This window comes from Anguilla anguilla, chromosome 5, assembly GCF_013347855.1.
Source record: "Anguilla anguilla isolate fAngAng1 chromosome 5, fAngAng1.pri, whole genome shotgun sequence".
NCBI classification, from domain to species: domain Eukaryota; kingdom Metazoa; phylum Chordata; class Actinopteri; order Anguilliformes; family Anguillidae; genus Anguilla; species Anguilla anguilla.
In genome coordinates, this window is record NC_049205.1 from 49,173,753 (window position 1) to 49,298,703 (window position 124,951).

At 40.6% G+C, this 124,951-nt stretch overlaps 2 protein-coding genes and 2 long non-coding RNA genes across 10 annotated transcripts; all 4 read right to left on the reverse strand.

Annotated features, from left to right (window-relative positions):
• Nucleotides 1-16,061: 16,061 nt before the first annotated feature.
• Nucleotides 16,062-30,761, reverse strand: LOC118227026. Its single transcript, XR_004765144.1, has 2 exons — nucleotides 30,294-30,761; nucleotides 16,062-16,691 (listed from the first exon to the last, which is right to left on the reverse strand). It is a non-coding gene; the product is annotated as an uncharacterized LOC118227026 (long non-coding RNA).
• Nucleotides 30,762-34,044: 3,283 nt separating this feature from the next.
• LOC118228119 lies at nucleotides 34,045-62,570 on the reverse strand. Its single transcript, XR_004765409.1, has 5 exons — nucleotides 62,092-62,570; nucleotides 58,696-58,958; nucleotides 52,921-53,017; nucleotides 50,573-50,931; nucleotides 34,045-35,081 (listed from the first exon to the last, which is right to left on the reverse strand). It is a non-coding gene; the product is annotated as an uncharacterized LOC118228119 (long non-coding RNA).
• Nucleotides 62,571-81,400: 18,830 nt separating this feature from the next.
• On the reverse strand, nucleotides 81,401-93,572 carry LOC118227879 (kinesin-like protein kif7). 3 transcript variants are annotated; one of them, XM_035418876.1, is made up of 8 exons: nucleotides 93,435-93,572; nucleotides 87,596-87,857; nucleotides 85,428-85,630; nucleotides 84,487-84,684; nucleotides 83,193-83,408; nucleotides 82,296-82,502; nucleotides 81,960-82,118; nucleotides 81,401-81,536 (listed from the first exon to the last, which is right to left on the reverse strand). In XM_035418876.1, the coding sequence occupies exons 3-7, from the start codon at nucleotides 85,611-85,613 to the stop codon at nucleotides 82,044-82,046; spliced, it is 882 nt and encodes a 293-aa protein (XP_035274767.1). In that variant the 5' UTR covers nucleotides 85,614-85,630; nucleotides 87,596-87,857; nucleotides 93,435-93,572; the 3' UTR covers nucleotides 81,401-81,536; nucleotides 81,960-82,043. The 3 variants fall into 3 exon arrangements, with proteins under 3 accessions (XP_035274767.1, XP_035274766.1, XP_035274765.1); XM_035418875.1 differs by lacking the exon at nucleotides 93,435-93,572 and adding an exon at nucleotides 90,953-91,434; XM_035418874.1 differs by lacking the exons at nucleotides 87,596-87,857; nucleotides 93,435-93,572 and adding an exon at nucleotides 90,953-91,435.
• A 13,315-nt stretch (nucleotides 93,573-106,887) lies between these two features.
• On the reverse strand, nucleotides 106,888-122,483 carry kif7 (kinesin family member 7). 5 transcript variants are annotated; one of them, XM_035418871.1, is made up of 19 exons: nucleotides 122,247-122,482; nucleotides 120,650-121,049; nucleotides 119,764-119,964; nucleotides 118,331-118,724; nucleotides 117,673-118,213; nucleotides 117,280-117,423; nucleotides 116,845-117,048; nucleotides 116,482-116,663; nucleotides 116,048-116,172; nucleotides 115,365-115,517; nucleotides 114,082-114,284; nucleotides 113,141-113,338; nucleotides 112,538-112,663; nucleotides 111,598-111,738; nucleotides 109,891-110,106; nucleotides 108,980-109,186; nucleotides 108,538-108,736; nucleotides 107,940-108,098; nucleotides 106,888-107,516 (listed from the first exon to the last, which is right to left on the reverse strand). In XM_035418871.1, exons 2-19 carry the CDS (start codon nucleotides 120,975-120,977, stop codon nucleotides 107,110-107,112), a joined length of 4,128 nt encoding a protein of 1,375 aa, XP_035274762.1. In that variant the 5' UTR covers nucleotides 120,978-121,049; nucleotides 122,247-122,482; the 3' UTR covers nucleotides 106,888-107,109. The 5 variants fall into 5 exon arrangements, 4 of the variants coding, with proteins under 4 accessions (XP_035274762.1, XP_035274761.1, XP_035274763.1 ...); XM_035418870.1 differs by having other exon boundaries at nucleotides 111,598-111,774; nucleotides 122,247-122,481; XM_035418872.1 differs by lacking the exon at nucleotides 112,538-112,663.
• Nucleotides 122,484-124,951: the final 2,468 nt, after the last annotated feature.

Genomic DNA, 124,951 nt, shown 5'->3' on the forward strand with positions numbered 1-124,951 from the left:
TCTCTGGCCCTCACTATGATGTGTATTTCATAACCCGGTCCTTTGAGAGAGCTATCATTAGAGGGGCGTTGTTCAGAAGACCCAGTCTTATGCTGAACTCGTTCCCCACTCATTATAATGTACTCTGGCCCCAGATGATCATTTTTAGAGGTGCAATCAAATGTGATGATGGAAGCACACAACATCAAAGTCCGAATAGATAATTGCAGGCCTTTGGTCTTTTCCAGAACATTCGCCGTTAATTGGGAGCTCCAAACAGTCCGGGCAGGGAAAATAATGAAAGAAATGCTTATGTTTTGTTTTCTCCCACAATGCACTGCATAAACTTTCCCCCTTATTTACAAGAATGACTACGGCCCCCTGTGCTTATGATGGGCTCCTCATTTTCACAGCAAATCCACCGCCTCACGCCGCCCATCAAGCAGATTGTGTTCAGCGCTTCGCTGGCGTGTTAATCAGCTAAAACAAAGAGCTCCGGCAGTAAGTATGTGAATAACTGGTGGAACAAGCACTCTGATCAGTAATGGCGCAGCCCAGAAAAAATCAACAGAGCCTCCTTTCTCACCGTCATCACAGTCTCTTGGCACACTGTCATTTTAGGCATTCGTATTCAGCTACTTCAAATTTAAAAAAAAACCTGTTCATGATTTCTGAAAACATGACCGTATGTCAAAAAAGACAATCCATCCCAGTAAAAAAATTTGCATGTTGTCCACTTTATTCAACGATCATTTCTTAAACACAGGCATTTCGCTTTTCCCTTGACCAATTCATTCGCATGAGTCTGTGTGGGCATGAAAAAAAATCATGCATTGTATTGCTAATTTGATTAATTCATAAATTTTTTTTAGCAAAAATATATGGTATAATGCAAAAGACAGCATCTTTAATTAAAATATAATGTATTAATTTAATACATTAATTAAATTAGCCTTTTCTTCTCCATAGTTTGTGCTATAATTTATGGCATATTTTACCATTGGACACTAGCCCTTCTGTATCAACTCGAATGCAAAACATTAATGCCTACTTCACTTATTAATAAAATGTGTGAATTATTGATCAATATAATTGTATGCTGGGAATAAAGTGTGAGGTAAGGCAAAGTGTAGGGTAAGTGCATAGATGGGTTACCATATGAGCCCAGAAAACACCTTTATTTACATAGTTTACATTACAGATAATATCCATGTTTCCAAGTGAATATTTAGTTAAAATTAAGAACATTGCTCAGTGGTTCAATATCAGTGTCAAGTATAACAATCACCACATAGAAAAATTTCATCGGAAAAATAGTTGGTTTATCCTAAACCTGGATGAGGACACTGAAAAGGCCTGCACTCAAAGGTATGTAATCATTTTCAGAGCTGATTTTATTTATTTAAGTCTTACTTACATATGCAGATTGCAGGAAACACTGTTACAACTGATGGCAGTAGAATCAAGACAATTAGAAACAACTGTTACAATCAACCAAGGCCCAAACCAGAAATTCACATAAATATAATAATAGCATGGCTAATGATTTGAGGGAATTCGAAGCCGCAGAACCACAGTTTCACATGTAAAAATGTAACACATTCAGAGTGAGCCAGTTGCTTCAACAAGAGGAGTGGAAAACAGAAAGCAGAAACAGAATCCAGAAAAAGAGCAGTCTGTAAGCATTGTAAACAAGACAGTATGATGCTATCATTAGATTCTGACTAATTCCTGGCTGGTACTGATACAAAGGTACACTGTAATAAAATCGGCAACACGATACACTATTCCACATCCTCAAGAAATAAGATTCAAGGGTATAAAACATATAACACAAGGTTAGTCATAGACTGCAATTATTAAAGAGCCAATTTAACAGTATCACATTATTCATGATTAAGTAGGTTTAAAGATTTCTGAATATATTTAAAACAGGCCTACGTATGCACCTACCTTGTTCACATAACAACAATCGAGAAATGATGAATACATGGAATGTATTCATCACGAATACTGTTCTGTTGGAAATGTTTAATACAACAGTAGTGTACCAACTGGAATCCAAACTAACTTTCTAATTATAAAACTGCTTCTCAACCTATGATACCATATAGCTGTCAGTATGTTTGAGTTAATGCTATAAGTCTCTGGATGATTCACTGTAAAAATGCAAGAGAACCCACACTTTTAGCTTTCCTGTGAGTTAATTCATGCTGAAATACCAGTGATTTCACTGACAGCAAATGATCAAGAGCAAGCTTGGTGATGTGATACTGTACATGAGGATCGACAACAACCAATTTCACAAGGATGGCTACTTTAATGAATGCAGCTTTTTGAAATTTTCTGCCTTGGTTACCTGACCCACATCTCCAACACTTAGCCTACACTTCATAGATGCAACAATTAACTAGGCAGAGAAAAAAGTATAGATACAGAGAACAGTGCTTCAGTATTCTAATGGATATACCGTATAGTCTGAGCCCTTGCAAGGTTTCAGTTACAGGACAGGGCTGAAACTGTTGAAGGGGTTGGCTGGAAGTGCCACAAGATGGTGCCACAGTGGCATGGCAGGCTTTCGACCGGCAGATGGGCAGTGGTAGAGGAAGAAACAGGCTTGGGGCTGTCAAGTGACCCAGCCATTATCCCATCTAACCAAACATACCAATCGAAACACCAGTCCCATGGGCAAGTCCTGAGACACTCTAATTGTGTCTGTTGTGTCATAAATAAAGTAACCTCAACACTTGTGGATACTGTTTCTCAGTCTTCACCAATATAGAAACATGCTGTATTAAGACTAGAGAAACTGTTACGAAGGATTTAAGTTAGGGAAGTGAGATTTATATTTTATTTCAATCAATGACTGATATTTACCCCACAAAAGAGAGCTGTACATATTTCAAGGATTTCAGTGATTGATATAATCACACATTTCCAGAATTACTGAGATTTCTGTGGCAACGTGAATAGTCTGTGTACTGAATGACACATTCAGAGTATGATTATTTCCTTGGCCTGAGGGCATTAATAAAACATTCAAAGATAAAGCACAGTGCGATGAGATGAAGCACATTCATAGTTTTTGCGCCAAACAATCTTACTCCTAAAAAAATACGACAGCACCAAAAATGCTCACAAATAAACTCCCGAAGGAGGCCTGCGTTTGACGAGGACAAACGGCCGAGATCCTCCAGCCTCTCTCAGTGCCGGGGAGACGGGAGGACGCCTCTGGCAGGAACCCAGGGCTCCCCTGTCCATGCATCTGTTCCTGTGAGACATCACGTTGGTGTGACCCACAGTGCTCTCTGCTCTGCCTCTGCGCCCGGCGACCGAGGCCCGTCGCCGCGTCACGCAGCAGACTGGCACAGTCGGAGGGGCCTGCGCCTGCCGTCACGGTAACGGGGGATGAGCCCCGGTCCAGATGCACAAACGGAAGCGTGATGTGAGACATATTTCCCCTCTCACTTTACATGCCATTGTCAGCAGGGCTTCATGGAGAAGGCAGGGGGAGGTGGTGTTATTGTAGGCATCAGTCTTACACAGGTACATGCATTTAGGACCAGCTATCCGGACAATGAGCGCTATGGAATTTTATTATACAGAGGATGCCCTTAATGCATTCATTTTGGCATGAGTAGTCATTGATGATTTCAAAGCAGTAATTTATGTAGCAATTTACACCAGAGTTGCTATGGCTTCTATAGGAGCTGGTGCATCTCTTGAGGGCAGGGCTGAAATGCCACTTAACTCTTGTAATGTGTTTTAGTGTCTAATGGGCCATAGTTAACAGTATGCATGCACATTTAAATTATACATACTTAATTGAATTCATGTATTTCCAGAAATTTTCTCAGCCTTTCTTATTTGGAGCACAGATATATTAGAATGGGTATACAATTCCAAATTGTCAGAATGTGAGGACATGAGCTGGTAATGATATATTTATGGGTGAAATAATGACCATCTTTGTTTGCATAAAGCTGTCGTCCAGCATTTGGAATGGTCACAAGGTCATTGTCAGCTGGTTATATTATTAGGCTGCACATACATATTAGTTCAGTGCATTTTTTTCCAATTATAAACCAGAAATACATGCATAATGTATATTGTTTTTTTTTTAAGTGCATTGCAAAATGTACAGCCTGAAGCAAAATAATGCAGAAACCTAAAAAACAGCTCTTTTTCTAGTTCTGGTATTTTCAGTTTTACAATGGCAACAGAAAGATAACACGTTTGACTTGCTAACTGCACTTGTGATGCACTGATGGGTCCATGGTGTGTCTCCACCTCAAAGGCTGCATTTTTTATGACTTTGAACTTTGTCTTTAACCATGCTCATTTGGGTTTGGACTTGCTCCTGACCACAGAGGCTGATGTTAAGTTAAGTGGATAGTTGAGAGTCCCTGTGCAAAGTAACAGCTAGGTCCGATCCAATCAGCAGTGGGCAGTGGCTGTACTTCACAACTGCTAATGAGCAGAGGTGCAGAGAGGATTTGGCCGTGAGGATATAGAGCAGCTCTGTGGGGGATTGGGCCAGGCTCTTCCTTTTATATACTTCTAGGCCAATTAGTCTAGGCGAACACTGTTCACCTCCAATTTTTGAATAATGATTCGCTGTTCTCCTCCACTGCCCCTTTACACACGTGTGCATGGACACACACATATGCACATTTGTAGCTTCATTCTGAAGTAGTTACGGAATTCTAAACTGAAGAACTGATGAACACAAACCTAAAACCATGTTACCTATGGGTTTGTTGATGCAACCTCACCTCTATGACGTAGTCTTGCAAATAGTTGAGGTACTAAATTTTTTGAAAATGTAATTTCACATGAATAATAATAATAATAATAATAATAATATTATTATTAATAATAATAATAATAATAATAATAATAATAATAATAATAATATAGTTACTAAATGTAAACTTTTGCAAGACTTCTGTTGTTACTATAATTGTATAAATAGACTCTCCATAGGTTTGGAGCCAACAGGACAGAGAGGAAAGGGGAGGCTGGAGAGGGGAGGCTGAACAGAGTGGGAGGATGAGAGAAGGCAAGTCTGTGGGTGCATCTCTGAACTTTCACCATGCATATCAGAGATTTTACACATAATCTGTTCAATTACTTTTATAGCAGGTCTAAAGTTCATTTATACAGTTGATTTTCTCTGCTGTGATGTCAGCTTTTCTAGATCCCAATGCAAAATCACACTTAATAGAGATTTGTGGCCAATATTATGTTAAAATATTTCAAAATAAAACATTCATACATTCCAAATTAATCAGTTCAATGCGGCTTTTGAAAATACTTCTGTTTTACAATTTGACAATAAAGTCAAGTCAATAAATTTTGATGCTAGATCACAGATTTCTTATCTAGATTAAGACCATAAACTACACAGCTTGGCAGACTGTGTGGCCTTGTAATGGCATTATTAATAAGCTAGAAAACAGCTTTACTAAAGAAATCTTTCCTTTGAAAGTAATTAGTATGCTTTTACCAAGCTGTAAAACCAGTTTTTATTCCTGGACTGAGATACAGTATTATCCTGTAAACTTCAGATAAATAAATAAATAAATCAAAGGTTGGATAGTCAAGGATAATATACTCACTACAATTATTGCAGACATGAAAAAATTGGGAAATTAAAAAGGCTACTGTCATATAAATGTGTCTTTGTTCGAGACATGCATTTCATTCTGTGTCCTTGTCACTCTCAATTTTCTGTCTATCAGTTTTCTATTCCTTTTATTTTTCAAACAACAACGAACAAATTCTTTACGAATTTCTGATTTCTTTCCCAAATGTACACTGTACTCTCTTGTACTGAAAGTGACAGCTATTGACTGGTCAGCTTGATTCCCTACCTTTCTTGCTTGGTGTTTTTCTTATATCCATAAAAATAACTTTCATTGAGCAGTCCAAGGATTTTGCCAATGATACTTGCAGTCAATGACAATTTTGTTCATTTCTTCTATTTTATTTCTTCAGAAGGAGCTGGTAGCAAAACACATCACAGTCGTGGCAGGTATTCAGTCAGACTTAACTTTGTGAAGCCCTAACTTACCATAAAACATTTAAGGTGGTGCTACTGTTTGTTAAATGCACAAGCTGTCTGTTGTTCATTTCCGGTTTAAATACAGCCAGTTGTGCAGCAATCTGTAATCTAAAATAAACATAGGATTGTTTTGTGATCAAATGATGGCATTGAAATAAATGGAACAACGCAGTTTTCACATATTGTATAATTCAGATATTGTGGACCTTTATGTATATGTATCTTTTTAAGACTATACTATGGGTTTTGATATGTTGATATGTTAATATATTATTAATAACAGGACTTGTTCTGTGCACGGAAGCCATGCCATTACTGTCTTTGAAGCTGGAACAGATTAAAATATCAATTACATTCTTCCATATTTTTTTATTTGGAACAACCACAACAACATGCATATAACTTGCTTATGGCCAAACATTAGCATCATAATGCATGGAAAATGGTGATCCTTACTTATACATTTATGAATCTAAAATTGTGGCAAATTATTTGTGTCACTTAAAGTTTTCCCCCCCACAGTGAGTCTAAAATCACAATTGATGTATTTTGTAAAATTCTTTAATTCTATAAATTGTTATAATCATAAGCATATTCTCTCAATTGGAATCATGAGAAAGGACAGGCTTTAACCTATAAGAAATGAGACTGGGTCTTTGAGTATTAGGTTTCAGTCAATGACGTTCCAGAGAGGGGATTTTCAGCCACAGGATCTCAGTTCACAGTCAGAGGTTAGTTAACAGGAACTCTGGGGCATAATGTAGTTGGCAGTGGAGATGAAGGGTTTCTCATATGTAGCCTGCTTTAATGCCCCCAGGCTCTCTCCTTGCTCTCCTGCTTTTATTCCAATGAGCTCATTTCCCTTCCCAATCCTTACATGCTCTGCCTGACTAATTTTGGCTTGTAAAGATGATTTGAAAAAAGACCTGATGGAGGAAAAGCAGAAAGAAAAGAAGGAATTTTTTTTAAACCTTTGCCCAGCGGCTACTTGTAATGTCTGTGCCTCTGTCTGTGCCCATGTATAGATATGACACAACTTTATTAAATGCTACTCTCCTACTTTTCAATGGTAAAGAAGAAGAAAGACTTCAAATACATGGTTGTTTGTTTAAGTATCTGGATATATATATATATATATATATATATATATATATATATATATATATATATAGCCATGTTATTTATTATTATTTAGCACTTTTTAAACATAGACCCCAATTTCAATACACCATGAGGTTTGGGAAAAATGGATTTACAGATTTTTAAGATTATTCAGGTATGTTCAATTGCTTCCTTAATGCAGGTACAGTATAAGAGCTTTTGTTATCCAGTCTTTACTCTATGCTTTTGATTTCCTTTGGAGTCCATTATTGATGTTTGTCAACATGAGAACCACAGCTGTGCCAATGAAAATCAAAGATCAAGGAAGCCATTTAGAGACTGAGCAATAAGAAACAAATCAGCCAAGCCTTAGGCTTACCAACATCAACTGTTTAGAACATCATTAAGAGGATTGAGATCACTGGTGAGCTCAGTATTTACAAAGGACCTGGTTGGCCAAGGAATACAGTTAATGAATTCTCACCACAATGAAGAAAACCCCCCAAAAAACCTGTTTGACTGATCAAAAACACTTTAGCAGGCAGGTATGGAATGTGTTAGTGTCTTCTGTCTGTAGATGATTTCATGGACAGAACTTAAGAGGCTACAGTGCAAGATGCAAACCACAGCAAAAACAGAATGGCCAGATTGAAATTTGCTAAGCTGTACCTAAAATTAGTTCTAGAAAAAGGTTTTGTGAACAGATGAGACCAACATTCACATGTATCAGAGTGATGGCAAGAGCAAAGTGTGGAGGCCAAAAAGAACTGCCCAAGATCCAAATATTATACATAAATATTTGTACTGTATTTTCACACCCGCACACACCCATGTGCATACACACGCACAGATACATTTCTATACATATATACAGAACTTATCTTCCAAGATCCTAGTTCATTGTCTTCTTTTACATTTATTTGAACTTCACTTCATATATTACTTGAATTCAGAGGAAAAGCTAGTGCTTCTGTATCTTACTAACTATTGCTCTCTCTTTGTCCCTCACTCCCACTCTCTCTCGTTCTCATTCTTTCTCTTTGTGTCTTGATTTTTTAAATCTGGAATTATCAGTGTTTGACTCAGTGGGCCCAGATTCTATAGTGCAACGGAGTGACACTCACATGCTATTTCTGTAAATTTATACTTGCTAAATTTTTACAATCAGAAAATTGGTTTTACTCATCCTCTGATAGTCATTCTATGATGGATAATAGAATTAAATCTTTTAATCCTTCTTAGTTTACTTGAGTTTTAAAAATCAATTAATATTTCAATGGAGCATTCTGTGATGAAAGAGACTTATTCATGTGCAGCATTTTGAAAATAATTTTTTTGTTAGCAGAAAATATTCCAATAAGATGAGAAGTTACAAATTAAACGATTACTTATTCCACCACTCAAATTTACTTAATGTTTTGCTTAGTTTTGAACAGCCTTGTCATAAAAATGGAGGAAGGAATCATATACATTTTGGCATCAAAAGAGAAGTCATTATCAAATTGACTTAGATTACAGGAAGAAGCATCAGTAGGCAATGGTACTGAAGCAGTTACAGACACATGAGAACCCCTCATGCTCTTCAGTTCTAGTGCCAAGCAGTTGTTGTGTTGTTACATATAATGCTGATATTCTAAAAATGTAATGTTCCGTAGAAACACATAGATAGAACAAATTTATGCTTATTAACTGACCGCTGAAAAATACAGATCAGGCAATTTATTTCACGATGAGTTCTCTGGTTTTTTTATTTGATTTTTATTTTCCTTCATCTTGAACCTATAGTTTCTAGCATAAATACACTTGCAATTAAACAGTCAGGTGATACTTGTTCTCAAATATATTCTCCAACAATTACATGTTCTCCTTGAAAGAGGGAGAGATGGTTTGCATGCCATTCATTACATTATACTATTTGAAAGCTTTTTTGTTTGAAATGAATGAGAAGAAAGATAAGAGCCAACTAATGGAATATGAATTGATTTTCCAGTGGCCATGCAGATTTACAATTAGGTATGCAGGTATTGTGTAAGGACAGCCTTTCGAGGCAATTATGTGACAGATTATATGGCCATTAAGAATTGTGTTGCTTACTGCTAATGAAAACTTTTTTCTGTATTCTCTATTCTATTTATTCTATATATAAATATCTTTCTTATTGCTGAGTGTATCATTTGGTAACATGTACTGTGCTTTTAGGGTTGTGGATGATTTTTTAAAAATCGCATATGGCAAATCATCGAATCGTTGTCACGTATTCAGCCTCAAGAACAATGTGTGGTGTAATTAAGGGGAACCAAAAGAGGGGGAGTGGATTTGTGTCGCATGTATGCATGTCACATGGTTTTGCTTTTAAATTATTTGGCATTCACTCAAAAATATATTTTGATTTGAAACACATGAAACACGTTTCATTTCCATTTATTGAGGGAAATTGTGAAGACCTTTCGGTGTTAGGAAGGAATGAAAAGGCTTTTTGTGTAACTGGGCACATGAGGTATGTTGGAGTGGTGCAAGCCAAGTCTGTGACCAAGGAGCTCGGCTGGTATGGCACCTGGGTGTCACTGGCCAACGGCTTTGGGCTGCTTCCCACGCCAGAGAAGCTAGTGTATCGCTTCCTCGTGAGAATTCGGATGGAATAAATCCTTTCATTTTTTTTTTTTTAACCTTTCTCTAGCGTTATAGAATAAACAAAACAAACAAAAAGGAAGTCAAAGTTCTGTACGTGCTGTGCTCTTAAAAGAATAGTGGCGAGCCTTAGCCACCCTTCATCGCCAGGCTCTCTCTCTCTCACCAGCACAACAGGGCAGCCGCATTAACATTCTGCGACTGTGCAGCGTGGGGTACTGGGCTCTGAAAGGCAGGGTTGAAATGACGCCTGACTGTGACAGACAGCCAGACAATGCTACCACTGTGTGACTTGGTCTTCATTCACTCAAGTCACAAATAAAAATCCCTTGTCACGCGCGCATGTACCTCTGCACTTGCGTGCGCGCACGCACACACACACACACACGCACACACACGTGCACAGACACACACAGACACACACACGCACACACACACACACACAAGCTAAATGAAAGAAAAGAGTGAGCAGTAAACTACCCACACGTTATGCACATAAGGCTAAATATTTGCCTGGGGCTTGTTCTGATGCCTGTCTCTGGCTCATTAGAGGTTACTGCACACTTCTGCTTGCTTTCCCCCTTTGTTTACAGAAGCTGTGGTGCAGTTCTTATTCAGGTGCTTTGTCGCCTTGGGTTGGATAGAAAACAGCGTCTGAGCCAAAAGCCTCGGTGGTGTATCCTCCTTGAACTCTCATTGCTGCAGGAAAGGTGGCTCTTAAATGTACTGTAGCCATAGATGTTTTCTGTACGTACCGTATTCAGCATTATTTTCCTATTGTCAGATAATTAAATCAACAGAAATGTGATGCAATCCAAATAAGGAAAGGATGTAATATTCTACATCCACCGCATCTACAAATAGTTGCAAATTACGCAGACACACTAAACGGACAAAAACACCTTTCTGCTGTTAAAAGGGGATGCTCTGATGCTCTTCTGATGGTAGGCCCTCCCCTTTCATGTTGCTAGTCTCGAGAATGCCGCTAGATGACGCGCTGTAGACGGCCTTCTCTGGAATTTAATAACAGATTTAATTTTACAGTCAGATGGCATGAGATCGATTTGATGTGTCAACTACCCTTTTGGTTATAAGATGTCCGACTGGATGAATAATAGTCGAAGACAAATAGTTTTTACTTACGGTGATAGGCTACTAAATAATAATTAATGGCACATGGTAGAAATACCTGTCGTTTTGTCTTGATTAGATTTTTTTTTTATTTGAAGTTTTTGGAAACGAAAAAAAAAAAAAAAAACTCGAAATTTCACAAAGAAAAAAAACCAGAAAGACAAAAACGATATGTTAGGAGCATACGGGACATCATTTTTAGGGCAAAACGGTATTTGACAAACATGATTAAGCTAACTTCGTATACAAACGCCTAGAATGCATTTCGTATCATTGACAGTTTTGGGATAAATGCACATTCCACATCTCAGGCCAACAGTATATATGGATACACGTATGGCCGTTTTACTCAAATGATCAATTCATTAATGGAGCCAAAACGTTGCCCCAACCATACAGAAATCTTTCAGATCTTGATTTCATTGTATGACAGGAGAGTCTATCGTCAATACTGTTTTAAGTTTCCATTCACCTTACACATTTAAACCATTAAATGGGACACATATTCCCATCACCTACACACATATTAAATGACTAAATGAATGACATGAGGATTAAATTGATTAAAAAGCATGTTGTTTTCCCCAAATAAAACCCTGAATTTTGTTATTAATGGGCATATTAGATATTACACTTTGGAAACAATTACATTAAGGAATAAAGACCAAGAATCAAAACGATTCATTACACGTGCGCACCTCACGAAGTTCTGGAAATAAAAATATAACGAATGTGTAAATAGTGGTTAACCTAGGCAACTGTACATTTCATAATTGAGTATATATAACTTATAATGCACCGTGTAATACACCACTCACTTCGAGATATCTGTCGAAAGGATATTCAAGTTTGTAGGGATTGCTATCCACAAAGTGAAGGATGGAATTATTATTATTATTATTATTATTATTATTCAATTACATTACCAACAGGCCTACTTAATTATTCGTAGCTTTTATATGCTCAGGAAAAAAGTGTTTTTGTCCGTTCAATGTATCTGCGTGATTATGCTTTATATTGTGACTTAATGCATACAAGATCAGAAGTGTTTCAATATTACAGTAATTAATAATATCTCAAGGAAAAATTTATTATTTTTTTGTCGAGATGTATAGGGAAAACTAATGTTCTCTATTTCTGCAGTTTTTTATTTGTTCATAAAAGAATAATAGTTAAGTTTTCACTGAAATTTTAATGGTGGGGAATTTCAACACATGTAATATTGTGAGAGTGACATTTTGAGACCACAGTAAAAAGAATGTTGAATGCATTAACATTATTACAACCCTGAAATGTGATGTAAATGTTTACTGAAATTTTTAAACAATTGAGTTGTTGATTGTGGTAGAATAGAGTGGATATAATTAATGGCATTAAAGGGAGCCTTAAAGTAAATCATATCAAGATGCTGATGAGCTTTCCATTACAAAATCTATAAGCTGGATCTCAAATAGCCAGGTGTTACAATTAGAGTAAAAGCTAAGAGAGCTATGAATGAGAATGTGAAAGAATGCTGGGTACAACATTTAGCCAGTGGCACTCGAGACAAGGGCACAGTCCTTTTAATCAGCCCTAGTTGAAAATACGGGAGACCTGTTGTGATTGTACTGTTCAACACATTTCAATGTGATGGAACGACCAAGGCACATGTGCATGTGACTTCTTTGCAGTTGTATAGCATAGATTCTGACGAAAGACCAAATGGGTGTTAGGCATAAGATTTTAAACAGCAGATCTTCCTTATTTTGATCTTTGGTTCTACCTTTATTTTACCAGCAAGTCCTATGGAGCTAACAAATCACTTTACCACAGATGACCTGAAATTATTGAAAGAATCCTATTCCATCACTGAGATGAAAGCTGTGTTGTCAAGATGTGGTGTATGCTCATTGATAGCAGGGCAATATACTGCATTGCGTTTGGTATCAAATTTGATTAGCATTTTATCACCAACTTTTTATATGAAAGAACCGTTCTGTCATTTGTGCTTTAGGTATTCATACTGAGTAGAACTGGGAACTAACCAAGAAGACAGCTTCAAAGTACATTGCCTATGTTTCTGCCTGTGGGGCAAACCGACACTTCCTCATGGCATTCTGGCCAATCACAAAGGATCTTTTCCTATAAATGAAGTGAAAATGACACATGTTCTCTTTGGCTGCTGTTGAGAAGGAAGAATTATCAGTCATGCTATTTGTGGGTTTTTTTTTTACAATGGGAAAATATGCTTGGAGTCCCTGGCTGTTTCCTTGTCTTTAGATGACTATGCTGAATGAACCTCCTGTTTCCATTCTTCCATTCTCTAATCAAGTGGACACTCACCTTCATTAGCTCTGTGCATGTGAAGAAATCTCTATTCTATAGACTGTGAAAACAAGGGCATTTATTGGAAAGGCAGGGTGTGTGGGAAATGGCGTTATAGAACACAGAACAACAAGGGACACCACCATCGAACCCACATTGCCATTATGCATTGGTTCTTGCTTTGTGAAAGCATTCTAAGCATCATCTTTGGCATCTACAAGCACTGTTGCCACTATGCTTCCTTGAAGATGTCTAACTGTTGTTTTTTTTCTTGTTAGCATATGATCAGCATGCATGGTTAGATTGAATGTACCAGATCTACATATTGCTAGTTAGGTGTGCTTTGAATCTTATCCAGAACATACTGTCACAGAACTGCATTTATTACCTAACAGATTTGTTATCATCAGCCTCATGACAGTGTTTTCTATTTTTTGATGTTAGGGACTAAATGTTGCATTTGAAATGATCTGCACCATGGGTCTCAATGACATTCACAAGCTGAACAGGAAATCTATTCTTCCTTAGCATTATGTTTACATCTGATCTCTGAACATGATTTGGCAACATTGTTTCCTGGTTAGACGGAATTATTTCCCTTAGGTTTTTCAAATTGATGCAGTTTTTAACAAATATTTGCATATATATTACGATATTCATATGGCATGCAATGATGAGCTGGATTCATATGAGTTTGTTAATCATGTATCAGCACAAATAAAACACGAAGGAGCGTCTAATTAATCTAAGAAGTGAAACAATGGGTAACTTTCTGGTTTAACACCTATTTAAATGAAGATGGGTTTTGTCAGGGCATGAACAGATTGCAGAATCACAATGGCTATTAAGAACTTTGAAATAGTGGCGAGACCCATAATTCTAATGTTAAAGTTAAATTTGCACTGTTTTATCTCACAGTATTATATCAACGATGGATGCATTTCATTATTCATATTTCACATGAATTAAATTTTTGTGGTTTTGAAATTAAATGTGATTAGAATTTGCCTAATGGCCATTGCGCTATTTAGCACTGTGTTGAAGATGTTGGTTTGAAAGAATGATACATTCCACATCATTTGTAATAAACCAGAATGATGTGCATAACTATTAGCTAGTGATTGTTGACCTGATGCCTGTCCAAGTAATATATTTATCCTTTTAGCTATAGTTAGCTTTATTAGCTTCGTTACCTACGAAGTTATCCTTTAATTGTAAAGAATAAAACTGGATATTAATCCCAACACTATGACTCAATTGAAACATTTACCTAACAATTACACTCACTGAATTAGAGTATCATAAGAAAATAGATTTTATGATAAAATATTAATATTTTAGTTCCTTATGAAGTATTGTAACATGAACCATAGTAGTATTTCTTATCTTCTTTTTAAACCAATCGGGTCTTTAGGACATTACATTCTTGAAGCTTCAGCTATTTCATTGCCACAAAGAATCCTCCCACTGGGTTCAATATGCTACATATGTCACCTAATCCATAGGCCCGGAAAACTTTTTAACACCTGATTCACTATGTAATAAGAAAAGAGATGATTCTGGGAAACCATGGTGCTCCCATATGTGCACAGACATATGCTTCAGCTAAAAGGAGTTCTGTCTGATAAGACTCAATGATATTACTAATACTAATACTAATACTGCTACTGCTACTACTACTAATAATAATAGTAATAATAATAATAATAATACTAGTGTCTGGCCTGATTTTCTGCCTGTGTAGTTCAGTCTTATTGAAAAATGATAACATTCTACTCACAGACTTTGAGATAAACAATTGTGCTGAGCTGAGCTTCAGCTTCTTTTGTTTTAATACAATCAAACTGAATGTACCGCTTTTATCTTCAGGTACTCATTCCTCCAGAAAACACAAATGGCAATGGTTAATTACTCAGGGATTTCTATTCACATTACAGAACTGTAAAGTCTGTTTTTGCACCTGTCCCTCTTAATGACAATTGCATGCCTTGACTTGCTTTATTTAAAGGATTCGGATTATCATGGGTTACCTTAAACAAAATTTTTAAATCTTTAAAATGATATTGTGAGACAGTTGTCATCCTCCTGTAGTCCTATCATAGGAGCTATGTTATGTTAATTGGTCATCTCATACATATACAGGTTGAACCACATATAAACATTCAAAGCCACACGCATCCTTTAACAATTCCAGTGTATTATGTAAACTCTTATATTCCTGCAAGACAGCGTCTAATTGTTGCCAAGGTGATGAACTTAGTAAATCAGCCAAATCTAATTAGTAGAAAAGAGTGTGTCTGTAAGGCGGAGCTGCAGTACATTAGTAACACCAGGCTTTCGGTCACGAACAAATATGCTTATATCCTACACATAGAACCTCTTCCCTGACTGTAAAAGCACAAGGTAACATCAGTACTTTGTTTACACTTCCGATAAGATGTATCTTTCTAAAACAAGTCATAAGACATCCCTGTACCCCATCGTGTATATTCAAGAGTGATATGGTGAATGACGTTTCATATTTATTGTGCCAGCACTTTGTGCAGACTTTCAGTTAACTCATTATATATTATTGATTATTGGATCTGTTTATTGTACCAACATTGTGGAAGAATAAGTTAAGAAGTATACCAGTTATTGCTTCACTAAACAGCATACCTTGTTGTTCACCGAACACCCACAGACTGTAACAGAATTCAAAATTAAATTTACTTGCGGTAAAACAATCACTTAAAACATGGCATATCAATATCACGATTTGATGTCAAACGCGTGCTGCATTTAAAATATATCTATTAATGACTATTAATTTACAAATGTGCATTTGTAAAAAATTACACAAGACGTGTGATAGGTATAGACTTCTAAAAACCTTTATTTAACTTATTTGAAAGAAACCTTTATTTAAAAATGTTTATATATGCCAGAACATCGCGACAAACAAAAACCCACGATTAGTTATATAAATATAGTCCCACGAAACAAGGGTGTCACAGGTATTAATGATAAACTCTGAGTCCCTGACATTATTAGAATGATTTATTCTTAAATAATTCTAATAATGCCGGGGACCTAGAGTTTATCATTAGTTCAATCTTATAGTGGACATCAGCATTGAAACATATTTTCATATAAATAGTCATTAAAACAATTTACTGTATTTTAACTGCATGGTTTCTTATTAAGTTGCTCGTAGGCTATGCCTCTGTGAAATGCAATGCAATTAGATGTTACTCTCATGGGGAATAGAAAAAAAACAAAACTTTTCAATAACACTTCAAATTTTAATCACAATTTTCGAAAATTCCTCTTAGTTATCAAGATCAGAGGGCCGGTCAAATAATATCTGCTTAAACGTGCACGTTTAGGGAGGTGTAATTCCAGAAGGCTGTCTACTTTTAAGCACAACTCTGATTCAGCACCTTTTTATGGACAGCGGTCTCTTCAGGCTTTCTGGAGGCACGCTTCTCCTGTCTTCTTCCTGAAAACAAATGCAAACCTAGTAGTTATTTGTCTTCTGGTATTTTATTTTACTACAATGCAAATAGTTACTTTGATGATAAGCATTACACTTCGGGGCCTTTTATGACTCATTGGTGTTAACGCACTTTTGTATTTCCGAGAATTCCCGAGAATACTGAGAATACTGAACAACTGATCTCCTCCTGTATAAGTCAATCTGCATCATTACAATGTAATGTATGATTTTAACACACCTGTATACTTCGTGTTCTAAATGTATTTAAGCAGGCTATTACAGACAATGAAGGACAATGAACAGAAAAAAAATAGTAATAATAAAAAATAAACAAAGATAATGTAATGCATTCTTTCATATTGCATGTTAATAAAAATTATTACCCATTTTGGAACAGTTTTGGAACTTTTAAAAAACATTTTGATGAGCGCATATTCACGAAGTCTTAGTATCGTCATGAAATTAAGTTTGGGGTTTAATTCCGGTATAAACGTAAACTTTGCAGCTTATTACAATCCAATATCTGAGTATGTCTTATTTTCACGTACGCCGTTTTCTTTTATGTATTTACGATTTTTCATATTATTGCTATTTTAACAAGAGGAATTTATTAAATGCTGGTAAAATTTAACGTGTAGTTCAATTTTAGAAAATTTTGTTACAGTATATTGACAGATAAACGATAGCAGTCTATAAAATATTGGCATATACTATCAGGATTGTTTACACAGAAAGAAAAAATGATTTAAAAAAAAATAAGATAACTATTTTAAAGCATTAAAATAAGCTAGAAACGTAGGCCACACAAACCTGTGAAACCATTATAGCTGTAAAGGTCGTTTGCAGTACAGATGTGAGAGAATTGTAATAATTCTGATTATAAAACTGGTTGATATTTGATACATATTGTGCTTTATTAGAGATTACACATCATGTCGACGTCATGTCGTTTTGTTCTCCATACAATTTTTATTAAGAAACAAGTATATAGATGTATATCCTTTTTTAAGCTACTGCTTCAAAAAGTATGTGAGTGTCTGTTTGTGTGTGTGTATGTGTGTGTGTGTGAGAGAGAGAGAGAGAGAGAGAGAGAGAGAGAGAGAGAGAGAGAGAGAGAGAGAGAGAGAGAGAGAGAGAGAGTATTTACATTTAATGATTAGTGTGAATATTGTGTATTAGCTATAAACGCTGTGTGTTTTAAACTAAGAAGGGGCACAATCCTACAGATCAGTCTGCTTTCATTTAAAATAGGCTTCACAACTGTTCGTCTATGTAGGAGTTAAATATTAAAACGAGTGGTCCATGGTACAGTTCTAAAATTAATATACAATCCTCATCTGCAAGAACCCATTTACGAATAGTAAATTACACAAATCAGACATTGTGAAAAAACGGAGAACCCCATGTATGGTCCAGTGTGAAGGAAGGATGCCTGAATATTTGTTTGCTCATACTGAATTAGGGCAAGTGTTTTTGTGTTGGCCTGAAATGGTAGAAGCTGATATAGAACGCGACACGTGTTTCCTCGTCATCAGGCTTGTTATACCCAGGCCTGCTGTAGCCATATTGTACTTCACTCTGAAATGTCCTTTCATGCCTCTGTAAAGATTGAATGTCATTACAGTATTCAAATATTTCATCAAATCGTTCAATTTATTTATTCGTATAATCAATATACAGTGCATTAGGATACAACTGCAATGATTAAATAAAATAAATAAACAAATAAGCGAATGCCTGTGCCTTATTCTTTGGCATTATGAAACAATTACACAGTCATCTGTGTTATATTCGTTAAGCATTCTGCCACCATTTTCTCAAGTCATTTCAATGACAACAGATTATGAATTAGTAAAATAGGCGGACCTTCGTTGTTTTAAGTGATTAATGTGTTACGAGGCAAACATACATGCACACGCTCGGACGCATGCACACGCACACACGCACGCACGCACGCACACACCCGCCCACACACACACACACGCACACACACACACACACCAGGTTTCTAATTTTGTATTGTGGGTTTTTAGCCTTGGAGAGCAGCCAAACATCTGAAGTTTGCCAGGAGTACATTAACAATATGGCTGACAGTATTGAAGAAGTAATTGCGTTTATAAGGGCGTGTTCTATGCTGTGAAAGAAGCACATCGAGTGTTGTAATAATGAAATTACATAAGTCACATGACTTTTTAAATATATTTAGATTGATGTTAAACACCTTGCTTCGCATGTTTACGCATGAAACGATGATGATGGGCATAGGCCTCGATAAGACTTCGTCGGACTCCTTACAGTAAAAGGTGCCTTTTTACTTGATAATGCTTGTGGCAAAGGTTTCTGTTTACGTAGCACACTTACTTCCTGTGAAGAGTTAATGGTCCTCACTACAGACAGTATAGCCAGCTTAAGAAGCGCAATACCTTCCTTAAATACCAACGTTATCAAAAACAATATTTATTTTGTGCTATGTTAAAATCATACCCACGTGCGTAATGCCTGACCCCCAGAAGCGCATAAAAGCAAGGAATAACGTTAACTTAGCTATTTGGAACTCACTGTTTTTGGGCCATTGACTTCGATGAGCTGAGAAGAAAAACTGCTGTTATTTAGTTGCATTTGGAATTTAAGTTACATAATGTTTTCTCTGATGGATTTTCCTTGAAATATAACTCCCGGCGCTGTCCGTTCAGCACCACCAAAGCTTGGTACCTGACTATGAATCGGCCTTTTCTCAAAAGTAATCAACTATACACAACGTCAATGATGACTATGCTTCCTAAGCTTTGACATTGCGTCGTACATCGCGCACTGCTCAACAGTGGAACACGTCAACAGGCGGTATACCTCTGCATGAAACTTTTAATATAGTAATTTAATCTGCCCATCTGAACTACTTTCTGACAAAGAACGTGAACAAAAACCTCGCCAACTTTTACGTTTGGAGTAAACGTTTCAGTTTTGAGGACAAAAACTTTATTAATTTCAGCAAGTATATAGGGGCCCCCTATAGACAATAGTCCTGTTCTGACATACCCGTCACAGCGAAAACTCAATGAGAGGGAGGTGTTGATGATGTAGCACATCATTGCTATATCGGCTACAGAGGAGTCCGAGTATATGTTCATTTGTCTTCTCGTTTCTTGGGCTAAAATGTAGCATTTAATTATCGCTCCAAAAATTGAGCTGAATGTGTTTTAGATTAGTGTGACATCGCCAGTTGTTTAAATAGCTAAAACAGCATCCTGGCAACAACGAAGAGCTACAGTATTACCTGGCAGGATCTGAGTCGTGTTTTTGATTCTCGCGATGCACGGAGTGACGCAACGCGGAAAAGGTTCATTCGATGACACGTTTTGATTTCTCTCAACCTCAAAGTGAGCTGTAGATGCCTGTAGGCAACATTATGTGCAAGACTGTATCTATTAGTATTCGACTAACTTAGAATAATAAATTTACGGTTATGGCGCATATCATTAATAAAAAAATGAAAGGGTGTGAATAATCCATGATTCATAGTTCGTGATTGTCTGTTACAGCTGGATATTGTTGATAGTGTCATGGCTGGCATTCCCTCCCTTTTGTTGAAACAATAAACATTACAAATACAGTACGCATGCAGAAAGTGCGTCTGCGGTCATTCACGTCACTATTGACCCATGCTCTTAGGAAACGGTTTGTGTCCGGCTCGTCTTTTATACGCATTTGGAGCTGACAAGTCTTTATTTTGCCCAAAGAGGTCGCCTTTTCCCTCCAGTTCTGGAATGCGCAAACATAGAGAAAGCCTACACCCTGTGAAAACGATATGACTCCCACAGAACACATCGGGTAGGTCTGTGTCTTCACTCTTTTCAGTCAAACGTTTCTTAGACAACCGAAGCATTGTGTTATGGCTGGAGAATAACTGGAACCCTCCACAGTATTTAATGTTATATTAAGCATTTTAGACCCTTGTGCTGTTTTGAAAATGTATGTATTAATCTCTGAAGTCAACCAGTATATATTTCATTTAACTGATATGTACACACACATATTATTGTGTAGTAATCCAGCACGTATGTGTACACACATACATACGCACACACTGTCCCCATATCTGTCTCTCGTTACATACGCGTGCACGCTCGCACGTGCGCGCACGCATCACACAACATACGCACATAGACAAATAGGCACGCCGCATGCACATGCGCGCGCGCGCGCACACGCATATGGACACACATACGCACACGGACAGGCACACACACACATTTCATTGCGTTATAGCATAGACATTGCAATAAAGTTTGCCCTAAAATCTTTTTTTGTATGCAAAAACTATTTACATGCACCATGATGCAATGCATATGAAATATAAACTATTCTAAATTTGTTTTCAAAAAGTTTACTTTTATACTTACAATAAATGTCTATATGGGGTTACTTCCATATGCGTGTACATATGCTCACACATATTCTATTGGCCTTTAATGCAAATACTGTTTTAAGAAAATTCTTCCTTCAGGATGTCTGTGTTAATCATTGCAGTTTCATTAAGGGAAACGTCATTAAACCAGAAACTCTGAGGGTTCCTCTCATTTAAAAGAAAAATGTCTTTATTTGTTTTAAAGAAAAAGTATGAAAATGCACAGTAATAATAATAATAATAATAATAATAATAATAATATTAATAATAATAATAATAATAATAATACTAAGAAGGAGAAGAAGAAGAATAAGAAGACAAAGAAAACACAAAAAGACAAGGAAAGGCCATTCAAAAGCTTATCTTGATTAAAAAAGACATACTATTTGAGGATTGCAGAGCTATGTGAGAATTTAAAAAATAACAATTAAATCAGTGTGGACAGACTTTTGAATAAAAGGATTCTCATGCATATTTCAGTTTAATAAACCAAGGTACTTTTAACCAAGAATGTTGTCTTATATTACAAATGAGCAGCTTTTTTCATGTTCATAACCTTACTGTACCCTGATGGATCAATGGAAGTCTAAGTTTGTCTGTCCTTTTATCCTTCTATTAAACTTATTTTTGTTTTCAGTGCTATGTAAATACATTATAAATTATAGCCTATATCCTTGTCTACGCTGATCTATAAAAGGGATTCACTACAGTTTCTGCCTGCACGTGTCTGAAGTTAAATGTGATACGCCAGTAAATAAACTTGAGAAAAACAATGTGTCAGTTTTCAATTTGTTGCATGCGCGTTCTTCTTCACTTTCCATCCGCTGTGAATTGTGAGCCGAGTGTGTTTTACTCAGTCTCAGCCTCAGTCTGCTCTATTGCTACCTGTCTGTATGCGCCACTGAATACTGCCGTGCTTCTACTCTTGGTCCTGAGAGAAGCTGGCCTCAAAAAAAGTTTTCTTTTTGTTTCGCTGATCTGAAAAGACTCAATAGTTGGGAAAACCGTTCTAATTATATGGAAGCACAGCTTATTTAGGTGATGAAAAGGGACTTGTAGTCTCATAGCAGGCCCTTAAATTTCCCAAATAAGGAGCTCTAATGATGGGGTGAGAAGACGTGAATGCCTAAAACAAACTATAGAGGGGCTAAACTAAAGCAACCAGGGGCTTATGATATATTAAATTACCATGATTAGGAATTTAGGCATGGTTCAAGCCTGTTGGAGGGGCTGGGGAGCCTCAAAGTGGTGCTATTCATTTCTGGGGAGCAGGGTCAATAGGTCGGGGAAGTTCACAGGGCCTGTTTCTATTCTTATGCTAACATATAATACAGGCTGTAATGCTCACTGGCTTGGAAGATATAAATGATTCGGCAATAATCCCAGCTTCTCTGTTTGCGAGGAGAGCAGCTCTATAGCTAATTGCAGTCGGGCCGGCTTTTCAATAAGTGAGCTGCCACAATGATGCCTGAGAAATAAGGATGTGGTTTTTCTCTTCTCTCTTTTTCCCTGCTTGCAGTTGGTGAGGTACACTATCGTGTTTTGATATCAAGGTATAGTGTTCAGAAATACTGAATGGTGTTCATTTCTTGGCAGGCAACACCCTGTTCTTTTGACTTGTTAAACAGGGCCACAAACAACACGGTACAGTATCTTTAATTAGAGTTTCTCATTAGATTGATTTCTTTTGAACTAGAAAGTACTCTCAGTGATATCATATTGAGATGATTTCCAGAGTACAACATCTTGCTGTGCTATTGTGCTCCGAATAATATCCTGTATAAAACATATGCCAATTTAACTAAAATGTATATCCAATTAAAATATTGACTTGAAATGCTTCAGATTTATTATATTTAGTTTCTTTACCGTTTTATTTTTTTGCAGCATTTTTGCAAATTCATTCTGAGGCATTGAAAATACAGCAATGTGCATATAAGACATTATAATGACCAAATGCTTTATCAATTTACATATCGTAACATTACTTATGAAAGATGGTTTTGTTCTGCTGCTGCATGCCTGGAGATTAATCTCAGAGTATTTGTGAAAGTTTGGACCTTGACTGACACGTGATACAAAAGGCCCTATTTATCTCCGTATGACAAGCAGAAAATCTGCTCAGAATAAATGAATTAATACAAATGATCATCCGCGCCACGTGATTGGACACCTGCAGTCAGCAGCGAGCAAAATGTGTAGGCAGCATCCTATTGGCTCCTTCATTGTCAGTTTGAAATGATCCTTTCACTCATAGCTGGATTTTCAACGCCAGGGTGTGACTTGTGGTTTCATCACTGGGCTTAAGAAATTAGCAATTTAATTTTCATTTCCCATGACTGAAAGAAATACATTTGTAATGCACTATTTTTTTTCATTTAAATTTAGAAGCAGCATATTCTTTAGATACAAAACAAAACGTTGCGTCTATGAAGCCAGGACACAAAACAAAACATTGCATCAATGAAGCCAAAGGCATGGAAAAGAAATTGGCTTATAACACAATAATCATAAACATTTATTCTTGGAAATGGAGTTAAACTGAATTAAAAATACTGTTTGTTGGCCATTTCATAGGTACGTTTATTTTCTGAGAAGAGAGGAAGTGGCTATTAGTAGAATGTTAAAAAAATGAGCCATTGACAGGAAACACATGTATTAGTGTCAGCTCCATTCAATGGATTTTATCCCATTGGCCATTTGGGAATAGCTGGACATCCCACTTTAACCCGGCTCTTGGCCTTTGACCTCGGAATCTCTAGGCTTCCATAAACCCCTCTCAGGGGACATTATAGGACCCCCTGAACAAACACGCACATTACAACAATTTTTATTACCACAGATAAGTAAAATTTTAACCCTACCCTAAAATGTTTCCTCAATGTTTATGTCTTACTGGAGGTAAAAAGGTTATAAGTTGCACCAAATTAAAAAAAGTAACACATCACTAGTTACCTTTTTGATTAAATCAGGAATGAAAAACCATATAAAAACAAGGGGAAACAAAGTCATTTTAAAAACCTCAACACACACACACACACACACACACAGTAGCATTGAATTTCAGAACAATGTCATTATTCTACTATTTAATCTTATTATGGTTTATTCTTCAACCTTAAAATGCATAATTAACTGTGTTGATAAATTGTTCTTAAATTTTCACGATATGCTGCCAAATGGACCTCTTGTATTGTGGGCTGCCTGAAGTCCTGCAACGTCTCCCTTCGTCAGTGATTGAGGTACTAATCTGGTATATAGTGGACAGAGGAAATAGTCCTTCAGACCAGCACGTGCCCGGGCCCTATCCTCAAGTCCAGCCATCACATTTCCATTTACAAAGAAAGGCACGACCTGCTCATTCACTCTGTTTGACCTTAAACTTAAAAGATCAGACTTCATGGTGCTTCTGAGATGACCAACAGTGGACACAAGGCTGGCACACTTATAGCATCCTCAATGAGTCTCAATAAGAATGGCTTTTTTCAGTATCAATAAGTAGAGAAAACCTGTGCACCTCTGATTGGATAAACTCAGCTTCAGCCTGATCAAGATGCATTTTGACCTTGGCAATGAGAAATAGATTTAATCAATAAACATTTAATCAATAATCAAACCAATCAAACATTCAACCATTCAATAAATCAATCAACCGACCAATCAATCAATTTTAGCAAAAAGTACTTTTTTCTGTTTTCAACAGGGTTATGAACACTGCAATTGCATCATCATATAGAACTTCCCTGCCCATTTTAATTCATTTTGTATTTGAACTGAATGAAATTCCATGCAGATTGACCAACAGGTTTCTGTTCAGGTCTATGATTTGTAGCACAGACTTTGTTGATGGAGTGGGTCAAACTAGATCCACATATTGCTGACTACATGACTGCCATCAGAACGGTTCTGCGGCTGCTCAGTTTGATCAGCTCAAAGCGGATGTGCAACCAATGTTGACTTCCGCCAACAGATCCCAGTATTTAAAACCATTCATTATATCAACCCACTGATACTTAAGTCTATCACAAATCATCATCCATTATCAAGATTCCCAATCATGTCTATAAGGAGAGAAAATGACAAAATTATTACATCATCTTCTTTTTAAAATCCACTAAATACTTAATACATTTATTTTGATGTAAATCGTTATGTCGAACCATCTGTATTACATTAATCTACTATTAATTCGCCTATGTTAGTACTTGACACCCAGCTGCTGCATTCAGGTGGCTGATCGTAATAGCTGAACTTTCTTACATTTAATCCTGTTCTATGCCTTAATAAGACCCAGAAAAAGGCATTTGTTTGACATGAGAGGTGTTTTAAAATTACAATATAGGGCCTATTGTCTTGCCTCGTGTTGCCACTTTCTATGTTTTAGGGAATGCGAATACAGTATATAAGTGAGGCGTCCCATATCAATAGTTTATTGTGTCTGTGTTCCTGAATGGGGCATTTCCAGCAGATAAATACGTAATTTTTATGTATTGAATCGACCATTATACGCACATTATTTAAGCCCTGAGGTATTAATTAGCTTCCACCAGGCTTTCCGTTACTTCTTTAAGTATTTGTTACAAAAATTCCATTTAGCCATCGACGCAAGTGATGGGGGAAATATTGGCCACTAGCAAAAAGGAATGGACATGACAAAACCGATGAGGACGGCGAATTCAACTACTCACTGAAACCGTTATTGATTGTTTCCTTTAATTGGGATGTAGGGTACACTGTATCCATTAACAGTTAAATTGTCATGCACTGTTCACGTCAACATCGAAATATGAAACAGCAAGCACAAGGTCGAGGTTGGAAACCAGTGGAAAGCTGGATTTGTGATTTCAATAAGCATGTATAGAGTGAACCGACGTTAATATCTTGAAATCAGGCCTTAAGTTTGATTATTTATATTTTAAAACAACTGATTTAAAGTCGAACCTTCTGAGAAAACAATATGTTCTGTAGCTTATTTGCCTATTGTAACACGTTTCACAGAATTTTTCTTAGTATTTGAAAGCTTTATGTTTATTGAACGTGATTTTAGCGTCTGGTACAATGCAGAAATGTGATCAACGTGCGCCTTTTACACAGATTTGTAAGAAGAAACGCATAAATCGTCAATGCATTCTTCGACGTGAAAAATAGCCAACCATGCAACGACATAAAGCAATCAAATGACAATCAACGATTTGTGGATGAATGCATATTATTAATAAACCTTTGAGTTCCAGGGAACGTGGTATGTCTGGCACGAATGAAACATTTGGAACATATTCTTAAGAAACGCAACTAAACATCAGAACCTTTTGTGATGCTGAACAGTACAAAAAGTCAAATAGGCCTATATTTATATGCTCAACTGAAATTAGGTACAACAGTACACCAGAAGAAATTATTTGTATACTTTATGATTTGAAAGAACTGAAAAATGCGTTTTATGTTCTACTATCTCCTATTCAATGACCTAATGCATGTCTGCTTAAGCAAACAAAATAAGAAACGGTTTTCTTTTTTGGGATGCAAGATAGCCTTAAGTTGGAATGTTGCTGTAGCAAGGGGTTTTTTGAGACGTCTCAATACATTCAGAAGGCGGCCTAGGACAGGAAAAATAAGGTATATCTGTGATATTAATCAACAATATTCAACAACAACAACAACAACAACAACAAATAATAATAATAATAATAATAATAGCTGTTGTTATTGTTATTATTCCTATCATTGACATGGCTAATACATGAAATATGTTTAGCTCACTTGTGAAAAATATGACACAACTATGTGCAAGGTAAAGATAATTAAACATTAATATAGAATGCTGAGATAAAATCTGTCAGTGTCTTATAAGAATATATGGGCTGGGCACCAAGTAAGGTGCAAGACATTTAAAATGAACAAACCAGCCAACTGACCAGCCAACCCAGCCAAACAGCAATCCACCCAAGCAACCAAACTAGCGAATCAGCCAATCAATCAATCAATCAATCAATCAATCAATCAATCAATCAAGCAGCCGTATAGTGCAGTCTTTCATTGCATACCGTCTTTGTGCCTTGTTAGCCTAAAATAGTGTAACATCTACAATGCACACGTCACTCAGTAAATTAAACATTTAAAGATTGTCTTTTGATTGAGTTCCCATAGTCCTCACTTTGTGATTTGAGTAACAAAAAAAAAACCCAAAATAAAAATAAAAATAAAAATTGTGTTATGGCCATTGCTTACTGGTATAGATTAATAACAATAATAACGAATTTGCTACACAATGAAATGTCTAGTATTAATTCAACTCGAGCAGAGTACAATATGAGTCCAATAGGGACCATATGTACTCTGTTAGAGTTGGTTTAACACTTGACATCTTTCTCTGCGCTCTTGCATTAATATACATATGTATTTATGTATTAAAAGTTATCAGGATGTCACATTATAAACAGGGACTCAATATACAGAAGTAAAAAAGAAAATGTACAGTTCATGAATAACCTTCACCCACAACCATGGTTCATGTACACTTCAGGAAATTGAAATATTGTAAAGAACAACGAGTGTAGATTACAGTGGAACCCCCTTCAAAAAACAAGTAGGTAATGTCAAAATGCACCTCACAAGTGTAATGTTTTGGGAGAATCATACCCAGCACATGCAATAATGTTATATCAAATATGGCCACCAGGACTTCCTGTTCTTCCTAACCCGCGGTATTCAGAGTGTTAATGAAAGAGCAATGGTTTTACCCCTAATATGCTGATTGGCTGCCTTGTCTCGTTAGCTTTAGCAACCATGCCTCCTTAATGAATAAGAGCGCAAACACGGCGGGCGGGGTTGTGGCTTGCTTGGACTAAAGCCATTTATTTCGATCTTTTATCGTTGAATGATTGGATATTTCTGAAGTACTCAAATTGGTCTACGAACTATTTTATCAGTTTACATGTTTATTCGCTTATTAATGTTATTAAACACTTTCCATTAAAAACAGGAATAGCGACAACAACAACAATACAATTATATATATATTTTAAAAAACAATAATAATTGTAGTAAGAAGTCAGTTATTTAAACGCGGATCGGTGTTAGCCTTTCGGTGTAGTAATACGATTTGCAGGTACAAACCGTTTTCATTTTGTCAAGGCTTGTATTGTTAAGAATTTCCCCTCATTTGCTTGGGATATCACACCTGTGACTTGACTCAAGAACAATGAAAGGTAAGACAGATACGAATAGTCTGGCTTATTTTTCATGGTCACTTCCAAAACCTTTGGCAGTTTGCCTGAAGAAACATTCCATCGTGTTTGACTGAAAAAGGCAAATTTTCTTTGCACAATAATTGCAAAATAAATTATGTATGTTTTTGAAACCTGTGTTTAAGTCTACTACCAGACGTACTACTACAAGTACTATGGGGTATTGTAGTAGTCGTAGCAGAAGCAACAGCACTAGCAGAAATAATAATAATGATAACAAGGGGATGACAATTGTTGTGCCTCTTAATAGCCAGAATACATATCAGAATATCTCACGCAAAGTGGAAGCAGATGTCAGCATTCGCTTATATCATTGACATTTTGTTCTCTTTGAAAAAGAATTGTCTTTCTAAATTTACACCTTACATGCCAATGAGTATAAACCTGATGCCTGTTGAGATGAAACATATACCTTGGCCTCTGGCATAGTGCAAATCACAAAAGGCAGTATTTTGCACGGGCCCTTTAAAAGAATCCTTGGAGTTTCCAGCGAGAGACAGACAGAGAGAGAGAGAAAGAGAGGGGGGGGGGGGGGGGGGGGGGGGGGGGGGTTTTAGGGTGGATCACGATGCCTGAAATTATTCTAATTAAATCAAACAGAGAGGTCCGTTTTAAATATTTGCAAGCTTTAATTGTATATAGGCTACTGCAGTAGCTACGTCTTAAGTGTTTATCCAAAGACGTTATGCAAGTCATATGTAATTCTCCTAAAAGGACTCGTTGAGGCTCCACTGAACCGATTTCTTCGACACGTTTCCCATGTGAGTGGCCATTGCGTGTCATTTATTCTAAAATGGTTGACCCTAAGATATAAAGGTCACCGCCTTAAGTGACCCTAACAGGTTTTGTGTCACTTGTCCTTTACATATATAGAGTGGTTACCCATTGTCCCACTTTATTTGTACTAATTTTCATAGCTGTTGACAATGTTGAATATGTTGTGTTATTTCCATTCCGAACACGCTAATATATTTTATTTCTCTTTCCAAGTAAAATTCATTAAGGCAAACCAGAAGAAAATTGTATATCCTATTTTGTTTCTCAATACTCTATAGCTAAGAACAGGACGTTCCCTTGGCTTTATTCGTTCAAATTTACAATTAGTTGGGTACATAGCCTATTCACTTTTAGGGTAAAAACAGCTTAATTTACAAATATTAACATGATATCCATACTTGGTTGTTTCACCCGAGCAAGAAACAAAAACCGAACGACAGGTAGGCTACAATATACTTACATTTACGATCCAACAAATAGCCTCAGTAGCCTATAACAACTAAACTAAAACAGTCTCAAGTTTAAAATCGCTGTTGTTAACCGTTCATCGTGTAAAACAGATTATAGCCTATTTTTGAAACACTATACAATGAAGCTGTAATTGAACAGAAATTAAACACGTTTTAACTGCAGATGTTCTATAGCCAAAGTTTCACCTTATTTGGTCATTCGAAAATATATTCCCTTAAAAAAATGACTATACTTCATTCTTAATAAATTATTGTTGATAAACGATTTAGTTAATGTGTGTCAACGTAGATTTTATTTAAACTAAGAAACTGTCAAAATGTAATTATGCTCGAGATGTGATCTGATATCTATGAAAAAGTTGAGGTAGGATTATCAAACGGGTTGGATTACATATTTATTAAACACGGTCCAATAAGATACACTCACACGTTAACGCTGGGATACTGTGGGGCATTTCCCTGGATTCAATAAGTCGTGCCGTGACACTCGCTAATAGATATATTCCGAAGGTCTCTTTCGGGTCAAAGTGTAACATTAGGAAGAATAGAAATCGCCAGTGACCTATGGTCTATGCAAAATTCGGACCAGGCAGCGTGTCACTGAAAGCTTTCCTGCTATAAGGTCGTCGACCAGCACTCAAGAAGACCATAATCTGTAATTCAAGTGAACGGTCATAACATTAAAGTTAGCAAAGAGTTTTCTTACCTTGACTCTCGTTCAGAACTAGTCAGAACTTGTATTAAGGAGGACGAATCGATGCAGCATCGCAAGCAACTTTAATGCAATGTCTTCTCTTCTTTGAATACCCAGCATTTTAACAGCGGCGTGGAGAATGCCGTGCCAAACTTTAATTCCCTGTCCCAAACGGACCCTCTCCATTCGTGGTCATTCACTTTCAGTTTTGAAAAGGTTGAGCCACATCGAGGGTATGTTTGTAGAACAGGGCAGTTTGAGTGTTTTAAGCAGATGGACCACTCTGTCGAAGTTTGGAGTAGAGAAGCAAAACGGCGCCAAGTACAGGACGCGAATAAAGAGCAATTGTTAATGCAAAACAAAAGCGTCTGTAATGGAAGCCAGTACTCGCAGGACACAAATTGGGCGTGCAACGCTTCAGGAAAATATAGTTAAAGCAGCCGCTCGTACTGAAACACCTTTCCTAGAGCCATCCTTGTCTCTTATTTATTTATTTATTTATTTATTTATTTATTTATTTATTTATTTATTTATTTATTTTCTTTCTTTCTTGCGTTTTTTCTTTCTAGGCATAATTTCATAATTTGCAGAAAGTTGATGGCACAAGCTGCTATTTATTTTTCTAAACTTATACCACAGAACATAGATACTGCATTCAGGGTGGCGAAGCATCAAAAGGCCAATATTCACGTAATAACATTTGCCCGTAATAACATGTATATAACTTTCATTGTATTTATCTGTAAGCTGCCAAAATTCATAAATTCACGCGGAAATCAAACAAAGAAATACGCACAAAAAAACATCAATATTTTGGTTCCAGAAAATCGGTAATACATTGGAAATGATATGTTATTACATTACAATTTAGAATGCCTTTAGAAGAACCATCACAGTCGAGCCTCAAGCCACCGCATGGACTGTGACAGCACAGTTTCTCACACTTCGAGAAGCAAACAGGATTCCATTCACGTCCCAAGTCTGTTCCCCCCATTGCTACCATTCAATAGTTAATTAAACCTCAATGGCAGCTGGCGGTGAGGTCATTGAAACCAGTCTTTCTCACACATTTTTATGCAAATCTATTCAGTTCTAAACAACCTAAAATAAAACATTTCTCCTCATACTGTCTCACTTTGCCTTGTTTATCCCTCGCACATTTTTAATTTACACAGAAGCGCATGTGAAACCATCCGGACTGATACAGCATGTTTCTACTTTTTAAATATCTTTATAAACATTATAGCCTATGCCACTTTCAGTTTTTTCAGTATTTCTCTAGTTATGTTTAAATTAACATTTTAAGATTAATTCCATATTAATGATAAAAAAAAAACATTGTTAGTAATATGTATCTCACTCAGATATTTGTCTCCTTATTGTTTTTACAGTACACAGTGTCTCCCCACTTGATGTATGTCCTGCTACAAGCATATCTAGCTCTGTCTGGCATCTTAACTGCATCTGAACTGTGTGCCTTTATTTATATTGAAGCCATCTTCACATTATTTAATCAACCTTGGTCTTACTCTTCTTTCCTTTCCTTTCATTTGCGTCTTACTTTACTGTTATTTACTTTACTCTATCCCTGATCCATAATTTTTTTCAACATTTCCTTCATCACGACTTAGGTGGGCCTACTTCTGGATTCTTGTTGTCTCTGAAACTTTCTTTGATATTATTTCCATATACGTTTTCATATCTATTCACTTCAAACTTTTTAGGGCGTTCATACAAGGTCATGTATATTTTATAAGTAGAATTACGATCAAGAAAATAGGCAACTTGTTGACATACTAAGAATTATACATGTTTAATAATATCTACTGATACATTTGACACCCTTTCAATCTGTAAAGTAAATACATAAAGAATGTAATCCCCTCATATGTCGTTCATGGTTTAATTTTCTGAAAAATAATTTAAATCCATTTGTTGTTACATTAGTTTGAAGGGAACATTTTTGCCACCCGTATTTCCCTATCGCCCTGTGTTCCATTTCAGAACAATATGATCATTCTTGCCACATTGGAAGCAGTGTGAACTGTCTGATAAGGGATAAAATCCCTTCCTTGCTACAAAAATGCTGCCCACTAGCCAGGTCACTCCTGGTGCTGTCCAGGGTACTGATAAAATTGTGGCGAAACGTTTGAATCACTAATTTACCTATCCGCTTAATTACTGGGTGGTTTTCTGTATATCTGTTTGACCTATTAACTTAATCTTGACAACAGCCAACGAGAAACAGACATTGTTAAGGGGGAAACGATTGGTAGAAAACGAGATGTTTTCTACCAATTAGAATCTTCTTTATATGATCTGGTGTGGTATTATGTTAGCTCACTATGGTACCTCATTACCTCAACTCGAAAAATTACTGAAACGAAAATTGAGCGCACTGAGAAACAATAATCCAAATGAACTAAAACAACATTTATACAGTCTTGGTTTCATAAAAAGCAACAAGTAGTGCCTCACTATTTATAAGAATATTTAAATGATGACTTTAATTTTAATATGGTCCCATGACACAAAAACTATGTGTGGTCAGATGAGTGAATCCTCGAGGAGATATAACCAACAAAATATTCTCCATTTTGTTTACACGAGGGCATAACATCACCCACCCTCTCAGTTTTGGTTTTAACAGGTCTGATGTTCGTTCTACTAGTAGACGATAATGAAATACCTAATTGTTTCCCTCATGCTATCCTGTTGCTCAGTCGTTCTCATTAGCTCTATATAGCAACTTCTATTTGCTTAAAATCCTTGTTTCCTTGTTATCGATTAACACAGTGCTATCTGTTCTGCTGCCTCTTCATCTTCAGTCCTTCACTACTTCCTAGAACTTCACTGATCCATTGAGGTAAATTATCTTCTGTCTTTTTGTTCTCACATTTTAAATCTTGATTTGTCTCTTTGCTTGTTCCCCAGAACTGGAATTAAGTACTTGCTAAAATAATGATTGTGCCGTATCCTATTACCTTCCTCTGTGACCTAAAAACACACTACTTTCAACAATACACGCGCATTTCCCAGCTCTGTAATTTTAGCACTAGTCATGCCTCATTGAATGCCTTTAGTTGACTGGAAATCTGAATCTGAATAATAGAACTAACCAATATGATCCTCTTACGTTATGGCAGCATGTAGGCTTACCTGTTCCTGTATATTGTTCTTTAATGTGAGCACTATCACATTTGAACACTTTTCTGTCTAGGCAGAAGTAATATTTTATTTTTTAAAATTATATTCAAATGTATAGTTATCAACAAATACTAATAATAATATTAATAAGTGGCAATAGTAGTAGTAGTAGTGGTAGTATAAGAAGAAGAAAAATGTCTTGCAAATTGCAACTAATTAACAAAATACTTTACAGATAGTAGCCACATACACATTGCGTATATTGCATTTCCTGGATCTGAAACAACCCATTGACCCTATAAACCTTGCTGTTGTACTTTATTTTTAAGGACAAATGAATTTACTAAACACTGCGATTTCACCGATGACTTCAGAATGTTTGTAGATAAAACAGACTAAACAGTTATGTTATTCAAAGCCAACCTGCAATGCAGAGATAGCCTGCAATATGGCAATATGTTTAAATAAAAGCATTATATAGATTGCTTTCAGTTTTGATTTGAACAATTTGTCAGATTAAATAAAAGTATTAATACCGAAAACAAGAAACTGAATTTGGCGGCTGTGTTTTTCAGATAGCACATCAGAACTGATAAAAAAAAATCATCACAGCCTGAAAGAATTGCACATATTTATTTGTAGAAAGCAGCCAGCTCAATTTTCAGAAGCAAACAGAATTCTATCAAAGATATCAAAGTTACAAGTTTCAGTGTAAACACCTCACACATTAAGGCACTTTTTGTTCCTTGTTCCGGTCCTTCACTGACCACCACAAAGCATGTGAGGATCCTCAGAACAAACGAAACCAAATGCAGAAGCACGTGTCATGTGCTTTCATATCATCTCCTCATATATCCACAAACACCCCATTTTTTCAATATAGTGCATTTAACAAAGCATTCCTCATACATACATGCAAGCTGCCTGCTTGATTTATGTTGCATATTTAGCTTAAACAGACAGGTGTGCTAATCATTGAGATCCAAGACAGATGACACATTGCTAACACATTTGTGTTTACACCCAAAGGTTATATATACTGCAATAAACACAAAAATAATTCAAGTTTTACTATGTGCAAATGCTGCTGACAGATCTTTCAAACCGTCTATTTCCATTGGACATAAATATAATGATGCATTTAGCAATAAAAAACAAATGAAAGTTAAACACACAAATGTAAATGTAGCAGTAACACATTTCTCCACCCCAATATTTCTTTGTGGTTGCCATTAAGGCTGCACTGGCTTCATAACATTTTCACATTAGAGACTTTGCATGTCTTCTAAAACAAGACACAGATAGAATTAAACTTTGTGCAACATATATTTCAAACAATTTCTGCCCCCCTGGATCCATGGAGCTGGTGAAGATGGTCAGAACTTTAGAAGTATGTCATTTCACACGGTGGATTTTCCACTCTTGTGATTCAAAACACTGTCCATTGGGGTTCTCCAAGTCCACGTTGGAAGATGCTTCTTGCCGGCAAAACAACAAATCACCACAGCCAATTCACACGTGCCCTCTGCTGCTTGGTGGTAATGATATTCATGTTGGCACACATTTTCCTGAGGTGGCACAGGATGGCCTGCGTCAGGGGATGGCTCCTCACTCTCCTGGAGGACGCTGACATCTTCACCGCCATTCCAAGACCTGATGTGACAGAGGGGAGAAACTGCATAAGATCCAATGCTGTAATGAGAGTGCTGGCTTTCTCTAATTATGTACACTGCATCTCAAGCGGATTCAGACAGGGGGTGACATTCTCCAGCTGAGAGGTGTAAATGTGTGGGAGAGAGGGTTGAAGAGAGAGGGAGAGAGGGTGAGTGAGAGAGAGAGAGAGAGAGAGAGAGAGAGAGAGAGAGAGAGAGAGAGAGAGAGAGAGAGAGAGAGAGAGAGAGAGAGAGAGAGAGAGAGAGAGAGAGAGAGAGAGAGAGAGAGAGAGAGAGAGAGAGAGAGAGAGAGAGAGAGAGAGAGAGAGAGAGAGAGAGAGAGATTGGGCATTTTTAAGAGAGACATTTTTCTAAATAAGTCTTGGCTTTAATGTCTTTCATATGCCTTGTTCTATTCTTTATTAAATGGGCACCACAATCTCTTTATCCCTCTCTCTCACTATATTGTGTGCATGTGCATGTCTGTGTGTGAGTATGTGTGTGTGTGTGTGTGTGAATGTATCAGTAGTGTCAGAATTTAGGCTGGAGTGGATTCCCATGGGACTGACTGTAGAGAAAACCACTAGAAGCATTTTATTTTAATGCTTTTCTCATTTTGAAAGTCTGTTCATTATCATTATCCTTTGTATACTTTCAAGGGTTCATCCACGGCAAAAGCTGTAAGATCTAAATAATTGAGGGAAATCTGCTGGTGTAACAGTGGACTGGAAGACTCTGCACAGCTTGCTTTCCCTGGTAAGAAATAAAAGCTCATCATTCATGAAAACCTACAAGTTCCCCACAGCACTTGCACAGGCCCACACAAGCATACACATACTCCTCACACCCGCACACACATCTACATACCCAAACATAGACACACACATGCATGCACACTTATACAGACAGGCTTGAGCATATATGCGGATGCACACACAAACACAGGCAGACATGCGTGCACACATATGCACACCATAAATGAAGGAAACAAGATCTTACGCTACAAAAAAAAACTAAGACTTGAGAAGCCAGTCAGTATTTTTTCCACCTTTTCCCCCACTTCCATCTCTCCATCAAATCCTGAGCTCATCAGTGTCTCCTGCTTTTACAAGCCTGTCCATCAGACTTAGCTCCACACTGACTGTGACTGAGATGCCTTGCCTCCCATGAGCAGGAGCAGGGGGCAGGGGAAAATCAAAGAGGAATTAAATGAACATGAGAGAGAGAGAGAGAGAGTGTGTGTGTGTGTGAGAGAGAGAGAGAGAGAGAGTGCGAGAGAGAGAGTAGCTCCACCCCTCCCCCCTCGGAACCCAGCCAAATTACCACGGCTTGGCAGAGAACCCTCACTTCATTTGTAACTCACCTCACGTCTTAAAAAGTACAACACCCTAACCATCTGCTCCCATTCATTCCAGATAGCTTCAGTGAGCTTTCCCATAGCCTAGCGCAGACGCAGGGTCCAGCCAGGGCAGCCGGGGAGACGCTCCTCACTGACTGGAGAGGGCAGACCCCGGCACAGGGGCTACATCACAGATTACTGTTTCCAGACATAACATGATAATCAAGTCATTTGCTCCATAAGTGGGCTGCTCTTGGGTACTGTCTCATGGCTGGCCAAGTGGCTCTCTGCATCCAGATGGAATTTAGTGTAAAAAAGAAAAGACACGGAAAGCCCATTTGATTCAGTGTGTAACTGGAGCAGTGTTTATAGGCATTTTTTTGCCTTTGGTTTTTTGCTCAAATTTATCACTCAAACGTACAGACCAGGACTATGTATTTTTCAAATTCAGGGTTCAATTCAATATCAGTTTCTAGTAAAATAGATCAATGGGAAAATAGCTTAATAATCATACAAAAATATTATCTTTTTAAAACATGCATGAAAGAGACTGGTTGGAATTTCTGCCTTTTATTTGTAAGGCCTGAAATGCTTTTCACAGTGATCCAGTGAAAGGGTTAGGGTGTTTTACCCATAAACATTCAACAGTGCACAATTATTCAAATATACAGTATGCTTAAGTTCTTTGTGAGTCTTGTAATAATTAACTTTGTCATTACATTTTTTAACTTTCATTAGGTTTTCACAACTTATAAAAATCTCTTTCTCTTCAAATTTGATATTCATGCACTTGGGCAGTGTACTTCCACCATTACCAATTTCTCTAAATTATATATAGAGAGGTTTCTGGACAATTTAATCCCTCTGGGGGACTTGGCAAGACCCTTTCTCTGTCAATTTTCACCCTCTCCTTCATTCAAGCCCCCTCTCTCTTTCTCTATATCCACAATGCGGGATTTCTTTCTTTTTCTTTTTTATGTTCTGATATCTTTTTTCTTTACTGCTCCCCCCACCCTCCCCATGCCCCCAGACAGCATGCAGCTTATGCAAATCACCGGTCCTTTATTCTCCTAACTCGTCCCCAGACCTTAAACTTGAATGAGACCTCAAACACACACACACACACACACACACACCCACACACATGCACATGCACGCGCGCACACACACACACACACACACACACACACACACACACAGCTCCCTGTGTTCTCAGCCAGAGTCTTTAGCACCATTACACTCCATTCACATTGTATAAAGACTGAAAGCCACACAGCCCTGGCTCAGGTCCAAAAGGGTACACTGCCTATATGCCTACTGTATCTACCAGAAGGCATTAGGCTAACATATCTTATTCTTTAAATTTACACACAGCAACTTCATGTTTTCTATCAAATATCTGTTCAGGCTAACAATAATGCACACACATTTTCTTGTATGAGCGCCTTGAACATTTGCCTGAGTTTTCTGCTGTGTCAAGGGCCAATATGGGCAGAAAAGAGGATGAATTGTACTGAAAGAGTGGGGGGCTGAGGGAGCCTGGGAGGGCTGAGGGGGGGGGGGGGGGGGGGGGTACAGGCACTGAGAGACACAGAGGTCCTCGGTGAGTCTAAAAAGAGCCCGTCAGACACATTGTTCCTGTCTGAGAGTGGACTTTAGGGGAGGGGTGAGCCGGCGAGTGGGCCAGGGCAGATTTGGGGGGTGTGATGGGACCTGTTTACTAAAGTCATAGCCGGGGAGGGGAGGACTGATGAATATAAAGTGGTCCCTGGCAGCCCACATTCCCAGGCTCCGAGCAGCCCTCTGTGTGCCTGTGGCCAGCTGCAAGGGGAACAGCCTGACTTCCCTCAGACACTGTGACAGGGCGGCCTTTTCACCAGCGCATTGCTGAGGCAGCCAGCCTCTCTCCCATAGCAACACCGCAGGGCAACAGGGCTCTTCCAGCCAGGGAGACAGCGCTGCGGATGGGGGTGGGGCAGAGCGAGGAGGAGACACTTCTACAGCAGTGAACTTGAACTTGACTGCTGCAGCTCAATATAGAATTTATTCAATATAGTATTATTATATGTGCAATTTGTGCAACACGCAACATGAGTGGGGTTAATAAACGTGTTCCAGCTATATATAATAAGCATGCTATTTAAATAGCAAGTTTTTAATGACGAAGACTAAGCAGTGACAATTGCACACATGTGCGTGCACACACACACACACAGACACGCACACGCACACGCACACAAAGAATACAAATTTCATTATTAATTTTCAGCTCTGTCTCATATACAACACAAACCGCTGTGCTACAGACAAATAATTCCCGTGTGAACATTTAAACTTCCTGCTATGCACAAACACTATCAGTGCTTTTGTTCACAGCAGATTGATACTGTCTAAGAAAAGAAACAACTAACATTTGCTTAAACTTACTATTCATTATAAAGGCTAAATTGCAATGCAAAGTGACCAAATACAGTTGAACGTTATTTGCTTTATTTGTTGGAGATAAGTCTTTGAAGTGAAATGAGTTTCAGTCTGTTGATTAACAATATGGCCTTGTCCATTATGTGAATTTTCCTGTTGCATTCTCTCAGCTATACAATCGATTACTCAAACAGTCAATACAGTCAGCTCTTGCTTGTGCAAATCAGGAGCTTGACAGTGAGAAGAGGACCTAACCCTTTGCCAGTCTGTATGAAAGTACCAAAGAGAAGCCTCTAAGACAATGAGGTGGATTAAAATGGACATCATCATCTGGATGAGATGAGGATGTACCAGTTATAAGTGCTTTTCATTCAGTGCACTACCACACTCTTGCACGAACTCCTGCTGCTAAATGGACAGCACATTTCACGGTTATTAAAAATATACAGTTTAAATATGTTTCAATAAAGTACATTTAAATGACTGCTATATCTCAAGGTCCATAATCATAATAGTTGAAACATGTTCTGTGTTTTAGTGTCCCCTTGACTATTTTTCTCATTTTAAAACTCAATCACTACCCAGCTCTTACATCGCGACACAAAATGGCAATTGGTATTCAATTTATATTCCTCTTTTAGGAATTACCAGAAGTCAGAGGTCCTCCCTAATTTCTATTGCTTTATCACAAAATAACGCACTGGAGAACTTCTAAGACGGCTTCTGGCCAGATTACTGAAACGTTTATCCATAACAAGCCTCAAGAAGAGGAGAGAAGGAAGGGAGAACGCAAATTAATCATTGAACAAATGAAAAGGGATTTGTAAGGACAGGTTAAGGAAAAGAATTGGGCAAAAAGCAGGTCATGTCCCAGATTTAATCAAACTCCCTCCCTTTTAAGAGACTGTTCAATCTATATATTTAAAGGCCACTAGGCACATTAACTGTCACTTAATTCTCTACCACTTTTAATATGTCAGGGATTGAAAAAAAAACTTCTTTATTTCTTCTTCTTAAGATACTTAAGAAAGGCTTTGTAGTAGATTAGTCTCAGGCAAACTTGAATTAGTGTAGCTAGATGAGTTTTGACCTACATTAGAACTTACTTATCCAAGGCCCCTGATTTATGACCAAGGCTTAATTTGTCTTAATACCAATGGCTTTTCAATACTGTCCACATAATATTCTGTATGACATCTGGAAAACTACACACATTTCAAAATGATCTTTGGAAATGTCATTTTTTTCTCATTTACAACACCTACCCCCAAAAATAAAGATTAGAAAAAACATAAAACAAAAAAACAAACAAACACAAAAAACAAAATGGCCAATGATTACAACACCAAAGCCAGTTCGTAAGCAAGAAAGATTTATCTGGTGCACTGTATTGGCGAAATGGAGATTGGAAGTTTATCTACAGAATCTGGATTTGATATGTACACGTTCATGAATAAGGAATGTGGGGAATTCTCCAGAAACTGGAGTCCTGTGCAGGGTATTGCTGTGCATATTGAGGTGTATTGTGGTGTACAGTACATTGTGGAGGAAGCCCACGGTGCGGGCTGCAGTCTTCTGCAGAGAGGAGTCAGAGGGGTGCGTGGGGAGACATGGCAGCGCTCCACCGCTCGCCAGCGGCACCGAGAGATCGCGGCCAGCGGCTGCATCCGGGAATCCCCGTCCCCAGCCTTTCACGGCCGCTCGGCCAGCAGAAAATGATTTGAAAAGCTCCCCTGTCGCCGTTACAAAGCTGAGGACAACCCTGCCTGGGATAATCACGCTTATCCTCAGATTAAGCAGGGATCTGCAGCTGAGGTATCCACATGGGGGGAAGGGGGCTCGTAACATAAGACACGCAATCTCCTTTAAACAAACCCCAGAAAAGATTCCGCTCTTCTTTTTTTGCAGTTCTATCTGGGATCTGCTGGTGGGTGTCTGTCTGAATGTATGTGTGTGTGTGTGTGTGTGTGTGTTTTTTTGTTTGGGGGGGGGGGGGGGGGTGTGTTTGTGTATCTGCTCATGTGTCTTCGTATGTGTACATGTGTATGCATTTGTGGTGTGTCTATACCTGGGTGTTTGTGTGCACTTGTTACATGCGCCCATGTGCATGCCTATCTGAGTGTTTCTGTGTATGTGCTAATGCATATGTGCATTGCACATACTCGTGTGTATGTGTGTTGTGTGTGTGTCCATGTGCATGTATATATATGAGTAACCATAAGTACAGCCAGCAGCAGCGAGTGCTATATTTAAGAATCGGTTTTCACACCGTACACAATTACAAGAGTAACAGTGGCTTGCAAGTGGGTGTGCTATACAACACCTTTTCAGTTTATAAAATAGTTTGTACAATTATATCATCTTGAGCAGCATTAGTATCACTTTATTTAATATTATTCTTTGCCGTTATTTTTCATATTACAATATAGTGCAAGATTTTGGTTAAAATATAATACTCACCCTTGTGTCTCATACAGAACCAGATTTAGTACCTTTTCACTTAGCCTATGAATGAATCTTAAGTTAAGTTCCTGGTTGAATCCTAACTCTGATCTCAATGTCCTTCCACGTCCCACCAATTCTTAGTATTTTTTTCAGTCTGGCTGCTCTCACATTTTGACACAAAATGGCAATTCACATTAAATTTCTAGTCTGAGCGAACAGATTCAATACCAATACCCAGACTGCTTAATGAATGCTTTGCATATGCAGACGACTAGTGTTTTATTTTACCAAAGAGAAAGTCTTTAGAATCATCCTCAAAAAGCAGAAAGCTGACCTACCCCTGTGCTGTTGAAAAACTTTAATTATGAGAAGCAAAGCACACAATGCTTGACTATTACCTCTGAATGATTTTAAGTGTAGAGAAGGTAAAACATCAGTTCCACTCTGGGGGCTGATTCAGAGCTCTGACACTGGAGAGAGCGAGCGGGCGGGCGGGCGAGCGAGTGAGAGAGCGAGACGTGTGAACTCACCGCAGAGTGCTGTGGAAGTGTGAGCTCGGAGGCAACACGCTGCTTTGTGTTCATTATCCCCGAGTCTCAGCCCTGCACCCCCGCGAGCGCCTGTCCGCCGTCGCTAATGCAACCACCGTGTGAGGGCCGGCCAGCCCGCCCCGCCGGTCCCCCTGCTCCCCTACGCTGTGCCAACCTGGGGTGGGTTCTACACGCCTTCTGCCCCCACGCTAACCGTCACGGAACCGTCCCCCGTCTGCAGTCCAGACGGCCAGAAGAAGGAGGACGGCGTGGCGTGGGGGACGGCCGTTTGCTGGGTTATGAATGCTCGCTGACGGTGCGGGGATGATCACAGGGCCCGGATACCTGTCACAGCTTTTTACATGACCGGCAGTCTCGGCAAACCGAAAATAAATGGAATCTTGCTTTTGTCCAAACGAGCGCCGCGGAGTTCAATATCAATATGAATACGTTTATAGTGCACCTGACAAATCTGCCCAGATCCCAGACTCTGGCTCGCCTCTCGGTTATTACCATGCCAGCTGCTACGTCTGCCACATGGAAACGCAGACAGCCTCAGACAGTAGCTCCCCCCACCCCCAACTGCTCCCCCCCCCCACACACACACACACATACACACACAAGCACAAATTCCCCACCCCCTTTCAATCCCTAACGCATAAACCTGCGTGCGATGTGAGTACACAGCCACTCATAATCGATGAATTAATTAGCAGGCTTGTTCTGTACCCCTGGCACACGGCAACATATGTAATCATTCTGCCTCTTCTACGAAATGTAGTTTGGAGAATTAAAGCTCTTTTATTTCAAACATGGCGTCTCGTTTTGTAAAATGTCACGTGTCTCTCGCTCTGTCTCCTGCCCCCTCTGTTGCGCCCTCTCTCTCTCTCTCTCTCTCTCTCTCCCTCTCTGTTTTTTCTGTCTCTGCACCTCTCACTCTTTTTATACCAGCTCCTGTGAGCGTCCTCGTTCTCCTCATTCTCCTTTGTTTTGCCGTGAAATACTGTCGTCCGCCTTGGTGCAAACCTCGGCTCCTGCTTTCTTTCCTATTCTCTTTCCCTGTCTCCCTTTTTATGGGGGTAATATATTGTAATGGAGGCTTAATTAATTGCAAGCCCAACTGTGGCGTCAGAGCATAAGGGGAGAGGGTGTAGTCTGCTCACCTCCTCACATTTAAATATTTGCTTAATCAACACAGATTCATTTTCCACGGTGCAATTTCAATAACGAAACCCTACTTCCCAAGCTAGGGTAGGTTTGCAGTGAGAGGACCAACAATATTTAGATAGATGCAAGGCTAATTTGAAGGTTGAGCTGTGTGTTAGTAAGAACCTTTCCCAGCTAGAATTTCTTTACCAATCATTTTAGAAATAAACCTTCCACTGTGAATAGTCCAGAAGCAGTCCTTGCTCCCTCAGTGAATATGCAAAACAGACATGTTTGTTATATACAATAAGAAATAAGACGTGAACAGAATTATTGTGAACATTCTCAACATGTCTGTACAAGATTGTGATTCTTTCGAAACAGAGTCTTTAGTAAAACAGGGAAATGCGCAATATGTCTTTGCATTTAAATGTGTCAAATATGTGTATCACTTCACCTACATTTAAAAAAAATGTATTTATTAAATTTTATTTCATTCTCAGTAGCGCTGATGATTTACATTGCTTCGGTTTGAAACAGTGAAGGACTTTAGTAGCTTTAATCACCAACCTCCATTCCACCAGACCCTCATGCATCAGGGATGGGCAATTCCTGTGCTGGAGGGCCAGTGTGTATGGAGGTTTTCATTTCCACCAATTACCTTGGCTAAATGAGCTGTACACACCAACACTGGTTCACTCGTGGAATATATCATGTATCATATAAATGTTTCGTATAGGAACACAAGAAGAGTCCCTATACTGTCGGTCATATTCTCATCAAGAAATATAGCTAAAATGTCTAATGGTGTAAACGCAGGGCTAATTAAGTAATTAAGGCCAGAAGTTGGCAGGAAAACCAGGGACAGATATGGCCCTCATCTGTAATACATCATATAACCATGTTGTTGTTTGTATTGATGAAACACTATTGTTGCTATTCTGAGGTAATGCAAGAAAAAAGAGTAGGGAATAGCATGCATAACTGCACTCTGCAATACAGCTGAGTCAGATGATACTCTGAATTTCCTATCATGCATCAACTACTATTTAATTCGAAATGTATTAATGTAATTGCACTGCACTGCTCACTGCTTTATATACACCACCAAACTACAAGTGATATATGAAGATTTTGCAGTGCAATCATATTCCTTACAAGACTCATGTTGTGTACATTAAAAATACACATGTATGTGGCTCTTGTGTCAATATGCACTGGTGCAAATACCTATGCCTTGTAAACATGCCAGATACAGTGGCACCAAGAGTGGTGAAAGTCACCGTGGGCCTACAGCCTCATCAGACATGCAATGGGAACTGGACAAACTAATTTGCGTGAGCACACAAACACACACTCAGAGGGGGGAAAAAAACAAAGAGAGTTCTTGTCCTCTCAACACTTTCAAGGTTTTGACACTAATTTAGGCATCTGGCCCTGTCTGGTCTGGGAGTCCTTTCCCACCCAGTCTACCCCACCCCCACCACCTCTTCTCCCCACCCCACCAACCTCTGCCTCCAACTGCACCAAGTCAGACAATGGTGGGAAAGAAGGGGTTGTGGACCCTTGTCAAGTGCTCCGCTCACAATGCGGCCATTGTGGAGGGGAGAAAGCCGAGCGGAATAGTAATGTGGACAACCATGTACTGTTTACTAACAGAGCCTACAGCTGCACACTCCCTTCTCAGAGAGGGGACCTCGCATTTCACATTTTTGTTTCACGCTGTTGTTGAACACCAGGGGCAAAAAACAACATTTACTCAAGGCTGGAGTGTGTGAGGACTGTGCGTGTGTGTGTGTGTGTGTGCGTGTGTGTGTTTGAGGGTATTCATTTATTAATGTCTAATGTCCGAGGATTCGACACAGACTATGAAGGCTGCTGCATGTGTGCTTCTGTTTACAGGGTAAATTCAGGAGAGAATCTATTAGCTGTGAAATAATGCTACAACAAGCTAAGCTGTATTCGCTCAGTCTGGGGTTGGGCCCCTGCAACAGTGCAGTTAACTCGGCAAAGCTTATTGCTGATCCAAAACCATAGCCCTGGGTTTCTCTTGAGCTACTCATGCATTGTATCAAACTTCAATGCACCAAACACAATCTATTTCTTTTAAATGCACTCCCATGCGTATATTCTTACTACATACTATTTTTGTTAGTGTATTCCATGTAGCAAAGTTCTATTATCCTACCCATGAAAAGCATACAGGTTAATTTCCTGTTGTCACTGAACACTTTTTTAAAGGTGCTTTGATGGTCATTGGGTGTCAAATCAGACCAGCACTGCAATTTTGTTATTGCACTGTATAACATCATCACTACTACTACAGAGTAGTACCACCACCATTAGGATGGATTATGTGCGATGTTTAAGCCAGTGCTGGTAATACCAATAAAACCATGATTAAAATCATCATTTGTAATGCATTTTGCATCACTCTTAGAGCTTCTAAAACTTATAAATCTCAAATACTCTCACAAAAATGCCTTTCATATCCATGTAAAACCTTTTTTAGAGTTATTTTTGTCAGGATCAGAAACTTGAAATGAGGTTTGATTGACCATTGTCTAATGTTTCATAGCTTTTCCCTGATCGGTTAAATAGTTAGGCCCAGCCATTAAAATCAGTGCACAGATCATAAGGAATAGTATCACAGCAGCTTCCCAGGGAATATGCCGGAGGCACTGTCTTCTGCCAGAGTAGACCAGCACACTGCCCATCAGCCTGCGTGCAACCAAAGCCATGCCAATGAAACACAACCTCAGGCTTGACGTTGCAGGACAACAAAACTCCATCTGCAAAATCAGTCCTGTGTTGATCAATATCAGCAGATGACACAACTTTTTAAAAATTGAACATACAATGCAAGCTTGAATCCATTACCTGCTTATCTATCTTCTCTTTACTAGCTTTGCCAATGTTGACAGAGCTATATAGCTCCTGAAGAAATTAACTATGTCTCCTTTATGCTAATCTGGCTGATAAACTGACTACCTGCCTAATATATTTGTTATTTCTAACCAAGCATGCTTTGCATCAGTATTTTCATTTTGCTTTGCATCAATAAACAAAACAAAAAGCAAACAAACAAACCAATAAATATATAAATAAATGTAACACTTCTGTACTTATATGATAACTGAATATGATAAACCCTATATATGAAGAATGTCCATTATTATCCTAGTATGACCTATTAATAATGAGGTCTGCTGGTTTATTTTTCAAATGCTATAAGAACTGGACATAATATGCATAAGCATAACCTTCTGCAAGATGTAATTAGCAGAAATACTGTTAACGTTGACGAGGGGCACAAATAACAACACACCTTTCAAATAAATATGTTCGGCGACACAAACAGAATGCCCTTGAACCAGTGTACTTTCAATTTCCATTGCGCGTGCTAAACCAGAGGTAAATGTGCGTACAGTGCGGCTAGTGCATGAATAACACACAAATGCACACACGTAAATATATACGCGCGTGCACAAATTTGCAGATAAATACGCAACCACCAAACTGCAATGCATTTGCGGGGTATAATTAATTCCTTCAAATTCGGAAAAATGATTATTAGATTTAATAATGACACTGTACTTATTTTATGTGCGTTTCGACACACTCGATGTCGAGCTCAAGGCCGCAAACCTTCGTCCTCGACTGTAATACAGGCTCGTTGTTCTCTTTGAACAGCACCAGCTCAGCTAACTGGTGCTGGTGAAAATGCAAAACAGGACCGAAGAAGCCCCTCCCCCTTGAGGAGAGAAAGTGGGTCTAATTAGAGACTGATGGATATTAAAGGAACAGTAGGCACAATCTAAAAATATCTGCATGCAGTTATGCCGAAAAGTGCATTAAGCATGTTTTTTCTTTTTAGTATCGCAAACTGAGTTGCAATATTGCATATTTATACTGATAAACATGTAATGACGCTCTACTTTCATATTCCTTTAGTGTATATATAATTAATACAGGATAACGCAGACGGTACATATTTAGGTCAAAAATAAATGTATAAATTGGGTGTATGTTTATGAATACTTGTGTGATAACATGCCCAAAATTACCATACAAAAGGTAATTTATCATTAAAACTCACTAATATCAGCTGATATTGCAATAAACGAATTTCCCAAAAGAACAAATAAATAAATAAATAAATAAATAAATAACAATAATCTAATGCAACACATTGTTGTGGTACAGTACTTAGATTTTCACATTATTCTTCATTGTTGAGCATCATTTCTTTTGAAAAGCACACGACAAATATATGTTTAGATTCGCTAGTTTTGGTACACTGACATGCTTGGTGAGAATTCAGGCCTTTTTGAATGCATGTGACATTGATAATGTATCATTACTCACTATCCACAGAACATTTACAAATCACATGCCCCTGTAGTCGAAAGGTAATGCATAATTTTATATGTCGTAATGTGAATTGTTTGTCCAGTGTGGTTTAACTACATACACGCGATTCAAATGATACCAGATGTCAACATAAGCTAAACGTTATAAACACGATAACAGCTGTAATACATCCATAACCACATTGATACACTGCAAAAAATTATCTGATCAGGCCTATTCAGGTTATTCAGAGCCGATGCCAATAACAAAAAAACCCGCAGACAGGGCACAGGAAAACGCACTGCTGCTCGCGTGCTGGGAAGGTGCTGCTGTATCTTTAACTGACGGCTCTGCCCCTCTCTACTCCTTTCAATGCAATTATGTTAATAAGAGGAGCTTGTCTGGTCTTATTCATTAACAGCAGCGGTTGCTTTATTGTCTCCCATGTATTTTCACTTGTAATCTCTGTGGGACCAACGATACAGTAGATTATATTTGACGAAAATATGTTACCTTTTTAAAATCAAGCTGCAATATAATAAACACACACTTCTATAGCGTATCGTGTAAAGGCGTGTTTATTTTGCAACATATTTTAAAGGGCTATGTTAAATATAGCTAACATGTCGGTATGACGAGGGTTTTCTCCTGCTTCATCGGTTACTTTTGGGCATCGAATTTTAAATAGGCCAAGGTGCTTCTGCGATCCGTAAGTATGCGATTTCTTTTCTGACATTTTTAGCGGGATGAATGCCTATTCCGATACAAGTGTTCTCGTTAATTCGAAGGTGATGCGCATTCATTCTTTCATTCGTTCATGCATTAATTGAGTGTAAATCACAGACAAACCGCTTTGCGTCTGCATTCACCCCCAGTCATAACAAGTGTTCTGTGTTGGATTTACATAAGACTGCGGTATTCTGGCTGTTGGATATGTCTAACTAATATCACACCCTATATTTGGTCCATTTTCTATTTTCACATCACATTCTTTTCGACCCCCCATTTCATTGGTCACAAGCTACATATATGCACACAGTAAAATGCAGGCTTTGTCTTCACTGTAACACTGTGCTTATGACACACAAGCAAGCAGTTGTGCACGAAATGCTCCTCACACTGATTTAATCAATGGCTGTAATTGCAACAGCTCTTCCTATTCCCTTATTCATTAAGGTTTAGGAGCCGTACAGTATTTTGTCCCTTGTAATGTCAGTCTCATATGCATATGTCTTCCTGGTTCTCCCAGAGTTTCTGGGTATAGTAATAATGATAAAACTGACATGCATTTGATTCACTGTGACTTGCAAGGAGTTACATTATGATGACAGATAATAAATTCCTGCACTAGCCAATCAGTGAGCTATGTCCAATACACTCCATATTAAGATGGAGGATATGAAATCACACAATACTTCCAATAGACCCACCATTTCAAAATACTACATAACACAATTTATACTAATCATGTCAAATAAGATCTGCATACGTTCTTACTTACACTTATAGCAATAGCAACCAAATGCTAATGCAATATGCTGTAGCTGGGTAGAAGCTATAATTACCAAGCAAGCATTCTAAATAATTATATTTACATGCCACTGACTAAAGGTGTGTATATTGCCAGATTTTGTGCAAACCTAGCAGGACACCACTGTTAGCAATTAAAGAATATACATTTCCGTTTATAAACGGATATTGAAATAAGTATGATTTCACACTCTACCCTGAAATAATATTTGAAGATCTGAAAGTAAACAATGAAAAATAAATCAAATCTCACACTTCATTAAAGCATATCTATTCATTTCAAATTGTTTGCTTTTATAAATATTTTTATAATAAATATTCATTATGTTATGTTCATTTTAAGATTAAAATAAGTTTGTGAGAACCCTTTTGACTGTAAGAATAATATTGTAGTGGAAGTTCTGCTGGATCTGGTTTCAGGACATAAGGTGACTTATGGTCATATTTAAAGATAAAAATAACATAGCACCTGTTTTTCATTACTTTACTTGATCGCCTATTGAAAATGTGCTTGTTTGCAGGCATATTTGCTATTTCAAAATATGAGCATTCAATAAATATTGAAATATTGACCAAAAACATATGAACTTAGGAGAGAATCCTCAGAAACTATACATCAATAACAACAAAAAGAAAAATATTAATGTACAATTCATACATGCAATTTATTGTTCAACCATTGTTGCCAATCCTATTTTAACAGAGCCGTAGGTTTCAAAAAACAACTGACGTTGAGCAAAAATACAGTTAATCTGTATTTAGCTTAATCAGATTGGAGTAGTAACATGAGGAAAGCACAGAGGCACAGTTAAAACTAATATTTTAAATAATAATTGTTCTCTCAATACAATGAGATAGTTCTAATTTTTTTCTCATATTTGAGATATGAAATATAAATATTATGTAGAAACAGGTTAAGGAATGCAAATTAAGACATGTAAAGTCCAGGGACATCATGGTGAAGTAGATGATCAAACTGTATTTGATCAAATAAACACATTTCTCATCAGACTTCAGTAGACTATAACAACACCTCAAACAGATTTATTGCATGGAATATACATTTTTAATTTTTTTAAATGATCCTGTCTTAAGACCGAACCATCCTAGTCCTGTGGTTAGAAGCTGAGAGTACATAATCTCTAATGACCTGATTTATGTCATCTGCAATTTACATAAATCCGTGTGTATGTGTGTGTGTGTGTGTGTGAGAGAGAGAGAGAGAGAGAGAGAAAGAGAGAGAGAGATTTGTGAGATGAAGGGCACAAACAAAACAGGGAGTGGAGAGGGGCATTGTATGCAATGCTTTTTTAAACAAAGGTGTACTGTAACAGCGCGGAGCGTTAACGGATTTCAGGGAACATAATGCGTGTGTTACAGTATGTGTTATGGGAAGGCGCTTTGATATTTTGCTAAAAAAACAAGAAAAAGACAATTCCATGTTAAATGAAAGGTTTGTGGCAGTGCACTTACATGAGAATGAAAGAGAGATGGGGAAGGAGGGGAGGGATGGCAGAAAATGACAAGGGAGATGGCAGTTTTCCCTCCTGCCCGTGCCAGTTCATTTACTTTGCATTTGCCATAGCCCTCTCCGGTAATTAGCCAGATAAGATAGGCGAGAATGTGAGAGCAGTCGAAGGAAGGGGGAGTGGAGGGGGGAGGGCTGCATTTGAAGACTAATGTATATAGAGAAACCCAATTCTGATAGAAGGCAACGGTGCAACCTACCTCGTGCCAACACAGCCATTTTAGGAGCAGCAAGCAAGATTTCCCATCAAGATGGCTTCCTCAGCACACACACACGCGCTGTCGTACAGTTCTCTGGCATCTGGCAGGGGCGGAGGCCCCGGCGACTGGCAGCCTCTTTGTCCCCGTTGGCACTGGGTGGAAGTGTCTTGCTTTTTCTGGTTTCTCAGGGGGCACAGATGGCACTAAAGGCTCCCAGGGGTGGGTGAGGTGGGAGGGAAAGGGGAATAGGGGTTGGCCATTCTTTTTCCTCCTTTCTTTTTGACGACTGCGCCATTTCCCCCCCCCCCCCCACCCCTCCCCTCCTCCCATCAAGGCACGGTAGGAATAACGGCCAGTCGCTGTGGGGAAACAAGAAAATAAAGCTCTAAAAACAGTCCCCTTTTATTACTGCCAAGCCGATGCCATGGCAACTACTGTATAATCTGTTTCTTTAGAAGAAAACAACACAGGGATGGAATAACTGTAATTCCTTTGTATTCTCCAAGAAGTTACTGCACTGTGAGCTACTAGTCCCACGGTTGTTTGCAGGATAAAGCTTTTGATTGTAATCTTAATGGATTGTGTGATATTAGAACAGGCTTTGGTGATTTCAGTCTAGCAATAGCACATATGTGGCTTTGTACTTTGCACATAGACAGGTGCAGACTGGTACCTTGTGTGGGTGTGCATCCACTTGAGTTGTATACATTGCAATTACAAAACAAATGCGTATTATCTGTGTGCCTAAGCTATGCAGTGTGTTAGAAGAAGGTAAATATAACAAGGAAACAACTGCTCCACAAGCCTGATTCGTTGTTAGAAGCATTGTCCTTATGCTGCTCTTACTGGCTGGGCAAAGTTGCCATTTTTGCAATTCATGCTGACAAAGAATAACTGCTTTTTGACTCAAAGGAGTGGATAGTACAGTATAGTACAGAATTTAAAGTAGTATATTAATTTTTCTACATTTGATATAATTCATTATGTTTTATATTTTTAATTCTTACAAAAATTCTCATTTATAATTGCAAATGTAAAGGATAATAATTATAATAATAATATTTTAATTATAATAGACTCTGCATATTATATATTATTTCTCCACTGCAATGCTGCAAAAAAGAAAAAGGTTATTGATTTTTCTTGTTTTATTTTCACTCATCACTAGTGTTAAAGTATTAAGGTTGACGAAAGCCTTCTGTTCCCTTTAATTACATGCGCACACAGTCAATTCACCTGTTCTGAGACCTGTTCGAAATATTACAGAGAATAAAAGATTGGCATACCATGACTTCAGAACTTGAATTCAAATACATTGGAAAATAGATTAATTTCATATCAGACATATTTTTCACTATAACTGCTGTACAAACAACATGATGGCTCAACAAATTTCCTGAGCTTTGTCAGCATCACATGCAGGTTATTGGAGTTTTCAACACAGACGAGTGACCTGTGTTCAATCCTAAAGTGGAAAAGGCTTTTAAAATAAATGCAAGAGTCAGTCTTGGCTGAAAAAGCCCTCTGCCATACCCTTTTCCAGACCCCTTAGCTTTCCACAAAATGATAACAAAGAAAGTAATGCAACATAATGCATATATAACATAGAACTACTAAATAATTTTAGAAATGAAGTCTTCATTTAGTATTAGACAGGTTTTCCTAATGTACGTGATATTGGATGTGGTTACAGGGTTGATTCAAATTATATTCTTATAAATACAGTAGCAGGCCTCTGTGAAACCCAGGGGGTTATGTGGTTCTGGATATTGGGGGAAGGCGGGAGGTGGGGGTGGGTGCCCAAAAACAAAGCAGAAATGTGAACGAGACAGAACGGGGAGACATCTTCTTTGTAAACAGGCTAAGTTCTGCGCAGCATAGAAATGACTGAGGCAGATGCTGAACCTTCCTCCTCCTCCTCTGTGCTGTTTCCGGGTGCTCCTGCACACAGTGGGGTGCAGAAGCCAAGCGAACCTGCCTTCGACAGGGAGCACCAGCTCAGATCTGGGTCACGCTGCCACTAACGGCAACGAGTCATGAGGCTTTATGCATCTTCATCTTAGACCTGGGGAAGGCAGGGCACTGCAGCAAAGCAGTGCAGAATGGGAGGGAGGGGGCATACAGTCACAGGGCCTCTCTAATCAAGACTGCAGCATTGTCAGGTTCCTGACTTTCATCGCTGCATCAGAAAACAATTTGATTTTGTATTTACTTTTTCTTTTGGTCCCCAGAAACCCATTATATAGGCGGTATGCAGATCAGATCCCTGTAGGGTGTGGTTTTTAAATTCAAAGTCTTTTCTTTGGCTCTTTGTATGTAAGAAGGATTTGCTCTCCCCATTGGCTTACCTGTTCTTCTTGCCATATCATTTGCAATGGAACTTCAGGCTTCAGATGATATATTTGGACTGATGAGGAATGGTTTCGGACAATTACTGGGTCCAGCCTAGACAACATAAAAAGAGTAAAGACCATGACCATGTGACTAATGTATGTAAATTTATCTTATATTATAGAAATCACTTCTGTAATCACAATCAAAATTAAGAAGGTTAGAAAATGTGTCTAACTGTCATGGTTTTGAACAGGAAAAACTTGGTTTTTCAGCTAAGCCAAAATAAGCAGAATTAATTTTTTTGTGACTTTCAGTTACCTGTTGAAACTGACAGTCTAGAGTACTACACCCGGAAGCTCTAATTAATGAGTGAGAACTCCCATGAAGCCAAGCACAGCCCATGCATTTGAGTGTGTGAGTTCCAGGAGGAAGGAAAGACAGCCTCTGTGGAAAAGGCTCATGTCCCTGCCCCTTGAAAATAATGGGCGGTTGTTGTACGCACAGGAGTTGATTCTGTACAGGGGCTTTGGGAGGTGCTACAGCTGCCCACATGAAAGCAGGCAGTATGGAAATGAGCCACTGTGTTAGTACCAAGCCCACGCTCAATAAATATTAAGACAGAAATGAGGCCTCACAATGAGACCAAAGGTAAAACACCTCTATCTTAAACTGCAATACACTAAAGTATTGGCACAACAGAATATATGGTGCGTCTTAGTAAAATATATTTTATATTTAAATATGGAAGGAGAAAATAACAGGGGCATTTTGCACTAATGATACTCTTTAGAACTGTTTCCTATAATTAGATTACTGATTATTTTAATACATTAATTAATCGATTTATTCATTTAATCATTAATATAATAGTAATTGATAAGAACTTGAAGCTATTGAAAACATACCCCCCCAAGAAAACAGTATGCCTTATAATACTTTGACTATGTCAAGGATCAATGTTAGCATAACTATTCTCATCACTGGATGCCTACCATATCTGGTAATAACAGTCCGGCAGTTGCATTGTGTGTTGCATTATTCCACTCTTTATAAAGTGAGACTCAAGATATTATTTAATGTGTAATATGTTAGGTTTACACATTACAGTACTTTAATTTCTTTTTTGTGACCGGAGCTGTACCCTCCAGTCAGATATAGGGTCATTTGCGAGCTGTAAAATGGGACAGAAAGGGTAGGCACCAGTTAAAATACTCCAGAGTATGGATGAGTCAAAACTGGCATAATGAGATTGCCATTAAAAAGTACGGTCAGTCTGAAATTTTTGCAGTGGGTTGAAATGCTTGACGGGATCAGAAGGTAAATCATAACCTCTATGAGATCATAACCTCATAACCTCCTGTAGAGCCAGACTTGGTAAAATCCCTCCAAAAAAAAAAAAAACCACAGGGTCCTAAATACACTCCACCATCCCAAATCTCAGAAAGTCAGCCGGTTTAAGGGTCAGACAGTGTCAGTGAGTGAGGAGGTGTTTCGCTGCCTGGGCATCTGTGTCGAGTTTCCATAGCGAGATGCGCTAATGGAACACGCAGTTTAATGATTCAGAATCAGGCAACCTCCAAAGTAACAGTAGTAGAAAGGGTATGACCAAGCTGCATACAGGACATGGCTAAACTGAATTTCATACTCTTTGATCCGAAACTTGAATAACAACTTTGAGAAAGCACTACTTTGCTAGTTAAAGATTAACCAGAAATGTGTCAAATACTGAAATTAATGTAAATGGTGTGTAACTAATCCAGTCCTCAAAATGTAGACAAATTGCATTGCACAAGTATTTTGCAGTATATATGAACTTATATAAGCATCACATCATCTTTTCTTGATTTAAAATTCCATGTTGATATTTTTGATGGACATTTAGTCAATGACAAAAGGTAAGGAAAAAGTCCTTACTAAACACCCTACTAAACGTTATCATTGGGGTCTTGAAATATATGCATTGGGCTGACTTTTAACTGTTATACACTGTGCTGCTGGAGTCAGTAAGTCAAACACAGTTATGTCAGTTCCATCGGCAATATCATTCACACCAATCCTAGTTTCTCCGTGTTAATTCTCAACATTCTTAAAAATCAATTAAGGTGCATTTCCTAACAGTAAAATAGGCTTTCCGTGTGATCATAGGATGATTGTCAATATTCTATGCTTATGCAAACATGCACACATTGCTATGAAATTCTAAGGGATATCTTTACATCTATACATGTCCCCTTCACAAATCTTTACACATTTTTCTACCCTCACTAGTTTAGGGAAATATGTTTTTGACACCATAAAGAAATCTACGACCAATTCTGATGTATTTTTTTTTTCCAAATTCATTTTCAAAACTTTTAAGAATTACTTCAGAGAATTATTTTTGGCAGTTGGCTCTCCAAATTGGCTACACAAAAATATCTTTAAATGTAGGCCTATTTTTTTTTTTTTTTACAAAATACAAAATCTCCCAAAATGCACCCATAAACTAATCACAAAATGGTGAAGGCATATATGGCTTTTTAGGTGGCATAGAGGCAAAATCAACCCATAGTACATAAGAAACACATGCAAATACAGATATCAAACACACACTAGAAACAGTGCTCACCCCTGCCAGTGAGACAAGACAATAGGGCATGTGGCTAGTGGATTCTCTGTCCCTCAAATGCAAATGCTGCCGCTCTCTTGCTATATAACCACTGGAACAGACATACCCCATCAATTAGGGGAAGATCATAAAATGTGTAATAAAACAATTGTGTCAAGGGTTCTCCAACAATCGGGCAGGTTCAGTTTCAGGGTCACTGTGGATGTGAATGTACTGCAGCATCAACCGCCGCAACGTTATGCCACACAGCAAGGCCTTTTGGTCATTTCTTGAGAATTTCTTTGAGGGGTGGATTTTAGAAGGATGAGTTCATAATATATAGATTTTTATCAAAATCTCAGAATCTTAAAATAATGCCAGCGAAAAATTGCTTTAGGCCAAATAAGCGGCACTATGATTCCTTAATATGATTTATGAAGATATTAAATCAATAGATAAATTGTTATACCTTTTAAACTTAATAACAAGTGCACAGGGTGCATCTATATTTGATTGTAATTGGTTCATACATTATTACGGCTATTATGGTACTTCCCATCAATGTGAGCGCTTGATACGAGATAGATTATCTGTGATGAGCGATCACCAGTCCAGATTAAGGATGAAAGTCAATAATATGCCTCAGAATTGCTGTCCATATCGCTGAAACTTAATTTCGCTTACTTATTTCATATACTTTAAATTCTGTTTTCTGTGACAACAGGCCTGCTTTCCGTCAGTGGTCTGTTTTCGTATTCGCATTTATGTAGACAAAACGCGATTTATCTAATGGCAATACGGAATGCTGGTGCCTGCATTAGCAATATTAAGCAATCATTTCCTGACCATTGGCTCAATTTTCCCCCTAACAGCTCCTCCCTCACCACTGACCAGTGCTCGCTTTTAATGGCTGTATATAAACCGTCTCCAACCTCACCGAAGAAGAGTTCCGCCTGATCGTGGGAAAACCTTTCTCGGACTTTTCACAAATCCTGTATCCCTCATTGAATCAAACCAATTAGCCAGAACCCCGCTCCAGCCATTGAGGGACACGTCACTCTTTGAGCGCCACTGTGGGTTCTATTGCTGCAAGTAGTTTGGGGTTGAATGAAATGCGTCCCCGGTTAGAGCACTCCAAGCTGAACTATTGCAGTTGCATTCTGAGTGTGAGCTATAGGGAGCGTGAAGGGCCCACGTAAAAAAGTACTAGTGTAGGTACTCGAATCTTTCAGGCTAGTTATTAGAAACCCAACACAATACCTTAAATTGCGCTTAGGGGAAACAATTGTGAGGATTACGTTGGAGGTATAATAATATTAAAAAATCCACGAGAACTATAGACGTTTGAAGTGTTTTTCACTTGACGAGGAGTGTGTATAGTACCCTATTCCACCGAACCCACTGAATGCTTCGAAAAGCCATAGTCTTTTTAATTCCAATTAAAAAAATACCTCCACCTCTATAGTGTACCATGCATAAGCAAATAGGCCTACCCTCTTTAGAGCAGTGGTTTACACAAGCATTGTACATTGGGACTTGTAGCCTAATCCTCATGTTGCCGCTATTTATGGATGACCCCTAAACTGTCTTTCCCCACAGATGGTCAAAAATGCGTCACAATCGAGGTCAGTTTGTGTAAAATCCAGAGTTTAATTCTTTCTCCCATTTGGGACCGAACAGATCACGGGATTAACGATGAAAATTTGGATTAGTACCGCTTTTTCAAATTGAGTTCTATCAGTGCGATTAGCGCTAACGCTCACACTCGGTCTGATACTTCACGTATTATAGTCTACGCATACTTATAGGAATACACGTGTATGCATGTATGTTTTTTATGTATATATGTTCAGTCTATTGCCGTTTACACTTAGCCTATATTAATGTATGTCCAATCATGTTTTTATACTAGTTCTTCTCGACTTTGGATGACTTATATATTTATATATAAGGACACATAATCTTGAAGAAACACAGTTAAATATTCCTCTGACAGAGGGTGGGGCTAGGAATTTCATGTCAAAAAATAAATCACAACAAAACAACCGTAGAACAACTATGTTTACTATTACCATAGTAAACATACCAATTAGCGGTACTACAGTTAACATTATTTCATTCGGAAGTATTGGCAGACAGCGCGTTGGAAAGAAGCGAAAGAGCCAGTAGGTTACTTGGCACAGGAGGCGATCTGATTAATATTCAGCACCATGTTTTGGAGAGATCTGAATGGACAGCTCCCAATGTGGTCAATCTGTGGAGATTATGAGACCAGAAATAATGCACCAATCCCACTCTACTGTACTGATACTCAACTAGCCTCTGAACACATAGGCACACTAGCAGCACAGTTACATGCAAACACGTTGTACATTTGTGCGTGCTGAGAATTGGAAAGGTTGTCAGCTGTCGCAGTTTCCGAACTCAAATAACTGGCGTGATCAGAGTGGGCCACTACACCTAAATCAACTTTAGATCATTTTACAGATCAATTATAAATCAGATATTCACTTTAGAATACAATATGCTCTGAGAATACGAATACAACCCGCACGTTTCACTGATGTACACACATTTTCAAATCTGTGTGGAAATCGCTGAAATAAAAAAAATGTTATTGTACAAAAATATTAAAGCCTATAAAGTATCTTATGATTTAGTAACATCATCACTTTTCACCATAAATATGGCACACATTTTCATGTTCCACATTTATGTCAAATCATTTTAAAAGAAAAGAATACTGTGGCCTCCAAGCTAAAGAAGATACTTCCAGTGCTGTGCACGTTTGGACGTTAAGGATGTGCCCTTGTAAAATCCCACCCACACTCTTTTCAAAACCACCCCTTAATTTCTGCTCCACTTCACTTTCAACAAAGATACTCGGCTGGGCACAAAAGAAACTGCCAAAACCCATGAAAAGTGATCAAATTATCAAGAACTTGACCTTCTAGAGGGGCAAGCCGAGCCTTCATTTAAAACAAAGCTCCATATTCGTATATACATATATACATACATATATATATATGTGTGTATATATATATATATATATCGCCCGCTTCAGGACCCAAACGAGTGTACCTAGTTGAAAATGTATGCACACACACACACACACACACACACATATATATATATATATATATATATATATATATATATATATATATATATAAGCACAAAATGACGTGATTACGAAACTTACCTCTAGCTGTTGCTTTATAGCACACATAACCGCATGCTTACTGTCTGTATTTTCATGATTTTTTATTTATTTTTACATTTCTCTCCATGGTCTGTTCTTCCGTTCGCTTTGAAGTAGGTAGGTTTGGAAGTCATTTCTACTTTCGGTTATCTAGCTTTATGACGGCTGATTAACACTCATACAGCTAGATAACCAAAGATAGCAACCGACTCCCTCTCCATTTGAATTAACAGAGGATGTGAACCGCAGACTGAACCCTCCACCTGTCGTCAAAAAATGAAGAGAAAGGATAACAAATATTTAGGATTTGTTAAATGTTGAATGAATTACTTCCAACTCCGAGGTGTGCATCCGCTGCTCTTTGTACTAAGAAGTTTGAAAAGTGGGCCTTTAGTCTATAGAGCAGAGCGTTTTACTGAGCAAGAGTCATACCGGGGAGCTTATTTGCATGCAGAGCATGTGCCAGGGTATCTCGGGGGCTGGGAAAGGGCTCTCTCTCTGTCAACGTCCATTCTCATTGAAATAAACCCACGCCCGGTGACATCACCACATAAATGCCCAAAACAAGCCCCGCATTCAAATCAGAATTCACTTCCCGCCTTTTCAGTTCTTTGAGTTATCTCACATTAACATACTTTAGGCTACTTCAAAATCTGAACCCAATGATTCTGAGATTTAAAAATAAATAAATAAAAAAAATAAAAATAAAATACAGACAGACCTAAAACAAAAAAAGCATACACGGCCCTTATCATTCTTCACGTTTCTAATACTGCGATTTGTCTAAGCCAAATGATTACGCTTACACTATAGGCCAGGCTTCAACGTATCATCTGTCAACTAAATGGGCTTTCGAACATTGAACTAAAAAGTAAAAACAATGAAAAAACACAGCACAATAAACACGAAACAGCACAGACCTGGATGTCTTATAGTAGCTGAGAATTAAAACTACCCATTTACTCAATCATGTTGAAGCATGGTGCACTTCTATTTTCTGCCTGTGCAGCTAATGCAGTCACGTGTTCAGACCTCGTTCAGGTTTCACACTAAACAACCAAGCACATTATCAAATTGAAAATTTCAAAGGGCCATCCCATACCAGTACGAGAATATTAAAATCTCATGGCAATTTTTGTCTACAATATAATATGCCACTACAACCAATATAAATTAATTAGTGTGTAGTATTAATAAAATGGCATCCTGCAATTTTAATGACCTCATAACTATCAGACATATCACCAATTTATATTTGTGTACTGGAAAATATTTGCTGGTGTAATCTGCACAAATAAAGACATTTGTGTTCATTACATTTAAACCAGTGACAGCACAGGTTTGAACTCCTAGGAAACCTAACCTGTAGTGTGTCCTACGAAGGCTTTTCCCAAGTGAATGTATGTGCATTTCTGTGCTCCAAATAATAATAATAATAATAATAATAATAATAATAATAATAATAATAATAATAAAATTGCTTTTAAAATAAATTTGATTAATTTGGTGTTATGAATCTCAAACGAAGGCAACCTATATGTGCTATTGCTGTTTTATTGAAATTCTTCTTCTTCTTCTTCTTCATTATTATTATTATTAGTAGTAGTAATATTGCTGTTGTTGTTGTTCTTGATGTTGCTGTTGCTTTTAATGATACTATTAATTATTATATATTTTCACTCTCTTGAATCAAGGTAGAAGTGTAATACTACATCTTTATGACTGAAAATGAATATTAAATAGTAAAAATGTAATATTATTCTGTAATAACTTTTATTTATGCATAGTCCGTTTAAGTCCCACAGAGCTTCACAGCCGATAGAATATATTAATCACATCAAAAGGGAAATTAATTACCAAAAATACAGAAAAATTCTTGTTTGGAAGATTTTAATAAGCCACTTCGAAATTCCAATCTAGAATAACTTCATACATTTGTTTAGTTTTGCCTAACCCCCTGATGAACCCACGTTTCCCTTTCACATTACGTATGACGTCATGCTGTTTAATTAAGATAAGTTACATTTAGCCAACCTGAATTAGCCTATGCATTACAAGGTCACAGACCTTCATTGGTTGTGTAAGAGGTGTTAGTTTTAGCATCGCATCCTGATATGCAGTTGTATTCACTGATAGGTTATGCAATTAAAATGTTTAATTTTCAAAAGTTTGCTGAAAGTAATCAGAGGATGACCGAGAAACAGACCGTATCCCATATTACGAGCAGGTCTGTATTTCTCCTGAAAATCTTGAAGCATTACCACAGTGAATGACAGAGTTGGTCAACATTAGTTAGTCCAGTATTTTCATCTCATTCCTGCCTAAATTTTCTGTTTTAGCCAAGAATTCAAGTGCGTATGAGTACGTCGTGATGAAATTTAGTGTCCATATCTCATATAGGCTATGTGTCATCTCATTGTTGGATGGCAATAGATGTCGATGGCGTCTCATCTGTGCTATTCAATTGCATGTATGTTTCATTTGTATAAAACAACTCGTACGTCTAATTGTCAAAGAGCAGATACACAAATTCATGCAGTTCTTACTCAATAAGGAACGTGCTTTATTGTTAGATAAAATGCCTTCATTCTTGAACTGTCTGGCAAACAAATATTTATAATGAAAGCTCTGTGACTGACTGAAAATTCTGTAAGCTATTGCAAAGCTATTTAAAACAGTCTAATTTAATACAGATTTTATGAATAGATTACTGAGAAGTAACTGGATTGAGGCATCCTAACATTCAACTGAACTTTGAAACATCATAAACGTTAAGTTTTATACCAAAGACGTGGACGAGAAGATCTCTTCTGGTCTAATTCTTAAATACTTATTTCTTTCATATGAGGCATATATTTATTTACGTCAATAGTGGATTCTGTACAAAAACGACAAAAGCATCTCCCACGGGGTTCTTTGGGACTGTACACGCTTCACTTCTCCTATTAGAAGTGTTTGGGGAAGTGATTAACATTCCTTTTCTCTTCAGTTCTTGGACTTGACCGTGGAATTGAGACTCCGACAAAGCAGACGGAATATAGAATGGAAAGACCGCGAGCTATTGAGCGTGGCCTTCGCTACTGCTTCGGGGTCAACTAAGAGCTATGGTCGAGAGCACCACGAACAGGGCCAGTGATTTGCAGACATGAAAGGTTTCGCATAACGGCAATGGTTTATTTTTGTACTAGCTTATTTACAAAATACGTATAGCGTCATATATGTCATAAACTTTGCAAGACAACTAAATTCCATTGACCTATTTCTAAACAAACTCTAAATGTAGGCTATACCATTATTTGGCAAGCGACATTCTGTAGGCAATAGATAGGTGCGTGTGTAGCCTACTGCACACAAACACGTCAAAATTATATAAATCAGCAAATAAAAGGTCCTTACTTTTCATTTTGAGGAAAAGAGTATTCCTTATTGTCATCCAAAACACACGAGGCAGTCATCCGTGCTCGGATAATTATAAAAGATTCCAGTGTGGTAAACACTGACATCGTTGGAAATGTGTTCAAATGCTCCAGATCAATCTGGGGAAATCTGAAATGAGCACCAAACCAATTTCAGGAACGTTTTCGGCGACAACACACGGGCAAGGCAAGGCAATGATTTTTTAAGGTGATGTCAGTTGTCATTCCTGCAACGTCTGTGTCCAGTGGTCCATGTTTTACAGGCATTTTATTTCCAAGATGGGGAAATCTTGCTTTTAAGAGCTGCTCCTGTACTTCTGTAATCAGAAATTCTGTTTTCTCATAACCCATGTCTTGTTTTGTCACCTTAGCGCTACTTTCAACATATCTTCCCTGATTACGTTTTCGTTGTCTTTCTCTCGGTCCATCCGTCGCTTTCGCTATCCTCCAAGCCTCTAGTTTCTCTCCAAGAGCTTCCTCTGACAGCTCTCGCCTGCAGTGACGTCATTTTAGCAGCAGGCTCCTGAGTGACCAATCACAGGCACGTGGGGGGAGAAAAGAGTTGCGCGTGTGTATATGTTTGTGTGCGCGCGCTTTCGTGTGTATGCTTGGTGTGTGGCGTGTCCGTGTGCGCGCGTGCGTGGAAGATGGTAAACCAACAAGAATGAGTCTCCGTACCTCATTCATTTACAAGCACATTAATTAACACGCGGACATCGTCATTAATAGGTCATTGCACAACATATATAGCCCAGCCTACCAATGGCATTAAAATCAAGCTATACTAGGCCTAATTTAAAATGTTGTTGGTCAGATAACATTCGTGCAGTCTTTTGGAACACCAAAGCACACCAGTAATTTTAGAAGGCTTAATACCGGAAAATAAACGATACAGACAAAGCTCCTTCTTCCATGTTCTTTTGTAAATATACATGATTTAATGATCAAGACCGCATTTTACCAGATAATTATGCCAGTTCTAGACTATATAAAAGAAAGGTATGCAGTTCACAAAGAAAGAACCATTGTCTTAAATCATATTCTAGCTCAAAATGTGTAGGCCTGGGTGAAGCTCTCTCTCTCTCTCTCTCTCTCTCTCTCCCTCTCTCTCTCTCTCTCCCCTCTTCTCTCTCTCTTACACACACACACGCGCGAGCACACATGGCGTTGAAACCATCTACTTAAACGGTGTGTGTATTTTGCAGAACTTAAATGATTTTCACGCACATACATGAATTTCAGAAATTAATTTTATGCCGCTGAGTTTAACTGATAACGACAAACCAAATATTACAAGGGACATTTGAAATAGCTGATGGAACGCAGAGTGAAGGAAGATACAGCCGCAAAAAAGACACTCTTTAATATTTTAATTTAAAAATAGTTGGACTGAAGGTCGCTGGGGTGACGAACGATTGAAAATTGGTAGCACGCAGATCTATTCGTCGAAAGGTTTTACAATAGCATATCAAGTGAACTCTGTAGAAAATCAAGATTCGGCATATGTTTTCTTCTGAAAAGCTGGTCTCTCGTCAGTAACATCTTTCGATTCCTGGACGAATAAACCAACCGGTAGAGGTTCATTAATACTTTCATATAACAGTTAGTATAAGGCGCGTGTGTGTGCGCTCCAGAGAAATACAAAACCTCTAATCACATTTGATTTCTTTACTGAATGCACTGTATCTTACAGACCATTTAACAAACTCAGCTGATTTATGTTGCTATCAAGAATTAAAATATGTGCATGCCGCATGCGATTTGTTAGTTTCCTTTTACATGTTCTACCGTTTATTTGATCCCTATAACAGCAATAATGAATTCCCGGCTTCCAGACTTTGGGGTGTTCTTGAGAATGGTTCCCCACGTTTCCTATTGAATTACATCTGCTCCATTGACGCTGAAATAAAGACGCCAAGCCAACTTTCAGCCTCAACATTTCTCACCAAGCTCTAAAGGAAAAAAACGTGTCTTTCACTGTTTGTCTTTATTCCTCAATACTGTCACACAGTCAACGAACGTGTCCTGAAATTTAAGTACATTCAAATTCTTGGTTCGGGTCACAGTGAAGCACCGTTCGTTCACTTGAAGCAACAAGGCGCATTGTTGCGCCCTTTTGCAATAAACTTGAGGCTGCAAGGTTACACTTCGAGTTATTGTGAAACAATCCTTTCCAAGGAAAAATTAAAAATTAAAAGGTTAAAATGGACTATTCTTTGCAATTGCTAAATGTGCAGTTTTATATGGCAATATGGCATTAGGATACTGCCACTCAGTTGATTTCTTTAGTTTACAAATTACCAGACTCATAAAAAGAGTTCGCACGAACATTTTTAACAGTTATAAAAATTACTGTCCTTACATTTTTGGAGACGAAATTGCCGTGTTTGTCACTAATAACAGCACCCCAATCAAGTATTTGAAAATTCAAATAATTATCATAAACCAGTAACTTACCAGGACAAACGACGTTCGTTAGAATGAACATTTCCAATACTGCAAATCAAACAGGTTTGTCCCACTGATATTTCACCCCTCGTTTACGTATTTCTGCTCTCTCCACACTCCCACCCTTAACAGCTAAGTAGCCTATCTGGAGTTAATGGTAGAGGTCCTTCTCTAGAAAAACCCAGTGGTCTTTGAGGATGATCTAGTATGAGAATTACAAGGAGGTTTCGTTTACGGGGAAAAGGCCTATGAGATGTGGCGTTTGGACATAACTGCCCACGTAGGACGATACGTCACCTACAAAACGCGCTTTAACCTCCCCCATAAAATGAAAACCTTGGCGTGTCTCACATTAGTAAACTCAGATGAATGATTTTGCATCGATGACCCCAATCTATAAGTTTCATATTCAGTTTTGATGACATCAACCTTTGCCAATGTCACGCTTTTGAATCTTTTCATTTATTTATTTATTATTATTGTACTTGTTCATGTTACAGTTGATTAAGCATATAAAACGATTGACTGATCACAATGCATTTCATTATTTAGCTCGTGACTAAAATTTGGTTAAATAGCCTACTTTCACGTAACATGTAATTTCATTGAACATTAGGACTGATGGCTTGAATTCAGACAGTAGAATTTAATTTTGGATTTACGTAGCACCATTTCAAGCTTGAATATTTCAAAAATAAAATGTTTTTGGCTTATGGCTTATAACACATACGCACGCACGCACGCACACACACACACACACACACACACAAGCGCACATCTTTCTATAGCACAACCTTTAGCTTTTCATTTTACAGTTATCAACGTAAGTATTCACATTTTAATGAGATATGCATTTTGTTTAGACAGGTATTATGTGATCATGCTATTATAATTTCGACTAAATGATGATAATTCCAAATGTATGCTTCCAACACGTGCGTGCCCCCACCCAAGCACGCACGCGCACTCCTCAGTAGACGAAATATTTAGAGTTAGGAAAAATGTAGCTAAAAAGAGCAGCGGCCATTTCATCGACAATGGGACCGTTGTTTTTAATTACAAAAACAATTATTATTATTACTATTATTATTATTATTATTAACAGTGTCAATAATAATAATAATAATAATACGTTTCCTTTTATTTTTAATAATTGTTGTGGTAGCACTAAGTAACTAAAGTTAATGAAATAAAAAAAAATCAAGTTAATTTTAATTACTAAAAGATAACAGGATACTTCTTATGGAAGTGTGTAAGTGTAATTCAGGACATCAGGATTCAAGGGACAGAGGGCACAGCAAAGGCTAATAAAGATTGAGCCAGCCCTTGACCTATGCCCCTTTGGTTTTGTTATTTGTATTATTAAGTGCTTGTTTTCAATGAGAGTCCAGTCTCTCAATTTGGATGAGGTTATTTAAGGTTAAATTAAGTGCTTGTGTTTCTATTGTTGGACATATTACAAGCCTGTTAACTGGCTGCCCAAACCAACAGGACCATCCTTGTTTGTTTCTTAGTTTACAGATTGTGAAAGAATTTACAGCTAAATAAAGTCTAACCATCTGCTTAAACATGGACCGCAAAAAAAATGTTTTAAACAATTTTCTTTCCAAGAATGCTGGGCAGATTTCAGCTGTGAGTTTTTGTGCCTGGCCTACATATGTTGAGTAAATAATTTTTAGAGGCAGAAATGAAAAAGAATAATGGATCAAATTTTTAAGTAATTACTTGAAATAAACTTTAATTGATGATCTTCCCCAAAAGAAAAATAACTCAGTAGAAAATATTTTATCTTTGATACATGTTATAAATGATCGGTCACGATATTCAAATATTTCATAAGAAAACCTCAAAATTGTGAAATTATACAACATACATCAGGCACTACGACTATGAAACGAATACACAGGCCTACCTTTGACAATACTGACCCCTAGCGATTAATATTTTCCCTGTTGTTTGGTTCTATTTTTAAACCAGTTTCCAATTAAAACCCCCAATGTATGTACAGTTGTTCACTTGATATGTAGGCACTGCATACATCATAGGTGATAATATATGCTAAAATATGCATTCCTTTAAACTTAGACCAAGTTGCTAAAACTCCCAAATGCTGTCTATCATTTTTCTGTCAAACATTTGTTTCTTGAATGTGCCCTTAAAAACCTTACAAATAGACGCAAAATAAGAACACAGCCTCCAAACCACACCCTGTTATGTAATTACAAGTCTACCATGGTACCACTGTAATTGGTTGTCTTAAAAAGATGGCATTCATAATTTTGGGAAAGTCTGAACATGCATAACAGGTCAAAAAATACCTTCTGCGCACGTTTTGATTACACAAACTATACGTATTCTAACAAATAATAAAACATGGTAATCTTACATAAGGATGAGACCTTTCATTTCGATGGCAAATAGTCCCTTCGTCGCTATCAGTTTGTTGCAGTAAACGAATGGGTAAGAAACAGACAAACCCAATATAACATGCAACAATCATAACTGTTAAAAAGGCCACTGTGAACGGAATTATAATAGTCTGACATAAAGACTTCACCTTCACAATATATATATATATATATATATATATATATATATATATATATATATATTCCAAAATTGAAGTAGTCTATATGTGTCCATCTACCCAATTTCAGTCTGATGTCTGCTCAAGTAACCATCTTTTCAACGTATGAAAATGCATAATAATGTTTGACAATTTATTTATTTGGTCTAGGCGATATAAACATAGTTGAAATATACAACCACAACATTTTGTATCACAATTATTTAGTAATTATGTGGAATTATTTATTAATTTATTAAATCAATTGATTAATACATCTTATAGCCTGCCACGCTGTCTGTGCAACTTTTTTCAGTCAGAAAAAATTACACAACTCGCCCCAACCCCATTAAAACTGAATATTCACTTGACAAATTCGTTTACAGTGGGGTACTATAAATGGAGGTATATAATGATGGTCATCTCACACTGAAGCCAATTGAATTGAAACAACAGAAACTTGGCTTTAAGGACTTTAGTCGGTACGATTATAAAAAAAAAAAGTTAACTAAACGTCTTAGAACAACATTAGGCAAAAAATTACAACATTTATTGTGTGTACTTAATTACAATTATAAAATGCGCATCAGAATGTAAATTCTGATTATAGTAGATAACGTCAAAATTTATCGGTTAAAATAAAAATGTACTGTTTAAATTTTTTAGCATATATCAACTGTTCACAAAGAGGAAATTCAATTTTACAGCTTGCTAGATTAAAATTAGTAAAAAATAAATCAAGACAGTGTGCAACATCATCTTACATTGGTTACTATAAATGTGCTTGCCGCTGATTGTTGACCAAGAGCTCGTCTCCACGATTCCTAAACTTAATTCGATTAACTGGCTCAAATAAGTAGACAATGGCAATAAAACATCAGAAGCATAACAACTATAATGCTAAGTATCGGTATGTATTTTTAATTTTTAAATATGCGCTAAAATGTTAATCTTATCATTTATGCTGCCGTTTTTCGTTTATAGCCAGAGAAGTATAGTTTTATATATTTTAAAAAGTCAATGTTTGTTTGGACGATTCTTTTAAACTGAGCCTATAGATTATTACGTAATTTTTGACAAAATTTCAAGTTCTTTAAATCATTCCTGTTTTGTCACATTATAATAGTTATTGATAATGGATTAAGAATCTTTCTCTCACATAGCCTAACACTGCATCATATAGTCTCTGGAAGTGTACCACAGTTGACGCCTCAGTGTAGTGAAGAAGCAGGTCTTCTGTCATTATGTCTAAATCTTTGAGATGTCATAAACAGATGTGAAGCAGAGGTAGAAGTGCACACGACTCACGAGGCAACAATCAAACAGGCATTCGTCTTGTTTCACTCTGTGTTAAATAAGTACAGGCCTCCAAGGTGGAAGGTAGAATTTAACTCCTTATCACCACAACATATTAAATAAATTGGTTGTGTAGCCTGCGTAGCGTCACAATAATGTTTTATTCAACACTTAAACACAGAATACGGCATATAGGCATTATAAACCGGACACAATTACTCAACTTTTTAGATTATAGAAGTGTGCAATGTACAATTGCAATATAATGCAAATTTAGAACCACGCTAGGAATTCATATAGGCCTACATATATTTACTGTTACTGGTATACATTTCCAACGTTTCAAGGTCGGTTTTATAAACCTAAGCGTCATGTTTAAGCATCTACATACAGGTTGCATCGCACAGTTCGTATTGCTTAATTAGGGCAAAGCGTTACCAAGCAATCTCGGCACTTCATGATAGCCTCTTGCATTGATTTGACGTGACCATATAGCCCCACCGAAATTCCAATCGATGAACAAAATGCCTGCACTGAAGAATTGTTGTGAAACTTTTTCTTACATTTAGATGTATTCATTTGACAGACGCTCTTTTCCATAGGAACTTATACAACTTACAGTTTTTACATGCAATCAACTTATGCAAGTGGATACTGGATGCACTTTTCATCGATTCTTGTCACTGCAGGCCACGTAGGAGGAAATGTTTCAAGGCTGAACAGGGGAAAGTTATTGCTCTCGAATGTGGGAGGACAGGCTCAATGAGTTGGCTTTACTTTGGGAGCAGACACATTGAAGTGTCAACTGAGAAGCTAGCCTACTGAACATATGCAAAAGATGTGAAGGCTAGGCTTGGTTTTGTGCGGTAGGAAACAATTTTCTTTATGATTATTCTATTTCTGTAGCACATTAGAGTGGGGACTTTGTGGTAATAATGTTCAGTGCGTCCCAAACCCCCACCCCCCGCCCCCCGGTGAGGCCCCCTGAAATGAATTCCTGGGTACGTCACTGCCTGTCAGAACGTTTTGCCAGCAAAATCTATATAACATTCATGCAAGATTTGTCAGCCAACTCAGATACTATGAAAGTGTGCTTGCTGACATTTACTATTCTACCGTAATTAGACTTAGAAAACAGAGGCTATAGTCCCACAATGTTTATTCTATATGATTTAGCTGCTGTACAGATGAGAATACTAAAGTTTGTTCATCATTTTTTATTTTATTTTTTTGCCATGGAAGGTAACATTTGTGTCATTATCATATATAGATGTGGCAATTATTTTCCTTCTGGCTAAAACTCTGTGGTCTGAGAGTGAGTTTAATGCCTTTCAGTTGAAGTCATTCGATTCAGGGATAATCTTAATAAATAGCAGCCATTTTTTCCAGAATTTCTACACTGACATCTCAGACTCCCACACTCTGCGTTGCGATTGTCCACGCTATAGAACCAGCGTCCCAGGAGACATGTGAATACTGAACCTATGTTTTGTTCCGCATAAATTGCACAAGACTGCTTTCAGCACGTTGTCATTATTAAACTGCCATCTTATTTTTCATAAGCGGGATGGTTAAATCGTCTACCAAGTTTAAAAAGTCAGCTTTAAGGAGACACTCCAACAGCGGTAAACGGTTACTGTGACCACAAATAAAACGCCCGTAATTCAGGGAAACCTGGCTCCTACTGTAGTGTGATCAGCCTGAAAAAAGCGCATACGGCATATTAATAGTCCATGATTTTTATATATTAAAATGCTATTAGCCAAATAATAGGCCTATAATATACACTTAATGTAAAAGGTGGGCTGGTCGTGTGCAAAGTCAAGATTTTAATCTTTATCTGAATTTATAGGATATAGCCTATAAGATAAAGGGCAAAAATACACTGCATTCATAATCATCATGCCACATTATGTTTCGTCCAAACCGCCACATTTCATTTCAATCACATTTGATAAAACTGTGTTCAATATAATATATTCAACAGTAAAAATAAATATATAAATGATAATTAAAAAACAAAAAGCAAAGCAATGTTGTTAAATGTCAAATGCATTTAGACATTAACGCTGTGTTCTTGTATTACAGTAGTCGCCTAACGCCATTGATTTTGAAGAAGAAAAATAAAAGAAATCAGTTATTAAAAAAATAAATTCAAAGACAACCCCATTGTGAAACACAAATTCTAGAAGACTAAAGCCAGCATTCTGTGTCAGATTTTTATATAAAAAACTGTATGAATAGAAGAAAAGCCCTTTTCGGCTGGCTCGGCGTTTTCTGATCTTCTACTGCCACCTATTGATTTGTGGTGGTAGCCTAACTGCAGTCAATATGTGCATGAACTCATTTTAGGGAAAATGAAATTCGGTCCTTTAGTATTACGGCTTGCCTTAATATTGCATAGCATACCACCGAACCGAACACTTCATTAAAACAAAAATTAAAGGTGAGTGTAATCAAGGGGCCAAGTGGATATTCTCCTTGTTAAGGTATTTAGTTTACTTAAATTCAAAGGCAGTCCCTTTAAGGCAAACCGGGACAGTGGTGATTTGTAATTAATAGTTTTTACTTATTGAGTCCACTCTTTCCGTGGTTCTCATAAAAATAATCTACGCGTTATTTGTGGAACACACAACGCGTACGTAGACCTATAAATTAATTAGACGACTCTGAAGCCAAACTGAAAGGTTTTAGACAGAAGTACTGGGAAGCAATCATATGAGTAACAAGATTGCTTTTCACTCTCACAGAATATTATTTTGTGAAATAATAAGCCCTCCATTCAAGGAATTCTATGACATCATTTTGCAGTATCTCGTTGCAGTTTAGCGTTGCAAACAGGAAGTCGCACTTTTTTCCATTTGGACATGGAAAATTAAGTGCAACGCATTCAAATAAAAGTGCAATAGCGCCACCCTGAGGAAATAAAATATTTTGCCGAGCTACGAAAGAGAACGTTTTTCCATTGGACAAGGTCATTAACGTTTAACTCCCAGAATATTTGTTGTGAGTAACAATACTTAAATTTACAATTTCAATACATTTTGTATTTCCGAAAGGATATTTAGGCCTACATTTGATTTGTATCAATTATGTTAATGTGTCTTAAAATCACAAAACCTCAGTGTACTTATTTTATCAGACAAAAAAAATATGCGGAAATTGTATTTGTTTGCTGTACCGTTGGCATTTATTTGTATCACTGTAGTAGCCTACATGCAGCAATTGCTTGAAAAAAAAACAAATAGTAGCGAGGTGAACTGCTTCGATATTTTCATCAATGCTGAAATTCTGGATGCAATTTAGATTCATCTCTTATTATTGGCTTCACCCGGATGAGTGAAGCCAGGTCGTCGTGCCACGCCTCCATTCTGTAGGCCTATGGTAGGGCTAGGCCTACTAGCGCAGGACTCTCAGAATTTTAATCTCCGACTGTTGTTTTCGGAGTCAACCCTGGCTGCTGAAATGTACTACCTGCGCATGAGGCATTCAAACTGCTATGCACAGCCCCTCGGTCATTAGACCTTGCGTAGACGTAGGCTATGCAGTAAAGTGACGTATTTCGCGGTCTATGCGCAGATTTGGAAATAGTCAACAGTCACATTTACACACAGAACAATGCGAAGAATATATTCAACAAGACTGTGTGTTTAGGCCACTCTGATGCTAATTCAGCACAGCTATATACAAAAAAACTGGCTTTACTGAAGAATGCAGCTCGCTCACCACTATTCTAGATATTCGAATGCAATATCCAAAGAAAGGAATGTGTTCATGGATGTCGGTAGGTAGCAGGCCTACTATAATTTTAAGGAAATAATTGAACCATTAGATACGCTTAATGGGGGGCAATATCACGACGAGTGTTCCGAAATGTCAGCCTTAGCCGTTTGAATCATCATACGAGGTGGCTGATGGTAAAACACTATATGGTCACTATGACAGTTGACTATCACTGAGTTTTGGAATCCTGTTTGGAACCCGGTTGTCTAATTCTATCAGATCCGCATTAAGGGCTTACAAAGTTGGGGGGGAAATAGCATTTCAATGTTTTTTAAAATAAATTAAATGACATTTCGGCACTTCCGGTTTTCTGTGTTCCTATTTGAGTTGCAGCATTGACATGGTCATTGTTGAAAATACAATGCAATTTATTGATACAATTGAAATTATCAGTCAAGTATATGGGGAACAGATAAAGATTCACTTCCTATCCCATTTCTCAGGCATGAAAATTATGAAGAGGGGGAAATATTGTGACATTACACTCATATAGGGACTTTTAATGGTATGATTTTGTATGTTTTTGTGTAGTTATTACATGAAATAACCACACAAAAACATTACTATTTTCTCCTTCTCTCATTTGTTTTTCTGCTTGTGTGAAAGTGAGTGGGAGTGGTGGAGTGTAATGAATGGATCAGTGAGATGGCAGGTCTGAACTGCAGGGGAGGTCAGTTGGCGTGGGAGTGATGTCATCACCAGGTCTGCTTTGCTGCACTGCCTTTGGCTGGATGACTGCACAGGGACGGAAGAGTCAGGGGAACTGATCTGCACAGCCGCACCTTCAACGCTGTGGGCACCAGCCGTGAGCGAGCCACGGATCTTCGGTGACCTTCACATCTGCAGCCCTGGGGAACTCTGTGTTGATCACCTGTTTATGCATTTTAACAATGGGTCTGGAATAGACTGAGGCTACAAACAATGCTAATCCGGATGCACACCCCCCATCACAACACTGTCGATAGAACACTTTGATAGCATGGATCTAGGCTAGGTGCATTTTCAAATCAGAAACATTCTGGCAGTTACAGTGAGGCGAAGCACATGCTGTAAATTAAAAGATACCACTTACCAGAGGCTAGTTACAGAGCTGGGTCTTCAGGTTGTTTGGGAGGGGAACAGCAGCATGTCCCTTGAGTCGGTCTTCGGGATCCAGAGGCTGTTCCTCCAAATAAGCGAACCTTAGAAAGCAATACAATTACAAATACATTATAAATGCAAGAGTGCCCTTTGCTGAAAGTCCTACAGATCAATTTAATTTTGAATACCAGCAGGGGGCAGTGTGGTGCTAGCAGTGTGAAAGGCTGCCGTTTCTCTCAGAAACTGGGGTGGTGCATTTTTTACATTACATTACATTACAGGCATTTGGCAGATGCTCTTATCCAGAGCGACGTACAACAAAGTGTATAACCATAACCAGGAACAAGTATGACGAAACCCCTAGAGAGAAGTACCGGTCCAAGTGCAGAGAACAACCGCATAGTTCAACTTGGACCCTGATGGTTAAACTGATTAACACTAACAACGAGAACGGCAACAACGCAATCTATGGAAAAAATACAAGTAGTTGTTAAGACAGTTAATGCACCTAAGTCACCTACGAAACAGCTGCCTAGTTACAACCCTAGGTTTAGTCATTTACAGGGGGGAAGGGAGGGATGGGGAGAGGTGCAGCCTGAAGAGGTGAGTCTTCAGTCGTCGTTTGAAATTGGTCAGTGTCTCAGCTGTTCTGACCTCCACAGGGAGGTCATTCTACCATCGTGGGGCCAGAACAGACAGGAGACGTGTTCTGGAAGTGCAGGTGCGAAGAGGGGGAGGTGCTAGGCGTCCTGAGGTAGCAGAACGGAGGGATCTGGCTGGCATGTAGGGTTTGAATATCTTGTGGAGGTATGCTGGGGCTGATCCCTTGACTGCCTGGTATGCTAGGACCAATGTTTTGAATTTGATGCGAGCTATAACAGGCAGCCAGTGGAGGGTAGTGAGCAGGGGAGTTACGTGGGAGTGTCTGGGGAGGTTGAAGACCAGACGAGCCGCAGCATTCTGAATGAGTTGCAGGGGTCTGGTGGCAGATGCCGGTAGTCCAGCCAGAAGAGAGTTGCAGTAGTCCAGGCGGGATAGAACCATTGCTTGGACCAGGAGCTGGGTTGAGTAGGTGGTGAGAAAGGGGCGGATTCTGCGGATGTTGTACAGGAAATATCTGCATGCCCGGGTTACTGCTGCAATGTTGTTGGAGAGGGACAGCCTGTTGGCGCAGGGTGATGATGTCACTACGGTGTCCCCTAGGGAAATGGAAAAGTCGAGGAGGGGAGAGGATAGAGCAGGAATAAAGATTAGCTCCGTCTTTCCCGGGTTGAGCTTGGTGGTGATTGTCCATCCAGCTCTGAATGTCCCTCAGGCAAGCGGAGATGCGGGCAGGGACCTGTGTGTCCGATGGGGAGAAGGAGAGAAAGAGTTGCGTGTCGTCGGCATAGGAGTGATAGGACAAGCCATGGGCAGATATTACAGGGCCAAGGGATCTGGTGTACAAGGAGAAGAGAAGGGGACCGAGGACTGAGCCCTGGGGAACTCCGGTGGTGAGGGGACGGGGTGGTGATACCTTACCCGCCCAGGCAACCTGGAAGGAACGGTCAGAGAGGTAAGACTCAATCCAGTCAAGGACTGTGCCGTGGATCCCTGTTGCTGCCAGGGAGGACAGGAGGATAGAGTGGTCCACAGTGTCAAATGCAGCGGAGAGGTCTAGAAGAATCAGGACAGAGGAGAGGGAGGCTGCTCGTGCGGCATGGAGTGACTCACTGACCGAGAGGAGTGCAGTCTCGGTCGAGTGGTCAGGCCTGAAGCCAGACTGGTGGGGATCAAGCAGGTTGTTCTCAGAGAAGAAAGCAGAGAGCTGGTTAGATGCAGCACGTTCAAGTGTTTTGGATAGGAAAGGGAGGAGAGATACCGGGCGGTAGTTCTGAATGACTGAAGGATCTAGTGTGGGTTTCTTCAGGAGCGGGGTGATGTGGGCCCTCTTGAAGGATGAGGGGAAACATCCAGAAGATAGGGAGGAGTTCACGAGGGAGGTGACAAATGGGAGGATGTCTGGTGTGATTGCTTGAAGGAGAGATGAGGGGATAGGGACGAGGGCGCAGGTGGTAGGGCGGTGAGTGAGCAGAAGGTGGGAGACTTCAGTGTCTGAGAGGAGAGAAAATGTGGAGAAACGGGGCGGAGGACGCAGAGGGGGCGGAGGGGGCAAAGGAGCTGCAGATGTCTGCAATCTTTTCGTCAAAGAATGCTGCAAAGTCATCTGCAGTGAAGGAAGACTGGGGTGGAGGAGGTGGCACGCTGAGGAGAGAAGAGAAAATAGAGAAAAGTTGACGAGGGTTAGAAATGGAGTTATGAATTTTGGTTTGGTAGAATTTTGCCTTAGCGGCAGTGACAGCAGAAGAGAACTCTGTCAGGAGAGACTGATAGGCTGAGAGGTCAGATGGGTCCCTGGATTTGGCCCACTTCCTTTCAGCAGCGCGGAGGGTGGCCCTGGAGGTGCGTAGGATGTCAGACATCCATGGACTGGGAGGGGATGAACGTGCTGGCCTAGGGACGAAGGGGCATAGGGAGTCGAGTGCTGAGGAGAGAGATGAAGTTAGGGTGGAGGATGCAGAGTTAGTGGGGAGCTTGGAAAATGATTGAAGAGGGGGGAGGGAAGCAGTCACTCTGGGAGCAAGAGAAGAGGGTGATAGGGAGCGGAGGTTACGGCGGACAGTGACAGTGGGGATGGGAGGGGGAGAGGGAGGATGTGGAGAGAGGGGGAGGGAGAAGGAGATGAAATGATGGTCAGACGTATGCAGGGGGGTAACCGTAAGATTGGAGCTGGAGCAGGTCCTCAGGAAGATCAGGTCTAGGAGGTTGCCTGCCTTGTGGGTTGGAGGAGAGTGTTGTAGGGAGAGGTCAAAGGAGTGGAGTAGTTTTGGGATACTGCGTTTGGGATACTGCGGAGGGCAGTGCTTGTGGGTGGGGGCGGGTGGTGGGGGAGAGCAGCAGAGATGTTCAGTTGGACGAGGAGCGTTGCCTGCCCAGGCAAGCCTTGTACCTTGAGCTTCCGCAGGGCCCTGGAACCTGGGGCCATGTAGGCTGAGGTGAGGAGGAAAACTTGAGGTTTAGCATCAAACAGACCCAGAACACATTCACGCAGGGAGCTTTAAGATCTGAATTAAAAACACTGCAAGGCAGGTTCCAGAAATGTAATTCCTCAATTCTATTGTGGGACTTCTCCAAGCACATAAAAAATTCCTCAAACTACATGATTCTCACTCAATGTCTGAGAAAGCAACATTATTTCTATCATCTCTGTGTATGCACATCAATTATTCAGCTATAGAAAAAACAGAAAGCTCATAAAATGGGTCTAGGGGGCTTTAGAACCTGGACAAGTTGGCCAGACAATTTTATATTGTAGAAAGTGGTGTAGCAATAAATAAAAAGCTAGGTGAGCTATAAGAAGTCAGAGGAAGAGTAATTAAAATAACTTTCACTCAAAGACGTGCAAGAAAGCCAACTGACTAAAGCCCAATGGTTGGAAGTTATTAAATACTGTAAGCAGCCTGATAGAAACTATTTTATCCTTTATGTTATGAAATAAGGGTGGCACGGTGGTGCAGTGGGTAGCACTGTCACCTCACAGCAAGAAGGTCCTGGGTCCAGATATGCAGGTAGGCTAATTTGGGACTCTAAATTGCCCATAGGTATGAGTGTGTGAGTGAATGGTATGTGTGCCCTGTGGCCTGTCAAGGGTGTATTCCTGCCTCTTGCCCAATGCATGCTGGGATAGGCTGCAGCACCCCCTGTGACCCTGCCCAGGATAAGCGGGGGTAGATAATGAATGGATGGATGGATGTTATCAAGTAAAACTCATTGAGATTCATTATCTCAGTTTTGGGTTATATAGGTAGAAGGAAACAATACATTTGTCTGAAGACGCATTACACAAATAAAATATTTGTACAGCAGAGATATCAATATAGGCACAATCATATTCATGTAAAGCTATAGCTAATAGAAGATGATCAAGATTTTATACGGATTTTCAATACTCCTCATCATTTAAACCAGTACATCTAATTTATTCAATTTATGTAACATAATCTACAACCATGGTGCATAATAACTGCAATTCCCAAATTATGAACAAGGATGTGGTGTTTTAAAGAAAGTATTTCTAAATATAAATATGAGCCGGGTCTTGCTTTCAATTTGCTAGTAAGGTTACCAATGCAATTTTTCCAACTTTTCATCTGACCATAATTTCAGGCCCCAAACGCTCTCAATCCGTATTCCACAGAGTAGAAAGGTTAAAATTAATAGGCAACTATGAAAAATAGGTGCAAATGGTAGTTCCTGTGGCACACTGAATTCTGTATATGTTTTTTCAAATTGAATACTAAATGTTTATTTACATGACATTGTGCAACCAGGTGTGGTTGACTATTATCTGAGAAAAGGGGGCCAGAGAACAAACTCCGGACACCAGAAAAGAAAGAAATGAATAAATACAAAACATTGCATTCACCACTCTTACTCCTCATCATTATTATTTCAGAACTTGAAATGGCCAACATATTGAAAAGTTCTCAATTGCAAGAAATATTGAAAAACAGCTAGATACTGTGCTGTAGGTATATCACCATACTCATCTCATTTGTTGACGTCAATAAGATTTTGGGCAATTAATCTCCTCTGCTAACACCTGAAAATTGGGGGTGTAATGTATAACTGTGTAATTGAGGCAGTAATTGACGTGGCAGTGATGACAAAACACATCAGAAATGAATAATCCACAAAAAGCAATAAAATGCCATTTGCAAAATTAGGCACTCCTGATAATCATGTGCACAACAATTAAAGAAGCACACAATATAACAGCATTTCTGCATCATCCTGCACATATTATATGAGTAATGCAACATCCATCAGTATCATTAATTCCATTATTGACTTTTTGGCTATTTTGAAAGTCATCATGAGCCACATAGGAAGCTCCCAAGAGACACTTGTGACTCCCATGCTACTGTTGGGGATCACTCCAGTACACTCTACAACTTCATACAAATAAAAATCACTCATTTGGAACATTGCCTGGGGTTTCAGTCAGATGACCACTTGGAGGCCCTGGATTCGATGTGCTTGGTATTGAGAACTACCACTTCCATATCACTTTCCAGTCAGAGTATAACACATAACGTGAACAATTTGATTATTAGAAATGACTGTATTAGAAATCTGACTGTATTGCCTTTCAAGTCTTCTTCATTATTAGTGGCAAGATGTGAACTTCTGCATTTGCCAGATATTCAGAAACAGTGGTTGGTTTTCTTTTCTATGCCTGTGCACTGAACCATGCTGTCATTTCAAATGGAACCTCAACTCTCTGAAGACAGTAATCTCTTTCAACATTCAGACAAACAGAGCTGGATCTGCAACTTCTCCTTCAGGCTGTCAGTCAAAATATGGAGCATTGTGTAGTTCTGGCAGGCCACGAGAGTCAAGCGCTCCGGCTGAATCAGCTGATGGCTCAGCTGAGTGATGTTCGCCTATCAAAGTACATTCACTAACAGGGCGGTCTACTTAAACAGCCTCCCTCTACTCATTCGGCTGCTCCTCCTGCATGCAAGCGCTGCACGTTGCTTCGTAAATCCCCTCCACCACCCCAGCTCCATCTCCATGCGTCAAGAATTTGCATTTCTCCATTCCTATGTGTTAAGAATACGTATTGATCCATCCCTATGTGTTAAGAAATTGCATTGCTCCATCCCTATGTGTTAAGAACTTGCTTTGCTGCTGGATCTGTTCTGTGTGTACCCCTCTAGGGGGGTTTGGCTGCTGGCCTCCCGGCCTTATCCACGCGGGCTGCGTGGTTGGCGGGAGAGCTCCAGAACAGAGCCATACCGCCAAACATAACTGTATTGCCTTTATTGTCAATAAAGTTCTACTTTGATGACAGTGGTCCTGACAGAAGTTAGATACTGGTACTGGTTCCTGCACTGAAAGCAGCCGGCCTCTCAGCATCCACCCAGTCCACCAGGTCCAAGCCATTCTCTACCTCAGACATGAAAACACGGATCAATACACAATTACTATTGATTTCTCCAGATGACACATCAACAGAGGTTTCCTGTCTGGACCTGAGGGGTTTCATACTCAGTAGTTGGAGGTGCAGCCTCGGTAGTGACAATGATGTAACGAGATCTATCCCCCACCTCCGCATCCTTTACTGGAAGATCATCAGGCTACCTGGGGACATGCAATAGGAGGAAGTAGAGATATTGCTGTGATAACAGTCAATGCTCGGTTGATATCTCACTACTCACAGAGGATGTCGTTGACTTTACTGACTGTGCTGTGGCAGAGGACATTTATGCTAAGAAAGGGCCATAAAAAGCAACAGATCTTCAAAGTACGGATAAACATACACAAGCAGCCAATCAATGGGTATCGTGACTGTCTACTCATTCACCAGTCACACCTTGAAAGTGAACAGCCACCTTGCTTCTGTCAAGATCCACACATTAATCACATACAATCTTCACGAAAACATGCATGATTCGGAAATAGCACACACGCACTACTACTTTTATCATAGGGAACCCTGTTATGGCACTGCTCTAGTGTTGATTGAGGCCAGCAGACCTGTAGGGTGTTGCACAATTGGCCATCACGTTGGCTGGGATGACTCAATTATGCCACAGTGACTCTTATCCAGCCTATTGGGCACCTGCAAACTTAACTGTCGAGCTGCACATGAAGCGCCTCCTTTGACTCATGTCTGTGTGAGCCTGACTTGTGAACTGTGGTGGGATAAGAAACAATGGCTGACAGACATCACATTCTTAGGAGGAAAGCATACGTTTATCTGCTCTCCTGAATCGACGACGGAGATTGGGATGAGCCCTCGAAGCGCAAGCATGGCTGGGCATCCGTTTGACAGAGCTGGTTTGCAAAGGGTTTATGATAGCAGGCCATAGAAAAAGTTGATCTCTTCAGCTGTAAAATTTGTTGCAATGGTAAATTATGCTTTCAAGAGTCCATTAGAAACAAAAGCCAGTATTTCAAAATACTTAAATGTTACCTGCAGTACAATTTGTGGTAGGTATGAACAAAGACAATCATTATTACACAGACATATGAATATGCATATTGAATGTGAAGGGTCTGCAACTCAGGCAAGTGGGGTAAAGGAAAACTAATTTGACTAAGGATCAGAACATTCTAGTGTTGATTGCTAGCAGGCTCACAGAATTATTTGATTATTATTACTATGGGAATCACTACCAATGAGGGCGATCATTTCTCTCTTCTTCTGAAAAACGATTCATTCAAAACCTGCAACTAAAAAGCAAGGTTTAAAGGTTTATATTTTAAGGTTTATAAAGTTTCAAAGTGCAAATAATTTATGACATATAAAACTGAATATGAAACATTATAATTTTCATTACTGTGCACTATTGCACTATTTAATTTCTACAATAATAATGTTTGGACTTTCAATTAAGTGGATGCTCATTTAAGTGCACAAAAATGTTAAATAGAAATAATGGAGTTTTACATTCTGAGACATTTAAATGACGATATCATCTATCAATTCAAGTGATCATATCAAGAGAAACTGCTATATTTTAAATTCAAAAACATGGTCAACCCAGTAACTTTTTCAAGTGCTTTAAATTAATCTCAAAAACTAATAACAACCAAAGTTTTTAATTTATTTATAAAGATACAATATTACATAGTGTAAAAAGTGAGACTACTTAGTAGAAAATGTCATTAATTACATCACTGAAATCATGAAATGTATATGCACAGGGGTTATAGAGTGGAATGAAAAAACTATGGTAGTCATTTCCTTTAAGCAAAATGCGCATCGGAGCGTATTCTGCAGATGAGCACACTGGGTTGTTTATTCACACCGGATTTTTCCGCACGTCAATGATGGCCGTGTTGGTGACCAGGGGCCCGGTGTTCAGGCTGGACCTGCGCAGGTCCCGGCGCGGTTTGGCGAGGGGCAGGGGAGGGGGGCCCCCCCAGTGTCCCGGGGCGATGGCGGACTGGAGGACGCGGTTCGCCGGGAGCTCGCTGGCCGCCCTCTGCCGCAGCTCCTCCATGCCGTGCTGGTCCTCGCTGGGGAGGGAGGAGCGCCTCCAGGAGGGCGGCGCGCACCAGTTCGCGCAGCTCCTCCGGGGACCTGGCCGCCCGCTCCGCCCTCTCCGCCTCCGCCGCGCGCTTCCCCACGCCGTCCTCGGGCCCTCTGGCCTGCGTTCGCTCAGTGCCGCCCCCCGCTCCTCTGCCCTCGCAGGTCAGCGCTGTGAAGGGGAGGGGGGGGGCATGTTAATTCACCTGTGCAAAATCTGCATGGTGCCCCCGCGTTCATGCCGAAGGGCTGTGATTTCACTCATGCATCATAATTAACGTTACAGCACTTTCACCTCAATCACATACCAAGAAAATCAACATCAGCCAGTGTTACCAGACAGTCCCTGACATGGAAACCAGAAAGAATAAGAAATTTGGGAAGGCCAGGGAATGCCAGGAGAAGATCAGTAACAGAGATGGAAGAACTGGAATCATCATGGACAGAACTGGAGAAACCGGCCAAAAACAGTATAATGGAAAAGGTTCAATACGTGACCTATTCTGCCCACGTAGCAACAGGGGTTCAGTAAGGAAGTCTTTCCCTATGGTGTGGACATGAATTTGCATAATTCTTAAAGGAAAAGGTCCTCCACCTTTCTGTTCCGTGGACTGGCTGGCCTGAGCGCACAGTTCCCTCAGTTTATTGCTCAGCTCCTGGTTGGCCCACTTGCAGTGGCTCAGCTCCTTGCCCAGGTTGTGGATCCAGCCCTCGTACTGCCGCTGCCTACCGGCCAGACCCTCGTCCATTTGTTCTGACAAATGAGACATAAACCCAATCGCTTAGAACGGGCACACACACACTCGCACCCGCACGCACAAGCGTATACGCACACATGGACACACACACGAACATCAGAGGAAGGTTTGCATTTGATTGGCTCGCTGAAGGTCGCCGGCGGTAACGAGAGGTGCCGCGGCGGTGGGCTGACCTTATCAAAGTACTTGCAGAGCAGGGCACGGGTCTCGGACGCGGACAGGTAGCTGAGCTTGGCCATCAGGTTCATCTCCCACTGGGACAGCATGCTGGCCGAGGCGCGCAGCTGCCTCTGCCTCTGCGTGATGGCCTCGTTCTTGTACTCGATGGCCGCGTCCAGGGCCTCGATGGCCTCGTCCAGCTGGAACAGCGTGCGCTCCTCCTGGGGAGGGGAGAACAGAGGCCCCGTCAGCACAGTTAGCACGCTAGCGTGTGCCAATCTGATAATAGCACCAACGGAGATGCACGTTGTCCATTAACCCCTCCGAGCAAGCCTCCTAGTTGCCGGCGTCCTGAGTTTGCTGAACACAGACACACGGTGCTCCTGTAACCAAACTATGGAAACAATGTGTTGATGAGACGTGACGAGACAACTATGCAAAAATCTGTATTCTGTCATAGCAACAAGATAAGGGCAACAATAGCCTGAACGTATGTCAATACAGCAGTGAAAAACGCTGCTCTTTCAATAGCGGAATAAACAAGAGGAATTCTTATGCAATATTGGTATGTGCGCATTGGTCACAATAGACAACTGTTAGCCCTTGCTAATAATGATCTGCACACTTGTATTGGGGGCTGGCTAATAGCTGTTAGCGTATGGCCATTGTTAGCGTAGTGGCTCATAGTGGGCTTCTTTGTTGGAATTCATACTGCTCACAATGAAACCGAGGGTCTTTCAAGAGACGCTATTCTCTAATGCGGGCATTTCACATGCTGCAGTGTAAGCTTTCATAGGCTCAGTTAGGTGTTGTGTTTGATGTGTCGGTTTACCGTGTAGCTGTGGACAAAGCCACAAACACAACCCTGAAGAGGCAGCGGAGTCAGCGGCGGCCCCGGCTCCCCGGCTCACCTCGGGGGACAGCAGGCTGCCCTGCCGCAGCTTGTCGTCCAGCTCGGCCCGCTGCTTGAGGAGCAGGTCCTTCTCCTGCCGCAGGTTGGAGATCTCCTGGCGCAGCTGCTGCGAGTCCTGCGCGCTGGAGCTGCGCAGCTGCCCGTTCCGCTCGCTCAGCTCCCGCTCCAGCGACTCGATGCGCCCCGTCAGCACCAGCAGGTCTTTGTTCAGGGCCTGTGGGGGTGGGGTGGGGAAGGGGGGGGGGTTGGGTGTGAGGAGGAGAGGTGATTTTCACACGGTTATAGAGAAGGTGAGGACTGTTGACCCGCTCAGCGCTCGTGAACCATGCGATTGACGTAGCGAGGTGAGGATATTGATTCCTGTGAGTGATCAAGTAAGTCACAGGCTCCTGTGAGGAGAGACTCTCGCTCCTTTGTCTGAAACCATAACGAGTGGATGAATGTGGAGCCGACTCAAAGCCTTTGTGTGTGCTTAAGTGTATGTGAATGTGCTAGAGAGTGTGTGTTTGTGCATGCGTGTACACAAATATGTGTGGATATTATCTTTTTACAGGAATGGAAACAGTACTCCTAACGCACAGCAAATCCACACACTCCGAGGTTCATCAGAAGCTGTTTCGTGTGCTAAGTCGAGTCAAACCTGGAATGGCTCAAAAACTGCAATGAAATGGGAAGGCCACTGCCATCCCTGCATTACAGTGTTCACACTTTACACATGCCGTGACTAATACAGGCTGTGCAGCCAGTTTCAGGTCAAGAACAAGGCTTAGTGTCTGACAGGCTGGACACTGCAGTGCATGTCTGAAACAAGGCTTAGTGTCTGACAGGCTGGACACTGCAGTGCGTGTCTGAAACAAGGCTTAGTGTCTGACAGGCTGGACACTGCAGTGCGTGTCTGAAACAAGGCTTAGTGTCTGACAGGCTGGACACTGCAGTGCGTGTCTGAAACAAGGCTTAGTGTCTGACAGGCTGGACACTGCAGTGCGTGTCTGAAACAAGGCTTTGTGTCTGACAGGTTGGACAGTGTCACGCAGCTCCTGGGCTCAGGGAGCAGAACGGAACTCAGGGAGCTGAATGGAGCTCAGGGAGCAGAACGGAACTCAGGGAGCTGAAGGGAGCTGAACGGAGCTGGTCATTGGACTGCTACAAAACACAGGTTCGATAAGGTACAATACTCATTTAGTACAGCTGGACAGGCACTTTTAGGCACTTTTTTGGGGCAGGTGGCAGGAGAGTGTGAGTGTGGCGTGGTGGCGGCCCGGCAGTGGCCCGCTGGCGGCGGCGGCGCTCACCTTGACGCGGTGCTTGCCCCTCTGCATCTCGCTCTCCAGCCGGCGCTTCTGCTGGCTCTCCTGGCGGAGGCGGCGCTGGAGCAGGTCCTGCTGCTGCCGCATGCTCTGCACGTTCCTCTCCAGCTCCAGCACCCGCCGCTCGCTCTGTACCGACAGCGAGGCCAGCTGCGCCGTGTCCCGCTGCTTCTGCTTCAGCACCTGCGGGGGCGGGGCCAGAGTCGCACGCGCTCAGTCCGGGACGCCACGAGCGCGACCCGCTTCCCTGCTGGAGGGAGTTTCCTGGCTACGCGTGCGTGACGTTTCGCATTCGCTCAGTGTGGACAGAACACCGTGTGACCTAATCTTCCAGGCATCCATCCCCTCATGGCTCCTGAGCTGCTCACTTAGCGAAGGTGCCCACCATGAGCGCAGGCTGGCGCTATGCCAGTCTACATTCTGGCAGCCTCATTAGCCAACTATCGCTGGACACCTGCAGGGATGGATCTGGTGCGTCTGTTAGCCAGGGTCCCCGCTGCTCCGAACAACATTTCACACACCCACAGGCTACCAGTTATTTGGCAAGACTTGCCAGCATTGCATGGCCTGTGGCTTGGTAAATAAAGAGTATTGTATAGCCAGTGGAACGGTAAATAAAGAGTACTGTACAGCCTGTGGCATGGTAAATAAAGAGTATTGTATAGCCGGTGGCATAGTAAATACTGAGTATTGTACAGCCTGTGGTGAGGTAAATAAAAAGTACCGTATAGCTGGTGGAATGGTAAATACTGAGTATTGTACAGCCTGTGGTGGGGCAAATAACCACTGGCTCGAGGGCATGTGCTTTGGGAGAGTCCACAAAGCAAGAGCCACGGAGGTTACCTGTAAAACGGCTGCAGTTCTGCTACATCGCTCAGCACATCAGCGGTGCTCACGGTGGTGTTTCTCTGTGGCCGTCTCCTTACCTGCACTTTGCTCTGCGCAGCCGCGATCTTCCTGCGGCACTCCTGCGCCTTGGAGCGCTCGGCCGGGTCGCGGGGCTCCTGCACCTCCAGGTCCTGCAGCTGCCGCTGCGCCTCCAGCAGCTCCGCCCGCGCCTGCTCCGCCTCCCCCTCCAGCGCAGAGATCTTCCGGCTGTACTGCTTGTTCATGGCCTGGGCGTCCTTCCCTGTAGACACAGCACAACACGGCGATTCATAACACGTAATTACCAGCATTAAATGTACACCATTAAATATACTGGATTTTCAGCATTAGGATGCAAAACATTAAACAGACTGGATTTTCAGAACTAGAATGGAAACCATTAAATACACTGGATTTTAAGCATTAGAATGAAAACTGTTAATTGCACTGGATTTTCAGCACAGTGCAAACATATAAATACACCGGCTTCATGGAGCCAGAATACTGTGCCACCCAGTTACCTTTCACACAGAATGAGAGACATTTATGAGGAACTGAAATGGCAGAAATAAAAAAAGTTTTGCTTGACATCCATCACAAGCAAAGCACCATGGGATTACTGACTCTCAGACTCCAAAGTCTTCCCTTTTGAATGACTGGTTTCAGTAACAGTCAACACCACTTCAATAAGGGACACTTGAAGCCTAAGAGTCTGCAATCCCATAGTGCATTGCTCCATAGAACTGGTAAACAAAGACCGCAGACTTTCTAAACTCAAATAATAAAACTATTTTTCAAATGGGAACCAAATCTCGGGATTAACGCTGAAAATTTGGATTAGTACCGCTTTTTCAAATTGAGTTCTATCAGTGCGATTAGCGCTAACGCTCACACTCGGTCTGATACTTCACGTATTATAGTCTACGCATACTTATAGGAATACACGTGTATGCATGTATGTTTTTTATGTATATATGTTAAGTCTATTGCCGTTTACACTTAGCCTATATTAATGTATGTCCAATCATGTTTTTATACTAGTTCTTCTCGACTTTGGATGACTTATATATTTATATATAAGGACACATAATCTTGAAGAAACACAGTTAAATATTCCTCTGACAGCGGGTGGGGCTAGGAATTTCATGTCAAAAAATAAATCACAACAAAACAACCGTAGAACAACTATGTTTACTATTACCATAGTAAACATACCAATTAGCGGTACTACAGTTAACATTATTTCATTCGGAAGTATTGGCAGACAGCGCGTTGGAAAGAAGCGAAAGAGCCAGTAGGTTACTTGGCACAGGAGGCGATCTGATTAATATTCAGCACCATGTTTTGGAGAGATCTGAATGGACAGCTCCCAATGTGGTCAATCTGTGGAGATTATGAGACCAGAAATAATGCACCAATCCCACTCTACTGTACTGATACACAACTAGCCTCTGAACACATAGGCACCCTAGCAGCACAGTTACATGCAAACACGTTGTACATTTGTGCGTACTGAGAATTGGAAAGGTTGTCAGCTGTCGCAGTTTCCGAACTCGAATAACTGGCGTGATCAGAATGGGCCACTACACCTAAATCAACTTTAGATAATTACAGATCAATTATAAATCAGATATTCACTTTAGAATACAATATGCTCTGAGAATACGAATACAACCCGCACGTTTCACTGATGTACGCACATTTTCAAATCTGTGTGGAAATCGCTGAAATAAAAAAATGTTATTGTACAAAAATATTAAAGCCTATAAAGTATCTTATGATTTAGTAACATCATCACTTTTCACCATAAATATGGCACACATTTTCATGTTCCACATTTATGTCAAATCATTTTAAAAGAAAAGAATACTGTGGCCTCCAAGCTAAAGAAAATACTTCCAGTGCTGTGCACGTTTGGACGTTAAGGATGTGCCCTTGTAAAATCCCACCCACACTCTTTTCAAAACCACCCCTTAATTTCTGCTCCACTTCACTTTCAACAAAGATACTCGGCTGGGCACAAAAGAAACTGCCAAAATCCATGAAAAGTGATCAAATTATGAAGAACTTGACCTTCTAGAGGGGCAAGCCGAGCCTTCATTTAAAACAAAGCTCCATATTCGTATATACGTATATACATACATATATATATATGCGAATATATATATATATATGTATATATATACATATATATATAATCACAAAATTACGTGATTACGGAACTTACCTCTAGCTGTTGCTTTATAGCACACATAACCGCATGCTTACTGTCCGTATTTTCATGATGTTTTTTTTTTTTTACATTTCTCTCCATGGTCTGTTCTTCCGTTCGCTTTGAAGTAGGTAGGTTTAGAAGTCATTTCTACTTTCGGTTATCTAGCTTTATGACGGCTGATTAACACTTATACAGCTAGATAACCAAAGATAGCAACCGACTCCCTCTCCATTTGAATTAACAGAGGATGTGAACCGCAGACTGAACCCTCCACCTGTCGTCAAAAAAATGAAGAGAAAGGATAACAAATATTTAGGATTTGTTAAATGTTGAATGAATTACTTCCAACTCCAAGGTGTGCATCCGCTGCTCTTTGTACTAAGAAGTTTGAAAAGTGGGCCTTTAGTCTATAGAGCAGAGCGTTTTACTGAGCAAGAGTCATACCGGGGAGCTTATTTGCATGCAGAGCATGTGCCAGGGTATCTCGGGGGCTGGGAAAGGGCTCTCTCTCTGTCAACGTCCATTCTCATTGAAATAAACCCACGCCCGGTGACATCACCACACAAATGCCCAAAACAAGCCCCGCATTCAAATCAGAATTCACTTCCCGCCTTTTCAGTTCTTTGAGTTATCTCACATTAACATACTTTAGGCTACTTCAAAATCTGAATCCAATGATTCTGAGATTTAAAAATAAATAAATAAATAAAAAATAAAAAAAATACAGACAGACCTAAAACAAAAAAAGTATACACGGCCCTTATCATTCTTCACGTTTCTAATACTGCGATTTGCCTAAGCCAAATGATTACGCTTACACTATAGGCCAGGCTTCAACGTATCAACTGTCAACTAAACGGGCTTTCGAACATTGAACTAAAAAGTAAAAACAATTAAAAAAACACAGCACAATAAACACGAAACAGCACAGACCTGGATGTCTTATAGTAGCTGGGAATTAAAACTACCCATTTACTCAATCATGTTGAAGCATGGTGCACTTCTATTTTCTGCCTGTGCAGCTAATGCAGTCACGTGTTCAGACCTCGTTCAGGTTTCACACTAAACAACCAAGCACATTATCAAATTGAAAATTTCAAAGGGCCATCCCATACCAGTACGAGAATATTAAAATCTCATGGCAATTTTTGTCTACAATATAATATGCCACTACAACCAATATAAATGAATTAGTGTGTAGTATTAATAAAATGGCATCCTGCAATTTTAATGACCTCATAACTATCAGACATATCACCAATTTATATTTGTGTACTGGAAAATATTTGCTGGTGTAATCTGCACAAATAAAGACATTTGTGTTCATTACATTTAAACCAGTGACAGCACAGGTTTGAACTCCTAGGAAGCCTAACCTGTAGTGTGTCCTACGAAGGCTTTTCCCAAGTGAATGTATGTGCATTTCTGTGCTCCAAATAATAATAATAATGATATTAATAATAATAATAATAATAATAAAATTGCTTCTAAATTATATTTGATTAATTTGGTGTTATGAATCTCAAACGAAGGCAACCTATATGTGCTATTGCTGTTTTATTGAAATTCTTCTTCTTCTTCTTCATTATTATTATTATTATTAGTAGCAGTAATATTGCTGTTGCTTTTAATGATACTATTAATTATTATATATTTTCACTCTTTTGAATCAAGGTAGAAGTGTAATACTACATCTTTATGACTGAAAATGAATATTAAATAGTAAAAATGTAATATTCTTCAACTTTTATTTATGCATAGTCCGTTTAAGTCCCACAGAGCTTCACTGCCGATAGAATATATTAATCACATCAAAAGGGAAATTAATTACCAAAAATACAGAAAATTCTTGTTTGGAAGATTTTAATAAGCCACTTCGAAATGCCAATCTAGAATAACTTCATACATTTGTTTAGTTTTGCCTAACCCCCTGATGAACCCACGTTTCCCTTTCACATTACGTATGACGTCATGCTGTTTAATTAAGATAAGTTACATTTAGCCAACCTGAATTAGCCTATGCATTACAAGGTCACAGACCTTCATTGGTTGTGTAAGAGGTGTTAGTTTTAGCATCGCATCCTGATATGCAGTTGTATTCACTGATAGGTTATGCAATTAAAATGTTTAATTTTCAAAAGTTTGCTGAAAGTAATCAGAGGATGACCGAGAAACAGACCGTATCCCATATTACGAGCAGGTCTGTATTTCTCCTGAAAATCTTGAAGCATTACCACAGTGAATGACAGAGTTGGTCAACATTAGTTAGTCCAGTATTTTCATCTCATTCCTGCCTAAATTTTCTGTTTTAGCCAAGAATTCAAGTGCGTATGAGTACGTCGTGATGAAATTTAGTGTTCATATCTCATATAGGCTATGTGTCATCTCATTGTTGGATGGCAATAGATGTCGATGGCGTCTCATCTGTGCTATTCAATTGCATGTATGTTTCATTTGTATAAAACAACTCGTACGTCTAATTGTCAAAGAGCAGATACACAAATTCATGCAGTTCTTACTCAATAAGGAACGTGCTTTATTGTTAGATAAAATGCCTTCATTCTTGAACTGTCTGGCAAACAAATATTTATAATGAAAGCTCTGTGACTGACTGAAAATTCTGTAAGCTATTGCAAAGCTATTTAAAACAGTCTAATTTAATACATATTTTATGAATAGATTACTGAGAAGTAACTGGATTGAGGCATCCTAACATTCAACTGAACTTTGAAACATCATAAACGTTAAGTTTTATACCAAAGACGTGGACGAGAAGATCTCTTCTGGTCTAATTCTTAAATACTTATTTCTTTCATATGAGGCATATATTTATTTACGTCAATAGTGGATTCTGTACAAAAACGACAAAAGCATCTCCCACGGGGTTCTTTGGGACTGTACACGCTTCACTTCTCCTATTAGAAGTGTTTGGGGAAGTGATTAACATTCCTTTTCTCTTCAGTTCTTGGACTTGACCGTGGAATTGAGACTCCGACAAAGCAGACGGAATATAGAATGGAAAGACCGCGAGCTATTGAGCGTGGCCTTCGCTACTGCTTCGGGGTCAACTAAGAGCTATGGTCGAGAGCACCACGAACAGGGCCAGTGATTTGCAGACATGAAAGGTTTCGCATAACGGCAATGGTTTATTTTTGTACTAGCTTATTTACAAAATACGTATAGCGTCATATATGTCATAAACTTTGCAAGACAACTAAATTCCATTGACCTATTTCTAAACAAACTCTAAATGTAGGCTATACCATAATTTGGCAAGCGACATTCTGTAGGCAATAGATAGGTGCGTGTGTAGCCTACTGCACACAAACACGTCAAAATTATATCAGTCAGCAAATAAAAGGTCCTTACTTTTCATTTTGAGGAAAAGCGTATTCCTTATTGTCATCCAAAAGACACGAAGCAGTCATCCGTGCTCGGATAATTATAAAAGATTCCAGTGTGGTAAACACTGACATCGTTGGAAATGTGTTCAAATGCTCCAAATCAATCTGGGGAAATCTGAAATGAGCACCAAACCAATTTCAGGAACGTTTTCGGCGACAACACACGGGCAAGGCAAGGCAATGATTTTTTAAGGTGATGTTAGTTGTCATTCCTGCAACGTCTGTGTCCAGTGGTCCATGTTTTACAAGCATTTTATTTCCAAGATGGGGAAATCTTGCTTTTAAGAGCTGCTCCTGTACTTCTGTAATCAGAAATTCTGTTTTCTCATAAGCCATCTCTTGTTCTGTCACCTTAGCGCTACTTTCAACATATCTTCCCTGATCACGTTTTCGTTGTCTTTCTCTTGGTCCATCCGTCACTTTCGCTATCCTCCAAGCCTCTAGTTTCTCTCCAAGAGCTTCCTCTGACAGCTCTCGCCTGCAGTGACGTCATTTTAGCAGCAGGCTCCTGAGTGACCAATCACAGGCACGTGGGGGGAGAAAATAGTTGCGCGTGTGTATATGTTTGTGTGCGCGCGCTTTCGTGTGTATGCTTGGTGTGTGGCGTGTCCGTGTGCGCGCGTGCGTGGAAGATGGCAAACCAACAAGAATGAGTCTCCGTACCTCATTCATTTACAAGCACATTAATTAACACGCGGACATCGTCATTAATAGGTCATTGCACAACATATATAGCCCAGCCTACCAATGGCATTAAAATCAAGCTATACTAGGCCTAATTTAAAATGTTGTTGGTCAGATAACATTCGTGTAGTCTTTTGGAACACCAAAGCACACTAATAATTTTAGAAGGCTTAATACCGGAAAATAAACGATACAGACAAAGCTCCTTATTCCATGTTCTTTTGTAAATATACATGATTTAATGATCAAGACCTCATTTTACCAGATAATTATGCCAGTTCTGGACTATATAAAACAAAGGTATGCAGTTCACCAAGAAAGAACCATTGTCTTAAATCATATTCTAGCTCAAAATGTGTAGGCCTGGGTGAAGCTCTCTCTCTCTCTCTCTCTCTCTCTCTCTCTCTCTCTCTCTCCCCTCTTCTCTCTCTCTTACACACACACACACGCGCGCACACATGGCGTGGAAACCATCTACTTAAACGGTGTGTGTATTTTGCAGAACTTAAAAGATTTTCACGCACGTACATGAATTTCAGAAATTAATTTTATGTCGCTGAGTTTAACTGATAACGACAAACCAAATATTACAAGGGACATTTGAAATAGCTGATGGAACGCAGAGTGAAGGAAGATACAGCCGCAAAAAAGACACTCTTTAATATTTTAATTTAAAAATAGTTGGACTGAAGGTGGCTGGGGTGACGAACGATTGAAAATTGCTAGCACGCAGATCTATTCGTCGAAATGTTTTACAATAGCATATCAAGTGAACTCTGTAGAAAATCAAGATTCGGCATATGTTTTCTTCTGAAAAGCTGGTCTCTCGTCAGTAACATCTTTCGATTCCTGGACGAATAAACCAACCGGTAGAGGTTCATTAATACTTTCATATAACAGTTAGTATAAGGCTGAACCGCGTGTGTGTGCGCTCTAGAGAAATACTTCAAAACCTCTAATCACATTTGATTTCTTTACTGAATGCACTGTATCTTACAGACCATTTAACAAACTCAGCTGATTTATGTTGCTATCAAGAATTAAAATATGTGCATGCCGCATGCGATTTGTTCGTTTCCTTTTACATTTTCTACCGTTTATTTGACCCCTATAACAGCAATAATGAATTCCCGGCTTCCAGACTTTGGGGTGTTCTTGAGAATGGTTCCCCACGTTTCCTATTGAATTACATCTGCTCCATTGACGCTGAAATAAAGACGCCAAGCCAACTTTCAGCCTCAACATTTCTCACCAAGCTCTAAAGGAAAAAAACGTGTCTTTCACTGTTTGTCTTTATTCCTCAATACTGTCACACAGTCAACGAACGTGTCCTGAAATTTAAGTACATTCAAATTCTTGGTTCGGGTCACAGTGAAGCACCGTTCGTTCACTTGAAGCAACAAGGCGCATTGTTGCGCCCTTTTGCAATAAACTTGAGGCTGCAAGGTTACACTTCGAGTTATTGTGAAACAATCCTTTCCAAGGAAAAATTAAAAATTAAAAGGTTAAAATGGACTATTCTTTGCAATTGCTAAATGTGCAGTTTTATATGGCAATATGGCATTAGGATACTGCCACTCAGTTGATTTCTTTAGTTTACAAATTACCAGACTCATAAAAAGAGTTCGCACGAACATTTTTAACAGTTATAAAAATTACTGTCCTTACATTTTTGGAGACGAAATTGCCGTGTTTGTCACTAATAACAGCACCCCAATCAAGTATTTGAAAATTCATATAATTATCATAAACCAGTAACTTACCAGGACAAACGACGTTCGTTAGAATTTCCAATACTGTAAATCAAACAGATTTGTCCCACTGATATTTCACCCCTCGTTTATGTATTTCTGCTCTCTCCACACTCCCACCCTTAACAGCTAAGTAGCCTATCTGGGGTTAATGGTAGAGGTCCTTCTCTAGAAAAACCCAGTGGTCTTTGAGGATGATCTAGTATGAGAATTACAAGGAGGTTTCGTTTACGGGGAAAAGGCCTATGAGATGTGGCGTTTGGACATAACTGCCCACGTAGGACGATACGTCACCTACAAAACGCGCTTTAACCTCCCCCATAAAATGAAAACCTTGGCGTGTCTCACATTAGTAAACTCAGATGAATGATTTTGCATCGATGACCCCAATCTATAAGTTTCATATTCAGTTTTGATGTCATCAACCTTTGCCAATGTCACGCTTTTGAATCTTTTCATTTATTTATTATTATTATTGTACTTTGTTCATGTTATAGTTGATTAAGCATATAAAACGATTGACTGATCACAATGCATTTCATTATTTAGCTCGTGACTAAAATTTGGTTAAATAGCCTACTTCCACGTAACATGTAATTTCATTGAACATTAGGACTGATGGCTTGAATTCAGACAGTAGAATTTAATTTTTCATTTACGTAGCACCATTTCAACAAGCTTGAATATTTCAAAAATAAAGTTTTTTGGCTTATGGCTTATAACACACGCACGCACGCACGCGCGCGCGCACACACACACACACACACAAGCGCACATCTTTCTATAGCATTTTACAGTTATCAACGTAAGTATTCACATTTTAATGAGATATGCATTTTGTTTAGACAGGTATTATGTGATCATGCTATTATAATTTCGACTAAATGATGATGTATGCTTCCAATACGTGCGTGCCCCCACCCAAGCACGCACGCGCACTCCTCAGTAGACGAAATATTTAGAGTTAGGAAAAATGTAGCTAAAAAGAGCAGCGGCCATTTCATCGACAATGGGACCGTTGTTTTTAATTACAAAAACAATTATTATTATTATTATTATTATTAGTATTATTATTAACAGTGTCAATAATAATAATAACAATAATACGTTTCCTTTTATTTTTAATAATTGTTGTGGTAGCACTAAGTAACTAAAGTTAATGAAATAAAAAAAAATCAAGTTAATTTTAATTACTAAAAGATAACAGGATACTTCTCATGGAAGTGTATAAGTGTAATTCAGGACATCAGGATTCAAGGGACAGAGGGCACAGCAAAGGCTAATAAAGATTGAGCCAGCCCTTGACCTATGCCCCTTTGGTTTTGTTATTTGTATTATTAAGTGCTTGTTTTCAATGAGATGATCAATTTGGATGAGGTTATTTAAGGTTAAATTAAGTGCTTGTGTTTCTATTGTTGGACATATTACAAGCCTATTAACTGGCTGCCCAAACCAACAGGACCATCCTTGTTTGTTTCTTAGTTTACAGATTGTAAAAGAGTTTACAGCTAAATAAAGTCTAACCATCTGTTTAAACATGGGCCGAAAAAAAAATGTTTTAAACAATTTTCTTTCCAAGAATACTGGGCAGATTTCAGCTGTGAGTTTTTGTGCCTGGCCTACATATGTTGAGTAAATAATTTTTAGAGGCAGAAATGAAAAAGAATAATGGATCAATTTTTTAAGTAATTACTTGAAATAAACTTTAATTGATGATCTTCCCCAAAAGAAAAATAACTCAGTAGAAAATATTTTATGTTTGATACATGTTATAAATGATCGGTCACGATATTCAAATATTTCATAAGAAAACCTCAAAATTGTGAAATTATACAACATACATCAGGAACTACGACTATGAAACGAATACACAGGCCTACCTTTGACAATACTGACCCCTAGCGATTAATATTTTCCCTGTTGTTTGGTTCTATTTTTAAACCAGTTTCCAATTAAAACCCCCAATGTATGTACAGTTGTTCACTTGATATGTAGGCACTACATACATCATAGGTGATAATATATGCTAAAATATGCATTCCTTTAAACTTAGACCAAGTTGCTAAAACTCCCAAATGCTGTCTATCATTTTTCTGTCAAACATTTGTTTCTTGAATGTGCCCTTAAAAACCTTACAAATAGACGCAAAGTAAGAACACAGCCTCCAAACCACACCCTGTTATGTAATTACAAGTCTACCATGGTACCACTGTAATTGGTTGTCTTAAAAAGATGACATTCATAATTTTGGGAAAGTCTGAACATGCATAACAGGTCAAAAAATACCTTCTGCGCACGTTTTGATTACACAAACTATACGTATTCTAACAAATAATAAAACATGGTAATCTTACATAAGGATGAGACGTTTCATTTCGATGGCAAATAGTCCCTTCGTTGCTATCAGTTTGTTGCAGTAAACGAATGGGTAAGAAACAGACAAACTCAATATAACATGCAACAATCATAACTGTTAAAAAGGAATTATAATAGTCTGACATAAAGACTTCACCTTCACAACATATATATATATATATATATATTCCAAGATTGAAGTAGTCTATATGTGTCCATCTACCCAATTTCAGTCTGATGTCTGCTCAAGTAACCATCTTTTCAACGTATGAAAATGCATAATAATGTTTGACAATTTATTTATTTGGTCTAGGCGATATAAACATAGTTGAAATATACAACCACAACATTTTGTATCACAATTATTTAGTAATTATGTGGAATTATTTATTGATTTATTAAATCAATTGATTAATACACCTTATAGCCTGCCACGCTGTCTGTGCAACTTTTTTCAGTCAGAAAAAATTACACAACTCGTCCCAACCCCATTAAAACTGAATATTCACTTGACAAATTCGTTTACAGTGGGGTACTATAAATGGAGGTATATAATGATGGTCATCTCACACTGAAGCCAATTGAATTGAAACAACAGAAACTTGGCTTTAAGGACTTTAGTCGGTACGATTATAAAAAAAAAAGTTAACTAAACGTCTTAGAACAACATTAGGCAAAAAATTACAACATTTATTGTGTGTACTTAATTACAATTATAAAATGCGCATCAGAATGTAAATTCTGATTATAGTAGATAACGTCAAAATTTATCGGTTAAAATAAAAATGTACTGTTTAAATTTTTTAGCATATATCAACTGTTCACAAAGAGGAAATTCAATTTTACAGCTTGCTAGATTAAAATTAGTAAAAAATAAATCAAGACAGTGTGCAACATCATCTTACATTGGTTACTATAAATGTGCTTGCCGCAAGAGCTCGTCTCCACGATTCCTAAACTTAATTCAGTTAACTGGCTCAAATAAGTTGACAATGGCAATAAAACATCAGAAGCATAACAACTATAATGCTAAGTATCGGTATGTATTTTTAATTTTGAAATATGCGCTAAAATGTTAATCTTATCATTTATGCTGCCGTTTTTCGTTTATAGCCAGAGAAGTATAGTTTTATATATTTTAAAAAGTCAATGTTTGTTTGGACGATTCTTTTAAACTGAGCCTATAGATTATTACGTAATTTTTGACAAAATTTCAAGTTCTTTAAATCATTCCTGTTTTGTCACATTATAATAGTTATTGATAATGTATTAAGAATCTTTCTCTCACATAGCCTAACACTGCATCATATAGTCTCTGGAAGTGTACCACAGTTGACGCCTCAGTGTAGTGAAGAAGCAGGTCTTCTGTCATTATGTCTAAATCTTTGAAATGTCATAAACAGATGTGAAGCAGAGGTAGAAGTGCACACGACTCACGAGGCAACAATCAAACAGGCATTCGTCTTGTTTCACTCTGTGTTAAATAAGTACAGGCATCCAAGGTGGAAGGTAGAATTTAACTCCTTATCACCACAACATATTAAATAAATTGGTTGTGTAGCCTGCGTAGCGTCACAATAATGTTTTATTCAACACTTAAACACAGAATACGGCATATAGGCATTATAAACCGGACACAATTACTCAACTTTGTAGATTATAGAAGTGTGCAATGTACAATTGAAACATAATGCTAATTTAGAACCACGCTAGGAATTAATGTAGGCCTACATATATTTACTATTACTGGTATACATTTCCAACGTTTCAAGGTCGGTTTTATAAACCTAAGCGTCATGTTTAAGCATCTACATACAGGTTGCATCGCACAATTCGTATTGCTTAATTAGGGCAAAGCGTTACCAAGCAATCTCGGAACTTCATGATAGCCTCTTGCATTGATTTGACGTGACCATATAGCCCAAGAATATATATATATATATATATACATATATATATATATATTACATATACCTATCAGCAGTGACGTAGCATTGGAGATTCCAATCGATGAACAAAATGCCTGCACTGAAGAATTGTTGTGAAACTTTTTCTTACATTTAGATTTAGTCATTTGACAGACGCTCTTTTCCATAGGGACTTATACAACTTACAGTCTTTACATGCAATCAACTTATGCAAGTGGATACTGGATGCACTTTTCATCGATTCTTGTCACTGCAGGCCACGTAGGAGGAAATGTTTCAAGGCTGAACAGGGGAAAGTTATTGCTCTCGAATGTGGGAGGACAGGCTCAATGAGTTGGCTTTACTTTGGGAGCAGACACATTGAAGTGTCAACTGAGAAGGTAGCCTACTGAACATATGCAAAAGATGTGAAGGCTAGGCTTGGTTTTGTGCGGTAGGAAACAATTTTCTTTATGATTATTCTATTTCTGTAGCACATTAGAGGGGGGACTTTGTGGTAATAATGTTTGGTTCAGACTATCTTGTTTCTCCTTACTGTATGCTACTATAGTAAAGGCTTTTTATCTACATTTTATTCAATGGACTTAAGTGGACTTGATCCTGAGTTTGGTTACACTGTTGTAAGTCGCTCTGGATAAGAGCGTCAGCTAAATGCCTATAATGTAATGTAATGTAATGCAAACCCCCACCCCCCGCCCCCCGGTGAGGCCCCCTGAAATGAATTCCTGGCTACGTCACTGCCTGTCAGAACGTTTTGCCAGCAAAATCTATATAACATTCATGCAAGATTTGTCAGCCAACTCAGATACTATGAAAGTGTGCTTGCTGACATTTACTATTCTACCGCAATTAGACTTAGAAAACAGAGGCTATAGTCCCACAATGTTTATTCTATATGATTTAGCTGCTGTACAGATGAGAATACTAAAGTTTGTTCATCATTTTTTATTTTATTTTTTTGCCATGGAAGGTAACATTTGTGTCATTATAATATATAGATGTGGCAATTATTTCCCTTCTGGCTAAAACTCTGTGGTCTGAGAGTGAGTTTAATGCCTTTCAGTTGAAGTCATTCGATTCAGGGATAATCTTAATAAATAGCAGCCATCCTTTCCAGAATTTCTACACTGACATCTCAGACTCCCACACTCTGCGGTGCGATTATCCACGCTATAGAACCAGCGTCCCAGGAGACATGTGAATACTGAACCTATGTTTTATTCCGCATAAATTGCACAAGACTGCTTTCAGCACTTTGTCATTATTAAACTGTCATCTTATTTTTCATAAGCGGGATGGTTAAATCGTCTACCAAGTTTAAAAAGTCAGCTTTAAGGAGACACTCCAACAGCGGTAAACGGTTACTGTGACCACAAATAAAACGCCCGTAATTCAGGGAAACCTGGCTCCTACTGTAGTGTGATCAGCCTGAAAAAAGCGCATACGGCATATTAATAGTCCATGATTTTTATATATTAAAATGCTATTAGCCAAATAATAGGCCTATAATATACACTTAATGTAAAAGGTGGGCTGGTCGTGTGCAAAGTCAAGATTTTAATCTTTATCTGAATTTATAGGATATAGCCTATAAGATAAAGGGCAAAAATACACTGCATTCATAATCATCAAGCCACATTATGTTTCGTCCAAACCGCCACATTTCATTTCAATCACATTTGATAAAACTGTGTTCAATATAATAAATTCAACAGTAAAAATAAATATATAAATGATAATTAAAAAACAAAAAGCAAAGCAATGTTGTTAAATGTCAAATGCATTTAGACATTAACGCTGTGTTCTTGTATTACAATAGTCGCCTAACGCCATTGATTTTGAAGAAGAAAAATAAAAGAAATCAGTTATTAAAAAAATAAATTCAAAGACAACCCCATTGTGAAACACAAATTCTAGAAGGCTAAAGCCAGCATTCTGTGTCAGATTTTTATATAAATTACTGTATGAAAAGAAGAAAAGCCCTTTTCGGCTGGCTCGGCGTTTTCTGATCTTCTACTGCCACCTATTGATTTGTGGTGGTAGCCTAACTGCAGTCAATATGTGCATGAACTCATCTTAGGGAAAATGAAATTCGGTCCTTTAGTATTACGGCTTGCCTTAATATTGCATAGCATACCATATTTCAGAGAAGGCCTTTAAAAATAATTTCTAAACTACTTACGCAAATATTCTCCTTTAGCCCATTATTAATGGAACCGAACACTTCATTAAAACAGAAATTAAAGGTGAGTGTAACCAAGGGGCCAAGTGGATATTCTCTTTGTTAAGGTATTTAGTTTACTTAAATTCAAAGGCAGTCCCTTTAAGGCAAACCGGGACAGTGGTGATTTGTAATTAATAGGTTTTACTTATTGAGTCCACTCTTTCCGTGGTTCTCATAAAAATAATCTACGCGTTATGTGTGGAACACACAACGCGTACGTAGACCTATAAATTAATTAGACGACTCTGAAGCCAAACTGAAAGGTTTTAGACAGAAGTACTGGGAAGCAATCATATGAGTAACAAGATTGCTTTTCACTCTCACAGAATATTATTTTGTGAAATAATAAGCCCTCCATTCAAGGAATTCTATGACATCATTTTGCAGTATCTCGTTGCAGTTTAGCGTTGCAAACAGGAAGTCGCACTTTTTTCCATTTGGACATGGAAAATTAAGTGCAACGCATTCAAATAAAAGTGCAATAGCGCCACCCTGAGGAAATAAAATATTTTGCCGAGCTACGAAAGAGAACGTTTTTCCATTGGACAAGGTCATTAACGTTTAACTCCCAGAATATTTGTTGTGAGTAACAATACTTAAATTTACAATTTCAATACATGTTGTATTTCCGAAAGGATATTTAGGCCTACATTTGATTTGTATCAATTATGTTAATGTGTCTTAAAATCACAAAACATAATTATTTTATCAGACAATTGTACTGTAGCTTTCTGTAAAAAAAAATATGCGGAAATTGTATTTGTTTGTTGTACCGTTGACATTTATTTGTATCACTGTAGTAGCCTACATACAGCAATTGCTTTAAAAAAAAAAAAAAAAAAATAGCGAGGTGAACTGCTTCGATATTTTCATCAATGCTGAAATTCTGGTTGCAATTTAGATACATCTCTTATTATTGGCTTCACCCGGATGAGTGAAGCCAGGTCGTCGTGCCACGCCTCCATTCTGTAGGCCTATGGTAGGGCTAGGCCTACTAGCGCAGGACTCTCTGAATTTTAATCTCCGACTGTTGTTTTCGGAGTCAACCCTGGCTGCTGAAATGTACTACCTGCGCATCAGGCATTCAAACTGCTATGCACAGCCCCTCGGTCATTATCCCTTGCGTAGACGTAAGCTATGCAGTAAAGTGACGTATTTCGCGGTCTATGCGCAGATTTGGAAATAGTCAACAGTCACATTTACACACAGAACAATGCGAAGAATATATTCAACAAGACTGTGTGTTTAGGCCACTCTGATGCTAATTCAGCACAGCTATATACAAAAAAACTGGCTTTACTGAAGAATGCAGCTCGCTCACCACTATTCTAGATATTCGAATGCAATATCCAAAGAAAGGAATGTGTTCATGGTTGTCGGTAGGTAGCAGACCTACTATAATTTTAAGGAAATAATTGAACCATTAGATACGCTTAATGGGGAGCAATATCACGACGAGTGTTCCGAAATGTCAGCCTTAGCCGTTTGAATCATCACACGAGGTGGCTGATGGTAAAACACTATATGGTCACTATGACAGTTGACTATCACTGAGTTTTGGAATCCTGTTTGGAACCCGGTTGTCTAATTCTATCAGATCCGCATTAAGGGCTTACAAAGTTGGGGGGAAATAGCATTTCAATGTTTTTTAAAATAAGTTAAATGACATTTCGGCACTTCCGGTTTTCTGTGTTCCTATTTGAGTTGCAGCATTGACATGGTCATTGTTGAAAATACAATGCAATTTATTGATACAATTGAAATTATCAGTCAAGTATATGGGGAACAGATAAAGATTCACTTCCTATCCCATTTCTCAGGCATGAAAATTATGAAGAGGGGGAAATATTGTGACATTACACTCATATAGGGACTTTTAATGGTATGATTTTGTATGTTTTTGTGTAGTTATTACATGAAATAACCACACAAAAACATTACTATTTTCTCCTTCTCTCATTTGTTTTTCTGCTTGTGTGAAAGTGAGTGGGAGTGGTGGAGTGTAATGAATGGATCAGTGAGATGGCAGGTCTGAACTGCAGGGGAGGTCAGTTGGCGTGGGAGTGATGTCATCACCAGGTCTGCTTTGCTGCACTGCCTTTGGCTGGATGACTGCACAGGGACGGAAGAGTCAGGGGAACTGATCTGCACAGCCGCACCTTCAACGCTGTGGGCACCAGCCGTGAGCGAGCCACGGATCTTCGGTGACCTTCACATCTGCAGCCCTGGGGAACTCTGTGTTGATCACCTGTTTATGCATTTTAACAATGGGTCTGGAATAGACTGAGGCTACAAACAATGCTAATCCGGATGCACACCCCCCATCACAACACTGTCGATAGAACACTTGATAGCATGGATCTAGGCTAGGTGCATTTTCAAATCAGAAACATTCTGGTAGTTACAGTGAGGCGAAGCACATGCTGTAAATGAAAAGATAACACTTACCAGAGGCTAGTTACAGAGCTGGGTCTTCAGGCTGTTTGGGAGGGGAACAGCAGCATGTCCCTTGAGTCGGTCTTCAGGATCCAGAGGCTGTTCCTCCAAATAAGCGAACCTTAGAAAGCAATACATTTACAAATACATTATAAATGCAAGAGTGCCCTTTGCTGAAAGTCCTACAGATCAATTTAATTTTGAATACCAGCAGGGGGCAGTGTGGTGCTAGCAGTGTGGAAGGCTGCCGTTTCTCTCAGAAACTGAGGTGGTGCAATTGGGATACTGCGGAGGGCAGTGCTTGTGGGTGGGGGCGGGTGGTGGGGGAGAGCAGCAGAGTCAGAGATGTTCAGTTGGACGAGTAGCGTTGCCTGCCCAGGCAAGCCTTGTACCTTGAGCTTCCGCAGGGCCCTGGAACCTGGGGCCATGTAGGCTGAGGTGAGGAGGAAAACTTGAGGTTTAGCATCAAACAGACCCAGAACACATTCACGCAGGGAGCTTTAAGATCTGAATTAAAAACACTGCAAGGCAGGTTCCAGAAATGTAATTCCTCTATTCAATTGTGGGACTTCTCCAAGCACATAGCGCATAAAAAATTCCTCAAACTACATGATTCTCACTCAATGTCTGAGAAAGCAACATTATTTCTATCATCTCTGTGTATGCACATCAATTATTCAGCTATAGAAAAAACAGAAAGCTCATAAAATGGGTCTAGGGGGCTTTAGAACCTGGACAGGTTGGCCAGACAATTTTATATTGTAGAAAGTGGTGTAGCAATAAATAAAAAGCTAGGTGAGCTATAAGAAGTCAGAGGAAGAGTAATTAAAATAACCTTCACTCAAAGACGTGCAAGAAAGCCAACTGACTAAAGCCCAATGGTTGGAAGTTATTAAATACTGTAAGCAGCCTGATACAAACTATTTTATCCTTTATGTTATGAAATAAGGGTGGCACGGTGGTGCAGTGGGTAGCACTGTCACCTCACAGCAAGAAGGTCCTGGGTCCAGATATGCAGGTAGGCTAATTGGGGACTCTAAATTGCCCATAGGTATGAGTGTGTGAGTGAATGGTATGTGTGCCCTGTGGTCTGTCAAGGGTGTATTCCTGCCTCTTGCCCAATGCATGCTGGGATAGGCTGCAGCACCCCCTGTGACCCTGCCCAGGATAAGCGGGGGTAGATAATGAATGGATGGATGGATGTTATCAAGTAAAACTCATTGAGATTCATTATCTCAGTTTTGGGTTATATAGGTAGAAGGAAACAATACATTTGTCTGAAGACGCATTACACAAATAAAATATTTGTACAGCAGAGATATCAATATAGGCACAATCATATTCATGTAAAGCTATAGCTAATAGAAGATGATCAAGATTTTATACGGATTTTCAATACTCCTCATCACTTAAACCAGTACATCTAATTTATTCAATTTATGTAACATAATCTACAACCATGGTGCATAATAACTGCAATTCCCAAATTATGAACAAGGATGTGGTGTTTTAAAGAAAGTATTTCTAAATATAAATATGAGCCGGGTCTTGCTTTCAATTTGCTAGTAAGGTTACCAATGCAATTTTTCCAACTTTTCATCTGACCATAATTTCAGGCCCCAAACGCTCTCAATCCGTATTCCACAGAGTAGAAAGGTTAAAATTAATAGGCAACTATGAAATATAGGTGCAAATGGTAGTTCCTGTGGCACACTGAATTCTGTATATGTTTTTTCAAATTGAATACTAAATGTTTATTTACATGACATTGTGCAACCAGGTGTGGTTGACTATTATCTGAGAAAAGGGGGCCAGAGAACAAACTCCGGACACCAGAAAAGAAATGAATAAATACAAAACATTGCATTCACCACTCTTACTCCTCATCATTATTATTTCAGAACTTGAAATGGCCAACATATTGAACAGTTCTCAATTGCGAGAAATATTAAAAAACAGCTAGATACTGTACTGTAGGTATATCACCATACTCATCTCATTTGTTGACGTCAATAAGATTTTGGGCAATTAATCTCCTCTGCTAACACCTGAAAATTGGGGGTGTAATGTATAACTGTGTAATTGAGGCAGTAATTGACGTGGCAGTGATGGCAAAACACATCAGAAATGAATAATCCACAAAAAGCAATAAAATGCCATTTGCAAAATTAGGCACTCCTGATAATCATGTGCACAACAATTAAAGAAGCACACAATTCAACAGCATTTCTGCATCATTCTGCACATATTATATGAGTAATGCAACATCCATCAGTATCATTAATTCCATTATTGACTTTTTGGCTATTTTGAAAGTCATCATGAGCCACATAGGAAGCTCCCAAGAGACACTTGTGACTCCCATGCTACTGTTGGGGATCACTCCAGTACACTCTACAACTTCATACAAATAAAAATCACTCATTTGGAACATTGCCTGGGGTTTCAGTCAGATGACCACTTGGAGGCCCTGGATTCGATGTGCTTGGTATTGAGAACTACCACTTCCATATCACTTTCCAGTCAGATTATAACATAACGTGAACAATTTGATTATTAGAAATGACTGTATTAGAAATCTGACTGTATTGCCTTTCAAGTCTTCTTCATTATTAGTGGCAAGATGTGAACTTCTGCATTTGCCAGATATTCAGAAACAGTGGTTGGTTTTCTTTTCTATGCCTGTGCACTGAACCATGCTGTCATTTCAAATGGAACCTCAACTCTCTGAAGACAGTAATCTCTTTCAACATTCAGACAAACAGAGCTGGATCTGCAACTTCTCCTTCAGGCTGTCAGTCAAAATGTTAGATACTGGTACTGGTTCCTGCACTGAAAGCAGCCGGCCTCTCAGCATCCACCCAGTCCACCAGGTCCAAGCCATTCTCTACCTCAGACATGAAAACACGGATCAATACACAATTACTATTGATTTCTCCAGATGACACATCAACAGAGGTTTCCTGTCTGGACCTGAGGGGTTTCATACTCAGTAGTTGGAGGTGCAGCCTCGGTAGTGACAATGATGTAACGAGATCTATCCCCCACCTCCGCATCCTTTACTGGAAGATCATCAGGCTACCTGGGGACATGCAATAGGAGGAAGTAGAGATATTGCTGTGATAACAGTCAATGCTCGGTTGATATCTCACTACTCACAGAGGATGTCGTTGACTTTACTGACTGTGCTGTGGCAGAGGACATTTATGCTAAGAAAGGGCCATAAAAAGCAACAGATCTTCAAAGTACGGATAAACATACACAAGCAGCCAATCAATGGGTATCGTGACTGTCTACTCATTCACCAGTCACACCTTGAAAGTGAACAGCCACCTTGCTTCTGTCAAGATCCACACATTAATCACATACAATCTTCACGAAAACATGCATGATTCGGAAATAGCACACACGCACTACTACTTTTATCATAGGGAACCCTGTTATGGCACTGCTCTAGTGCTGATTGAGGCCAGCAGACCTGTAGGGTGTTGCACAATTGGCCATCACGTTGGCTGGGATGACTCAATTATGCCACAGTGACTCTTATCCAGCCTATTGGGCACCTGCAAACTTAACTGTCGAGCTGCACATGAAGCGCCTCCTTTGACTCATGTCTGTGTGAGCCTGACTTGTGAACTGTGGTGGGATAAGAAACAATGGCTGACAGACATCACATTCTTAGGAGGAAAGCATACGTTTATCTGCTCTCCTGAATCGACGACGGAGATTGGGATGAGCCCTCGAAGCGCAAGCATGGCTGGGCATCCGTTTGACAGAGCTGGTTTGCAAAGGGTTTATGATAGCAGGCCATAGAAAAAGTTGATCTCTTCAGCTGTAAAATTTGTTGCAATGGTAAATTATGCTTTCAAGAGTCCATTAGAAACAAAAGCCAGTATTTCAAAATACTTAAATGTTACCTGCAGTACAATTTGTGGTAGGTATGAACAAAGACAATCATTATTACACAGACATATGAATATGCATATTGAATGTGAAGGGTCTGCAACTCAGGCAAGTGGGGTAAAGGAAAACTAATTTGACTAAGGATCAGAACATTGTTGATTGCTAGCAGGCTCACAGAATTATTTGATTATTATTACTATGGGAATCACTACCAATGAGGGCGATCATTTCTCTCTTCTTCTGAAAAACGATTCATTCAAAACCTGCAACTAAAAAGCAAGGTTTAAAGGTTTATATTTTAAGGTTTATAAAGTTTCAAAGTGCAAATAATTTATGACATATAAAACTGAATATGAAACACTATCGTTTTCATTACTGTGCACTATTGCACTATTTAATTTCTACAATAATAATGTTTGGACTTCCAATTAAGTGGATGCTCATTTAAGTGCACAAAAATGTTAAATGGAAATAACATAGTTTTACATTCTGAGACGTTTAAATGACGATATCATCTATCAATTCAAGTGATCATATCAAGAGAAACTGCTATATTTTAAATTCAAAAACATGGTCAACCCAGTAACTTTTTCAAGTGCTTTAAATTAATCTCAAAAACTAATAACAACCAAAGTTTTTAATTTATTTATAAAGATACAATATTACATAGTGTAAAAAGTGAGACTACATATTAGAAAATGTCATTAATTACATCACTGAAATCATGAAATGTATATGCACAGGGGTTATAGAGTGGAATGAAAAAACTATGGTAGTCATTTCCTTTAAGCAAAATGCGCATCGGAGCGTATTCTGCAGATGAGCACACTGGGTTGTTTATTCACACCGGATTTTTCCGCACATCAATGATGGCCGTGTTGGTGACCAGGGGCCCGGTGTTCAGGCTGGACCTGCGCAGGTCCCGGCGCGGTTTGGCGAGGGGCAGGGGAGGGGGGCCCCCCCAGTGTCCCGGGGCGATGGCGGACTGGAGGACGCGGTTCGCCGGGAGCTCGCTGGCCGCCCTCTGCCGCAGCTCCTCCATGCCGTGCTGGTCCTCGCTGGGGAGGGAGGAGCGCCTCCAGGAGGGCGGGAGGGGGGCGCGCACCAGCTCGCGCAGCTCCTCCCGGGACCTGGCCGCCCGCTCCGCCCTCTCCGCCTCCGCCGCGCGCTTCCCCACGCCGTCGTCGGGCCCTCTGGCCTGCGTTCGCTCAGCGCCGCCCCCCGCTCCTCTGCCCTCGCAGGTCAGCGCTGTGAAGGGGAGGGGGGGGGCATGTTAATTCACCTGTGCAAAATCTGCATGGTGCCCCCGCGTTCATGCCGAAGGGCTGTGATTTCACTCATGCATCATAATTAACGTTACAGCACTTTCACCTCAATCACATACCAAGAAAATCAACATCAGCCAGTGTTACCAGACAGTCTCTGACATGGAAACCAGAAAGAATAAGAAATTTGGGAAGGCCAGGGAATGCCAAGAGAAGATCAGTAACAGAGATGGAAGAACTGGAATCATCATGGACAGAACTGGAGAAACCGGCCAAAAACAGTATAATGGAAAAGGTTCAATACGTGACCTATTCTGCCCACGTAGCAACAGGGGTTCAGTAAGGAAGTCTTTCCCTATGGTGTGGACATGAATTTGCATAATTCTTAAAGGAAAAGGTCCTCCACCTTTCTGTTCCGTGGACTGGCTGGCCTGAGCGCACAGTTCCCTCAGTTTATTGCTCAGCTCCTGGTTGGCCCACTTGCAGTGGCTCAGCTCCTTGCCCAGGTTGTGGATCCAGCCCTCATACTGCCGCTGCCTACCGGCCAGACCCTCGTCCATTTGTTCTGACCGGGGAAATGAGACATAAACCCAATCGCTTAGAACGCGCACACACACACTCGCACCCGCACGCACAAGCGTATACGCACACATGGACACACACACGAACACACACGGACACACGCGCACGGACACACACACACACACACACAGGGACACACCCGCCTTGTCATGCTACAGGGAGGTGGGCTGAACGGGGTAGTGGGTGAGGCTGGGCCGTTCCGAGGCGGTTAGCGCCGCGCTTGTTGTGCATGTATGGAAATGCGCCGGCTGCCCCGTGTTCTTGGCAGCTCCCGGCAGAGCAGCTGCGCAGTGTCCTGGCGCGTGGGCAGGGGGTGAGAAGGAGCGCGTCTGCGCGGCGCTCTGGGGTGTCGCGGCAGAGCGGCGGCGGGCGGGGGGGCGGGGTGGGGTGGGGGGTGGGGGCGGCGTGGGGGCGGGGCGCACCTCGGCACTGCTGCAGCAGGAGCTGGACGCTCCGCTCGTGCTCCTTCTGCTGCAGGGTGAGGCGGCGGTCGGCGTCCAGGCGCTGGCGCTCCAGAGCCGCCTCCAGCCACGCCAGCTTCCGCTGCTCCTCCTCCGACCGCATCTCCATCTCCGCCAGCGCCACCTGCAGCCGCCGCTCCTCCTCCCGCAGGGACACCACCTGAGGCCCGGGGCGCGCATACGCATCAGCACGCGAGTCACACGGCTCATACGTGAACATACATGTAAAACTGTCCTACTACTTCTCTCTTTATAAGACTAGGTAAAAGAGACCATCTCCGTCAATGGAGGCAAAATGCTCAGTTTTAGTTTCTCACAAAGGAGCTTCAGAGGAAGGTTTGCATTTGATTGGCTCGCTGAAGGTCGCCGGCGGTAACGAGAGGTGCCGCGGCGGTGGGCTGACCTTATCAAAGTACTTGCAGAGCAGGGCGCGGGTCTCGGACGCGGACAGGTAGCTGAGCTTGGCCATCAGGTTCATCTCCCACTGGGACAGCATGCTGGCCGAGGCGCGCAGCTGCCTCTGCCTCTGCGTGATGGCCTCGTTCTTGTACTCGATGGCCGCGTCCAGGGCCTCGATGGCCTCGTCCAGCTGGAACAGCGTGCGCTCCTCCTGGGGAGGGGAGAACAGAGGCCCCGTCAGCACAGTTAGCACGCTAGCGTGTGCCAATCTGATAATAGCACCAACGGAGATGCACGTTGTCCATTAACCCCTCCGAGCAACGAGCAAGCCTCCTAGTTGCCGGCGTCCTGAGTTTGCTGAACACAGACACACGGTGCTCCTGTAACCAAACTATGGAAACAACAAACTGTGTGTTGATGAGACGTGACGAGACAACTATGCAAAAATCTGTATTCTGTCATAGCAACAAGATAAGGGCAACAATAGCCTGAACGTATGTCAATACAGCAGTGAAAAATGCTGCTCTTTCAATAGCGGAATAAACAAGACGAATTCTTATGCAATATTGGTATGTGCGCATTGGTCACAATAGACAACTGTTAGCCCTTGCTAATAATGATCTGCACACTTGTATTGGGGGCTGGCTAATAGCTGTTAGTGTATGGCCATTGTTAGCGTAGTGGCTCATAGTGGGCTTCTTTGTTAGAATTCATACTGCTCACAATGAAACCGAGGGTCTTTCAAGAGACGCTATTCTCTAATGCGGGCATTTCACATACTGCAGTGTAAGCTTTCATAGGCTCAGTTAGGTGTTGTGTTTGATGTGTCGGTTTACCGTGTAGCTGTGGACAAAGCCACAAACACAACCCTGAAGAGGCAGCGGAGTCAGCGGCGGCCCCGGCTCCCCGGCTCACCTCGGGGGACAGCAGGCTGCCCTGCCGCAGCTTGTCGTCCAGCTCGGCCCGCTGCTTGAGGAGCAGGTCCTTCTCCTGCCGCAGGTTGGAGATCTCCTGGCGCAGCTGCTGCGAGTCCTGCGCGCTGGAGCTGCGCAGCTGCCCGTTCCGCTCGCTCAGCTCCCGCTCCAGCGACTCGATGCGCCCCGTCAGCACCAGCAGGTCTTTGTTCAGGGCCTGTGGGGGTGGGGTGGGGAAGGGGGGGGGGGTTGGGTGTGAGGAGGAGAGGTGATTTTCACACGGTTATAGAGAAGGTGAGGACTGTTGACCCGCTCAGCGCTCGTGAACCATGCGATTGACGTAGTGAGGTGAGGATATTGATTCCTGTGAGTGATCAAGTAAGTCACAGGCTCCTGTGAGGAGAGACTCTCGCTCCTTTGTCTGAAACCATAACGAGTGGATGAATGTGGAGCCGACTCAAAGCCTTTGTGTGTGCTTAAGTGTATGTGAATGTGCTAGAGAGTGTGTGTTTGTGCATGCGTGTACACAAATATGTGTGGATATTATCTTTTTACAGGAATGGAAACAGTACTAACGCACAGCAAATCCACACACTCCGAGGTTCATCAGAAGCTGTTTCGTGTGCTAAGTCGAGTCAAACCTGGAATGGCTCAAAAACTGCAATGAAATGGGAAGGCCACTGCCATCCCTGCATTACAGTGTTTACACTTGTACTTGTACCGTGACTAATACAGGCTGTGCAGCCAGTTTCAGGTCAAGAACAAGGCTTAGTGTCTGACAGGCTGGACACTGCAGTGCGTGTCTGAAACAAGGCTTAGTGTCTGACAGGCTGGACACTGCAGTGCGTGTCTGAAACAAGGCTTAGTGTCTGACAGGCTGGACACTGCAGTGCGTGTCTGAAACAAGGCTTAGTGTCTGACAGGCTGGACACTGCAGTGCGTGTCTGAAATAAGGCTTAGTGTCTGACAGGCTGGACACTGCAGTACGTGTCTGAAACAAGGCTTAGTGTCTGACAGGCTGGACACTGCAGTGCGTGTCTGAAACAAGGCTTAGTGTCTGACAGGCTGGACACTGCAGTGCGTGTCTGAAACAAGGCTTAGTGTCTGACAGGCTGGACACTGCAGTGCGTGTCTGAAACAAGGCTTAGTGTCTGACAGGCTGGACACTGCAGTGCGTGTCTGAAACAAGGCTTAGTGTCTGACAGGCTGGACACTGCAGTGCGTGTCTGAAACAAGGTTTAGTGTCTGACAGGTTGGACACTGCAGTGCGTGTCTGAAACAAGGCTTAGTGTCTGACAGGCTGGACACTGCAGTGCGTGTCTGAAACAAGGCTTAGTGTCTGACAGGTTGGACAGTGTCACGCAGCTCCTGGGCTCAGGGAGCAGAACGGAACTCAGGGAGCTGAATGGAGCTCAGGGAGCAGAACGGAACTCAGGGAGCTGAATGGAGCTGAACGGAACTGAACGGAGCTCAGGGAGCTGAACGGAGCTGAACGGAGCTCAGGGAGCTGAACAGAGCTCAGGAAGCTGAATGGAGCTCAGGGAGCTGAATGGAGCTGAACGGAGCTGAACGGAGCTCAGGGAGCTGAATGGAGCTCAGGGAGCTGAATGGAGCTCAGGGAGCTGAATGGAGCTCAGGGAGCTGAACGGAGCTCAGGGAGGTGAACGGAGCTCAGGGAGCTGAACGGAGCTGAACGGAGCAGACCCACCTGGCTGGACCGCAGCCTCTTGGACTCCAGGCCGCTGCGCTCCTGCAGGAGGGCCTCTTTCTTGGCCAGGATCTCCTCCCGCTTGGTCAGCTCCCCCTCCAGGTCCTCCAGGCCGCGGCGCTGCTCCAGCACCCGCTCCATCTCCTCGTCCAGCCATCGCTTCTGCTCCTCGATCTTCTGCGCGCGTCCGCGGCAACGGAGGGGGGGAGGGAGGGAGGGAAGTCACGAGCGGGGAGTTTTAAATAGCTCCTTCTGCCTGTGTGTTGTAGTCACCACTGCTCAACAAGAGCATGCATGTACGCGCGCGCACAAAAAAACAAGCCAAAACAAGTCTTATTGCGGCGTTAAAAATAAAAAACACTCGAGCCCCAGGAATCCAGGTTCAGAGCGGCACAGAGCGAGATGAGGTGGCGGAGGGGAGGAGCTCGGTGTGGGGCCGGGGCTTGTAGCAACAAGACACTGCAGTTTGGCTCAAAAATACATTTAAGCATACACGCACACAAACACAAATGCTAGGACAAACACACAATTTTTCTCACAGGATTTTGTAGGTCATAGCTATCTACCAATCGGCGGCATATTATATAAATATATATATATAAAAATCTAGTTATGAATATTGTGCATTAAAAGGCTTTCTCTATTACTTTCAGGTAGCACACAGGAAGAACATGCATTTCACTTCACGGAAATAACCTGAGCTCATCTGCACTTCCTTCCCCCTTGAAAGGTGCCTCATTTAACATTTTCTGGACCCCCCCTCCCCCCCCCTCCCCATATATGCACAGGCACTTTTTCTTCCCCCGCTCCGGCACAAAGAAACTGAGCTGAGAGCACACTCATGAGAGCACGCTTGTGAGAGCACACTCATGAGAGCACAAAGGCCGGCCTGTTTCCGGCTGCTGTTTTTAGCGCTCGGGGGGGGGGGGGGGGGGGGCACCTGCTGCTCCTCCAGAGAGACCACCGAGCCGTTGCTCCCGCTTCGCCTCTTCCGCTGGAAAGCCGCAATCTCCTCCGTCTTGATCCTCAGAATCTTCTGCTGCTGCTCGTTCTTCATCTCCAGCTCCTGCCCGCGGAGGAGGAGGAGGAGGAAAACATTCAGCGGCCCTTCAGCACACCGACACGCGCAGAGCACCAAAGCCCTTTATCCGCTGGAACCAAAGGTCCATTACCTGCCTCTGTCGTCACCTGAGAAAACCTGGGCCCAGAACAGCAGAGCTGGGAGCACTGCATGATATCGCCATTTCACAGTGGATCAAGCCAAGCGCTTTAACCATTTACTAAACTGTAGGACGGTTTATTGGAAAAATGGACCATTCATTTATTTGGCACATTACATTTATTTAGCAGACGCTTTTATCCAAAGCAACGTACAAAAGTGCATATCAAGGTCATTGGACTGCTACAAAACACAGGTTCGATAAGGTACAATACTCATTTAGTACAGCTATTTGTAGGCACTTTTTTGGGGCAGGTGGCAGGAGAGTGTGAGCGTGGCGTGGTGGCGGCCCGGCAGTGGCCCGCTGGCAGCGGCGGCGCTCACCTTGACGCGGTGCTTGCCCCTCTGCATCTCGCTCTCCAGCCGGCGCTTCTGCTGGCTCTCCTGGCGGAGGCGGCGCTGGAGCAGGTCCTGCTGCTGCCGCATGCTCTGCACGTTCCTCTCCAGCTCCAGCACCCGCCGCTCGCTCTGCGCCGACAGCGAGGCCAGCTGCGCCGTGTCCCGCTGCTTCTGCTTCAGCACCTGCGGGGGCGGGGCCAGAGTCGCACGCGCTCAGTCCGGGACGCCACGAGCGCGACCCACTTCCCCGCTGGAGGGAGTTTCCTGGCTACGCGTGCGTGACGTTTCGCATTCGCTCAGTGTGGACAGAACACCGTGTGACCTAATCTTCCAGGCATCCATCCCCTCATGGCTCCTGAGCTGCTCACTTAGCGAAGGTGCCCACCATGAGCGCAGGCTGGCGCTATGCCAGTCTACATTCTGGCAGCCTCATTAGCCAACTATCGCTGGACACCTGCAGGGATGGATCTGGTGCGTCTGTTAGCCAGGGTCCCCGCTGCTCCGAACAACATTTCACACACCCACAGGCTACCAGTTATTTGGCAAGACTTGCCAGCATTGCATGGCCTGTGGCTTGGTAAATAAAGAGTATTGTATAGCCAGTGGAACGGTAAATAAAGAGTACTGTACAGCCTGTGGCATGGTAAATAAAGAGTATTGTATAGCCGGTGGCATAGTAAATACTGAGTATTGTACAGCCTGTGGTGAGGTAAATAAAAAGTACCGTATACCTGGTGGAATGGTAAATACTGAGTATTGTACAGCCTGTGGTGGGGTAAATAACCACTGGCTCGAGGACATGTGCTTTGGGAGAGTCCACAAAGCAAGAGGCACGGAGGTTACCTGTAAAACGGCTGCAGTTCTGCTACATCGCTCAGCACATCAGCGGTGCTCACGGTGGTGTTTCTCTGTGGCCGTCTCCTTACCTGCACTTTGCTCTGCGCAGCCGCGATCTTCCTGCGGCACTCCTGCGCCTTGGAGCGCTCGGCTGGGTCGCGCGGCTCCTGCACCTCCAGGTCCTGCAGCTGCCGCTGCGCCTCCAGCAGCTCCGCCCGCGCCTGCTCCGCCTCCCCCTCCAGCGCAGAGATCTTCCGGCTGTACTGCTTGTTCATGGCCTGGGCGTCCTTCCCTGTAGACACAGCACAACACGGCGATTCATAACACGTAATTACCAGCATTAAATGTACACCATTAAATATACTGGATTTTCAGCATTAGGATGCAAAACAATAAACAGACTGGATTTTCAGAACTAGAATGGAAACCATTAAATACACTGGATTTTAAGCATTAGAATGAAAACTGTTAATTGCATTGGATTTTCAGCACAGTGCAAACATATAAATACACCGGCTTCATGGAGCCAGAATACTGTGCCACCCAGTTACCTTTCACACAGAATGAGAGACATTTATGAGGAACTGAAAATGGCAGAAATAAAAAAAGTTTTGCTTGACATCCATCACAAGCAAAGCACCATGGGATTACTGGCTCTCAGACTCCAAAGTCTTCCCTTTTGAATGACTGGTTTCAGTAACAGTCAACACCACTTCAATAAGGGACACTTGAAGCCTGAGAGTCTGCAATCCCATAGTGCATTGCTCCATAGAACTGGTAAACAAAGTCTGCAGACTTTCTAAACTCAAATAATAAAACTATTTTTCAAATGGGAACCAAATCAGAGATCCTTAATTTATGGTTTTCTGCACTTTCAGTTTCTACTATTCCTATTATTTACAATTGCTCGTTGACTGACAATAATTTAGTAGGAAAACTGTTTTAAAACAACTGCAAATTAATAACAATTATAATTAATGCATTTAATGCTGCCATTTTCTACAGTTACCCTAATGTGGGCTGGGTTGATAAGAATGATTACCATACAATCAGGCCTTAAAAAAGGCAAAAAGCAAATGCTTTCACAATTTAAAAACACCTACACATTTTAGGCCAAGGCATCTACTTACAACACACGCTGAAAGTGTTTTTGGCATAAAACAAAACAAAAAAGCTTTCACTCAACCGGCTGAAACGCATAATTGTTCAAAAACAAGCACGCGGTTAATTGTGAGCACTTAAAACATTTGCATCATAAAATGCTGTGGCACAAGTCATCCCCGTTTCCATTAGGAGAAGCCTGCGCTTCCATTGGTGCGCTGAGCGGAGAGGCTGCAGCAGCCGGGAGACGGAGCGGAGGCCGGCGGCCTACCTGTCTTCACCAGCTCTTTAATCAGCTCCTCCTTCATGCGGATGTTGATTGACAGCTCTCGGATCTTCTGCTGGGCCTGGAGGAGCCCTCGCTCTCCCGGCCCCCCTCCTCCCAGGGACTCCCGCACGGAGCTCCCCCCGCCGCTGCAGTCGGCTGGAGGACGGACAGAGATCTCAGCGCTGGCGTGCCAGGAGAAGCGCGGGGCTCGCGTTTGTAGCGTTTCAGAGGGGGAGTTCTGTTCGAGGGCCAGGTTCCCACTGTGTGCATCCTACCCTGAACCAAAAGGCCCTCCTACTCTGAGAAGGGCCCAGAAGCGTGATCATCCAGAATACTAAGCTGAATGGGAAAGGCCCCTAAGATTGTTCTGCATTTCAACCAGCTTCCGGAAACAGTTTAGATGCTAAATGATAAAAAAAAACAAAAAACCTCTTAATAATCTCGAGGGCTGTTTACTTGGTGTGTACATGGTAAAAAAAACACATTAATAACTACTCTGGGGTGTATATCATAAACTGCTTGACATTTATAAAAGATTTCTGCATGCTTATGGGAATGGCAAACATGAGAAGCCAAGGGATACAGGCTTATAGGACAGGAAGTGAGCATCACGGAGGGGAAAACCGCAGGTCTAATTCGAGCAAGGTGCACCGTCCACCCCAGTGAATCATGTGCGCTCCACTCACACGTGCGCCTGTGGCTGTGAGCGGGCGGGTGGCCGGGCTCCGGGAGCAGGGAGAGGTTCCCCACCGCTCTGCCCGCTGACCCTCCGCACGAGCCCTCCCGCCTCAGCCAGGACAGGTTCACATGTCTGCAACACAGTCAGCACACGGCTGAGATGTTTGTATGGAATCACATCGGACTCTTCGGGCTAAATATACCATTAGGCACACTGTAAATTGAGATGAGCAACAGTAAAAGTTTGGACACAATGGCGATTTGACTGATCTATTTTTTTAAAATCATATTTAAGTAATGAGATAAAAATGTATGATTTTTATTAAAGACAACTGCTAACAAACCCTACAGCAATACAAAATAGGGATTTTATGGTCCAAATCAACCACTTGTTATCCATATTAACGACACTGATGGTAAATATGTGAAGCGTGATCCGCACTTCCGTCTGTCTCTGTTCCATCTGATGTGTACGTCTTCACCCTCCTCCTCCTCCTGTTCCTCCTCCTCTTGTGCCTCCCCCCTGCCTGGGGTCTCAGGGTCATGAGGAGACTCTCTCTGACCTAGCAGGCCGCTCTCCTCCAGACCCGGGGGCCTGAATGGACCCCTGCCCAAACAGTAGGTCTGAAACCATAACCACAATGACACACACAGCCTAGTTCAGCTCGGCCCTTTCTGCATCATGGAACTGGAATTCAACAGTGTGGAATCGGACTCAAATCACACACACGGGCAGCTCACACATTATAATTAGGCTCAACGAGTGAATAATTGCAATGAAAACCTGATCCGGACTCGCATTTACCTCTAGGAAAGGGGTCCTTCCGGCGTCTCCGTTAGACAAAGGGCTGACGCGGCCAGCGTTAGCGTTAGCGGCGGCGGGCCGCACGGAGCTCATGGGAGCCGTGTGAGGCCTGGCTTTCACGTGCACCAGCTCCATGTGGCCCGGCTGGGAAATGAGACTGTGCAGCTCGGCGATCAGGTCCTGCTGCTCCTGGAGCCTGTCGCTCTGGGGTAACACAGGGGCAAGCGTGAGTCCCAGCGACCCGCCACAGACGCCAAACACTGCTAGCGCTGAGCCCTCTCAGCTCTTCCAGGTCTAATTAGAGGCAGGTCGGTGTCCTGCCAGCAGGTGGCTTCCGTTCAGGACCCCCACGCATGTGGAGAGCCCTGGGATGGATGAGCCTGCTGTTCGCTGGGAGTGCCATTTCCCATGCCTGCGTTAAACCCCGACCCTTACCTGCAGTTTGTACTGCTCCATGGCGTCCTCCAGAGCGGCCAGGAAGTCCGTGTTCTCCCTCTCCAGCTGCTGGACTCGGGCCTGCAGGAGAGACGTGCGGTCTCCTCGTTCTCTGTCCCACTCCTCCAGCCCGTGCTCTGGAGCCTGAGACACACACCCACACATCACACCTCAGTCCATCCCAAACAGCTACCTCAGGACATCTGTCCTATTTAATGATAAACCAACTGAAAATTAATTTGAAATCGTTGGGAAAAAGTCAAGCACTATTTCACAATGAACACCAGGGAAGAGTATGGTGGACACAGCGAGCTGACACTAAAAAAGAAGGGCCGTTGTGCCTCAGAAAGCAGCCTAGAAGTGCGCTACAGGCCCTGGCTCTCGGCTGGTTACCTGGTTTCGGGCGGCTCCGCCCCCCTTCTTCAGGGCGGCGCTGCCCTCGGTGGAGGTGCTCTCGATGCCGCTGTCCGGCCCGGAGGCGGTGGTGAGCTCGCTGCGCTCCTCCTCCACGGCGCACAGCCACTCCTTCACGCGGAGGACCTGGCCGGCGCTCAGTGTGCCCTCCCCCTGCAGCTCCATCAGCAGCCGGTAGGCCGCGTCCGTGCACGTCCTGTAGTGGGCGCTCTCGGCGCGCAGCTTGCCCACCTCGCCGCCCGGCGGCCGGGGCTTCCTGTCGGGGTCGGGCCGGGCGATGATGCGCGTCTCCGAGCGCTGCCGGTTCTCCAGGGCCCGCCGCAGGGCCCGGATCTGCATCTCCAGCCCCTCGGTGCGGTCCGGCTCGCCCCGGCAGTTCACCACCGCCTGGTTCTGGATGTTCCGCGCCCGCTTGGCGTAATTCAGAGTGTTGAGGCTCTCGTCGAAGTCCGAGGAGGAGGGGCTGATGCAGGCGATCATGAGGGTTTTGGCGTTCCCTCCCAGCGAGTCTTTCAGAATCCTGAACAGATAAAATGAGAGATGGATTTCCTTCCAGCAGAGAGAACGTCTCACATTCAAAAGGGGGGTCACAGCTCATAGTCACACTGGTGAGATATCAAAGGTTTCTGACATGCACCTGGTGATTTTGGAGTCCCGGTATGGGATGTGGGACCCCCTCCTCTTGGGGTCCCCCAGCGCCCCAATCACGTTGCCGAGAGCCAGGAGCCCGCTGTTGATCTGGATGCTCTCCTTCAGCCTCTCGCCGGTGTTCCCTGTTTTGAGGATCCGCTCCGAGCCCGCCAGGTCCACGAAGTGGAACTTGGAGGCGAGGATGTGCGGGCCGCCGCCGGGCCCCCGGGAGCCGCCGCCGGCCCGCCGCTGCTCCATCAGCACGGTGAAGATGGTGTGGGAGCGGCTGGAGCTGGGGTTCATCTGCGTGGCGCCCGTGTGCCGGGCCGTGTTCCCGCTCTCCAGGAGGCTGAGCACCTCGTCCAGCCCCTCCACCTCGCACTCCTTCACCCCGCACAGCACTGGAGACGCGCACACACACACAGCCGTGACATCAGCACCGTCACATGACCACCTCTCCTACCCCTGACAGGGTCTGAAGCTAACTTTTTCTGTTGAATAAAGCAATTGTGTTTGGATGAAAAAACTCACCAGACACTTGGACATTTTACCAGACACTATTTTTTTTCACACAATATGAAAATCAGAGCCGCATATGCATGCTTTGAAAAAATTTTTCAAATCTTTTATTTTCAGACAAAATTGATTTCACAATGCTATTAAATTAACAAACAATAGTAATTACAACATTTTGTCTATTTTTTTCGTAGCCTTCTTGTGCTGCTAAAAGCAACAAAATTGGAATTGGTTTTTGACTTTTTGGGGGCGTGTAGACAGTAGTCAGCACAGAACATGGCTTGCTTTTCAGCCTCAAATACCAGCCATTTGTGACACTTGCCTTTATCAAGCTTCCACTTCTCATTAAAACACTGTCTCTTTTTTTAACCTTGCTTTATTCTTTGACATTATCGTCTGCCTTCCTCTTTTCGACAGGTTGTTCACCCCAGTGATGTGCCGCCAGCTGACAACGTTAGAACATTTTGGCAATGATTTTCACAGAAGCGTGTTGGCTAATATTAGATTACTGCTCAATACCGCTCTAGCAGGCGTTACAACCCAAACATACCGCAGACATGTGCAATCAGAGTAGCTTAACAAATGCAAAGATTTGTGGGAATTGAAGTCCCATATTCTGATTGCGGCAATCACGTGAACTTCCACGTATGTCTCGGGAATTTTTTCAGCAGCTTGATTTTCACACGATAATGCGTCTGGTAAATTGGTCCTGTTTACCCAACACCGACATAACCTGCCCGCATTTGGCGAGTGGTCGGGTGCTAGTTTCAGACGCTGCCCTGAACACTAATGCCCACTCAGGTCAACACACTGATTGCACTAGTGAATGGAAACAGCGCTAGGATGCGACAGCATGCGACAGCAACGGCTTCTCGACTGTAGCCCGTTTCAACAGGCGTGTGCATCATGCCTGGCGACTCATACCGATGTTGCCCTTGTCGTCCTCTCGGATGTGGATGTCCTTGCTGGCCGTCTCCGCCTCCAGCAGGTCCCTGAAGTCCTCCTTGTACACCTCCAGGTAGGAGACCCTGACGGAGAAGTCGCTGAGGTCGTTCTCGTCCAGCAGCTTGAAGACCTCGGCCACGGCCCGCGGGATGACGCCCTGCTCGTCGTCCCTGAAGGAGGCTGCGGCCGAAAAATGCGCGCGGGTGTTAGCGTTCCCCCGGCTGCGGCCCACGCGCCCCGCTCCTGCGCCCGCGTCCGCCCGGAGCTCAGATGGAGAGCAGGCCTGCACGGGGCCGCGTTATTAAGCAGCGCCAGCTGCACTGTAGGAAGTGCAGTTGGCTCCGGTTTAGTGCGAACTCCTTCCCTTCCCTTCGCGCCTCTAATGGCAGCAGGCTCCCGGCTAATCCCCGCACAGGGGATGCTCGCTTCCTGCTCATCAGTGCCACCAACCTTGTTATTCACTCTTCAGATCTCATGGAACTAAAACCATGACAGACATTTATTCTTGTAACAGCATATTCTAACTGTTTTGATGAAAATCTCTTCCACACATGGAACATTTGCATTTACAGAGCACGTAAGATCATTACCCTGGTCAAGTCTGTCATTCCCCTGACATTTACTTAGTTGGGATATATCCAGCCGGACCTCCATATAGGCTAATCTCAACATAATGCTACCTTGAGGATAAAGGCAGTAATTAGAATAGATTTGGAATATACACCAAATACATTTGCACTGTCAGCAAGCTAGTAATTTACCAAGCACACAACCATTACCAAGGTCTGTTTATAAATGCATGCTGCAGGCATTGCTGAGGTTTTCATTTCTCATGGCACGATAAATCCAGAGACACGTCACTCACAAATATTGGCCTCTCCGATGGTGTAGGTCTTGCCGGAGCCAGTCTGCCCGTATGCAAAGACAGTGGCGTTGAAGCCCTGGAAAAAGGCCTCAATGAGAGGCTGGACACACGCGGAGTAGACCTCCTCCTGGCTGCTGCTCTCCTCGAAGACGAAGTCGCAGTGAAAATGGCGGTCGTGGCCCAGCGTGACCCTCCTCTCCTCCGGGTCCGCGGTAATGCAGCTCGCATGGCTGTGCAGCAGCTCCTTGGGCAGAAAGGGCCGAACTCTGACCGCCACCTGCACAGCAGTATCCTCAGCCCTGCCCTGCACCGGGCCTTTGGGAGACATGGGTCAGCTAATCAGCAGACCCGGGCACACCCGTGCTTCCGATCCGTCGCTGCAGCCATCGAACGAGTCGGACTGTCAAAGAGGATTCAAAATATTGAAAAGTCATTAAAAAGAACCCTCAAAGCTCAATTGGAGAATGGCTTATTGAAAGATGATTCACAATGAGAGAAAAAAACAAATGCTCTCACTAGCTAACAAGATAGCAACACCTTTTAGGGACTCCAACCAGAGATTACTAATTTAGACGAAAGTCGGGAAGTAAGAGGTAAAGTCAGGAACACAGAAGTAGAGCCCAAAGGTTTACCCAATCCATTAACCTGCCAACTAGGTAATTAAACTAGGGCCCTGGCCCCTGACTGACACGGGTCCTCAAAAAATATTAGAATGTAGGATTTTCTGGGGTGCTGGAGTTTCTGATGCAAGATATTTTTGTGGGTCACAAACTCCCTGGTGGCATCCCTGGATACAACTGGTTAATAATGTCAATACTATGATTGTTCCAGTCAAAGATTCCCATACCAGATAATTTTGTGAAAGCTAGTAACTTCAACAACTATTGGTCATCAGAAATAATATCAAACTAGCTAATGTAAGGTTAGATAAATGAGGTACGTTAAGCCAGGGTTAGTAGCTAAGTAACTTACAAGACCTATGAACTGCATCTTCACTTGAGACCAATCCTCCAACAGAAGCATAAATAATAATTAGCTATGAAAAATGAAAATCCTTCAAACGGTAAACCGTGAGCTGCATCTAACTGGCAGCCGGGCTATTTAGCTACTCTTTGTTAACATTGTCTGATTAGAGATTACACAGCTGACAAATTAACTGGTGTTGTGCAAGTATTTAATCAGAGCAAACTGTTAAATCACAGATAACAATCAAAGCAGCGTTGCACTAGTAAACCTTTGCGCATACGTACTGCATAACGTTAGACAACCAGCAAAGTAGCATCATAACATGACTTAACTACCGCTAACTAACGGTTCGAGATGCGAGTACATTCTCTAGCTAGCTGAGACGGGTTGTATTTGCACACACATTAAATTAATTAGCCTGGTAGCGAACAGGTATTCCAGGATCATGCACTGAGTCAGCTGTAAAGAAATCTCATTAACAAAACAAACTACTCCTTCAAGACACCCACATAGAAGCTGTTGGCTAGCGGTTAGCTAATCGCATCTCGCAAAAGACTAGCAAGCTAGCCAGGCAGTAAAAATGTTAGTTTAGTTGTGGAATAATAGCTTTGTTAGCAAGATAGTAACTTACCTTTTAGTATATATTACGAACGGTGGTACAAATAAGACATCTTCGGTTTGAAAAACCACATTTGCACTTGGCTTAAAACTCAATTTAACTTTTTGGGAAAGTTTTCAATGTTTAAAATGTTTTGGGTTTCAAAGATTCCCTTCGCGGCCCAGCCTTTGGGCAGGATTGGGAAAAGCCAAAAGTTGCAGTGATGTCATCCAGTCGACTTTGCGTATGCCTGCCCAAAATGATCTGGACTGCAAGTGAACTCCTGCGACGGTATTGTTATGCTTTACTATTTCAGCTATTATAAGTTCCTAAATTGATGAAGAAAAGTCATCACCATAGCGTGAGTGACAATAGGCTACGATATAATGTCGGTCTCTGGCAAAGCATATCGCATATTTAAAGCACAAGACTCGCACATTACTGTTTTTTTTATTTATTATTATTTTTTTTATAGCGCTTCAATTAGAGGATTTTTGAATATGCCCAGGACCTCTCCAGAATCTATAAACGATCTCTACTTGAATAGCATGTACCTAATCCTGTAATATTGGACCGGATATTATAGTTAAACTAGTTGCACAGTAGTTTAATCTTTTGTATGACTTAGGCAAAATTAACTGCTGCTCATTATGTAATGCTTTTGTTTGTGCTCAGTTAAATTAATGACCGATTTAAGAAAAATATTACCGTGGATTTCATTAGTGCATATTTTGTTTTCAAACAGCATGTTACACAATCACGGAATCCCTTCAGAATTTTGATTTGTTTCGAAACGTGGTCCTTGGCCTAATTTTTACATACATTTTTACACCCCTGATTATAAGATCAATGAGCACATGAAGGTGAAGAATACATTTACCTGGTAGCTGAAGTAAAATCATATTTATAATGTATGCAGTATTATGGAGAGTAGTCATGAAATCCTTGTCCATCAATACCTTCATTATATTGCCATTGCATTTACATGGATAAATTGCCATTTGCTGGTTATTGCCAATACAGCACTGCTGTATTCACTGAACCATTGGAAGCTGTAGAGTGTCATAATGAAATGTTCTGATACCATAACCATAGCCTATATTGTGGAGGAAGAAGAATAACTGGGATTTAGTCTAATGGCATGTTAAAATAAGGGAGATTATATCTAGTACCAAAATATTTTGGACACCCCTTGGTTTGGAGCTGATTTTCATGGTTTGGGCTAGGCCTCTTAGTTCCAGTGAAGGCAAATCTTAATGTTACAGCATATATAGACATTCTAGATGATTCTGTGCTTCCCCAACAGTTTGAGGAAGGCCCTGTCGTAGGTTCAGCATAACAATGCCCCCATGGCAAGGTCCATATAGAAATAGTTTTTTTTGAGAACTGAGTGGAAGAACCTGACTGGCATGCACAGAGTCCTGACCTTGACTGCATCCAACACCTTTGGGATCACTTGGAAAGCCACCTGCGAGCCAGGCCTAATCACCCAATACACACACACACACACACACACACACACATACACACACACACACACATATATGTATGTATATATCATGTCTTCCAAACGTTCTTTGAAAACAGTGGTTGAGTGATAGCTTGTTTATGAGTGGCGTAGCCAGACTTTTCAAATTATATCGCTAAATATAATAGTGGATGGCCAAAATGTGGGAAATTGAATTTCCATCAGTATCATAACAGTGTATCAGAATTTGTATTTTCATCAGTACAGTATCAGAATGTGATCCTTTTTCAAAAGTCAGAGACTCCTGGTTTATATCTATGATTTACACTGAACTTTATTTTAGTTTTTGCTAAAGAACAACTTCTGACCTGTGGCCAATTGGCCGTTGACTTCTCCAGTCATACACAGGAACGGCCAGAGGGTGTAGACAAACTGTCAGTACAAAGTAGACTGACCAATAGAGGTGCATTGCCTACACCTCCGGGATTGTGTTCAACATGCAAACAAAAATAGAATTACTCCTTTTTGTTTGCAATGCAAATTGTTTTGCTATCAGTTAATTAATATGCAATATCAAAACTTTTAACGTATATTTTTGCTTTCAGTAAAATATTTTTGATTACATGTGAAAAGGCTTACTTGCACAATAAAAACAAAAATGTTACTCCACATGGTTGCAGGTTGAGCAATCCAAATTAGGTGGGAATTCAATATATGCTGGCTCACATTGGTACCAGTTTTATTTTTTTGGGTGGCACATTGTAAAACTGGCTGGCGAGTGACCACCTTGGCCAAAGCATACTTATGTGCATGCTTCCTTACCCGTGCTTCTGGAATGTAAACGTAGCAGTGAATTTATTCTTCAGCAATTCAGCGAATCTTAAGTATTCTTAAATTCTTACAGGAATTCAGTTTTCACATAAAAAAACCCTGCTATTTGGTCTTGTCAACAATGACCCTCAAGGCCATGTAAAAGCAAAGAGTCTATTCCACACTGACTTGCACTAGGCTGAGGTTGATCATTCAGAAAGGGTTGCCATGGTGGTATCCATGGAAACATCCTACACCGTTCTCTGAGAGTTGAAGGTAACACCCACTCTCATTGTTCACTGTCTGTAATGCATATTCATAGCCACAGAAGAGCTATTACAAAATGCTTCTATTAGTCTACAATCCGTGCATCTAACCAGCATCTTTCAGCTGTAAGAAAGCAAATACAAATGAACCATTTCACCAATTAACTCTTCGTTTCCAGAGGAATTCTAATGAA

Bases quoted from the DNA above. Each gene is read 5' to 3' on its own strand.
- LOC118227879 (XM_035418874.1), bottom strand. From the start codon at position 90,989: ATGACAATAAGGAATACGCTTTTCCTCAAAATGAAAA. The intron at 84,685-85,427 runs GTAAGGAGACGG...CCGCCCCCGCAG, and splicing joins CTGCGCAGAGCAAAGTGCAG to GTGCTGAAGCAGAAGCAGCG. The intron at 82,119-82,295 runs GTCAGCCCACCG...CTCATTTGTCAG, and splicing joins TCTGCAAGTACTTTGATAAG to AACAAATGGACGAGGGTCTG.
- kif7 (XM_035418870.1), bottom strand. From the start codon at position 120,977: ATGTCTCCCAAAGGCCCGGTGCAGGGCAGGGCTGAGGATACTGCTGTG. The intron at 110,107-111,597 runs GTGGGTCTGCTC...CCACCCCCACAG, and splicing joins AGAGGCTGCGGTCCAGCCAG to GCCCTGAACAAAGACCTGCT. The intron at 109,187-109,890 runs GTGAGCCGGGGA...TCCCCTCCCCAG, and splicing joins GCAGCCTGCTGTCCCCCGAG to GAGGAGCGCACGCTGTTCCA.